The sequence below is a fragment of the Ursus americanus genome, chromosome 30 (assembly GCF_024610735.1).
Source record: "Ursus americanus isolate L20-20 chromosome 30, mUrsAme1.1.p, whole genome shotgun sequence".
In the NCBI taxonomy this organism is placed as follows: Eukaryota; Metazoa; Chordata; class Mammalia; order Carnivora; family Ursidae; genus Ursus; species Ursus americanus.
The window spans coordinates 25835786-25979964 of NC_142156.1; the positions used below are offsets into that span (position 1 = coordinate 25835786).

Below are 144179 nucleotides of genomic sequence, written 5' to 3' on the forward strand. Positions count from 1 at the left end.
TTTCCCAAAGAAAATATATGAATAACATAACAGCACATGGGAAAACTCTCAACATTATTAGTCATTAAGGAAATAGAAACTAAAACTCCAACGAGATACCATGACGTACCTACTAGCATGGTTAAAATTAAGAAGACGGAAGACATTAAATGATGCCAAGAATTTGGATCAGTTGCAACACTCTTCCACTGCTTGTGGGAGTGCAAAATAGTACAACCAGTTTGGAAAACAGTTGGGCAGTTTCTTAAAAGGTTAAACATAACATCTACCCTATGACCCAGCTATTCCACTCCTAAGTATTTAACCAAGAAAAATCAAAGTGTGTATCCAAATAAAGAGTAGGACATGAATATTTATGGCAGCCTTCTTTTTTTTAATAATAATATTTTTTATTATATTATGTTAGTCACCATACAGTAAAACTATGGCAGCTTTCTTTGCAATTGCCAAAGTCTGGAAAATAACGAAATGTCCATTACCAGGTGAATCAATAAATTATGGTATATTCATGAGAAGGATTACTACTCAGTGATAAAAAATAAAACTATTGATACATGCAATGGTGGATGAATCTCAAAATAATTATGCTGAGTGAAAGAAGGAAGACAAAAATAAAGTCCTACTGTACAATTCCATTTATATAAAATTCTGGACAATGCAAAGTAATCTATAGTGACAGAAACCAGTTCACTGGTTACCTGAGAATGGATTACAAAGAGATATGAAGAAACTTTTGGTGGTGACAAATATGTTCCTTATTCTGATTGTGGTGATGGTATCATGGGTATATCCATATGTTAAAACTCATAAAACTATACACTTAAGGTAGATGCCATTTATTTTATATAATTGCATCTCAGTAAAACTCTGGAAAATGAGCATAAAAGACTATAGGTCATCTCTAAGTAGGTGTGCCATCACCATAAACTATTTCCTTGATCATGTCAGGTCACATTCAGAAGAAATGTGTGTTTCCTTCAGGGAAAATGTTCCTTTTTCCAATTCCTTCTCCATGTTTTTCAATGAAATTTTTATCCATCTTCAGAAGTGACAAAAGCCAAAAACAGAGACTATCCAAACAGGCACACTTGAAGGATCTCTTTGTGTAAGACAGGAACTTCCATTGTCTTGGCCCTGAGACTCATCTTGTGTGTGGGGAGGACTTGCTACTCACGACACTTAGAGCTTGCAATCCTCTCTAGTGTGAAGGGAAGTACTGGAGATAGATTGAGGCAAACTGTGGATCTGGTGAAAAGATATTTGACTTCCACAATTGGAAAGGAAGTGGATCCTCACAAAGAGAAAAGAGCTGAAAAATGGAAACTACTAGATAGAGCAGGAAAACATTCTGCTGAAAACACTGATCAGTCCAGAGAGCTGTATAGGGTATCAAGCAAAACCTCCCACCACTCCATCCTCCTTCTGCTCTGCTGCCATTGACCGCACCCAGCATCAGCATTGGCTCCTACCAACAGTGAGAGAGCTGTAGACCCATCAGTACAAAGAGAAGAAGATGGGGTAGGTGAGGTCCCCTTGGAGAAGTTCTCATCGTATTTCCTGTTGTAAATGGAATGCAAGACCGCTCCCAGAGGATATTATGGCCCTTTCCCTGGAACAGATTCCACAGTGACCCGTCTCCTTCTTTTGTGGAATCTGGAGACTGAAAATCCCAATAGCTCTAAGGCGAAATTATATCCGCCCAACTCATCAAGCCCGCACCTGTCCATGCAAGGTGTTTCCTGGCTCGAGACTGCTCAGGAAGCTGCACAGGACCCACCTGTGGTCAGTGAGGCAGGTGGAGAGGATTGGCAGGATCTCCTAGGAAGGAAGCAATTTCTGCTCATTCCTGCAACACATACTTTGTGGGAGCCCACAAAGTACCAGGAATGTTAAGTATAGGAAACACATCTTTGACCAGACAGGGGATAATCCCTGGCCTCAATCCCTGAGCTCTCTGACATGTCCATGGTCAATTATATTCTGCTGCCTCTGGAGGTGCAGTGCAGAGAACGTGAGGCTCAGGATTGCTGCAACCACTCACCCTAAGGGAGGCCCAGAAGGCAGGCAGGACAGGCCAGAACAGCCCTTGATGTCTTTAATGACATGACTAAGTCACTGAATTTGAATATCAATTATCTGATTCAATAAAACATATAAAGTGTGGGACTTGTGGGGGGGGGAGAGTGGGAAACAGAAATAACCCAGTAGAAAAGTAGACAAAAGGCAGGAACTGACATCCAAAAAAGGAGAAACAGGAATGATTAAAAACCCAGAATACGAAAAGATCATCATCTTCATTACTAATCAAGAAACAGAAACTAAAGGAAACCTAACTTACCATTTAACATCCATCAGACAAAAAAGTAATAATAATAAAATTAACGATTCCAAAGTGTCAAGCAAAGAAAACTCTTTAAATGGTAATCAGGATACAAATTCCTACATCCATTTGGAAAAACAGTTTGACATTACCTTCTAAAGTTGAACACATATATATTCCGAGATCCAGGAACTGCACTGCTAGCTATATACCTAGAGCAATTCTTACACAAGTATATTGGAAGAAATGTATAGATAATCTCATACCAGCATTGTCTTAATAGGAGGAAAGAAAACAAAACTGGAAAGAACCTAATGGCCATTATTCGGAGAGAGACTAAACAAAGTAAGGGATGGTCACACGGTGGAACACTACACAGCAGTGAACTATAGCTGCATGTTTCCACATGAATGAATCCCAGAAATAAAACAGTAAATGAAAAAAGCAAACTCTAAAAACATTCTCAATGAAACCTGTTGGTTAGAGATACCACCACCAAGCTTGGTATTAGCCAGTATGCACTGGCACAGCTGTGCTGAACACTTAGGGCCTCATCCCAGTCATCAGGCCCACATCATACTGGTTGTTAAATATTTAGAACATTACCCCTCCAAAAATCTATGAAGAAAGCAGAGGTCATGTAACCACAATGTTCAATACCTTCCCATTTTGGGAAAGGAATGAGATGTGGGGAACAAAGGCTTGAAAGTTAAAGTTATTGATAATGTTTTATTTCTTGTACTTGTCTGAGAGTACCTATTTCTCATTTTATTATTCTTTTATTCTAGACACATTTGTGTGTGGGTGTGTGTGTGTGCACATGTACGTGTGTGTGCACACACATGTGTACTCTTTCCTTGGGGGTGTTTTTTTTCTCCACCTCAATAAATGTATGTGTGTGTCTACATTGTTTTGTTCACATAGTTCAAGTGGCAGCCCGTGTCCAAGATCCCTCCTCAGCGCCCCCATCCTGGTCTTGCTATCTGGCATCAGTGCCCCCCTGCATGTCCCCTCCCACAGTAAGAACACCTGGCTGTCACTACAGAAATGACAGTGTGTGGTTTCCAAGTTTTGGTCACAAAAAGTAAATTCTCACCCATTCTGAGAGAAGCCAGCGGTCATGTTGTGAGGAATCTCAAATAGCCCGGGATCCACGCAGTAAGGAATTGAGGCCTCCTGTGTACAGCCAGCAATAACTGGCCAGCCAGGTGAGTGAGACATCTTGCAACTGGATCTGCTGGTCCTGGGAAAGCCTTCAAATGACTGCAGCTCCAGCTGACATTTGAACTGCTACTCCAGGAGATGAGACACCCTGAAGCAGGACCACCAGCTGAGTCGTCCCCTAGTTCCCAACCCACAGAAAATGGGTAGAGATAATCAATGGTCATTATTGCCTTAAACATCTAAGTATTGGGGTGGTTTGTTATGCAGCAGTGGGTAACTAATAAATCGGGGACCATGGAAGTAAAGTGCTACTAAAACACAAACCTACAAGGTGGGAGAAGCTGTGTGCTTGGCAGCGGGCAGCAGCGGGGGGAGGGTACTTTGAAGAGGGCTAACGAGAGCCTAGAGGACTTGGAACAAACTGTTAGCAAAAGCTGGTGGCATTTGAGGAGGCTGCCTGTGAGGGCTTCAAGGAAGCAGAGGAGACTATTATTGGAAACAAGAGGTTGTGTAGTGGCAGAAAGTTGATGATCAACACTGTCATCTACAGAACGTGGAGCATATAATGTACCTCCCGAGCTGGTGACGGAACTGAATTCTGAAGGTGTGCTGGTGTTTGTCTTACTGCTCAGACCAAAATGCAACAGGGCAGAGATAAGCCAGAGGAGGGACAATTACACAGGAAGGATCCAGGAATGGTTGCATTTGAAAACCCCCAGTCTCCCCAAATGGAAAGGATGCTAAAATTAAGAAATGGCTTCTGGGCAAAGAACAAATCCAGGGCCCTCTCAAGAAAACGTGGTCTAAAGGTGAAGCTGAGAGTGGAACTGAAAAATCCTTTGTTATGACCTCAAAGAACTGTTCAGCCCCATACTGTCTGGGACTTCTAAGGACTTTGAAGGCATTGCCTTTCGATTTCTCAGTCAGTAGCAGCCTAAGGTAGAGATAAAGTCTTATCTGGAAGAGATTTGTGGGTGTGGCTTTCGTCCAAGGAATAAAACACACTATGGCAGGAGACCCACAAAAACTTTAATAAGAGAATCGCTGTGGCAGAAACACCACCAGCTTGGACTGAAAGGGCAGAGACAGTTCAAAATGAAAAGTAGACTTTGGACCTCAAACATCTACAGACAGGAAGACTGGGAAACGACTTGGTTGCAAGCATAGGCTGCCTCTCATGGGAAAGGAAAGATGATTAGGGTAGAAATAAGAGCCAGATGGCAAAGCCAAAAGGCAAAGAGACTCATTCCAAGGCAGCAGTAGGACTGAGTCCTTTTAAAGTGATTTTTTAAATGTATCCCAATGGATTTCAGAATTGCTATGGACCAGTGACTCCTATGTGGCCCCCTTCTCCCTGCTTTTTGGCAGGAATGTCTATAACAGTTATCCCGTGCCCGCTGCCCCACCATTGAATATTGGGTGTGTGAGAGGCAAATAACTTGTCTCTTTAACTCACAGATCTTCAGACTGTGAGCAACTGGGCCTGAGTAGCCCCACAGTTGGCCCTAATGTAAATAATGAGATCCTAGGTTTGGTTTTCTTTCTTTCTTTCTTTCTTTCTTTCTTTCTTTCTTTCTTTCTTTCTTTTTTTTTGAGGAGATACTTTAATGGGATGAAACCCTTAACAAGGGACCTTGAGAAGAGATGAGTATATTTTGGATGTGGGAAGGACATGAGTCATTGGAGGCCAGAGGGTGAACTATGGTGGCCAGTCTCCAAGATGGCCCCCAATGCTCCTCACCTCCTGGTATTTATGCCCTAGTGTACTTCTATTTCACAGTGAGCAGGGCCTGTGTGTGTAACCAATAGAAATCACAGCATATGACTTCCAAGACTAGGTCATCAAAGACGTTTGGGACTTCCTTTGAGCTCTCCTGGATCACTCACTCAGCCGAAAGCCAATGACCATGCCATGGAAAAATACAGGCAGCTGTACTTTGAAGAAGGTCCACACAGCAAGCAACAGTCAGCCCTCACTTACTGGCCATTCAAAAGAGACCTTGAAATTGTTGTTTCAAGCATCTAAGTTTTGGGGTAACTTGTTATGCAGTCATGCAGCCAGAGATAACTAATAGACTTGGGAACTTGGTAATGGGATGCTACTATAACCAAAATCTAAAATGTGGGAGAAGCTGTAGATTTAGCAGTGGGCAGAAGCTGGGTCCTCCACCCCCTGCACAAGCTTTCTGACAACTACAGGGCTAGACCAGGCCTTGAATACAACCTCGTGAGCAATTTCAAGCTAAGCCACTCCCAAATCCCTGACCCCCCCAAATCAATGTCAGACAATACATACATGCCCACTGTTTAAAGCCACTGAGCATTGGGGTAATTTTTTATGCAGCAATAGATAAATAATACATTTCATAGTAAATATATTTCACAAAAGAAATAAATTTACTGAAACTCAAGGGAAGCGTAGACCATAGTCAGGAATCAGTAACACAGAGGGGGCAGGTGGGGTGGAAACATCTGACTATTGTGCACAAATGAGATCATCCTATACTTTCTATTCTGTAGTCTGTGGTGCACCCTAAAACTTCTACAATGTTTCAGAGCAGAAGGAAATGGTATGTCAGTTGTATGTTTTTTAAGAAAGATTTTTAAAGCAATGGCCAGTGAAAATCATATTCTGGGTGGTTTTCAAATGGAAACACTCATTCCAGTGAAAGAAAAAAGAAGTGTGCAGTGGGCTGCCCCACCAGAAAACAAAGCAAAAATATGATTTTTACTCATCACTTTAAAACAAACCATAATTAATAAAATGAATTTATAATACTTTCATTTTATTAATACAAACTTTGTAAAAATCTATCCAGGTGCCTGTCAAAGAGATAGTTTCAGCTCCCTGTGCTTTTTTCCTAGTTTCTACCCAACTGCATATAGTTTTCAGTGGTTAAAAGCAAACACACAAGGTGTATTCTTTGCTCACTTAACATTACATTGTCTTACAGGGGTTTTTGTGTTGACCCATAGACTATGTTTATCATTATTACGAGTGTATTTTTTTTTCCCTGTGGAAAAAATTATAAACCTTTATTTTTTTAATGTTTTTTTTTATTATGTTAGTCATCATACAGTACATCCCTGGTTTTTGATGTAAACTTCGATGATTCATTGGTTGCGTATAACACCCAGTGCACCATGCAATACGTGCCCTCCTTACTACCCATCACCAGCCTATCCCATTCCCCCACCCGCCTCCCCTCTGAAGCCCTCAGTTTGTTTCTCAGAGTCCATAGTCTCTCATGCTTCATTCCCCCTTCTGATTACCCCCCCTTTCTTTATCCCTTTCTTCCCCTACCGATCTTCCTAGTATATTTTCAAGCATTTTAAGGCCCCTTCAAATTTCTTGTAAAATTTATAAATTTCTCACTTCATACCCAAGTGTGCAAAGAAAACATGGGTTCTTTATCCTCTGTTAACTACTTGGATATTCTCATGATCCCACACCTCCTTAAGAATAAGGACCAGTAAACTTTCAACTTGACAGTTTATGTTGCTACAGTCTCTGCCCAAATAATTAAAGGAGTTCTTTTGGATGACTTCTGGGGGTGGATAAGATGTCCTATGTTCTCTCACTCCCATGCCCCTATCCACGAGGTCGTCAGGGCTTAGAGGTGCTGGTGCCCTGGTGTATTCCTATTTCACAGCGAGCAGGGCCTGTGTGTGTAACCAACAGAAATCACAGCGTATTCCTTCCAAGACTAGGCCATCAAAGACATTTGGGATTTCCCTTGAGCTCTCCTGGATCACTCATTCTGGGGGAAACCAATGACCATGCCATGAAAACATGCAAGCACCCCTAGAGGGCATGGAGGCCTTGCCTTCTGCTGACCTCCACCTTGGACTGGGCACTAGGAATGCATAAGCTGGTTTCACTTAGCGAGGTGGTCTGGTCCTGCCCCTTGTATCCAGCTGGAAAATGAGGCTTCTCCTTTGGCATTTTTCCCAAAGGGCCTGTCGACCTGCTCTGGCTGATACACCCCAGCTCAGCCCTTGCTGGTGCTATGGGCCCCTTGGGGTCCCCTTGTCACAATTACAATACAGTCTCCACCCCATTCCTTCTCCAGGCAGCTCACCCTAGCCACGTTCATCTACGGGGTCCCATCACCACCCCCACCTTGGCAGCCATCTAGAGGGTTCGGCCTGCTGGCCCCTGAGGATGTGCACGCATGTCCGGGCCCCAGCCCCCAATGTCCCACAGGGGCTGATGGGGCTCAGGCCTGCCACCTGGTGCTGTTCTCTTTTCCTACACTGTTCCATCCAACCTGATCACCACCACCACTGCCCCACCAACAGTTCTGAACTGGAAACAGGACCAAGTTCCCTCCCCTTTTGCTTTTTATAACCAACCTATCCAAGACACCTCCCTCTCTGTTCTTGATCCCACCCCCACCACTCTGTTTCCTTCTCCTTTTGACAAGAGAGTGTGTGGAGCAAAACAGAAAAGTATCTAGGACAGAACCCAAAAGGAAAAACAAGGGTGGCAGGACCCCACACATTGGAAATAAGCAGCCAAAGAGGGAGGAGAGAAACCAGAAGCATCTAGGGTAACAGTAGTCATGGGAAGAGAGAGGCTCACAGAGGGAGAGGGGAACCACCTAGGCATGAGAAGACAGGAAATGCCCAAGTGTCCACTGCCTTTAGCAACATGGAGGTCAGTGGTGAGAGTTTCAGGGGAGTGGAGAGGAGCAAGGAAGCCCAACGGAGTGGCGCAAGGGATGAGTGGGGGGAAGGAGAGGGAGAGAGTGAATGTAGACACTGCTTTCAAGAAATTTGGCTGTGAAAGGGAGGAGACAGAAGATACAGGATGGGGATGTGGCATCCTCGGAGAGGCTGGCTTTGTGTTTTGTGTTTTGGTTTTTTGGACGGGGCAGCATGAGTGAGTTAAATACTGACAGGAGTCGGCCAGCCGTGAGAGAGAGGCTGGCAGGGCAGGGGAGCTCTTTACCAATAGCTTCTGTCTTCCTCTGTGAAGCGGGAGGGAGGCAAAATCACCCACTAGGAGTTTGGTGACAGGTGGCAGGACCAAAGGACTGGGGGAGGGAAGCTTTGAAAGAGCTTTTGTGCTCAATGGAAGCGAAAGCCATGTGGGAACGTACACAGGAATTGCCATGGAGTGTTGGATGCCCACATGACCTCAGCAAACATGACTCGATAGGGGCAGCAAGCCGGAGGGAAGCATGAGTGTGATTTTGTGTGTGTGTGTGCGCGCGCGCACGTGCCAACACTCAGGTCCAGTCACAGAGATGGCCAGCCATCTGTCATGTCAGATCACTTCATGCAACCAGCCACTGCAGGCCACGCACGTGCTTTACCACAGTGACCCCTGGGGGCTCCGGGAAACATGCTACCTGGATTATACGCTCCTGGAGGGCCGGGATGGTGCTGTCTACAGTAGACACAAAGCTGGAAGGGTCCTTAGAAATCATCTAGTCAAACCACCCTATTTTTCACAAGTTAAAACTCAGGTTGGGGAAGGAGCCAGGAATCCAAGGCTGTCCTTCCCCAGCTTAGCCCAGCACCCTTTCTCCAGCACGGGCCACCCCTGTCTCCCTCAGTGCACACAGCCACCGCTTTGGCTTCTAGGGTAAGTGTGACTTTTCAAAGGACGGCTTTACCCAGTGCCAGGACTTGGTAAAATTGTAAAGTAGAAAGACCATTCGGTTTCTAAAGCAATACAACCTCTCCCAGTGATGCTAAGTGATTTACTAAAATCAAGTGTATGGCTCTGGAGAGGGGATCCGAGGGGATCCAAGGGACATTAACATTCCATGTCTTCGGATTTCCAAGGGGCTAAGCTTCTTGACTTGTGAAAAGCTGTTTCTTCTTCCGTTAATGTGACACAGAGTGGGTTAGAACAAGGCTTTCTGCAGTTCTGAATGATACCAGCAGAGGGCAGTCTACACCACCATGCATTACATTGCCTGTGCCTGTTATTTTAGGGCTGAAATTCACGTGGCATCAGTCACCTTTAACCACACAAGCGGCTCACACTTCTTGGCTCATCTCTTATTAATTCAGCAGTAGAGAGGTATAGGAGGGGAGAGGAGGAGAATGGGAGAGCTGGGTCCAGACAATGGGAGCATCATGAGAATGCTGCTATTTGTCTACTAAAAGCAGAGAGAAAATAGAATTTGCTGATACCACAACAAAAGGGAAAAGGCCCAGCTTTAGAAATTAGCAACTTCAAAGTCTAGTCGTTACAACCGAGCAACTCTTCTGAAAACTCGAGAAGGTAAGTACATCAAGAAAGGAGGAGTGCGAAACTCTAGGAATACAAACACGTAGGAGGCATCGTCCTGGTCTTCAAGGAACTGAGGGTGCCGAGGTGAAAGAAGGTACAGAGCCCCGAGTGCTCTGCGGGCAGTTCGAGCGGATTCAACCTCATCTAATCTGCATAGCTAGAGTGGAAGGTTCCTGCCAGGAATCAGAGGTTAGCCTGGCCAGGTTATGAGTCAGAAGTCAAGAGAGGGCATGCAGCAGTGTTCACGTTTATGAAGGCCTGTTATTCTTCTACACCATAATCTTAACTCCAGGGCACAAAGTTTATACTCCTCCTAAAGGAATTCACCGGAAGTCCCATAGCACTAAACCACAGCTTTCAGATCAACACTGCTCTCTCCCACAAGGGGCATAGGCCCATTATTGGGGCATCTTAGCCGAACAGAACTTAGAATTAGGCCACTCACCAATATAGTGGTTTGCAACAGATTTTATTCCAGACTTTTAAATCCCCTGGATCTCTGGCATTCCCAGGAGGGATAGTGTCCCTTAAACAGCTTCTCATAAAAATTGTCTGTGAGTGGCAAGGCTTCATATTTATGGCTGAGTAATATTCCAGTGTATATGTATTTGCCACCTGACCTTCGAATCGAAGAAACAAATGAACATGGTGGGGGAGGGGGGAAGAGAGAGACAAACCAAGAAACTGACTCCTGACTATAGAGACCAAACTGATGGTTACTGGAGGGGAGGCGGGTGAGAGGGGGTGGGTGAAACAGGTGACGGCGATTAAGGAGTGCCCTTGCTATGAGCGGCACCGGGTGACGTATGGAATGTTGAATCCCTAAATTTTACACCTAAAACCAATATTACACTGTGTGTTAACTGATTTAAATAAAAATTTGGAGGGAAAAAAAGTCTCTGTGACTTGTCCAGGTGTAGAGCACATTTAGCAAACTCAAGCCTCCAGATGTGGCCCTCGAACAGGACCATCGTTTCTACAACAAAGGAGCACAGACGAGAGATGAGGACCGTTGCCACCTCTGATCTGTGTGCATTTGGGGCCTTCCTGTCCTGATGAAATGACCCCCATCCCAATGAACAACTGCAAAAGCAAGAACAAAATGTACTCTGTTCTAAAGGCTTTGTCGCTTCAGCTATGATGTCAAAGCCATTCCCAGAAAGTGATTTTTTTTTTAAGCCAAATTTCAGATCTTGAGACAGGTAGCAGAGAATAGTAGTTTGTGAAATGAATGGAGGAGCTAAAAAAGTGAGAACAGCATCTCAGATGCTCATTAATAGACTGAGTCCAGAACGCCTTTTAATGAGAAGGCAGGAACATCGTGCCTCAAACTCTCAAGAAAGTGGCCACCACCTGTGCGGCCAGTTCGGCCGGCCAGCGTCCCGGCCAGCCGGTATCGAGAAGCCGGTGGACCCGTCTGGTTCGTCTTCGCATCATGGAACTTAATACTTCAACTGTTCCCTCCAACCTCCAGCTTTTCTTGCTACCATGTAGCAGGTGAACTTCTCTCAAAGTTTCAAAGAAAATACGAAGCCTACAGCCAGGAATTCTGTCCTATCCTGCCACCATCTTATCTGAACCTATGGGCAGCCCTTTCGCATTCACTCGGCCTTCACATCTCTGGCTGCTTCATAGTCCCCTCCCTGCCCCGTCCTCTCAGGCACTTGACTTCACTTTCCCCTCTTTCCCATATAACCTCAGCCTCTCCTTACAAGCTTCCTTGCCAGCAGCCTTTGGACCTTCTCTCACCTTCCCGAAGTGAGCCCTCCCCGGTGGCCCCCACCAAACGCGCCTCATCTCTTCTTGTCCCAGCCTCGCTCCAATTCATCCACACTCCACTGTTTGCTTTTCTTTGGCTCCCGTACTCCTCAAGCCCCTCCGATCGAACTGCCCTCTGCTAAAACTCTCTTTTTTCCTTCCGGTCAGCAATGGCTTTGCACGTTGATAAACCTGCAGCCTCTTGGTTTAAATCTTTTGGACCTTTCAGAAGCCTTGAGCGCAGTTAACTATTTTGTTCCTTCTTGAAACACTCTTCCCTCAGCTTCCCAAGTGACCGCTCTCTCTGTTCACCTTCTGATTGGCCCCTTTTTCTAAATTTGCTTTGAGAGCTCTCTCTTCGCCTCCAGATCTTTAAACAGTAGAGTTAAACCAAGACTCCATCCTGGACACTCCTTTCTAGTTCTCCCTCGCAGGTCTAACCTCTCCCGTGGCTTCACAGATTCATAAAGCCCCAGTCCCTAACTCCAGGCCAAATATCTGCTCCAGGTGGCAGACCTCCACCCCAGCTACCTACTTCCCATCTCCATGGGGAGGTCTCACTTGCCCCCAGCCTCTACAAATCCAAAAGGAATGGCTGGGTCTCTTCCTCCCACACAAACAGCTCCTCCCTCCCTCTCCATCCCTCTCCCCTCGTGAAAGGGCACCTCCATGCTGAAGCTCTTCGTGCTAAAACCAGAGCTCATCCTTGACCCTTCCCTGCTTCCCTGTACCTCCCCACTTGCACCCAATGGGTTGTTGAGCTCTGCCTATCCTGTCTCCTAAGTATATCCCCAACCCATCTACTTTTCTCCATCTCCACTCCCTCCGTCCTACCCAAAGCACCTGTAACTTTCACTGTAGGACACTCCCAAAAGCATGTTAAAGATTTTCCCCTTTGCACATGCTGCCACACCACACTTGGTAGTGAGGACACAGCTTCAACTTAAATCACTGAAGATGTGATCCTTAGCCTGGTGTCAGGCTGGAGCAACATGGCCCTCCCATGTGGTCTCACCACCACCCAGTCTTCCCCCTGGATCCTGGGTCCCAGACCCATGGGGGCATTTCATACCATCTTGGGCACCAAAGTCCTCCCGGCCGGGAATCTTCTGCCATGAGATCCCCCCTGACTGAGACAATCTTCTCTCCTCCCCTGCCTCTCCCCTTCTCCCTCCCTCAGGCTTTCCTCCTCTGCCCAGCCCAGCCTGGCTAATTCCACTCACACTTTAGAATCTCACCTTTCACTTTACTCCCACGGGGACATTTTGCTGATTGCCACCTGCCCCAGAAGAGGTTATACCCTTCTGTGTATTTACAGCATTTCTCCACAGCACCACACTGGTAATTAAAGAGTTGTTTAGTTATTGTTAAGTGGATATCTGCTCTCCTAAACTATAGACTCCCAGAAAGCAGAAACCTGTGCCTGGCTTTGCACACTGCCGCTGCCTCCCTAGGGCCCAGGGCAGTGCTGGTATTAGCAGACACTCAATAAATATTTGTGGAATGAATGAACCCTCAACTCAGACTGCCATGTGGATGAGAGTTGTAGCAGAGCCCCTTAGGCACCTTTGCAGAGCCTCGAGGCCTCATGAGTCCCGGATCCTGCTCTTCATGGGCTCTGAGGATGATGGTCATGCATCCCAGTTTGCCCAGACCAGCCCCAGTTTACGCCTGTTGTTTAGACATAATTCACGTGTCCCTTTCACTCTCAAAGGGGTCCTGGTTTGAACTTTAAGAGTGGTGCTGCCCACGTGCCTCTTGTCCCCAACCCTGGGGAGGTCACATGAGTGGGTGGAGCCTGGCGTGTAAGGGAGCTGGACCCCCAGCGTGAGACCAGACCCAATACCTGGATTCTTCCCCTTTCTCACTGCCGAGGGGACATCTCAGGGTTTGGCTGGGGCGGCCCCTCAGAGGCACGGTCCCGTGGACTGGGGCATCAGTCGTGATTAACAGCGGCAAGTTCCCTGCTATGGACTCCCCTGCCGCCCTCCTTTTTATCCCTGCTCCCTCTTCCTTCTGCCCCCAGCCTTGATTTCTAGAGAACCCAGGCTAAAAACCAGGACTGACTTCCACGGGGCCCCAAAGGGAAGAAGTAAATCTGGAGAGTGGGAGAGAGTAAGTATGAGAAGACGCACTTGGGCTCAGGAAAACACCTGCCAGCACCAAGTACGTGCTTGTCCCTCTTCAGAGGTCATGAGTTCCCTGTCATCAGAAGTGTGGGCATAGAGGCTATACACTGTCAAACAGAACACCATGAAGGTGCGTCCGGACCAGACCCACCTCAGCAGACTTCTAACCACCTTTCTGCCTGAGGCTCCCAGGCGCCCTCTTGGGGGAAAGGTAACCAATCTCAAGTACTATTGTGAATAGAGAAAGCAATTGACACGTGGGTAAACGGCTCTTTGGTTCAGAAACCTTCTCCAGAGAGCTCTTTTCCACAAAAGTTCTGGCTCGTCATGTGCCCAAATAAAGGTATAATGGCCAAAAGATCAAGGCTTAAAAATGATGAGAAACACAGATAACTCCCCAAACATTCATACCTGGCATAATGAGCAGGCACAATCCATCTAAAAAATTTGATCTTGAAGATCTCATTGGCTGACACGTAGTAACACGCTTAAACTTTTTTCTCAACTTAACAATTCTAAAGAAAGTCAATTTTATTTTTAAGTTAATTTGTTTAAAAGCTCCGAACATTCTTAGATAAAGTTCATATCAACCTCCCATACTCTCAAGCTATAGTTTGGGATGGTTTTCAAACGGGAGGTAACTTCCCTTCTCAGGGACGCTTCACTAAGCACAGTGTGGACGCCAGCAAAAATGCCACGTGGCTTCAGCACCTTGAACGTGTCGAGGAAGGGAAAGGAAGCCAGTCCTGATGGCGCCCTGGCAGCGACCAAAGCTGCCGGCCCAGGCGAGCACACGCATCCCCCCGGTAAGTCTACAAAAAGAGGCGCAGCCGTTCTGGCCACTCGGGGCTTGTGAACGTGGAAGTCGTCGGCTGCAGCGGTCGGGGGAGGAACCCGGCTTTGGGAGGCGGTGTAGGCGGCCGCCCAGGATTCACAGAAACCATCTAGGCGTGACCGGACTCTGACCACAGCCGGAAGAAGGGCCAGCACATTCCTGCCAAGGGGACCAAGAAGTTAGGCCGGGGGTCGGGACCCTCGGCACACAAGCTCCAGTGCCAGTGCGGGGGCCTGGGGTGCTCCGTGGGGAAGGCGAGGCGCACAGCACTCAAAAGAGCTGCAGTGACTTGACAGGGAAAAAGAAAGGGGGGGGGGGCAATGCGCGCCTCGGTGCCTTCGGTGGACACACGGGGCACCCAGCACCCTGGATAGAAGGCTCACAAGAACCCTTTCAGAGCCCCCCACTGTGGCCTGCGACCACGGTCCCCGGCGGGGCCCCGGCTCAGATTAGCCCCGGAGCCCAGGGAAGAGAAATGTGTAGGTGGGACCCAGCAGAGGCGCCAGTGCGAGCAGCTGAGGAAGGTGCACAGGCACCGCCGTCCCCCCACGAGCTTTGGGCATGTGCCCGACTCATTTTTTATTCATATACACATTTGCCATTCACAAGGGATATGTCCTAAAGCCATCTAGAAAGCCCCCACAATTCGTGCGCAGCGAGGGGAGGCGGGGGCGGCGGGCATCAGCCCAAGCGCTCACTGGAACAATTTCGCGAACCAGCTTTTCCTTTCCCTCTGTGGAGGGTGTGTTGAAGCTGTACACGACGAGGCCTGGAATTTAACTTGATTGCAAAATTCAACTTTTGCCCACTCATTGCCCTCCTCACCTCCGTCACCAGATTGCTTTTCAAGGCCAGTTCTCACAAATGAACCACGCGCATTTCGCGTTTCAAGCATTCACGGGAGCAACCCGCAAGAAACCGCAGGGCAGGACCCAGCCTTCCACCTCCGTTCTCCAGCTACGGGGCCCTCCTCTTGCCTACACCTCCGACCCAACTTCTCAGTGACATCTCTATGCCGCTGACCTTTGCACCTGTTGTCTGTCCTGGAAAGAACGACGCCTCTTATTGCATAGGATTAAGCTATGGATATTAGTAAATGTTCAAAAAACCAAGCGGAAACCACCTGATGCTGGGGATGGTCCTGGCCTCAAAGGATGGCGGTCAGAATTTAGAGCTGAGAGGAAGCCTTAGGTGGCCCCTCACTTTACTCCCATACTCACAGGGGTGAGAGCTGAGGGGGTCTAGGGGACTTGCTCCCTTGAAGAATACGTAAAAAAACTTGCCCAAGGATGCCCGCTGGTTAGTGGTAGCAGTGGAACTAGAATCCAGATCAAAGCTTGTCCCATGTCACGGGCTCCCCATGTTTACATAGCATGTGAGAGCACATTTACAGCGGCACTTGGAAACTTGTGACTCTAGATGCCTTCCTCTTCAGTCGCTGTCCCCTAAATGACAGTCAACCACATTCAACAAGCTATGAAGCGGCGCTCACCGGGCACTTCCTATGTGCCAGGCACTATGGAGAAGGAGTCAAAGGAAGGACAAGCTGTCCCACTGCTCAAGAGCTTACAATCTAGTTGGAGAAACAAGACATTTGTCCACTAGAGTTTACTGAGTGGCCATGTGCCAGGCACCACTGGCGTGAACTAAACTAGACCTCACTGAGCTTCCCACCCAATGGGGGAGACAGGGCAAAAAGCAGACAAGTAAGTAAGAGGAGTCAAAGCGGAGCTCATGAAGGGTGGTGTGGTGGACAGTGTCTGCACCACTCTCAAAGACTGGGGGGCGGGGGGCTGGATACCATCTCTTCTCTGAGGTGTGATGTGTGAGTTGATGCATCTCGTAACCACAAGGGAAATGGTCCAAAGGAAGAGCCTTCCCAAGCAGAGGGACAAGGAGGCACAGGTTGACATGCCCCACATACAGGACGAAGGCCAAAGGAGCAGGTAACCCAGGAGAAGAAGAGTCCGAATTGAGCTCAAAAAGTCAGGCACAAAGCAGACCACGCAGAGCCCTTAAGCGCAGGTGGGGAATTGGGATTTGGTGTAGGAGAAGGGCGTCCTCTGACCTTCCAGGCACAAAGCTGACTGAATAGGAATCGGCATATGTACTGCCACAAAGACTCATGCCACGTCCAGGGGAGGGACTGCGTGGAGGTGAAAGAAACTGGTGAGGGGGCCGAGATTCCTGCCCAAGGGAGCAGAGCCAAAAGTGTCAGAAGTAAAGCACAGGCCCGTCTGATTTCTGAAATGTACAACACGTGTTTATTACAGGCCTCGGCAGAGAAAGGCAGCTTTTTATGATCCCGAGTCAATTTTGCATACAGGAGCTAAATATACAGGCAGAATAATTATTTTCACTTTTTGTTAGAGGTGGTAGCACACGGGAGAGATTGCTCCTTTGGGAAGAAGAGGAACAGCCTTCCAAAAGGTGAGGAGGGCAAGTGCAAAGGCACTCAGCTCTGGGGCCCTGTTCAGGGTGGGGGCGGGGGTGGGGGAGAACCGGAGAGGTGAATGCACTACCTGGAGTTCACCGCCAGGTTTCCACCGAAATGCTATCCGCATTAGAGTCAGCTTGTCCATTTGTACAAAAAATGCAGCTGGGATATCGATAGGGATCACACTGACTCTAGTCAATTTGGAGAGTACTGCCGTCTTAACACTACCAAGTCTTCTAATTCACAAACATGACATGTCTTTCCATTTACTTAGATCTTTTAATTTTTTTAAAGCTTTTGTTTATTTGAGAGAGACAGAGTACGTGAGCAGGGAGGAGGAGTAGAGGGAGAGGGAGAAGCAGGCTCCCCAATGAGCAGGGAGCCCGACATGGGGCTCAATCCTAGGACCCTGAGATCATGACTTGAGCCGAAGGCAGACGCTCACCTGACCGAGCCACCCAGGGGTCCCTAGATCTTTAATTTTGTTAACAGTGTTTTACAGGTTTGGTATATAGGCATACTTGTTTTATTGCACTTCTCTGATACCGCTTTTTTTTTTTTTTTTTTTTACAAATTAAAGGTTTGTAGCATCGAGCAAGTCTATCAGCACCATTTTTCCAACGGCATTTGCTCACTTTGTGTCTCTGTGTCACATTTGGGTAATACCTGCACTGTTTCAAATGTTTTCATTATTATCGTGTTTGTTACAGTGATCTGTAATCAGTGATTATGACTCGCCGGGAGCGCAGATGATGGTTAGTATTTTTTTTTTCTTTTAGCAATAAAGTATTTTTAAAATAAGGTAAGTACATTATTTTTCTAGACATAATGCCACTGCACACTTAACAGACTACAGTGTGGTGTAAACACAACTTGTATATGCGCTGGGAAATCAAACAATTCATTTGACTCGCTTTATTGCAATATTTGCTGTATCACAGCAGTCTGGAATTGAACCTGCGAGTCTTTCACTTCTTCTGTTAAGTTTATTCATAAATATCTTCTAAGATGCTATTACAATTGGAATTGCCTTCCTAATTTCGCTTTCGGATTGTTCAACGCACGTGTATAGAAGTACCACTGACTTTTGTATATATATCTTGTATCTTCCAACCTTGCTGAACTTTTTTATTAGCGCCAATATTTTTTTTTGGGGGGGGGGGAGGGAAGCAGGAGAGGAAGAGAGAATTTTAAGCAGACTCCATGCCCAGTGTGGAGCCTGACACAGGGCTCGATCTCACAACCTGGAGATCACGACCAGAGTCGAAATCAAGAGTCAGATGTTTAACCTACTAAGCCACCCAGGCACCCCTCCAATACTTTTTTTCTTATTTCTTGGGATTACTATATGCAAAAATCACATCATCTGCAAATAGATAGTTTTACTTCCTTTCCAGTATGCTACCTTTTATTTCTTTTGCTTCCCTAATTGTCCTGGCTAGAATCTTCTGTAGCAAAAGTGGACATCCTTATCTTTTTCCTAATCTTAGGAGGAAAGCATTCAGTCATTCACCATTGAGTATGAAATAGCCGTAGGTTTTTCTTAGGTGCCTTTTATCGTGTTTAGAAAGTTTCCTTCTATTTCTAGTTTGTAGAGTGTTTTTAACATGAAAGGGTGTCGGATTTGGTCAAATGCCATTTCCTCGTCAATTAAGATGACCATGTCATTTTTGTCCTTAATTCTATTAGTATAGTGAATTACATGGATTCATTTTCATTCGTTGAACCAGCCTGCGTTTCTGGGATAAATCCCATTTGGCCATGGTCTATAGTCCTACTATATCTTGCTGGATTCAGTTTGCAAGTGTTTTGCTAAGGATTTTTGTCTTTATATTCATAGAGGACATCAGTCTGTAGTTTTCTTTTCTTGTGACATCTTTGTCTGGTATAGGTATCAAGGTACCAATGGGTCCTCATATAAGGAATGGTCTTATAGAGTGAGTCGGAACGTATTCCCTCCTATTCTACCTTTTGGAAGAGTTTGTGAAGAACTGGTATTAATTCATCAGTGAAGACATCTGGGCCTGGGTTTTTCTTTGTTCCCATTCACGTTTGTACAATCAGTGGCTAGCGAAGGCCTGGCGGGGTGTTGGGCACCTGGCGATAAGTGTTGGCTAATGTGGAACGAACTTTTTATTTTACTAGGACCTTGGTGTGGTCACCAACAGGTCCTCTGAGCACCTGCACTGACCCATTCCATGGAGTCACAAAATGAGGTTCACATCCCCTCCTCTGCAGTAGGGAGAAAATTGCACCCCTGGCCCTGAGTGGGGAGGACATACTCACCGTCATCCAGGATGACCAACAGTGGAGCCAGGAGGTCACGTATGCCCTGGACATAGCCGATCTCAATGTGCTGCCAGATGTAGCTTCAAGAGAGACAAGGGGCCCAAGGATGGCACTCACGACCTGTCTCTCCAACCCGCTCGTCCTCTCCCTCCTCCCTGACGCAGTTCCCCACCCCTCACCTGGACCACTCATTCCTTCAGCTCCCACCTTCATTCCCTTCCCCCATCTGACACGCTTCAAATATCCTATTCTCAGGCACCACGATGGCCTTCCTAAAGCCCAACTCAAAGCACCACATGTTCACAGGCCCCCCACTATGACAAGACAACATGCAAACCCCTTCGCTGGGGGTACACGGCATTCACTGTCTCCTCCCCATCACAGCCCCACCACCTCCTGGTACTTCCTCCTCTCAGGCACACATTCATGCCCCTGTGCTTTGCCCTAGCAGTTCTGTGCCTGGAGTTCCCATCTGCCCCCTTAATAATAACTAATATCTACTGAGCATTTACTGTATACTCAGCCACTAAAAATGTATTACACCATGAAATTCTCAAAATAATCATATGAGAAAGGTATTATCATATCCCGTTTTACAGATGAGGAGACTGAGGCCAGAGACACAAGTGACATGCATAGAGTCATACACCTAATAATAAATGGCAGAGGCAGGATCTGAACCCAGGTGGCCTCACCACAGAGTACATATATGCCAAGTGGTTTCTTGAGTCTCTCCTAATTTTGTCAAAGGCCATCTTGAATGTCACCTCCTCTGTGAGGCCTTCCATGATTTCTTCCAAGGCCATAACCCAGAAAAGGTTGGTTTATCCTTCCTTCTTCCCCAGCACCTTTTCATTTTAATGTAACATACTATATTAAAGTTCATTATATTTGTATCTCCTCAACTCAATTTTGAGAGGCAATGATTGCTTAGGAGACTGTAAAATAGAATAGTTAAGGGATAGTACTTATTAATAAAAATGAGTTAGAGCAGGGATTGGCACACCTTTCCTGAGAGGTCCGGATAATAATTATTTTCAGCTTTGCACGCCGTGCGTTCTCTGTCTCAACTACTCAACTCTGCAGAAGCAATCATAGAGACTATGCGAACGAATGGGCATGGCTGGGTTCTAATAAAGCTTTATTTACAAAAATGAGTGGTGGGCCGGATTTGGCCTGTGGGCTACACTAGTATAGCCCTAACCCTGAGTTAGAGCAGCCTGGAGAGATGCCCACGATGCATGATTAAGTGTATAAAGCAATTCGTAGAAGACAGAGTATTAATCCCATATAGATAAAATAAAAAAACATTAAAACACATATGTACTCATGTGATATTATATAATACACACTATATTATGTTATTTACACATAAATATACACATGGCTTGGGAGGATGTTTACTCAATTGTTAGCAGTAGTTTCTTCTAGGCGAGGGGGCATTATGACTGGAGAGGGAAGCAGCTTCTCTTTAGACCTTAGGAACTTGTGGTTTCGCTGGGTGATTGAGGTTTTTAATAAGCCTGAGTTACCTTCTTATTTTAAGAAAGAAAATATTCAGTATGTAGTGAAAAGTAATGAGAGGCTCCAGGTCTTGGCTTAAGGAAACAAAGCACAAGACTCTGGAGCCCGAGAGACGTGAGTACGAGCTCCTGCTCAGCCAACTGCCCGCTGGGGGACGGGAGCAAAGCGCTGGCCTTCAACCTCCATCTCCTCCCCTGTGGACGGGGGTAACACTTCACCCCACGGGCTTGCTGTGAGGACGAGATGAAACAGTGTTTAGTGAAGGGCTCAGGAGAGTGCCTGTATACAGTAAGTGCTTAATAAATGCTCCCTGTTGTGATCATTGCTCGGATTGTTATCTTATTGTCAGCGTGGGCTGGTGTAAACGCCAGGTGGGCAAGGTGCCAGGGGCAGAGGCTGCCGTCCGGCTGGGCTCCCTGTGAGCCCCGTCTCTGCCACCCCTCCCGCCCCCCCCCCCGCAGACCTCCCCATCCCCCCACCTGCACATGATGTTGCACAGCTTCTCCAGGTTGGCGGGCGTGAAGTACCACTAGTTGCGGTCACACCTCTGCACGTCCTTCTCGATGCGGTGCAGGTTCACCGTGTACAGGTCCAGGAGCTCCGGCTGCAGACCCAGGGGACGGGGAGGAAGGAACAGTTACACCCCAACTCCTCCCAGAGGTGGGATTCCAAGGGTTCTCCCTCCTCCCTCCTCGCCCTCTCCTGCTGCCACTGAAAAGCATGTCCTCTCCCTGGCCCGGGTGGGTGTTTGATTTCGTTTCTGTTGTTTCCCCCGAAAGCCTCTTTTCACTTTGTGGGATGGAAGTTCTTTTAGCTTTTCTCCCTTCTATAAGACAGAACAATTCTCTAAGGTGCACAGACGAATGGTCCCCGTTGAGTGGACGAGGGTTATAACCAGCTGGAGGGGCAGCGACCCTCCCCCACTGAACACCGGACAGGAAGAAGGGAGGAAGCGAGCGGGAGTCTGGTTCCCACCATATGCTGGACTTACTGCCTTGACCCCACCTGATGAAAAGGTCCAATGATATGGCAAGAAAAATACGGAACATTCCAAGGCCAAAATTTAACCCAGAAAGGCAAGAAAATACCAAATCTGGCTTCTGCCTTGAAGGAAGCTTCCAAATTGGCAAAACATAAGCTTGGGTTGAATGGTTTTGGGGTCTTTCTCCCCTAAGGTAAGGAATCTAATAAGAGACTTTCCTGCATGAAGGTGGGACCCCCTCAAAAGCCCCATCCCTGGTAAGGGAACCCCGGAAGAAAAACTAACATTTGGGTTCTCAAGGACAGCTGCCTGTTTTGAATCAAGGTGTCAGATGAACTGTAAAATAGATCTCTCTGGATAATTAACAGCTTTGAATCAGATTTACAACATACACAGGTGCATAATTCAAAAGCAAAAGTAACCTCCATGTACAGGTGGAGAAAAATCTAAGATGACAGCTATCCATTGGGAGCAGTGGACCGGGGAAGGCCACTGGAGAGACTTCGCGAGACATACAAATGAACAGAAAACCTCATGTGTCCGCAGTGTTCCAGGAGAGATTTAGAAAACTGGCAGAGTGCGGAGGCTGGGGGCATGGAGTGATGACCCATACGTAGCAAACGTAGGAAAAGACAACAGAGATAAGGAAATCAAAATGCATCCGGGGAAAACAAAATTGTTTTTGTAGGAAAGAAAAAGAAATAGTGCTTCCTACGTGGTGTATACATTCTGTTGTTATACGAGTGTGAACAAGAGCCATTTAACTGAAATCATTGTAACTGTAGTGGATGGATGGGGATGGGAAGGTGTCACTTATGGGGCGAGGGTGTGGGTGTGGAATGTCTGGAATTGCAGAAAAAAAGGGGAAAAAAAAGATCAAGAAGTAGCAATACAAGTATGTTATTTACGGACACAGGGGTAAACACCAGATAACTTGGGCAGAGTAAGTAACCACTATGACCTCTGGGGAGGGCTCCACGGGGGCAGGTGGGGGGCACTTCTGATTTCCTATTCAGCCTTGTCTGTTTGACTCTACAAACTATGGGCATGTGTATCTTAGATAGAAATAACAAGTTCTTCAAAGGAAAATGGAAACACAACTCCTGGCTCCGAAAACCTCCCGTTCAGTTGACATCCTTTGGCTTGGACCTTCTGGCAAGAAAGCAAACTTGAGGATTTAAAGGACGTTGGACCTGATCGTACGCCAAGATACTCATCCTCAAGGCTGCTATTGACTGAGAGGTCACCGCATGTCAGGCATGGAGGACCGGACTCACTAATTCTGAGAACAGCTCAAGAGAGAGGGTACTCGACTGATAGGGAAACTGAGGCTCAGAGACATGAAGTGGCGTGCCTCAGCTGGGATTGAACCTGGGGTGGTTTGAACAGCAGAGCCTGGTATGATATTGTCCTCCCTCCCAAAGGGGCTTTTCCAGTGCAGCCTCTGTGCCTGGGAAAATGTAACAGAGCAGAGGTCGTGCTGGGAAACTGAGGCTTGTGGGACACGCCCACCCTCCCGCAGCTGTTAGGTGAGAACACGGAGTGGAGGAGAATCCTGGTGACTTACAGAGTAAGTGACGCCGCTGGAGGACACGGGTGATGCCTCGTTGTTGGCAGAAACGGCCACGGCCAGAGAAGCCAGGGCGGGGAAGAGACTTTCCATCTCGGGTTCTTCTGAGAGCTTGTCCTCACTGTCCACCTGGCTGTGCTTCTCCACCTCACCGCCCCCCCAGCCCTCCATGGCAGCCCCCTCCACGGGCAGGGCCACGTCCATGCTGCCGGTGAAGGACATGAACTCGTCCATGCTCTTGTTGGCGAGGAGGTCGCTCTCCAGGCTGTCCTGCATGGCCAGCTCCTCATGGGGGGCCTCATCCCAGGAGGTGGTGGCCTCACTGCTCTGCCCGTTCTCCACGCTGCTGTCCCCAGGCCGAAGTGCCAGGGGGGCATTCTGTTGGGTGTCCATGACACTGTCTTCTGTGCTCAGGCTGGGCTCCGAGTGCTCCGAGAGGCCCGAGGAGACGTTGTGGGAGGAGGGATGGCCAGAGTCTGGGAAACAGGTGCCATTCACCAGGTTCCCATTGGGGATCTTGGGCTGTTTCTCCTCCAACCTGCCTTCTGCCTCGACTTGCTCCACTTTGTCACAGACTCAAACACCTGAAGACGAGGTGCACAAAAACAGACAGACAGAGAATGTCCCCTGTGGCCTGGTTCCAGCAGCCGCCTAAATATCCATCAGCAGGGGACTGGTTCAAATATGGAACATGCACGTGGAATACTATACAGTTGGGGAAAAGGATGGGGTGGAACCAGGTATGATACAAGCTCCCGCTGTGAAAAATAAAAAAAGTGACCTATTGCATGGAAATGCATAGAATAATCCAGAAATAAGGAAGCACTGAAATTGCCTGAGGAGAGAGTACTAGGGAATTCAAGTGGCAAGGAGCGTAACTTTCATCACACAAAATGATAGGCACATAGTTTTTAAAGCAAAAAATTGGTTAAAAACAGAAGGAACAGGCTAGAAACAGCATAGTATATCCACGTGCTTGGCTGTTACGGATTAATTTTCAAAAGTACTTTGATAATGTATGAACTACCATGGAAAAGCCTCCAGGATACATCTCAAAGATTGTTCTGTGGTTCTTTGTGTCCTGAGGTCAGATCCTATCAAGGATGTAAGACCATGTTCCAAGGGAACACGAAGTATTTCTTCTCTGTGTGTTTATGTCACCAATCTGATTTGCTGTTAAAATCACGTTTTTGGTTTTTCAAAATTTCTTCTAGATTCAACTGTTTTAAATTATGCAAAAAAAAAAAATGTCCCTAACCCCAAAGTTGGAACTAGGAAACAAGGGCTATTCAGGGAAATGTAGCTTCTTTTCCTGAGCCCTCCCTTGACTCCTGCAGGCGACCATTCTGATTCATTTCTGGCTTATTCATCCATTGTTTTTGAAAATAGGTATATTAATATTAATATTCCCTCTTGTTATGCAAGAGGTGACATAGTACACCTATTTTGGGGGCTTTGCTTTTTTATTTAATATCACATGAGACGAGTTAACATTTCACTGAATAAAATGGAAAGCTGTGGACCAACACGCATGATGGCATTTATGTAGAAATTTTCAAAAATTACCAAACATTGCAATATGTCCTCTATATACCGTGTACATATTTCTGTGTACGTACAGGCAATCAGTAGGGTCTGACAGCACACACAGCAAAATGATGCTATTTCTAGGGAGGGCAAGTGGGTATTAGGAATGATCAAAGCCAAATTTAGCTTTTTCTGCAATACTTTAATTTTTTACAGGGAGAAGAGATTCATATATTACTTGTGTGCCTAAAAACTCCATTTTTAATGCTAGCATGAAAAGCTAAAACAAATAAACCCTAGGTGACCTATAGATGATGGACCTCCCATCCCTTTACTCCAGGTTGGAGGGAGAGGGTGGGTGGGGGAAGGGGAGGATGGGGAAGGGGCGGGGCCTCTGGAAGGTCACCTGTGTGCTGCTGCTGGAGTCACTCTGCAGGCAGACATGCTGGCGGCCTGAACTGCAGCTCTGGGAGGACTGATAGAAAAAGGGGCCGAGAGAGCAGGGGTGAGGCTGTATCCCGGCTTTGGGGCCCTGCTCTCAGCTCAGGCAGGGATTCTGTAAGTGCGGCCTCATCTCTATTCCTGACTTGGGCAGGTCCCTTCAGGGCCTCAGCCTCCTATCTGTACAATGAGAGTGGGGGGGGGTATCCCTCTGCTCCCTGGAGCCTCAGGGCCACACAGCAGCCAGGGGACCCCAGTTCCCACTCCTGCAACCGCAAAACCCTACCTTTAATTGCCCTGTACTTGAGACTTCCGCCTACTATTTAAGTTCAACTCCCAGTGACTGGTTGGCACTAATGGCCTGATTTTTTTATTCCTTTGTCTACATGCTTTTGCCCTTAGAACTTCTCATTCCTGCCTACTCGGCTGCGAGGCTTGGCCCTGGGACCTGCGGCAGCCCGGGGATGTGAGCAACCTTGCCAGGGCAGACGTTTAACCAGCCCTCGTGTATCTCCACTTTGTCTATGATCTGCGTTCACTATGAGAACATGCCCAGCTCTGCCTGCTGGACGATGGGACATGTGGGGCACATCCCGGTCACCCCAGACATGGCAGAGAGCCCAGCGAAGATCAAGAAACCTTTTAGCGGACCAGGCGCTGACAGCGGGCAAGAGTGAGCCCTGCCAGCCCCACTCAGAAGTGCTCCGCTGGGGCGCCTGGGTGGCACAGCGGTTAAGCGTCTGCCTTCGGCTCAGGGCGTGATCCCGGCGTTATGGGATCGAGCCCCACATCAGGCTCCTCCACTATGAGCCTGCTTCTTCCTCTCCCACTCCCCCTGCTGTGTTCCCTCTCTTGCTGGCTGTCTCTATCTCTGTTAAATAAATAAATAAAATCTTTAAAAAAAAAAAAAAAAAAAGAAGTGCTCCGCTGAGCCAGACCCACGAGGACACATTCAGGGCTCATTGTCAGAAGTCACTGACTTTTGGTGGTCGCTTGCTATGCTGTGCAGCGTGACTGCTGGCAACCCGATGAGTGTGCCTCGCTGGGGAAGAGAATTAACCTTGTTCTCAGCTCCTTCTTTGGGCTGCCAAGCCGGCGCTTCGGTGAGGGTGGAGAGGTGTGATGTGGCCACGGGAGCGTTCCCGACATTCCAGAACGCGGTGCTCAGCGCGCATGTGCCGAATATGTGAAAGTCGAGCGCTGTGCCAGGCGCTTTGTATGCACGATCTCACGTGAGCTGCACACAAACTTCCCCTATGCCAGTGGGTGTTCCCTTTAACAGATGTGGAAATTGAGGCCCGGAAGTAAAGGTGCTTGCTGGAGGCCCCGCAGCCAGAAAATGGTGAGGCTGGATTCCAATGCAGGTCTCTCGAACTCCAAGGTCACCTCCCACCCACATGCTAGGGGTGACAGCTCCAGACAGCCGTCACCGTCCCTACAAGAGCTACGCGGAGCAGATCCCTGCCTTTACCGCCCCTCCCCCACCCCCGTGCTCCCAGATGGGTGCCGCCCATCACCTCGTTGCTGATGGTAGCGTCCCTGTGCCTCATCTGGTGCAGGTGGCCGTCCAGGCTGGCCCCTGACGAGCATTTGGCCAAGGCAGCCGCGTGGGACTCCCGCTCCCTCTGCCGCACGATCGCCTCACAGCCCAGCCATTCGGCCATGGTCTGCGCATAGCACGCGTGAATCTGCTCGTCCACCTGCCGGGGCAGAGACAAGGTCAGCCCTGGGGAGAGCCAGCCCAAGCCAGACGAGGACGCCAGCTCCGACCTGGGAGCCTGAGCCCCAGAGACACCCCAGATGTCATGGACATCCAACGGACACCCACTATGTGCAGGGCACCGGCTGGGCCCTGAGGGTACACAAACGTGCGCGAGGCTGCATCTTTCTTTCAATGTTCCCTTCCTCCCTCCTATTCATTCATTCATTCATTCATTCATTCATTCACACATTCAAATATCCGTGGAGCCAGGGAGCATACTAAGCCCAGGGCGTACTGAAGTGAGAGGACTGTTTCTTTCCTTTCTTATTACCTTCTCTCCTTCCTCATTCACTCATTCACCCCTAATTCGGGAGGCACCTACAATGTGCCAGGTACCCACTCCACCACCCGTCCACCCTCCCCCCCCCCCACATTTACTGAGGGCCTCCCACGTGCCCTGTGCAGGGCCAGGTGCCGAGGATACAAAGATGAACAAAACTGACCCCTCCCTTTACTTACAGGAGGACTACAGATTTCAAGCATTTCCCTTGTGGCATGTCAGCGGATGGGAGGGTAGCTGGCCTTGTTCCTGATACACGGCCTGGGTAACCGAGGCTCTGAATCAGCCCGGCCTCTGGGCACAAGTCGGGACAGACAGGCTGATCTAAGTAAGGGTGTGGACAGGCATGAAGACAGAAGGCAGGGAGCTTGCTCCGTGTCCAGGTTGGGAGGGGTGGGGAATCCTTTAGCTATTCAGGGCTTCCAGAGAGAGACTCAGGGTCCACCCTGCCCAAGGCCTGTCCTCCCTCCCACGGACTTCCAGAAGATTCATCCCAGCATACCTCCCCATTCCCACTGCCTTTCTAGGCTAGGTTTCCATGACCCTGCACCAGGACGACCCCAGCAGCCTCCTTCCCGGTGCCTGCTTGTCCCAGCCTGGCCCCTCCTATGAGTTTACCCCTCAGCAGCCTCCTCTTTTTTCCTCCCCAGCCCCACCTCTCACTGTCACCCCCACCCTCCTGTCCTTTATGTGCCAGCCACCATGTCCACCATGCCCTTCCCGCCCCTCCCCACACAGATACACACACACACTGCATTATGCACGAGTCTCCCCTTGGGCTTAGCTCTGGCTGGCCCCTGTTCCTAGAGGCCCTGCCTCACCCCCATGGCCTGGAAAGAGAGCAGGTAAGCCTTCTGCCTGGTAGAGGTGCCTCCTATGCGCTCTTACAACCCTGGGTTTGCCTCCATCGGACTCTGCACGACCCCCACTAACCTGGCAAGGACCTCGTCTAACACACCGCTGGGTCCCCGGTCCCAAGCACAGGGCCTGGCACACCAGAACGCTGTTCCTGTTCACCGGGAGCCCAGCAGGCAAGGGGGTGAGGTGTGGCAGGGGCCTCCCGCTATTTCCGAGACGATTTCAGACAGTTCACTGGCATGGGGTCTTATCATACAGAATCACGGTGTGATTTCTATTTTCAGCTCCCCTTTAACTTTTCAGATTACGGGGAAGGTCAGTCTGGTGCTACAGTGTCTTGAACACCTCCTATCACACTTCAGAAACCCCCTCCTGACAAAGAGAGAGCTGGCCTCAGGCAGGCTACGGCATCTGCGTGGAACTGAATTATGTCCTTTTGTCATATCCTATTTGTTTTTATGGTTTCCTTCTATTACGCAAGTCATGTCAGTTTTCCATTGATGGCAGGGATACCAAATATCTTTTTAAATAAGCTATATACATAGTGAGTCAACTTACTGACAAATGTATAATAGCACAGGTGGTACTCGGATATGGAATGTTAATACCACCAGGTTTTAAGAACTTAGTATGAATAAAAGAATGCAGAATCTCTCGATAATTTTTATATTGACTACAGGCTGAAATGGTAATATACTGGGTATGTTGGGTTAAATAAAATGTATTATTAAAATTACTTTCACCTTGATAAAATGATACAGACCTACCCATACACACACACACACACACGCACACACACGCGTGTGCACACACACGAGATACTGCAGAAGCTGGTGAAGTCCTAGTGAGGCCTGTAGTCAAGGGAGCTCTATGGTGCCCACGCTAACGTACCGGTTTTGATAATGAGCTACTGTTCTAGGCGATGCTTCCATTGGGTACGGCAGGACCTCTTTGTCACAGTTTTTGCAACTTCTTGTGAACTTATCATTTGTAAAAATATTTATGGGCATCTGTTCCTTTCTACTTTCTGAAACAGGACTACTAAAGCATTAACCGAACACTCAGGATCAACGTAGGTGCCCCGGTGTGCTATCGGCTGGAGACGACTCACAGCAGGGTAGCATTAGACCAATGCAACGGAACGGGAATCCACACTAACGGGCCCAACTGATTGCTGACAGGGACACAAAAGCAGTTCAGTGCAAGAAGGATGGCCATTTTGTCGAATGGGGCTGAAGCCGCTGGACGTCAAAGGCAAACAATGAACCCCGACCTCAACCACTCCCTGTATACACAAAGGAACTCAAAATGGATCACAGACATAAGTGTAACACGTGCAACTATAAAACTTTGAGAAAAGAAACATAAGAGAAAATCTTCGGAATCTAGGGCTAACTAAGCAAAACGTTCTTAGACTCGACACCAAAAGCTCAATGTACATGAGGAAAAATTGGTAAACTAAACCTCATAAAAAATTTAGACATTTGTTCTGCAAAAGCCCCATTAAGAGGATGAAAAGACAAGACACAGACTGGGAGAAAATACTTGCAAACCATTTATCCAACAGAGAAGGAATATCTGGAGTGTATTAAGAACTCCCGAATGCAACAGTAAAAACCCGAACAATTCAGCTAGAGAATGGACAAACGACGTGAGCAGACACCTCACCAAAGATACCCAGATGCCAAGTAAGCGTGTGCAAAGATGTTCACTGTCACTGGCCATTTGGGAAATGCAAATTAAAACCACAATGAAACCTCCTTGACACCTGTCTGAGTGACTAACGTAAAAAACAGCAACGAGACCAAAACTCCAGGGAGGGTGCAGGTGTGGCTCACTTGGATATTGCGGGTGGGAAGAGAACACAGCTCAGCCGCTGCAGAAGCTGGACAGTTTCTCCCAAAACTAAGCATGCATAGTGTGCGTCCCAGCATTGTACCCTTGAGCGTTTAATGATGACTTACACTCCCACGAAAACACGAATGTTCACTGCAGCTTTCTTTGTAATAGCCCAAACCAGGACAAAACCCACCTATCCGCCGACAGATGGATAGTCAAACTGTGATTCACCCAGGCTGTGGGACACCATGGAACTCTTGGCCATAGAAAGGACAGACTGCCAGGGGATTATGCTGAGTGAAAAGGTCAATCCCAAAAGGTTAGATACGACATGATCCCATTTCTACAACATCGTCCAAATGACAAAGTTGCAGGAAGGAGGAACAGACTGGTGGTTGCCAAATGTTAGGCCGGGAGGTGGGGCTCAAAAAGGGTAACACGAGGACCCTGGTAGCACCGGAAGTGTTCAGTATGTTGACTGGGGTGGTACACACACACACACACACACACACAAACACACACACACACACACACACACACACACACACACACACACGTCAATGCCCTGGTTGTGATACTGTATTATAGTTTTGTAAGATGCTATGCATTGTATTTCTACCGGACAGCCCCGCCCTGGGGTTTCCTGGCTCCCCCACGTTCCCCTGCCCCATCTTGGTCCAGCATGAAACCAGAGCACCCCCAGCCCCACCTTTTGCTGCCAAAGACCCCACTGCCCATCAGGGGCAACCAACCTCCTTCCTTTCTGCCTCTGTCATCCCGAACTGGTAGTGGCCCAGGAGGAAGGGCCACACAGCCTTGCGGATCTCTGGCTGGATGCCGCCATAGGAGATGAGATGTAGCAGCTCCCGTTCCTCGTAGCTCTGTGGTAGGTGGCAGGAAGTAAAGGGTTGGTCAACAGAAAACCAGAAGGAGGGCTCCGTGACCTGGCAGCCCTACTTCTCAGACCTGGCCTTTAGAGATCATGCTGTGAATAAGCAAAGCTGTGTGTACCGGGACAGCCATCCTGGCATCATATGGGAAAACCCCCAACTGCCCGCTGACGGAGGAACAACGGATCCCTACATGGGAACACCACATCGAAAGGGCAGGAGGAGAAAGGGCAGGACGTGCATCCGTGAGAACTTACACAAAAAGATGTTCAAAGTGTATTATTAGGTGGAAAAAAATCCCAAGAGGCGGAACATATCTAGTGTGAACCCATTTTTTTGCAAAAAATCCCAAAAGGTCAGTATAGAATGAACGAACATTTCTACTGAATTTTTAGTCGATGTTGTGCATTGTGTCGATATGGCAGCATGAGTTCAAAGTTATTAACCTTGATTCAGCTCAAAGAAAATTGCTTAAAAGCAAATCAATCCCAAATGAACATTTCCAGCTGGTTCTTCATGCACTATGACTCCTGTGCACACTAAGACGACTTTAACAACTGTTTGCTGTATTGTCCAATAGATTTACTCTCTTTTCAAAAATTCACTTTCAGGCAAAGACTTTGCAGTTATAATTAGTCATGCTGGGCACCCAGCAGGCCCAATCTGTTCATGTTGTGTGTGTGTGTGTGTGTGTGTGTGTGTGTGTGTGTGTGTGTGTATGGAAAGTACCAATGACTACTAGAAAGCTACTCTGAAGGGTAGTAGGGTTCTGTTTCCTCCTATCTCTTTACATTCCAAAATTACAAGCATATGTGACATTTTTTAAAAGTAAGCTCAATGCCCAGCATGGGGCTCAAACTCACAACCCTGAGATCAAGAGTCACATGCTCTACTGACTGAGCCAGCCAGGCATCCCACTGATTTTACATCTTAATGCACGTCTTAGATGTACCCAACCACAATGGCAAAACCAGCCATTCTTTTGTCTTTGTTGGAAATTTTAACTTGTATTCTGCAGACAGCCTTGTCAAAGCTGCTTAAAATCCGAGAACTATTTGTGTCCGAGGCTGTAAACGCTTCATTAAAAAGCCACCTGCTTGGGTCCTGGAGCCCACAGCTGGACTCCATTTCCCAGCCTCCCTTGCAGTTAGGTGTGGCCACGTGATGAGGCGCTGGCCAATGGGATCTGGCAGGATGTGCTATAAGCCATTTCCAGGCCAGGGCTTTAAAGGAGCAAGTGTACTCCCTTCAGACTCTGCATCCCCCCATTAACCCTGGAGGATGGTGGGGCCATGAGAATGAAAGGCCCCTGAACCTCTGGAGGGAGGACAAATGCCCACTTGCCAGGAATGCCCACCTAGGACTCCTCACGGAGCAAGAAACATACCCCATGATGTCAAGCAACTGAAAAAGTGGGGACATTTGTTATACTGCTGCTCAGTCCACCCTAATACAACAATGCAACCAAGAAGGGTAAAAATACGGCCCATTTGTGAAAGGACTGCAAAAGTGTTAGACGAAAATTTTTCATTTTTGACTAATTTATTTGATCAACCAACTTGTACTTAGACTAGTACCTTCCAAACTGGGGGGATCACTGAAGCGTTTGGGGAACTTCCAAAAAATATAAATTCTTGGGCTCCACTCCCAGAGATGCTAAATCAGTAACACTGGAGTGGAGCCCAGAAGTCTATATCTTTCGAATTCCTCAGGAAATGTGCACTCTCCCAGGCCCCCGGGGATTATGAACACTGTGACTTTTTTGAGAAAGTAAGCTGGCATATCTATTTAAATTTTAAATGCGTATCAATCAATTTCTAGGAATCTACCCCTGAAATAAAAGCACTAGGCAGAATGGTATGTGCTTATGAAGATGTTGACTGGAGCACTGTTTGAAATAGTTTTTAAAAAGAGAAAGAGCCCCGTTGTCTATCATTAGGGGAAGATTTGAATAAATTATGGGCTACTCATCTGTGAGGTGTTAAGGTGCTAGCATTTAGGACTTCACCTACAGATCTGAAAGACGTCTTTTTTTTTTTTTTTAAAGATTTTGTTTATTCGACAGAGAGAGAGAGACAGCCAGCGAGAGAGGGAACACAAGCAGGGGAAGTGGGAGAGGAAGAAGCAGGCTCATAGCGGAGGAGCCGATGTGGGGCTCGATCCCAGAACACCGGGATCACGCCCTGAGCCGAAGGCAGACGCTTAACCGCTGTGCCACCCAGGCGCCCCTGAAAGACGTCTTTGATATAAACTGAAATTGTTGCTTAAAATACAAATATAACATCACCTCATTTTAAAAAAATAAGAATTACAGACATATCTATGTAGACATATCTATGAATGTATAAGCACCAGAAATATACATTAGGGTCTCTACATAACTGACACTATTCATTAACTCAGGCGATCAGAACGAACGCATTGTGGCAGAAAGAAGGTAACTAAACAATTTTCGTTTTATACACCTGCATTCTTCCTTGTTTGAGTTGTCCCAGTAAGCAGGCATTCCTCCTGTTGTTCAGAAAAACAGCTAATTTTGGCCAAAAAAAAATGTCAAATAACCCTTCTGTTTGTCCAGGTTTGGGAACCAGTTTGTTTCTCCCAGAGTCCCCCAGCATTCCCAAATCAATACACAGGATAGCACCTTTCCCCAGCGTGGCGAAGCCAGGCCCTCCCCAGGGCCCGGGTGGGAAGGCACCCGGCGGACTGAGCCACCGCGTTCGTCCCGCGTGGAGAAATCAGGTCTCTCTTCTGAAAGCCTGCTGCTGGCGGCAGTGAGACTAGTGTCTATCGAAATCGATTCTGCCTTCCACACCAGCCATGGAGGCACTTTTCCAACAAAGGTCCCTGTGGCCCCACACATTTGAGGGATTGTTCCATATGCTCCCCCCCCATCCCACCCACCCCCGTTTCTTGAGACCGGCAAGTGTATCAGCCTAGCCAAGGTTCTAGGAAGTGCTGCAGGGTACAGAAAAGTTGACTCATCTTGTTTCCCAAACTCTCCGACCGTGAAGCTTTTTTCCACCGTAAACACCTTCCTTGTGGGGACATTTGCCTTCTGATAAGAAAATCTTAGAAATCTGTCTCCGGGTGAAATATCTAATGGGAGGATTCTCTGGCCCTGAGGCAGAGGGGCACGTGGCGGGCTTTCCTCCACCCAGCTGCCTCCTCTGACTTCACTACCTCCGTCACTCTAAGTAGTTCAACTGTGCTGTAAGTTCCTTCCTGCTGGGGACTTAAAGCACTTCTTGCACCACTGAGCATACAGCTGGTGCTTAATAAATGCTTGGTGATGGATTCATTCTTACTCCTTCTAGATGAGAATATGTACTTTCCATCCTCCTTGATCCTCACCCTTACAGGCAGAAGTGGGCTGTGGGTCTTGGAACTCTCAAGAAGGGAAGGGCCTTTGCGTTGGGTATGCAGAACCCAAAGGTGTCATAACAGCCTCAAGTCCTCACAAGCAGGTGGGTCTACTGCTCAGATAACCAGACGGTCCCCCCACAGGCTCTGTCTGCCCCACTGCAGACCGAGCCAGGCCAAGCCTTACTGTGCTGTCCTGAAGGTACTGCTCCCAGATCCTGGCCGTCAGCCCGTGCCCAGCATCACAGGGCGAGTCTGGAGACACGATCATGTGATTGACCAGGGCTGACAGGTGGGTCCTCACGGTGGACAGGTGTCTGCAGTAGGCAAGCCCTGGAGAGGGAGGGAGGGAAAGGGCCATCATCCACCACCCAACCCACCTTGCCTTGTCTCATGGATCTCAAAGCACTGCCCCGCCCGCAATCCCAGTGAACCCTCATGACCTAGAAAGTCCCACCATCCCTTTCTTCCAGGCGAGGAAGGGGCTCTGAGGGGCAAAATCCCTTGCTGGCCTGACTGCTTAATAGTTGGGTGAGCCTGGAGACGTCCGATCACCTTTCTTAGCCTGGGCCAGGGTGACATTATTTCTGCCAGAAGCCAAGGTATTTAATCCATGGGCAGAGGCCGGGAAGGGGCGGCAGGAAGGAGGTGGTAAGTGACCCCACAGGCTCGCTGTGCCTCTGGGTGCCTCCAATCTGTCCCAAGGGAGGAGAATGGCAGAGGTGGACGAATCTTGTGCAAAGTGCAGCTGGATAAAGAAGGCCCTGGGAGATGTACCTAGTTTGCTTTCAGAGATGGCTCTGCACTCTTAAAGGGTTTCCCACTAACCTGCTGCCCCTTACTTGCTCTGCCCTGGGCACCTGGAGGGCACAGTGCCTGGTACACAAGAGGCAATCAGCAAATGCCAGAGTGTGTTTGCTCTGCCTGTGCCCCCGCCCTCTGACTCTCCCTTACCAAGGCCCAGAGAGGACCCTTCTGGGGCCTGAGGACAGGCCCCTACCAGCAATGAGGAGGAGGAGGGGGAGGGGAAAGGAGGGGGAGGAGGAGGGAGTGACTAACACTTACACAAGCACGCACTACGTGCCAGGGAGCTGCCCGTACCTCACATACTTAACTCACTAAATTCTCATACAACCATATGAAACAGGTACTCCTATCTTCTCCACATTATAGACGGGGAAACCGAGGCACAGACTGCTTCTGTCTCCTGCCCAGGTCACACTGCTAGGAAGTGCAGAGTTGGGATTTGATCACAAGCTGCACAGCACCAGAACCTGGGCTCTTAACCACCACCAGGGACAAGCCACTGAATGCGATAACATTGTTTGAGATCCCTCTTGACCCCCAACCCTTCCTCCAGGAAGCTCTTCCATTTGGGTCCCATAAATACTCGTCCAGGGCCTGCTCCACGCCAGGCCCTGCATTAGGCACTGGGGATGGGTGATAACAGAACAGGCAAAAATCCTTGCTCTTGGGAGCTCATGCTCTCCCTGCCCCTCCAGGCACTCGGGCACACGGCTGGCCCTGCTATTCCCCAGGCCTACGCAGGATATATTAACACTTTTCTAGAATCCCTGATAATACACACGATTTATCTCCCTCATCTAGGCTGGGAGGCTGGGAAAATAAAACGTGCTAAGAATCAACACAGCGAGTGAAGGAAAACAAACAAAACAGCCTTTGAGGTCAGACAGGCCTAGGTTTGAGTCCCAGCTCTGTCCTGCATTAGCGGTGTGACCTTGGACAAGTCACTCTGCCTCCTTGTGCCTTAGCTTCCTCATATGCTAACTGGAAATAATCAGAATACCTGTATTTAAGCTTTAATTTTTAACTTCTCCTTACTCTTCTGCTTCTGCCCACAGGTGAGGGGAACGGACTTTCGCTGAGCACCCATGACATGGAATGCTGGGTGCTAGGGGTTTTATACAGGCTTCTCTTTTAATTCTGAGAACAAACCCTCTAAGGCAGGCACTGGGGATGCGATGGTGACCAACCAAACCCCTGCCACGAGGAGCCCCATCGTTGGCTGCCCTCTCTAAGAACTAGAGATAAAACTTATGCCCAGTCCCTGGTGGAGGGAGTTCAGGCTCCGAGAAGTCTGCCTAACTTCACTAAAACTAGACACATCCGGGAACTAGGGGAGCCGAGGTTCACGTGCCAGAGCCGGGCTCCTTCCCCCAATACTGATGCCATACAACAGGCATTCGATCAACGTGCCCGTAGACCACAGTGGCAAAAAAGGCCAGTACGCACATCCATAGAAGGCTCTGGAAAGGATCTGGTACTTCATGTTGTCACAGAGGAGCTTCAGCGGTGCCCTGCAGGTGGAGGAAGAGGGGACACTTAGAAAAGACCACACAGAGCCCACGTTTCCTGGAGGAGTGGAGCCCGTTACCCGGAGGGGGCAGATTAAAACCAACCAGCCAAGGGGACTCTGGGGGGACTACTGTTTCTACCCATTCGTCCACTTCACCTATCAGCTCTGGGGTCACTTTCTCCCCAACTCTCTGTGGTTTGCATGGGGCTGATTCGACCCCGTGCAGGATTCAGGCTGGAGGCACAGGCATTGGGTAAGACGTGGTCATGTGATCCGACCTGAGCCAATGAGAACGAGCCCTGGGACTTTCGTTGGAACTACGGGGAGATACACACTCTTTTCTCTGCTCGAGTTCCTAAGCCAGAGGGATGTAGGGCAGTGGCTGCTGGGATCCATTTCTGCCGCTGCATAGGAAGGGCCTGCCTGAGAATGAAACCATCACGGAGGCAGCCAGAGACAAGAGGTGAAGAAACAGAGACATTTGTGTTCTGAGCGTCTGGAACCAACCATGCCTGAAGTCACTGCACCTCTAGACTCCTCAGTTCTGCTGAGATTTTCTTCTGTATTTGAACCAGTCTGCAGTGGGTTTCTGTCACTTGTAGAAAGAGTTCTGACTTCTGAAGTGACCCAGCTAAACCAAACTGAGCCGAACTGGGACTCAGAGTCTGGCTGTTGCAAAGGAGGTGACGCCTCAGAGCTTCTCCTTGCATGGGAATTTGGGGGGGGGGCTGTTTTGGCTGAAAGAGGAGAGGGGAGTAAGGCCCTAGCACTGTTGGGGAAATCAAGGACTGCTGATGGGACTGCATTCTCACAGAGAACAGAGTGGAGGAATATCTGCATCTTTTTTTCTCAGGACATCCTGGGGACACTCAGGAAAACTCAACAAGACAGGAACAGGGGCATGGCTAAGGTGTTCCAGTTACACACATGGAGGCATTAAACATGAAAATCACCCTCGTCATGGCCTCAAGTTGGTGGGGCTCAGGCTTGCTCAGTTTACCTAAGAAGAGCACCACACGGACAGCTGTCCCACAGGGGACTTGGCTTGTGAAAGGTGATGAACTCCCCGTCACTCCAGGTGTGGAAGCAGATGCCACGAGAGGGGACACTAGGTTACAACAGCATTTTTCAATGGCCCCTGGACCACAGCCCAAGAATCACTTGGGATTTCTCCAATATGCGGATTCCTGGGCCCCGCACAGACCGACTCAATCGGGGCCCCTAAGGAAGTTGTCTGGGAACCAGTATCACCTCCCGCTGGTGATTCTGATGCACACAAACGTGGGAGACTCTCTGATTACAGGAAAGCTTCTCAAACTGAAACGTGCACACACGATCTTAGGATCCAGTGAAATGCAGATTCTGCTTCAGTAGGTCTGGCAAGATGGACTGAGATCTGCCCCAGGATGCTGCTGCAGGTCTGTGGACCACGTGCCGAAAGCAGGCCCTGGACGACTGCAAGAGTGTGATGCCAGCTCCCACCCCTTAAGCTCCTATGGCTGAAGACAGGACCACCCATGGGGCCAGGGGCCTGGCATGGAAAAAGGGGTTCCACTCTCCCCAGCCAGGCCAGGTGGGTTTGGTGGGAAACAAGACCAGTCTCATTATTGCACTGAGCAGCCCTGAAGACACATGAGATCTGTCGGCCAGGAGATAGATGATCTGGGGGGGTCTAACTTTATCCAATAAAATAAGAAGCGTCACTTAATTGAACATTTCCAGGGGCTGGGTACCACGTGCTGGCCACATTAGACCAGTATCTGATTTGTCCTTACAATAGCTATGCAAAGCAAGCATTCGTATCCCCATTCGGTGGAGAAGCAAATGGAGGCACATGTGGTTTGCAGTGAGTAGTATTGCTAGTTTCCGCCTTCCAAGAGCATGATAGGGCTGCGCTTCCTGGAATGTTGTGGATGAGGTCAATGAGGCGTGAGCAGAAAGAGTATGTGCTGCTCTCAGGGTGGAGCATTTCATTGTCCTTCAGGAGCCCCAGACCTACCTTTCCCTCTGTCACTGCGACTGGGAATATTCCAGAAGGTGTCGTTCCATCAGCCAGGCCCTTTAATGTGGTGCAAGCAGAGCCCCCAGCTGACCCACGAGAGACACACAGTACGCATGATAAATCAACCTCTGTTGTACTAAGCCATTGAGATTCCAGGACTGTTTGTTACTGCAACATAACCTTGGTTATCCTGACTGATACGTGTAAGGAAGCTAGGACTTCATGAGGCTAGGATTTAACCCAGACCTCGATGATCTCATAGCTTATGTTCCTCCTCTGAATTCAGTGCTGGGCAAGACATGGGTATCTACAAATCTTTGGCAAATCCTTCCACACCCTCCACCCACAGATTAAGCCCCTCATACCTCTCATGGTTGCAGCCATTGGACGAGCCACCATCGGCCAGGCCACTCTGTGAACAGGGTGAGCAGGAGGATTTCTGGGGGCTGGGTTGCCAAAGGGGCGGTAGGTTGCTCACGGAGACATCCATCAGGTCCTGGGGGACTGTGGTGGACAGGAGGGTCGGAGCAAGAGCCCCGGTTAAGCCTATGTGGGTCACAGAAAGCTCATCCCAAAGCAACCAGCTTGCCCCTAGGCCAGCACAGGGACAGGGAAAGACCCTGAATGTGACAGTCAGAGACAGCGACCCCAATCATTATCTGACCCAGACCTGTGAGCCCACCTGATCCAGGGAAAACCACCACCAAGATTTGGGGCCCTCAGCAGACAGGCAGAGCTGATGAGAGCTGAAGAGAGAGGAAGAAGTGGGGCATGGGGGGAAGAGAGACAGACAAGAGGGACAGACCCAGTCCCAGAGCAGGAGGCCGAGCCTCACCATGTTGTCATTCAAGCGTCCTCACAGGAGGCTGACAAGAAGGAAGAGGAGCCTGCTGGGGGCTTCTGGGGACGGCTCATAGTCCCGAGTCGCCAGAGACAGACTCTCTGGAAGACAGAGTCTACCGGGGAGACAGAAGGGAGCCTAACTCAACAGATGAGGCAGGGTGCCAAGGACGAGGGACCCAATGGAGCTCCTGCTGATGAGGCCACCTGCACTGTCCATCATCCTGAGCCATAGGGCTCTTCCATCAACAGGTCTCAAACAGGTGGGTTACCCCCACCCAGAATCACGTGGCGGGGGGCTTCTTAAAAAGCCATGCCTGTATCCTACCCCTGACCTACTGAATTTAAACCTCCTGGAGATACAGCCCTTAAATCCGTATATCCAAAAAAATTTTGATAACAGCAGCCACGTTCGAGAACCAAGAGAGCATGACTGATATCCTAACACGGACACTGGTGACTTGTGATCACATGGTCCCAGGATGCAGCACTTGGAGTGTCCCTCACCGCCTTCCCTGCCAGCTCCATGGAAACCGCCCCGTCTGCAGAGCCGCATGACAGACACAACGGTGACTCACACATTACAATTTCTATCACTAACTTCCTGGCCTCCTGGCAGTTCCAGACAGGTGCAAACATTTTATTTTCTCTAGGACAGGGCTCGGGAAACATTTTCCGTCAAGGGCCAGGCAGTAAACATTTTTAGGGTTCGTGAACCATTTGGCCGCGATCATAGCCACTCAACTTTGTCATCATCATGCAAACACAGCCATCCACAAGCTGCAAACACGTGAGCGTGGCTATGTTCCAATAACACTTTATTTATGGACACTGAAATCTGAGTTTCGTATTTTTACAGGTCACAAATATTACTCTTCTTTTGATTTTTTTCAATCATTAAAAAAATGTAAAAACCATTCTTAGCTCATGGGTCGCACTGAATGAGGTTGGCTCCGGCCCCTGGGCCCTGGTTTGCCAAGTCCTGACCTAGGAGATTGAGAAGGGTGCACATCTGTCCCACAGGCCCTGCCCCCTCAAGGATGACTGGTAATCCCTGGCCTCTTCCCTTGGGCTGCGAGGCTGGGAAGTTATGGACCCAGGGCCACTTGTCATCAGAGCTCAGTAGCTGACAGGGCCCAGCCCTAGCCACTGTTAGTGCAGAAAGCTCCTCCCCAAGCTGACTCACTGATGAGCTGGCCAAGAAAGACCAGTGAGCCCCTGTAAAATGTTCTAGAAAAGCATCCCCAGTTCTCCGCCAGTCTGAGGGAAGCATTGATCAGCTTCAGCAAGCTGTGGCCAGTATGCCTTGGCCCCGGCCCCAGCATCTCACACTCCACCAGCATCACCAGTGGACCCCTTCCCTATGGACCCCACAACACTCCAAGCTGCATTCTGCCACGTGGAGGCTGGACAGCGTGAGGGCATCCATTTGTCTCCGGCTTCCCTCGTCCTGGGGACCAAGACTCAAAAGACAGCATGGCAGAGGTGGCCAGCACCCAGCCCCAGGCATGGGAGGAGCCCAGACATTACTGGGGGGCTGCTGCTTCCGGCCCGACACGGGGAAGGTGGTGTCCCATCTGGCTCGCGCCCACTGACCGCCCCTGGCCACCACCAGCACGGACCGGCTGGTAGGAACCACCGTCCTGGCGGGGCTCGCGGAGCCGGGGGCAGGGCTGCCCAGGGGGTCAGGAGCAACTTGAGACACAAAACAAAAAGCACTAGTGAAATGAAATGTCTGAGGTGGGCAGAACCCTGAAACAGCCAAAGAACCCACTCCTCGGGGCTTGATCTCCCCCCTGCCCGGCTCTGCACAGCTCCCATGTATTGTGTTGGCTTTGAGGAAGAAAGAACGCTGATGTTTATAAAATGCCCTACTGTGTGCCGGCTGCTGTGCAGGGATTGCTTTATCAGCCTTAATGCCCCTGTGGGAGATGCATCTCTCCTCCCATTCTGCAGAGTGGAAACTGAGGCTCAGAATGGCAACACTACTGAACCATCCACAGCCCCAGCAGGTGGTAACTGGCATAACAGCTCTTTCCGACCGAGGTCCCCTTTCTCTTTCTGCTAACGACAGCTATCACTTACTGAGAGCAAATATTATTATTATTATTATCCCCTTTTACAGATTTGGGAACTGAGGCACAGATGGAAGCATCATGCCCAAGACCACCCAGTGAACAAATAGTGCAGCTGGGATTCTGACCCAGGGCATCAGACCCCAAGACCCTATTCACACTCTCCTGACCGATATCCCCCCTCAACCTCATCCATCCTCTGTCCAGACCAGCAGTTCTCAACTGGGGCAATTCTGGCCCCTCAAGGACATTTGGCGATGTCTGGCGACATTTTTTGTTGTCGCAACCTGAGAATTTGCTAGATGCTATTGGCATCTATCCAGTGGGTAGAGACCAGGGATGCTGCTTGCCATCCTATAATGGACAAGACCCCCCCTCCCAAACACACAATTATTCATCCAATGTGTCAACCCCGCCCTAGGCCAGCTCTGTTCAATAGGAATCTTCCCTGAGCCACCAGCTTATTTTAGAAGTTTCTAGTAGCCACACTAAAAGGGGGAAAAGAAACAGATGAAATCAATTTCAACAGTATATTCTGTTTGACCTAGTGTATCCCTAATGTTACCATTTTAACATAGAGTCAATATAACATTGCTGATGAGATATTTTACATTCTTTCCTATTGTTGCTCCAAAGTCTCCAGAATGCAGGGTGTCTTTTACACTTAAGGCACATCTCTCTTCGAACTCGTTGCATTTCAAGTGCTCGGGAGCCACACGTGGCTCACGCCTACCACGCCAGATGGTACAGACAGTCTCAGCAACACAGGAGTCTGAAAATGCCCTCCTCTGACTCTGAGCCTGTCTGCACGGTTCAGAACTTGTCTTTGCCTCCTCTGTGCACACAGACCGGGTGGTGGAGACAGAGGCAGGAAGACACTGAGAGGGGGTTTAGAACCATTTATGGCCCCTCATCCCTCCCACAGGGCCAAACTCTTCTCTCTTATTACTTGAGGCAGGCATCTGCAAACTTTTTCTATAAAGGGCCAGATAGTAACTATTTTTGGCTTTGTGGACCATACGGTCTCTGTCACAACACTCCCACTCCGCTGCTGCGGTGTGAGAGCAGCCACACACAATATGGATATGAATGGGCGGGACTGTGTTCCAATAAAACTTTATTTACAAAAGTAGGCAGGGGGCCGAATTTGGACCACAGGAAGGAGTCTGCCCATTTCTGATGTAGGCACTTCTTCAGAAAGGACGTCCTTGTTCTCAAAGATTCTGAAAACCATACATGACTGCTTGTGTTAGCTCTGTGAGGCTCAGGCCCCTGGGAAAAAAACCACTTGTCCTCTAGTTCCAAACACCTGGAATCATTTTCATGATCAGCTAACATCTGGATCCAGGGGGCCCAGAGACGGGGCAGCTTACCGAATTCAGACCGCATGCCGGGGCAGATGGTCCTGAACACGTAATCTGTGGCCTCGTCGTCTTCCTTGTCTGAAGACGTGGACTCGGAACCCTGAGGGCTTCGCTTGCGCAGTTTGGGAAATACTTTGCCCTGAAAGAAGGTGTCCTATTGCACAGTCCTTGGGATACACCTGTCCCCACAATCTGCACAGCCTGAGGGTTTCAGTGGGGTGTGTATGTGCCCACAAAGCCACTTAAGGATCCATGGGCAAGAATGACCACTCCTCCGGGTGCCTGGGTGGCTCAGTCGGTTAAGCATCTGACTCTTGATTTCGGCTCAAGTCATGATCTCAGGGTCGTGAGATCCGGCCCCAAGTCTTGGGTTGGGTGCGGAGCCTACTTGGGATTCTCCCTCTCCCCCACCCCTCCCCCACCCTGCTTGCACACACACGCATGCACCTCTCTTTCAAAAAATAAAGAATGACCACTCCCCGTAGCTGACCCCCACCCCAGCCTCCCTGGGTCCCCTGTGATCACTCACCTTTCCCCGCTGAGACCAGAGTGGAGGGTCCAGCTGCCCATGAGGGAGCAGCCCATTTTCCAGGCACGAGAGGAACTGCAGGAGGTGCCCTCCCTTGGGGAAGCAGAAAGGCGGCCTCTGGATCCCGTCCTGGCTGACCAGCACCACTGTCCCGCCGCTGTCCACTGCCACCACGACCCAGCCAGAGGAGATCCAGCGGGAAGTCAGTATGAGGCATGGGTATGGGGCCCTCCCGGCATACACATCCCCCCAGGCATGTCAAACCAGACCCACAGACCTGCTCCAAGGCTCTGAGAAAGGCCTGGGCAGAAGGTCAGGGCCAGTTTTTAGCCCCCGCCAAGCCTCTTCCACCCCACCTGCCACGGTCACTGACCAGGAAGTAGAGGACATGATCCAGAAGACTATGTTTGGCCCCGATGAAGTCACCCCCCAAAGGAAATGATGCCCCTAAACATGTGATGTCCCTCTACACCCTCAATCACCCTCTACGAATCAGCCTGACCTATTTCTTCATGGAGGCTTGCAGACCTATCCCTTCTCAGGGCAGTAGTTGACTTGCTAGCACGTATTGAGCGCTTACTGTATATAGCACAGCATGTTAAAGGCAGTGTCTTACTGGAATACTCAAAATAGACCTATGAGGTATATCTCTTATTGTGTGTTTTACAAGTGATGAAACCAAGGCTCAGAGAGGCGATGTAATTTGCCCAGGGCTGCACAGTAGGGCCTGGATCTGAACCCAGATCTGTCTCACTAACTAAGCTTCATGTTTTGTGCCTTGGTGGGGCATGGATCACTTGCTTTCTACAGCAGGATGGCCTTTTGCTTTTTCTGAATGTGCCTTCTCTGAGCCTTAAAGGAGAACTCTAGTTATTAATCCCAGATCTTGAGAGCACAGGCTTTGGAATGATAAAGACCTGATTTCGAGTCCAAACTCAGGAGTTCCCGGGGTGTGTGACCTCGTGCCAAGCTGTTTAGAGCCCTGCTTGGCACATCGTAAGCGCTCAATAGGCGTGAGCAGCTAATACCATGGGTTTGGTGCTGAGCCCTTATCATATGTCACAGGATGTTCACAACAACGCCAGGAGTAGGTGCTGTTGTGATTCCGTTTTACAGATGGGGAAACTGAGGCTCAGCGAGAGGTCACTTGTTTGAGGCTGCACAGGTACTAAGGAGGTGGGGCCAGGCAGGGGAGCCAGGAGGAACACCCCAGCCCCGTGCTCCCCCATGGTCCCTACCTTGCTGATGGCAGTGCAGGTACACAATCTCCTCCAGGCAGATGGTCATGGCATAGTCCCAGTAGACGCTGGAAGGGGAGGGATGGTTAGGTCCGCAGGATGCCTGCTCACCGATTCGTGGCAAAGGGCCCAGGAGGCCACGAAACCACACCCATGGGCTCCTGCACCCTTCTCACTAGGACCCACCTGTCTCCAACATCTGTATTCCAGGCTTCCCAGAATCCATCTCCCCTTCTTTGGTCCCAGCACCCCAGTTTTCTAAGGACCACTCCTCTCTTAACCCCAGTCCATGTGGCTGAGGCGGAGTCCACCCACCCTCTATGCCAGGATTCCAGGAATGGCCATCTGACCCCAGCCTGGCCGGTCAGCATTTTCCACTGTTCCAGCCAAGTGACTGGTTTAGGGATGGCCCTGCAACCCAAGCAGAAATAATGAGGCTCGGAGAGAGAGTTAAGATGGCAGAGGAGTAGGGGGTCCCCTTTTTCAGCCGGTCCCCTGAGTCGAGCTGGATAGGTACCAGACCAGCCTAAACACCCACGGAATCAGCCTGAGACGCAGGAAGATACATCTGGATCTCTACAAATGAACATCTCTAGCACTGAGCATTGAGGTACGAAGTGGGGGAGCCGTGAATCCCCGCACAGATATTGGAAGATAAATTAGAAGGGGGAGGGAGCCACCGTGCTCGGGCACCGACCAGGAAGCAGGAGCCACCTGCACGGGGGAGCGGGCGGGCTCCCGGACTGGCACCCGCAAGAGAGAGAGCAGACTGAGACCGTAAGCCTGGGAACGCGCCCGACCAGAGTGAAAACCAACGCCCCGGAGTGCTCACTGGAACCGGACTGATACCGGGAGCTCGGGAGTGTGCGCGCGTCCAAACTGAAAACCAGAGCTCTGGAGTGCACACTCAAACTAGGCTGAAACCAACAGTTTGGGAGTGCGCGTGCGCGACCAGACTGAAAACCGGTGCTCCGGAGCACCCCGAACCACACTGAAACCGAGAGCTCGGGAGCGCACGCGGGAACCGGGGCGGCTGGCGGTGTTCGAAGCACAAAGGATAGGGACTTGCCAGCCCTGGAAGCGAGGACTGGGAGAGTGGCTGTGGGGCGCACAACCCGGGACACTTCAGGGTTTTTAGCAGCACCAACAGAAACAGAGGTAAAGTGGCCAGGAGAGTTCAGTGGAGAGCGGACTGTGATCTCTCTGTTCTGAGACAGAGGCTAGGATTCAGCCACTGCTGCTCTGACTCTCAGAAGAGGCACAGAAAACCATCAGGGAAAGCTGCCAGAGAACAAAAGCCCGGAATTACCAGCTCACATTGTGCCCATCCCCATCCCCCCTCGCAGGGGACAGGGCAACTCTACCCAAACAGGGGTGCCTGAGTATCAGTGCGGCAGGCCCCTCCCCCAGAAGGCAGGCTGAAAAATCAAGAAGCCCACATTCCTAAGGTCCCTATAAAACAAAAGCACGCTGCCTGGGTCCTGGTCAATAATTTGGGCTCTGGGCATCCCGGCTACCTCTCCTCATCAGAATGACGAGAAGGAGAAATACCCCCCAGCAAAGAAAAGACCATGAGTCTGTGGCCTCTGCCACAGAACTGATATTTATGGATATAACCAAATTGTGAGAAATGGAGTTCAGAGTAACAATGGTCAAGATGATGTGTAGACTTGAAGAAAATATTAACGAGAATATAGAATCTCTAAGGGCGGAAATGAGAGCGAATCTGGCAGAAATTAAAAATGCTATGAATCAAATGCAGTCTAAACTAGAGGCTCTGACGGCTAGGGTGAATGAGGCAGAAGAAGGAATTAGTGAAATGGAGGATGGGATGGTAGAAGGGAAAGTTAAAATGAAACTTGGCTCAAAAAAATCCAATCTCAAGAATGTAGGTTACGGGAGATTACTGACTCAATGAAACGTTCCAATGTCAGAATCATCAGCATCCCCGAAGGGGTGGAAAAAGAGAGAGGTCTAGAAGAGATATTTGAACAAATTGTAGCTGAAAACTTCCCTAATCTAGCAAAGGATTCAAGCATTCGTGTTCAAGAGGCAGAGAGGACCCGTCCCAAATTCAACCACGACAAACCTACGCCACGCCCGTCATGTCATAGTGCATTTCGTAACTATTAGATTGAAGGATGCAGTATTGAAAGCGGCCAGGGCAAAGAAATTTCTCACATACAAAGGCAAAAATATCAGGATTACGTCAGACTTGTCTACACAGACCTGGAATGAGAGAAAGGGTTGGGGGGGGCATTTTTAAAGCTCTTTCAGAGAAAAACATGCAGCCAAGGATCCTTTATCCAGCAAGGCTGTCATTCAGAATTGATGGACAGATAAGGACCTTCCAGAATCGCCAGACACTGACCAATTTCATAACCACGAAACCAGCCCTACAGGAGATATTAAGGGGGGGTTCTATAAAAGTAAAAAGGCCCAAGAGTGATACAGAACAGAAAGCTACAATCTATAGAAACAAAGACTTTACAGGCAACATGACCTCATTAAAATCATATTTCTCAGTAATCATTCTCAATGTGAATGGCCTAAATGCTCCCATAAATGCCACAGGGTTGCAGATTGGATAAAAAGACATGACCCATCCATTTGCTGTCTACAAGAGACTCATTTTGAACCTAAAGATACATCCAGACTGAAAGTGAAGGGATGGAAAACCATTTTTCATGCCAGTGGACCTCAAAAGAAAGCTGGGGTAGCAATTCTCAGATCAGACAGATTGGATTTTACTAAAGACTGTAGTTAGAGACACAGTAGGACACTATATTATTCTTAAAGGATGTATCCAACAAGTGGATATGACAATTATAAATGTCTATACCCCCAACAGGGGAGCAGCAAGATACACAAGCCAACTCTTAACCAGAATAAAGAGACATATAGATAAAAATATGTTAATAGTAGGGGACCTCAACACTCTGCTCACAGACAGATCACCTAAGCAGAAAATCAACAAAGAAACAAGGCTTTGAATGAGATACTAGACCAGATGGACCTCATAGATATATATATATATATAGAACACTACACCCCAGAACAAAAGAATACTCATTCTTTTCAAATGCACATGGAACTTTCTCCAGAATAGACCATATACTGGGTCACAAAACAGGTCTCAACCGATACCAAAAGACTGAAATTATTCCCTGCATATTCTCAGACCACATGCTTTGAAATTGGAACTCAATCAAAAGGAAAAATTTGGAAGAAACTCAAATACTTGGAAACTAAGAACCATCCTGCTCAAGAATGATTCGATAAACCAGGAAATCAAAAATCAATTTAAACAATTTATGGAGAATAACAAAAATGAAAACACAATGGTCCAAAACCTACGGGACACTGCAAAGGCAGCCCTAAGGGGGAAATACATAGCCATCCCGGCCTCACTCAAAAGAATAGAAAAATCTAAAATGCAGTTTTTATATTCTGACCTCAAGAAGCTGGAACAGGAACAGAAGAACAGGCCTAACCCATGCACGAGAAAGCAGTTCAAGATTAGAGCAGAGATCAATGAATTAGAAACAAAGAGCACAGTAGTTCAGATCAACAGAATTAGAAGCTGGTTCTTTGAAAGAATAAATAAGATCAATAAGCCACTGGCAAGACTTATTCAAAAGAACAGAGAAAGGACCCAAATTAATAAAATTATGAATGAAAAGGGAGAGGTCACAACTAACACCAATGAAATAGGAAGGATCATTAGAAACTTTTATCAACAGCTTTATGCCAATAAATTAAACAACCTGGCAGAAATGGATGCCTTCCTGGAAACCTATAAACTACCAAAACTGAAACTGGAAGAAATTGATTTTTTAAACAGACCAATTAATTATAAGAGATTGAAGCAGTGATCAAAAATCTCCCAAAAAACAAGACTCCAGGGCCTGATGGATTCCCCAGGCAATTCTACCAAACATTCAAAGAAGAAATAATACCTATTCTCCTGAAGCTGTTTCAAAAAACTAGATACAGAAGGAAAACTAGCAAACTCATTCTATGAGGCCAGTATTACTTTGCCTGATCCCCAAACCAGGCAAAGACCCCCTCAAAAAGGAGAATTACAGACCGATTTCCCTGATGAATATGGACGCCAAAATTCTCAACAAGATCCTAGCTAATAGGATCCAACAGTACATTAAAAGGATTATCCATCATGACCAAGTGGGATTCATCCCTGGGATGCAAGGGTGGTTCAACATTCGCAAATCGATCAGTGTAACAGATCATATCAACAAGAGTCAAGAACCATACAATCCTCTCAATAGATGCAGAAAAAGCATTTGACAAAATACAGCATCGTTTCCTGATTAAAACACTTCAGAGTGTAGGGATAGAGGGTACATTCCTCAATTTCATAAAAACCATCTATGAAAAGCCTACAGCAAATATCATTCGCAATGGGGAAAAGCTGGAAGCCTTTCCCTTAAGATCAGGAACACGACAAGGATGCCCACTCTCGCTACTATTATTCAACATAGTACTAGAAGTCCTTGCAACAGCAATCAGACAACAAAAAGGGATCAAAGATATCCAAATCGGCAAAGAAGAAGTCAAACTGTCTCTCTTCGCAGATGACATGATACTCTATATATGGAAAACCCAAAGAATTCACCCCCAAACTACTAGAAGTTATAGAGCAATTCAGTAATGTGGTGGGATACAAAATCAATGCTCAGAAACCAGTTGCATTTCTATACACGAACAATGAGACTGAAGAAAGAGAAATCAGGGAATCCATTCCACTTACGATAGCACCAAAAACCATACATTATCTCGGAATTAACTTAACCAGAGAAGTAAAGGATCTGTATTCTAGAAACTACAAATCACTCTTGAAAGACATTGAAGAAGACACAAAAAGATGGAAAAACATTCCATGCTCGTGGATCGGAAGAATTAACATAGTCAAAATGTCTATGCTACCCAGAACAATCTACACTTTCAATGCCATCCTGATCAAAATACCAATGACATTTTACAAAGAACTGGAACAAACAGCCCTTAAATTTGTGTGGAACCAGAAAAGGCCCAGAATCGCCAAGGAACTGTTGAAAAGGAAAAACAAAGCTGGGGGAATCACAAGGCCAGATTTCGAGCTGTACTACAAAGCTGTGATCACAAAGACAATATGGTACTGGCACAAAAACAGACACACAGACCAATGGAACAGGATAGAGAACCCAGAAATGGACCCTCGGCTCTTTGGGCAACTAATCTTTGACAAAGCAGGAAAAAACATCCAGTGGAAAAAAGACAGTCTCTTCAATAAATGGTGCTGGGAAAATTGGACAGCTACAGGCAAAAGAATGAAACTTGACCACTCTCTCACACCATACAAAAAGGTAAACTCCAAATGGATGAAAGACCTCGATGTGAGACAGGATTCCATCAAAATCCTAGAGGAGAACATAGGCAGCAACCTGTAGGACATCGGCCACAGCAACATTTTTCATGATACATCTCCAAAGGCAAGAGAAACAAAAGAAAAAATGAACTTGTGGGGCTTCATCAAGATAAAAAGCTTCTGCACAGCCAAGGAAACAGTCAAAAAAAACTAAGAGGCAGCCCACGGAATGGGAGAAGATATTTGCAAATGACACTACAGATAAAAGACTGGTACCCAAGATCTACAAAGAACTGCTCAAACTCAATACACGAGAAACAAATAAACAAATCAAAAAATGGGCAGAAGATATGAACAGACACTTTTCCAATGAAGACATACAAATGGCTAACAGACACATGAAAAAATGTTCAAAATCATTAGCCATCAGAGAAATTCAAATCAAAACCACACTGAGATAGCACCTTCCGCCAGTTGGAATGGCAAAAATTGACAAGGCAGGAAACAACAATCGTTGGAGAGGATGTGGAGAAAGGGGATCCCTCCTACGTTGTTGGTGGGAATGCAAGTTGGTACAGCCACTCTGGAAAACAGTGTGGAGGTCCCTTAAAAAGTTAAAAATTGAGCTACCCTATGACCCAGCCATTGCACTACTGGGTATTTACCCCAAAGATACAGACGTAGTGAAGAGAAGGGCCATTAAGCACCCCAATGTTCATAGCAGCATTGTCCACAATAGCTAAATCGTGGAAGGAGCCAAGATGCCCTTCAACAGATGACTGGATTAAGAAGATGTGGTCCATATATACAATGGAATATTACTCAGCCATTAAAAAGAACGATTTCTCAACATTTGCTACAATATGGATTGGACTGGAGGCGATAATGCTAAGCGAAATAAGTCAAGCAGAGAAAGACAATTATCATATGGTTTCACTCATTTATGGAACATAAGAAATAGGAAGATTGGTAGGAAAAGAAGGGGAAGAAGAAAGGGGGGGTAAACAGAAGGGGGAATGAACCATGAGAGACTATGGACTCTGGGAAGCAAACTGAGGACTTCAGAGGGGAGGGGGGTCCGGGAATGGGATAGACTGGTGATGGGTAGTAAGGAGGGCACATATTGCATGGTGCACTGGGTGTTGTTCGCAAGTAATGAATCATGGAACTTTACATCGAAAACTAGGGATGTACTGTATGGTGACTAACATAATAAAAAAAATAAAATAAAAAAATGGATAGCAAAAAAGAAAAAATTAAAAGTAATTTGAAAATAAAAAACAAGATTAAATTTTAGTTTCAACATAATCAATACAAATGAGTTGAACTAATCAATTAAAACACAGACATCAATTTGGAATAAAAATTTAAAAAAATAAATTTCTTTATATTAATTATATTAATTCATTATTACTTAAACTGATTAAAACCACATTTTACATATATTCTAGGCAATAATATATATACATGCATGTATATACATATGTATGTATGTATATTATGTGCATATACATACATATGTTTGTATACACATATATACTATATACATATGAAAGGTATTTGAAATGAAACCATCATTTCCCTGACTGTAGCATCAAAAATGTGGCAGTAAGAATCCAATAAATGACATTTCTATCAATAAAATAGCTTATAATTACAAAATTCCTTGATTATACATTTTGTCCCAGACCCTGCTAAATATGTGTATGGGATATTTATTCATGCTACAGATCTTATTAAATATGTGTATAAGATATTCATAGACCCTACTAAATATGTGGATGAGATTCCAGTTCATTCATATAAATTATTCTTTTCCACTGAAATAAGATTCTTGACAAAGTTATTTAATAAGACTCTCTGCATTTTGATTGACTATTGCTGTGTAACAAACTGCTCCAATAATTAATGGCTTATAACAGCAACGATTTATTATTTCTCCTGATTTTGTGGGTTGAATGAGTCCATCTTGGCCATTCCGCTTATATGGAGATGACTGAGCTTACTAGGTTGCTTTCAGATGGTGGTTTGGCTAGGCTAGAAAGTCCAGATAAATCCTGTACACTTCTCTCTGTCTACACGCGCTGCCTGCCTATAGACAGCTTGGACTTCTTTACACTGTAACTATAATACAAGAGAACAGCACAATTTGCAAGTGTTTATAAAATTTCTATTTGTGTGGTGCTTACAATCGTTAAATTGTCTAAAGAAAGTCACAAGGTCAGGCGTAGAGTCAATGTATGAGGGGACCGCACAAGACATAAATACAGGGAGTGGTTCACTGGGGAATAGTTAATAGTAACAACACTATTTTCACCGTGGTACCACCTCACTCAAACAATCAAAATCTAATTAATTGTGTCTCCATGTTTAAAGGCACCTTTGTCTTTGAACCTTTGCTTCTAAAATAGCATCTGCAACGTAACCCAGTTACGTGAAAATTTAGTATTCTGAGTCACTTTCTAATCGCTCCCCCATATATGAGAAACCTAGAAAACATGTTCTTTCCCAAATTATGTTTAAAGTTATGATACGATTTTTGCAATGTGAGAAGTGACCTATGGGACCAGATGACACAGGTTCAAATCCCAACTGTCGTTTAAAATAACTTCATGACCTCAGGCAAGGTATTTAAAACTCTTCTATAAGAATCCAATTTCTCGTTTGTGAAACCAGAGTTAATATACATATGGTTATGAAAACAATGCTTTGTGACACGTTTTGTTTAACAATGAAAATAAGGATGAGAACGAGTATGTTAATAATGATGAAGACGACATTATTGTTAAATGATGATAAGGGGCGTAAACCCAAACCAAAACTTCCTTTCGTTCAAAACTGCCAGCAACGACTGGGAAGTTAAGAGCATTGCTCTAGTCTCACAGTGAATTTTTTTTTTAAGACTTCATTTATTTATTTATTTATTTATTTATTTATTTATTTATTTATTCGACAGAGATAGAGACAGCCAGTGAGAGAGGGAACACAAGCAGGGGGAGTGGGAGAGGAAGAAGCAGGCTCATAGCGGAGGAGCCTGACGTGGGGCTCGATCCCACAACGCCGGGATCACGCCCTGAGCCGAAGGCAGACACTTAACCGCTGTGCCACCCAGGCGCCCCTCACAGTGAATTTTTAGTAAGTTTAACATTGCATATATTTATGCCATCAATTAATATCATGTAAGCCTACTGCACATTACATATGGATTTCAAACTCATTTTCAGCTCTTCTTTTGCTTTATTTACTAAATATTTAGTTGGTACTGAAGTTCTGCAGCTACGGGTCTGCCCATCCTTTTTTCCTGAACATAAATGGTAATATTTCTCCACTGGAATTATTTTGCTTTTCAGTGGAAAACAGGCAATTTAAATGTAAACATCTCTAGGGATTTTTCAGACTGCACAGGATTATTCTGTACACTGCTTACCAGAGAGAGCCATTTAATACCCCGTAACAGAGAGCAGTCCCTGAGTCTGTATCTCGAGGTAATGTGAGCAACTTTGCTTCATTCAGTTCCAGACTAAGGATGCACTTCACGGCAGAGATATGGAAATACTCTCAGGACAAATCTGCTCGCGTGGTAGGTCTAACATCCCACTGAAAATATTAACTTGAAAATGCAAATTTAAAACTATCTGCAGAATGGATTTTTATTTCTCAGATTTGAGAGATATCAAATCATATAAAAATATCATATTTTAAATCCCAACAATTTCGTCTTAAGAAAGCATACCACCAATTTCCATTTGTGAATTCATCTATGTAAGGGATTTTTTTATAGGTAAAAGATGATGATTTTCATTTTGTTTTAAGTGGCATTCAACAATTATTATTGAATAAATCACTCAAATACTAAACTAGACTCCTAAATACACAAAGAACCAAAAACTTTTCTTTTCTACATCTATTCTTGATTTCTTCTTTGGATTTACTAATAAAGTGTATTAAACTACATTAATGACAATTTAAAGAAAGTAGAAAAAAGTAAAACTTGCCAGGTTTTCAAGAATATACTGACGTCGAGGATTCAACTGACATTTTGGATAAGGTTCTGAAAAAGTGACATATGAGCCCCAATGAGTAACTCAACGATGCGGATTTTCATACTGAGGAATGAGCAAAAATACCTTAGAAATCACCACACTGAATTAGACTAAAAGTGACACATTTTATCAAGGGTCACACATTTTACTGATGAGTTATGATTATTTCATTCAACTTTAAAACGTAACCCACTTCCTTCACTGAAGAGCTCCAACACATATTTACAGCATTTCACCTGTGGTTTATTTTGCAGATAACATTTTCATGTATCAGTAAGCTTAACGGTGGGGTATTTTTCTTCACACACTTCTACTTGGATGACTGCAACTGAAATGCTGTAAAGCATTAGGGTCAACCCTAAGGACCTGTATACATGTGACCATTTTTAAACAAAAACATGGAAATTCCAAATATCTTCATTGATAATCTGTGGCTACGAAGGATTGCTTCTAGTCTTAGGAGTATTGTTTTGAATTCCAGAAATAGAAGTTGATCGATTTTTTCAGCTTCAATAACTGATTCAAATATGGTCAATATAATCCACAGTTATTAGGTTTCTAGGCTTGACCGAGAGTTTGAGCAAGCTGGAACCCTTATGTTGCCTTAGTATCTAGTTTTCTTAATCGAACACTCTAACAATCAGGCCAGCTGTCTTTTGAAGAGATGACCTGGCGAACGTTACAGTAGTCTTAGCAGGGAAAAGATAAGCAAGGCTTCTTTTAACTTATTTCTGGAGCAATGACAACTATAATGAGGACTTTCATATACTTACTTTTAAGTACAAATCATTCACGATCACAGGGACATTGAGGATGGTTACCTTTGCAGGTCAATTTGTTGATGTAACATTAATGCCATTTAGTCACTGCGGATTTAAGTACCTTCGAATTAACCACTAATAGTTGCGAACTTCTGTGTACTTCCTCTTACAAACCCCCTGGCACAGCCTCCAACAACTTCCCACGCATTTCACAGTTTATTCTTAGTGAGAAGTGCTTCTTTCCTTCTGAACTCTCACGTTACGGGCTAAGGAAAATGAGTGTAGTTTTCTTTTCATTGCGGTCTATATCTAAGTACTTCTCACCAGGAGAGCTTCAGAATTTTGCTGTAAGCTAAATGCATGTTTCTCTAAATGGTAGCTTTGACCTGTGAAACGTGAAGTGGTTCTTTTAATGGAAAAATTCCCAAATAGCTAAGGGTTGGATAGTTCACTAAATAATTCTTAAAACAAAACTATGATAATTTATACATTCTTTTAATATGTTATATATATATTTTTAAGATTTTATTTATTTATTTGACAGAGAGAGACAGCCAGCGAGAGAGGGAACACAAGCAGGGGGACTGGGAGAGGAAGAAGCAGGCTCCCAGCGGAGGAGCCTGATGCGGGGCTCGATCCCATAACACCAGGATCACGCCCTGAGCCAAAGGCAGACGCTTAACGACTGAGCCACCCAGGCGCCCCAATATGCTATATATTTTAATATATGATATGTTTACCATAGTGATCATTATATTTTCTATAGCAACTATACCAAAGAGGTGGATTCAAAATTTCCAAGGCTCTTGGCTTAGATCGGAACTCAAACATGAAAGGAATTCTTCCAGAGTCAAACCATTTCTGAATCTGTGAGCTTCCAAAAAGACCTCCCTGAAGCTATCGCGCAAATGGAAAAAAAGCTGGAGCTGCAATCCTCACGTCACCCAACGTGAACTGGGTACTGGCCTCTCCCAAGGTGTCTACGGTTCTTCTGAAATACTCTGCAGTATTCTATACACAGTCAACTCTTTGACTCAAGCAGGCATCGGTCTTCTTTAGGAGAGGCTCACAGGCCCACAAGATAGTCATTCAGGATTCTGTCCTCAGGGGACTCCTGTTTTCAGATTCTATGATAGTCTGTGTGATAGGGCCAGAAATGGCGGGCTACTGGTCACAAATGGCTGTGTGTCCATGACCGGAGACGAGGCTGGAGAGGATGGACTGTGTGGCATTCTATCAAGCCAGAGGGAAGGAAGCCAGCCTTTATGAAGTGCCTACTCTCTCTATGTATTTTCCACACATTCTGTATCTTACATAATCCTCACAGCACATGAGCCACTGGAAAGTAGCAGGTACTCGGAGAACGTGTACTTCCTCAGAGCAGTAAGTTCGTCAGAGTGAGTAGGGATTCAAATTCCAGTTGGCCTGGGGCGCCTGGGTGGCACAGCGGTTAAGCGTCTGCCTTCGGCTCAGGGCGTGATCCCGGCGTTATGGGATCGAGCCCCACATCAGGCTCCTCCGCTAGGAGCCTGCTTCTTCCTCTCCCACTCCCCCTGCTTGTGTTCCCTCTCTCACTGGCTGTCTCTCTCTCTGTCGAGTAAATAAAATCTTAAAAAAAAAAAAAAATTCCAGTTGGCCTGACTCAAAACACCCATGTTAGTCAGTCAGTTATGTGTGAGTTTATTATTTATTTTTACCTCTTCAGATCCCAGACTGATCTGAGCCAGTGAGCGAGTGCTACTTCAAGAGCACAGAAACAGAGAATAGAAGTCCCCTCACCCAGAGACCCCTGGGAATTCACATATTTTCTATGACAATTTTTGCAAGACCAGGCCATTTCCAGCCATAAGAACTTTGACACTTTGATACTAGAGTTTAGTCTGGACCTTTGAAGATGGGTTCAGAGCTAACCAACATTAACTACTTAATAATCTACCCTGCTCTGCAAACAAGGGCACCTGATTGCCAGCCCAGCGTACTCTCAGGCAGGCTCCGGCCTAGCAAAATTTCAGGTAATGATCGCCATACTGCCCGCGGTACCAGGAAGTGTGCTAATCATATTCCCAACTTCTCACTTGGCTTAGAGCCTTGTATGACTTCATAAAGGCCAAGAGTAACAAAAGTTAGTAGACCTGAACTTCAAAGTTCCAAGCCACAAGAAGCTACCCTCCAAAACTTCACTCTTGCGTCTGCCTTGACAATTCTGATTTTAAGCGTGGTTTGGCCACTGGCACTAACCACAGTCTGCAGGACTGGAAGTAGTTACCATGTCGGCTTACCATGTGGCACTGAGTAAATCAACATCTGTACCTTGTTCTTCTTCACTCATGCAGAACAGGACTTATTTTTTTGAAAGGCATACCCTATTAGTGAAGCTGTTAGACTAAGAAATAATCGTATGTAACTGTTCTGTTTTGTTAGCCAAATATTTTATGTAATGTGAGACCAAGTCTTTTTTTTTTTTTTTAGATTTTTTTAAAGATTTTATTTATTTATTCGACAGAAATAGAGACAGCCAGCGAGAGAGGGAACACAAGCAGGGGGAGTGGGAGAGGAAGAAGCAGGCTCCCACCGGAGGAGCCTGATGTGGGGCTCGATCCCATAACGCCGGGATCACGCCCTAAGCCGAAGGCAGACGCTTAACCGCTGTGCCACCCAGGCGCCCCAACGACACCAAGTCTTATGTATTCCACGGGACTGTCCATTACCTTAACAAAAAAAGACCATGACCTCACACCTACTGTCTCTGAACAGATAGAGGGGTCAAAGCCAGAGACTAATGGTTTATCAGCCATAAAATAGTCATCTAGGGCCTTAGGACAGCCGATAGGTTAGAATTAGTGAGATGTGATTCTGCGAGTTTTTAGTTTTAGGGTTATAAAGAGATGAGACTGGTGTAAACATGAAGATTCCATTTTGCCCTTAAGTGAAGAACAATCTTGGAATTGGTTTTTGATTGTGAACAGAGACAGAGTGTGTCATAAGTAATTCACCCAACCATAGAAAGCAAAGTACAAAATTACAGACTGTCCTCAAGTACACAGGGACACATAAGGTTAGATTTCTGCTAGAATATGCAAGAGTCAGTGTAAGTTTGAGAGATGGGGTCGAAGACCTAACTGCTGAACCCAGACAAGACATCCTGTGTGATTTGGGGCAAACCACCAAAATACTCTGTTTCATTTGCTAGACCCCTAACACAGAGGTGACAACAGCTACTGCCTTTAGGTCACACATTACATGAATAATCATAGGATCCTTAAGTCCAATTTATTTATTTGTTCAAATTGGTAACGAATCCACATCAGACAAACTTTAAAAGACGCAAAAGTACTCAATAAAAGCTCTCTACTTCTGACACCCAATCCACCATCCCCTTCCAAGAAACGACTGATGGGACAATTTCTTACGTACAGTTTCAGAAATGGTCTGGCATTTACAAGCGCACGCAAACACATACCTTTCTCTGCCTACTGCATTCAGTGCCTTGAACAGTGCTGGACACAGTGGGTAAGGCACAAATATTCATTTAACAGAATTAGTACTATAGGTACTTTTTGCATCTTGCCCTTGCATTCAGATATATCTTGGAAATAGCTGCCTCACTCTTTTCCTTTCCAAAATTCTTCTTTTGGTGTAATATACATACAGGAAATGCATGTGCCACACATGCACAGTGCACTAGGTTTTCATAAACTGAATCACCTAGCTATGCGGCACCCTGATCAAGAAAGGACATTACCAACAGCCTAAATGCTCTGCTCATCCTCACTGCCAGCACACCTTTCACCCTGCACACACCTAGAGTAACCGCTACCCTGACTTCTAAAAACCAATTAGTTTCTCCTGTATTCGTATTTATAGAAATTCAATAATACAATGGGTACCCTTTTCTGTTCACCTTCTTTCCCATAGCCTTTTGTCGGATTAAACTGTATTTTTGTGAGGACATGTAAATCCTTCATTCTCACTGCCCTATGGTATTTCATTGAGTGGAGACACCATCATTGATACATATGTTCAACTGCCAACGGGTATGTGTGTAGTTCCCAATTTGGGGCTATTTTATTTAGTGTACTTGAACATTCTGCACAAACTTGTCATTCCCCTAACAGTGAAACTGCTGAGGCACAGAGGAGGTCCACGCCTAACTTTCCTAGGAACTACTGAACTGCTTTCCAAAATGGTTGTACCGATCGATGTACGCTTCCACGACACGTGAGACTTCCTACAGCCATATGTCCTCACCAATAGCCGGAATGATTCCATGGTTTGGTTTTGTTTAGAGATTTTAGTTATTTATTCGTCAGAGAGAGAGAGAGAGAGAGCACCAGCAGGGGGGAAGGGTAGAGGGAGAGGGAGAAGTAGACTCCCTGCTGAGCAAGAAGCCCGACGCAGCACTCGATTCAGGACCCTGGGATCATGAGCTGAGCCGCAGGCAGATGCTGAACTGACTGAGCCAGCCAGGTGCCCTCCATGGTTTTGTTTGTTCTGTTTAGCTCTTCTGGTGGGGCTGCCATTGTGTTTACAACTCCACGATGACAAATGGAAAGCAGCCACCTTCCAAAGGTTTACTGGACATTTGGATTATCATCTTTTATGATAATCTATTCAAGTCTTTTGCCCATTTTTCTATTGGGTTATTCTTTTCTCTTACTGATTTCTAGTTCTTTACATGTTGGCAATATGATCCGTTGGTCAGACACGTGTACTGGGAATGTCTTCTTCCTTCTGTGGGTTGCCATTTTAATCTCTCAAGGGTGTCTTTCTGTGAACAGAAGTTCTTAATTTTAATAGACTTGGTATAATTTTTTTTTCCTAAGTTAGTGTATTTTGTGTCCCTTTTTAGAATCTCTGCCTATTCCAAGGTCAAGATGTTCTCTTATGCTCTCTGCTTTTTTTTTTTTAAAGATGTATTTATTTATTCTTAGAGAAAGAGAGAAAGCGGGGGAGGGGCAGAGGGAGAGAAAGAATCTCAAGCAGGGTCCCCGCTTAGCACAGAGCCGGGCACAGGGCTCAATCTCACAACCCTGAGATCATGACCTGAGCCAAAATCAAGAGTCAGATGCTTGACTAAGCCACCCAGACACCCCTATTGTGCTCTCTTTTGAAAGTCTCCACCTTTCAGACCTTTGGAATCATTTTTTATGGCATGAAGTAGGGGTCCAGTGATCAATTCTTTTGGCATGAGGCAAGGGTCCAGCACATTTTTTCAATATACACAACCAATTGACCCGGCACCATTTTTTGAAGAGATCATCCTTAAACCACCAAATGCCAGTATCATCAGTATCATCTTTAGCAGACACTTTGTCTGTCTGAGCCTGATATTTACATGCATGTGCCATAAATTACTAAACCCATCCCCCACTGACTCACATACATTTTCACATTTTTTTATGAAAATGCTCTAATGAATACACTTGTCCATATATCATTCCCCACATGTGTTACTGTATCTTCAGGATAAACTCACAGAAGTGGAATTGGTAAGTCAAAAGGTATATGCATTTTAAATCAATATTTGATAGAGGTTATACCAATTTTATTTTATTTTATTTTTTTTTAAAGATTTTTTTTTAAGATTTTATTTATTTATTTGACAGAGATAGAGACTGCCAGTGAGAGAGGGAACACAAGCAGGGGGAGTGGGAGAGGAAGAAGCAGGCTCCCAGTGGAGGAGCCTGATGTGGGGCTCGATCCCGTAACGCCGGGATCACGCCCTGAGCCGAAGGCAGACGCCCAACCACTGTGCCACCCAGGCGCCCCAAGGTTATACCAATTTTAATTGGATCTTTCAGACCACAATGATACGGCACATACAGTATTCTTATAAGACACGGCACATTAGAATTACGCTTATACCAAAGTTCCCAACATTTTCTGAGCCTTTGGATTCCTTTTTCAAAGACAATAAATGTGTAACTATGCTTCGAGTACCCACTGATTGAGAAAAGATATACAAGCATGGAAGTTCATAGAAACTGTGCCTCACAATCCTGTGAGATGGAAAAACTAAAATGAATCACGCTGTCATGATGTGGGGGGCAAGCCTTCTCTGTTTATTTGCTTCTGTTCATAAGGGAGCTCAAAGCCTGGCTGGAGAGCTCAGAAACCAGGTAGACGGACGCCAGCCCTGTTCTAGGAGGAGTGTGTTCCAATACGAAGTCCACAGTAGCTCTCGGCCTGAGATGAGGGAGCATATCCTCCCAGTATCGAACTGCCCACTGCCCCTTCCCATCAGAACAGTGCAGGAGGACTGGCATCCCCCACGACAGCAGGGAGCCTTGCTCAGACTTCTCCTAGCTTAAGTGTTCTGAATAAAGCATCACTATTTTGCTCAAAATACAGGTCTAAAAAAAGACCAACGTTCTCTCACTTCCAGGTCAATATTATAATCCTTTATGATCGATACATGACCTCTCCTTCACCCATCAACACTCGTTAAACCATAGTAACATTCATTCTCAAACATGCCTGTAAAGTTGTAAGACTGTCACACTACTTATTAATTTTGCGACTGACATTATTTCAATACCATGGTGCTGGGCGACTGACATTATGTCAATACCATGGACCAAAGACCACTGGGCCCATAGCAGGCCTGAAACATGACCACCATGGAACCCACAGCGTGACTTCTACTTTGCAGGCTCAAACCTTCAAAACATCCTTCCTTCCCAGAACTCTTAAAAAGGGGAAGGTGAACAGCAAAGAAAACCGTCAACAAAACGGAAAGGCAGCCTACCAAATGAAAGAAAATATCTGCAAATCACCTATCTGATAAGGAGTTATCCAATATAGAAAGAAATCATAAACTCAGTAGCAAAAAAAAAAATCCAAATTAGAAATGGGAAGAAGATATGAACAGACATTTTTCCAAAGACACATGCCCCAGAGACACATGAAAAGATGTCCAATGTCACGAATCATCAGGGAAACACAAATCAAAACCACAATGAGATATCACCGCAAATCTTTTAGAACGTTATTATTAAAAAGACAAGAAGCAAGTATTAGTGAGGATATGGAGCAAAGGAAAGTCTTGTGTCAGTTGATGGGAATGTAAATTAGTGCAGCTAGTATGGAAAACAGTATGGAGTTTCCTCAAAAATTAAAAATAGAACTACCATCTAATCCATCAATCCCCCTTCTGGGTATTTATTCAAAGGAACACTAACTTGAAAAGATAGCTGCACCTCCATGTTTCATGCATCATTATTTAAAATAGCCAAGATTTGGAAACAAGCTAAGCGTCCACTGATGGATGAATGGATAAAGAAAATGTGATACAGACACACCGGAATATTATTCACCCATAAAAAAGAAGAAAATCCTGCCATTTGCAGGATTATGCTAAGTGAAAGAAGACAGAGAGAGAAAGACAAATATTGTCTGATATCACTTACATGTGGATTGTAAGCAAAAAAAAAAAAACCCCAAAAATGGAACTCATAGATAGAACAGATTGGTGGCTGCCAGAGGTGGGGGATGGGTGGCGATCGAAAGGTACAAATTTCCAATTCTAAAATAAGTAAGTCCTGGGGATGTAATGTACAGCCTAGTGACTACAGTTAATAATACTGTACTGTCTATTTGAAAGTTGAAATTAGCCTTTAAAAGTCCAATTCTAAAATAAGTAAGTCCTGGGGATGTAGTGTACAGCCTAATGACTACAGTTAATAATACTGTACTGTCTATTTGAAAGTTGAAATTAGCCTTTAAAAGTCCTCATCACGGGGCGCTTGGGTGCCGCAGTTGGTTACCCGTGCAACTCTTGGTTTCAGCTCAGGCTGTGATCTCAGGATCACGGGATCGAGCCACATCGGGCTCCATGCTTAGTGTGGAGTCGGCTTGAGACTCTCTCTCTCCCTCTGCCTTTCCCTCTGCCCCTCCTACTCATGCTATTTCTCTCTAAAATAAATAAATAAATCTTAAAAAAAAAAAAAGGTCTCCATCACCAGGAAAACTTTATAACGATGTGTGCTTATGGATGTTAACTAGACTTAACGTGGTGATCATTTCACATTCTAGACACTTGACACTGTACAAGTGAACTTGCCATCATGTTATATGTCAATGATATTTCAATAAGGGGGGGGAGAAGATGATTTGATAGCTGGATCTTCTTTATAACAAACCTCCACCTAGAAAAAACCCAGGGAAGACAGACATTTTCCCGTTAGGACTGCGTGGGGTTCAATTACTTGTCAGACCCCTAAGTAGGCGTATAAAGAAACTTGCTCTGTCTGGTTATAAAGAGAGAGGAAGCAGCCAGAAGACAATAGGCTGAAACAAATCTGCTAGTAGACCCATGACTCTGGTTAATCACTTTATGCCTCTGCGGCATATTTTTCCAATATACAAGGATGTTAGCTATGAAGGGATACGTATAGACTCTAGCCCTTAATATTTTGATTCTACACACAAAAAGGCAAAGCTGTCAGATTCTGTAACTCAGATTTATGACTTATAACCAGTCTCCAGCAGGAAAGTCTGGGGAGGGAGAGCCCTATCACTCCAGGCTCAGAGAAAGTACAGACAAAGTACGGCACATCCTGTCCCAGGTACACATGTAACAAACCGGTCAGCAGGATGCATTCTTACGCACCTTGGCTGAGTCAGCCAAGAGCTATCTTCAAGAGGGAATGAATCTCTGCTCCGATCTCTTTTCCTCAAGTTATTTGACAAGATAAAGAATGGATGCCTAGGATTCTTAGAGAGAGAGGGCTTCCAAGGGGTCCAACTACTGTATCTGACATGGGCAGTCCCCGAGTTTAATGGGGTATGGGAAAGTAGGAGAAAATGGCACAATCTGGAAACGTGGATCCATGACTATAAAGCCACTGGAACAACAGCAGCTTTGCGATGGCACAGAGCTTTGGGAAAGACAAAGACCACTTTCGTCTCTTGCTTGGGAACTGGCTGCCAGTAATTCAGACAATCGTTTGAGTCCCGACTGCCGGAGCACACGGCCTGGACATCACTTGCAAAAATAAAATTAACACAACCATCCTCTGCTTTCCCTTGCTTACCCAAATCTCTGCCTCAAAGTCATTTCTTCGCCTGATGTCCAAAGCACATTTTTTTTAACCTCTTACTTTTTTTAAAAAATAATATTTTTTATTATGTTAGTCACCATACAATACATCCCTAGTTTTTGATGTAAAGTTCCATGATTCATTACTTGCATATAACATTTTTAAACTTAAAAATAAAAGCCCATGATTCCTGAGGTATGCTGGATGCTACCTATAAACCAATGTCGAAGGACTGCCAAAGAGGTGTCTGGGTGGCTCAGTGGTTAAGCATCTGCCTTCGGCTCAGGGCGTGACCCCAGAGCCCTGGGATCGAGCCCCACATCAGGCTCCTCCACTGGGAGCCTGCTGCTTCCTCTCCCACTCCCCCTGCCTGTGTTCCCTCTCTCTTGCTGGCTGTCTCTCTCTCCGTCAAATAAATAAATAAATAAATAAATAAATAAATAAATAAATAAATAAAATCTCTATAAATAAATAAATAAATAAAGTCTTTAAACCTTACACGGAAGACACATAAAATAAGGTTATGTACTGACCAGTTGATGAAAATGTGACCAGAGGCTCACAGCAACCTGACCTTGAATTTCGCCTAGGAGCGATGGCTCAGTATTCCCTAAGTCAGTGTTCCCAGCTACTTTACAGAATATTAACTTCCACCAATCACAGGGATCTACATTACAACAGAGAGAACGCTGGAGTTGGGCATCATCCTTGCTCTTTAATAGAGAAATGGCTTGACAGGTACCAGATTCTAGCCAGACTCCAGTACACTGCTGTTTTATTTTTGTTGGTGTTATTTTTATAGTTGCTCTTTCCTATGACATGTGATACTGGTTCTCCTTTAGTGGTAGGAATGTAGGATTTTCTTTTGCAATAATTGTTTTCAGTAAAGACAAAAAAAAAAAAAGGTCGCAACATAGAAGATGAACTAGGAAACAGACCAGGCAAACGGGTTGGAATCAGGCATGAAGCTGCTTCACAAGGTCACCTGGACACGGCAGAGATCAAGGTGACAACGAACAACTAAAGTCTGGGGAAACATATGGAGTAGAGTTTTGGCTTGAGAGTAAGATTATACAGCCATAGATGAAAAACGTACCCTCTGTGAGCCTCAGTTGTCTTATCTGGGAAAGGGGACGATAGATGAGAACTACAGCATTATCTCAATTTAATGAAATAGCAGGTAGAGAAGCAAAGCTGAAACTTTTTGGTCTTGGAACCCCTTTATACTCTTAAAAGTTACGAGACTCTCAAAGAGATTTTGTTTATCTGGGTTCCATCTGTCACTATTTACCATATTAGAAAGTAAAACTGAGACATTTTATACTTTTTTACTTAACTAATTTAAAATAATCATAATAGGGGCGCCTGGGTGGCTCAGTCAGTTAAGCAGCTGACTTTGGCTCAGGTCAAGATCTTGGCGTCCTGGGATGGAGCCTCGTAGGGGGCTCCCTGCTCAGCAGGGAGTCTGCTTCTGCCTCCCCCTCCCCCCCTCCCCCCCTCCTCCTCCACTTGTGCTCTCTTTCTCTCAAATAAATAAATAAAATCTTAAAAATAAAATAATCATGGGGCACCTGGGTGGCTCAGTTGGTTGAGTGACCGACTCTTGATTTCAGCTCAGGGTATGATCTCCGGGTCCTGTGATCAGGCCCCACCTTGGGCTCCATGCTCAGGGTGGAGTCTGCTCGTTCTTCTCCCTCTGCTCCTCCCCCTTCTTGCGCACTCTTTCTCAAATAATAAAAGTTTTTAAAAATTTAAATAAATAATAAAATAATCATAATAAACCCAATGCATGTTTTTTGTGAATATGTATTTTTCCAAATAAAAACACTTCTCCAATAATGCTAAGTGAAATAAGTCAAGCAGAGAAAGACAACTATCATATGATTTCTCTCATCTATGGAACATAAGAACTAGGATGATCGGTAGGGGAAGAAAGGGATAAAGAAAGGGGGGGTAATCACAAGGGGGAATGAAGCATGAGAGACTATGGACTATGAGAAACAAACTGAGGACCTCAGAGGGGAGGGGGGTGGGGGAATGGGATAGACCGGTGATGGGTAGTAAGGAGGGCACGTATTGCATGGAGCACTGGGTGTTATACACAACTAATGAATCATCGAGCCTTACATCGGAAACCGGGGATGTACTGTATGGTGACTAACATAATCTAATAAAAAATCATTAAAAAAAAAAAACACTTCTCCAAACAAAACCACTTAGGAGAGGCACTGCTTTGCATCTTCGTAAATCTCTTTAATGTCTACCTTCATGAAAGGCAACTGGGTTCTCCCATCGACTTCGGCGTTCAATCTGCTGTGATATCACACTTCATGCAGGCTCTGGGAAACCATATACTCAAGAGAGGGTAGAGTGAAACAGGCCGATAACATCTTAGCATCATAGCCAAAAAAGTTTTCAATCTCATGGGCTCACTGAAAATGTCTCCACAACCCCCACATGTACCTGGAACATACTGAATTAAAGGGTTTTGTAAAACAAAGTAAATTCATAATAAATATTACTTCTCTCTGCCCTTTGTTCTTAGCCTCGATGTTATTAGAACAAGAACACATTAGGGCAAAGACTTCTTCATCAGCTGTACAATATCTAGCAGCACCCTGCCTCTGTAGACAGCTGATCAACAAGGGTTACTTACTACTGCTGCTTACTCTGGTTCAGTAATTAATCTGCCGTGTGATCTTCAGCCAAGGATTTTTAGTCTGTGCTCAAATTCAGAGATCCATGGACTTGAAAAGGGAAAAAAATACATCTCTATTTTCTAACCCTCAGCATGTACCTTAATTATGACAACAGGCAATAGACCCCCCACTTGTACCAAACTGAAATCATAGGTATTTTCATATCATTTCACAGTTACTGCAGATATCTTAAGAAAATCATACATGCTCATCACTAATTCAAAAGTACGGTAGTTATTAGACCTGCCAGGAGATCTTGGTATCTAGTGCACAGATAAGCACGTATATTACAATATCACAAATTTTGAAAAATATCTTGACAGCTGTATTTCAATACAACTGGGTTTCATTTTCAATCCTTCAGAGTTGACTTTGTGTATTTAAAATCATTATTCTAAGGAAGGGATCCACTGGCTTAACCAGATGACCAAGGGAGTTCATGTAGTCAAAAGATTACCTTGTGTTAAGCAATTCACTTTACCTCTTTAGACACTAAGTTCTTCTCTTTAAAGGGAAACTGGACTAGTAATACTAGAGATTATTCTGAGATCCTCCCCCCAAGAGCTGGACGGGAACCCACAGCACACCTGAATGCATTAACAAAGAGCTACAAGGGTCTGCTTTCAATTTTTACACCAGCATTCGAGAATCTACTCTACCAAGCTAAATGCATTCAGATTAATGGGGCCTAGCAGAATCAAACAGAAAGCAAAGATTCTCCCACACTATCTTTTATCACATTATAACAGTAGAGATCACAAATAAGCAATAATGAACTATTTTGCAAAAAAAAAAAAATCAACCATCAACATAGTCTGGGGCTGTTATTGATATAAATAGCTTGTTTGGGTGCAGACTTAAACATAAATGTTTCCAATCATCAGAAGAGTAACCTGGATATATACCACTAACATTTGCTTTAAATCTAAATAAAAGTGATTGTACCCTCATATCCTCAAACAGAAAAAAATCAAGAAAGAAAGAAAGAGTGAGAGAAAGAGAGAAAGTAAAGAAGAAAGAAAGAAAGAAAGAAAGAAAGAAAGAAAGAAAGAAAGAAAGAAAGAAGAAAGAAAGAAAGAAAGAAAGAAAGAAAGAAAGAAAGAAAGAAAGAAAGAAAAAAGAAAAAGGAAGGAGGAAAGGGAATTTTCCATGGCTATAGGAAGAGCACTTTATTCTAAGCACTTGGCAGGGAGCACTTCACACTGGGATATGAATGGACTAGAACTTTAAAGAAGCAAATCTACTGCTTCTCTCCCTTGATAACACAGAAAACACACATGGGTCATTTAGGCCCTTCTAAATGCTAGAGATTGAGCCAACACAGCTATGTTTAATAACCAAGAAAGCCCAGACAGATTGCATCTCAGTCCCCATAGAAAAATCTGGGCTACGTCAGGAGCAACCAATAGTGGCACCAAGATAATATGAGTAGAGACTGCTAGCTTCACTTAGCAAAATTCAAATTGAGATCAAAGCCCTACCCTCACACAGAGTAGCTGTGAGTCATTGAAATGCTTCAAAATGGCTACCATATGGCTTCCTTCACCCAGAAACGCAATCTGACCAACAGACACTCGTAAGTGATTACTATCCTCCCAAAAGTCCAACAAGCCAATTTTCCTAATTCTGTTTAAGTGAGTCTTTCTACTCTATGCTTCCTTATTTTCTCAACAGCACATCTCTCTCTCTCTCTCTCTCTCTCTCTCTCTGTCTGTCTCTTTTTACTTGCAAACATGAAGACAGAGTGAAGGCTCTCACTTTCTGCACTTAACTAAACAAAATAAAACTCAAATGGTGGTGAATGGAGGGTTGGGGGGGTGGGAGAGGAACTGCATTAAATCATCACAGAAATTAGGTTAGGGCTTTAGAATGTCACCTCAACACCAAGGACAAGCGGTTACTGAAGACACGCTCTATGCCTAGTACTGTGACAGGAATACAGAACCATAACCTGATTCAGTGAACCCAAGGATAAAAGGGTAAGTAACAAAGGATGGCACAATGTAGTGACTGTGAGGACAGGCGTAAAGGTTTGGGAAGGTCTGGTTCATACCAAATCTGGGGAAGTAATGGCAATGGATTTGAGCCCTGAGGAAAAGGCCGGATTGGGGGGATGGAGAAGTGGGAGGGCACTCTGGACAGGGGACAGGCACAAGAGAGCAAAGTCTCAAAGGAGAGACTCGCCATTGCACATGGCGCAAGAGCAAGGAAGGGCAGTGTCGGCACTGGTGAGTTCAAGAAAGAAGCCAGGAGAGATAAGGTTGGTGGAGATAGGTTGAACCAGATTATCTTAACCTTGAAAATTGGGCTCAATTTAGACTTTACCCTGTAGGCCAATGAAGGCTTCCAAGCAGGGAGGTGTTAGGAACAACAGTGAGTTTTAGGGATAAACAATGGTTGGGGCGCCTGGGTGGCACAGCGGTTAAGCGTCTGCCTTCGGCTCAGGGCGTGATCCCGGCGTTCTGGGATCGAGCCCCACATCAGGCTCCTCTGCTATGAGCCTGCTTCTTCCTCTCCCACTCCCCCTGCTTGTGTTCCCTCTCTCACTGGCTGTCTCTATCTCTGTCGAATAAATAAATAAAATCTTAAAAAAAAAAAAAAACAATGGTGATTTATCTCCTCAGCTAATCTGTCCTAACAGTGGGTCCTTTTGTCAAGCCAAGATTAATCAGAATCTATTGTGTCTAGTAAAATAAGTGTGCCAAATTACATCCTGGGGCCATTTTGCTACCACCTATGCCCTGGAAATGTAATTCAAATACCTTTCTCGACTGATGATAAATAACGGGGGAACCTGACCCCAGAATAGAAAAAAAAAAAGTATATTAAAAAGAAAACATGTCATACTTGCTCCTATGACTATGGCAATTAAAACCATATTGGGGGTATGCTTGCATTAACTACACAAAAGTCATAATAGTTTTGGATCCTGTTAAAATTAAAACTGATAAAATTAAACTTTGTAAGTAGTAATTAATGATTAGGCATTGCTAAATATGCTTTAATTTAGTAGTACTCTGAAATGCTCAAAAATAAAGAAATGGATTCCCTCTATCTTAGACCATTTCACTTCCATAACTACTGGCTAGTGCTGGCACCTGCCTGAAGCCCCAGGACCAGGTAGTCTGAGGCAGAAGAAACGCCTACTCATTTCTGAGTTGTAGCCACAGGAGAGTGCAAGGATTCTAAATAAAATTTAAGAGGAAACAAGCTTTTTGGAGCAGAGGGAAAACAAGGAATTATGTATATACAATATATATTATTATATACACAGATACATACATACATAAAGGGTCACAATCAAGAATACTATAGTAAATGTAAAAGGGTCTGGTTGTTGGTTTAACTGACTCGCGGTTACAGAGGTAAAAAGCACCCAGAGGATGTTAAGAGTATCTCTGAAAGAACTCCACTGACAGAAAACGCAGAAGCACGGAAGAGGTTCAGGGACCACTCCTAACTGAAGCTCGGAGGGAAAATGGGGGCAGGAAAGGGACGAAAGTAAAAGATTAAATTACAAATGGGCCCAGTGAATGAACCTGAGAGGAAGTGATAAAATTCTCAACACACACAACTGTTGTTTATTCTAGGGAACCGCCAGGAAGTCTACTTGCCCTTGTAATCGCCGGACTTAAGGCAGTCTTTCCAGGAGACCTCTGCAACCTCGCTCCTGGTTAAAAGGTGCAAGGGCCATGGTTTTTCACCCGGGTCAAAACCAGGCACATCCAGTGTTTCCGATGCAAAACAACACAACAACAATCCCTCCGCGGGTGGTGGGGGTTCTTCCAGGAGGGCTGCTAGGAATGCCAAGGGCCTGGCCAGGACCTGTCACAGTTTTCTTAACAAAATATCCTCATGTTGGGGCGCCTGGGTGGCACAGCGGTTAAGCGTCTGCCTTCGGCTCAGGGCGTGATCCCGGTGTTATGGGATCGAGCCCCACATCAGGCTCCTCCGCTAGGAGCCTGCTTCTTCCTCTCCCACTCCCCCTGCTTGTGTTCCCTCTCTCGGTGGCTGTCTCTATCTCTGTCAAATAAATAAATAAAATCTTTAAAAAAAAAATCCTCATGTTATCCCATGACGAAACTCGGGGCTCGGAAGGCAGTCTTACACCGTCTCATACACGCTCCGTTAGCGACGAGGGTGTTTGCACAATCAGCCCCCGGCGCAACCACCCCCGTTGCCTGGTCACACACTTCATGTCTCTTCCATCACCTCCACCCCACGACTTCAGTTTCCCATTCAGTTTATAACTGTTAGCAGGGTCCCAGTCCCTGGGAGGAAAGGGGGGCGGGCGGCTTTCTCCCGCCAAACCCTCACTTTGGGACATCAGAGAGAACCCAGGAAGAGGGAAGGCAGAAAGCCCCGGGTCCGCGAGCGGCAACCCGCAATCCGCCGACGGCGGCCGATTACAACTACTCAATGAAACCCCAAGGATGGGGAGGAGAAAGGCGAGCACCCAGGCCCGGTGCCCCAAATGAATGAATAGCAAGCGAGCGCTCATCTTTTGACGTTCCCACCATGCAAAGCGCTGGAGCTCTGGGTTCTGGAGCCCAATTACCAGTCCCGGAGCCCGAGTGCACTCGGATTCCCCAAACCCGGAGGGACGTCCCCAACCGGGAACTGCCGCTGCGGGAGTTGAGCTCTGCTTGAGCCCGCGAGGGCAGCGGGAGCCGAAACCGGTGCCGGGCAGCGCGGGTACCCAGCGGCCCGGCGTCCGCCACCCAACTTTGCGCAAGGCAGGGCCGCTCCCGCGAACTTCGCGGCAGCAGGGCGCGGGCGGGGTGGGGCGAGCACTCACCAACCCCGTACTTCTGCCTCTTGGTCGGGATCCAGCTGGCCATGGCGGCGACGTCGCCCCGCAGCGGCGGCTGCGGCGGCTACAGCTCCTGCGTCCCCGGCAGCCGCCGTGCCGCGCTCCTGCACGGCTCGGGCTCCTCCGCCGTGTTCCGGCAAACTTCGCCGACCCCGCGAGCCGTCTCCCCGCCGCGCCGCGCGCGCGGATTTGCTCCTGCTCCGCCCCGGCCCGCGGTCACCTGCTGGGCCGGGCAGCCCCGCCGTCGCGCGCCCCTCCCTGCGGCGCGGCCCCAGCCCCTGCCGCGGGCCGCGCCCTCCTCCCGCCGGGGCCGCCTCCCCGCCCCGACCCGCGGGCGCCGGCCTCTCCCGCCCGCCCCGGGGCGCTGCGCTCTCCTGGGTTCGCCTCGCGTGCTTCCCGGGAGCGGTTTCCCAGGGCCGACTGGGCTCAGGTTTTTTTCCTTTGAGTGTTTGGCGCCGCCCCCCCCCCCCGCCTTCCTCCCCCGGGTTAAACCCTCGAGGTTGGATCCCGGGGGGCGTCGGGAGGGCAGCGCTGGAGGCGCGGGACACACCCAGGGGAGCTGCGGGTGGGCGAGGAGTGCGGGGTCGCTCCCACTGTGCGCCGCGCCTCTGGGGGAACGAGTATAAATTCTTAAGTTGCTACTGGGGCCCGGGCACCCCCAGTGCCTGGCACTCAGCGGGCGCTCAATAAATATTTGTTGAATGAATGAGCAGTTGACAACTGCGTTCACCCCCTGGAGCTTTAACTGACACTGAGAGAGCCGGAAGCCGGACTCCAGGGCAGACGTGATCCCCCCGCGCCACCTTTTATAGCTTTCAAAACAGGCTCATTTACTCTTCGGGTAAATAGAGACCTGATGCGAGGGAGAAAAGCTCCTCAGAAGTGTCAGTTTCCTGGGGGAGATCCGTTGGGAAAAATTCTTTAGAGAGCCTTAACTTGGACATCCTGTACCCCCCAAACACCGGGACTCCTCCCCAGCTGGAGAAATGCACACCCTTATGCTCCAGGGGAAAGTTCGCCCCAAGACCCCCCTTTTCCAAGAGACCAGCAGCCTAAAGAGCATCCCCGCGGAGGCGGAGACGGGGACAGGGCACGTCCAGTCTTCTCTCCTTCACTGATTGCATCCTTTGACCAACAGCCAAATCCAGGGACTGCTCCTTTGAACTGCAGAAGGCTCTTGTTGGAGCCCTCTGAAACCCCTCCTGGAACTCACTTCTTCCTGGAGAGACCTGGGAAATGAAGATGGGATTAGAGACCCCCAGTTGAGGAGTGAAGGGGAGGGACGTTTTGCTACCTGACCCACAGAAGTAAAATCTCAGAGTAAATGACCAGCCGATTTGTGTTCACGGTTTGAGAAAATACCTCTTGAAAGAAATTGTTTTGTCCTTGCAGTCTGTGAAATTTTCCTTGCCTATTTGGAACATGAAAGATAAACACGTAGTAAAAGGGAGTGAAACTTGATTGGAGAATTCGTGCACTGTAACTTTAGTAACTTTTGTAAAACCAGATATGAAATTAAAAAAAAAAAAGGTTTCTCAGAGTCCATAGTCTCTCATGCTTTTTTTTTTTTTAATTTCATATCTGGTTTTACAAAAGTTACTAAAGTTACAATGCACGAATTCTCCAGTCAAGTTTCACTCCCTTTTACTACGTGTGTATGGACCACAACTTCTGAGAAACAAACTGCGGGCTTCAGAGGGGAGGGGGGTGGGAGAATGGGATAGGCTGGTTATGGGTAGTAAGGAGGGCATGTATTGCATGGTGCACTGGGTGTTATACGCAACTAATGAATCATCGAACGTTACATCAAAAACCAGGGATGTACTGTATGGTGACTAACATAATAAAAAAATATTTTAAAAAATAAAATAAAAAATGTAAAAAAAAAAAAAGGTCCTGTTCTAGGCGGGTTACTCCTAGCACTCACTTTCTTCTCCATCAAAAATAGGTATTTATTTACAGCATATAGTGATAATTTAAGAATCTGTCACTTTAGACTTAACATCCAGAAGGCATGAAGGCATTCCACCATCTCCCTGAATATATTTTTTCTTTCCCTGCCAATGACATCATGATTAACCTAATGACCCAGGCTAGATAATCTCTTCTTTCCACAAACGTTAGGCACTGTTGTAAGAATGGATCGCAGCAGTGAATACAGTAAAATCCCTACCGTCATAGAGCCTGCAGTCTGGAAGAGGAGAGTAAAACAAACAAAGATATGCCACATGACACTGAGCATGTAGAGACAAATGCAAAGCAGGGAAGAGAGGATGTCTGGGGGGACAGGCTGCTGCTGTTTTATACTGGGTGGTCTGCGAAGGTGACATTGAAGTGTAAGACCAGACAGAAGTACGGATTCCAGGGGAAAGTATTCTGGATAACAGGAATGACAAATGCAGAAGCCTGGAGGCATGTTTAGCAGGTTCCCAAAACTGCAAGGAATCCTGGTCGGTAAGAGGTGAGTGAGGAGCAAACTTGGTCCAAGAGGCACAGGGTGGCCAGATAGAGTGGCACCCTGAAAGGCACTGTAAGGACTTACAGAGTACAACAGAAGACGAAGTTGGAGGGTTTTAAGCCAACCGAGGACACAATCTAATTTGCTTGCCTGTGGGACGAACAGACTACAAAGGCCCAAGGGAAGACATAGTAATATTTCAGTAGTTCAAGCAAGAAATGAAAGTAGTTGGGTCCAGGATGGTAGGGGAGAGATGGAAAAGAGGCTGGATTCTTACATATACTGAAGGCAGAACCAACAGGAGCGCAGTGTGCACAGAGGGGAATTTACTGTGAGGCTTCTGGACACTTTCATTAGCTTATGTTTCTGGAAAGTTTGCAAAGAAAAAAAAACCCGCGTGTGTGTGTGTGTGTGTGTGTGTGTGTGTGTGTGTGTGTGTGTGTCTTTTCTTAAGATCTTTACTATATATGCTTCAGGCCCCAGAGACCTTGGATCTCATCCCTGGGTGTGAGAGACAAGATGGGTCAAGGATGACTCTAAGGTTGGGGGCTTGAGTAACTGGTAAATATACCCAATTGTTCTGTATTGAAGTTTTTCTTTCTTATTTCTTTAGGGCCTACTTGGTCATACCTTCCTCGGTGATGCCTCCACGTGGACCGTTAGGAGCTGAAGCATTTGCGTTCTAGAATGCGGGCTTCACAAAGTTATTTTAACCCCCTCTGTTCAAGGAAATTGACCAATGGTCTCTAACCTCCGGTACATTCTGAATTTAATACACGTCAGCGTGTTCATGCTCATCCGGCGGATCTGGATTTCTACCAAAATCATTTCAGCTGCCTTTTCTGGAATGTTTTCAGCTGCCACCCCCTACCACTTTTTGTAAAACCTGAGGTTGGAATTTGGGCACTGGATATTTCAAGTTTGACAATAGTTGCATGAAGAGGGTTGGAGGCAAAGGCAAAATTTTAATTACAGCTTTCGGTATGTTTATTCTTTTCCCTCTGAAGACTGAAGTCCGCCCACTTTGTTATATCAGATGGTTAAATCCCAATTTGAAAGTCCATTTAAATCATAAACGCAGAGCTACTCAATGTCTTTTATTAAAATGAGGCTGAGAATTAGGGAGTCAACTAGATGGGTGGGTGGAATAAGAGCAGGATTCCCAGAAATACCACTTGCTCTTTCCTCTGATATCTTTTCAGAAGAAACAGTAAGCATACCTCACAACCAGAGATATTCAGACTCCAAAATCTACACAAATACAAACATATTTATGCACCAGCACACTCTGCTTGAAGGTGCCTTGGAGAAAGAAATGAGGATACATGAATTTGGAGGCTAGTTTGACATGAAAATTGTGGCTATCCCTTACAATGCCTAAGAGAATAGATGCATGTGAGGGTAACTGGCAAGAGCTTCACTTCCTCCATTGATTACCAGGTTTATTTTGCGCTGACTTGATTGCTTCTCTGAGGGAAGTTATGGATTCTGCTTAAAAAGCGTCTCTTTTTTTTTCTAGGTAGAAGAGGCTCATTCTTTGAGCCTACATATGAGTGAATGTAGCTGCTAGAATGCACCCCCCCCAAAATAGAGGAAAAACGTAATTGGCTCTAACCACCACTTTAAGGTCTTTCAAGGGCAAATGCTTTAGGACAAGGTGGTTGTATGTAGGTCAGGTGCAGGGCGATGCATGGTTATTTGGGACCTGTGAGCCAAATGGGACGAAGGAACTGACCTCCACACCCCTAGGAGCAATTTTTTTAAAAATTGTACCCTACAAACTCACTATCTACTCTTTGCCCCCCAAATGATTTGTCTGGTAAGCATCTTTGGGTCTGTTCTTGCCTCTGCCATGTGGCTTTGTAGGTCCTGTTTCTCTGCTGAGTGAGAAATGATGGTCGGTGTTCTAATGCCAGTCATATCCTCATCCCCATCGCTGCAAGATTTATGCTTGGGAACCCTCTTCATGAATACAGCAAAAAGCCTTTAGTTTGTTTCTAGAATGCTCGTTGCTGGGACGCCTGGGTGGCACAGCGGTTAAGCATCTGCCTTCGGCTCAGGGCGTGATCCCGGCGTTGTGGGATCGAGCCCCACATCAGGCTCCTCCGCTAGGAGTCTGCTTCTTCCTCTCCCACTCCCCCTGCTTGTGTTCCCTCTCTCGCTGGCTGTCTCTATCTCTGTCGAATAAATAAATAAAATCTAAAAAAAAAAAAAACCCTCTAAAACGAATGCTCGTTGCTGCAAATATCGAAATATGCTCCAAGATCACCTTTGGGAGAAACCAATGACATGAGCAATTCAAAGTCATCAGTCTGATGAAAATTGGATCAATACGTAGGTGAGAAGCAATGAAAACCACCTGAGTTTTCAAAACTTTGCTTATAGATGTATCTTGAAAAGTTCCTATATGAACTTGAAAATCTGTCTTCCTTAAACTCTTTAAAACAAGAGATGGTGGGAACTAAGAAGCAATGTGAAAAAATTATAATGTAAGCTTAAGTAAAAAATAATTAAATTGTATATGCCATAATACAACTATATAAAATTATATTTTACATGGAAAAATTACTATAGAGGACCATTAAAAAATGGAAAGTTTTATTCAACCTTCTTCAAAATAAAATAAACAAAAGAAAACCACTTGGTTGCTGAGATTCCTGGATGCTGTAGGAAACCAGGAAATTAAATGCCTAAATTTGACCTTTATTTGGGACAAGAGTGAAGTTTCATTCTGCAGCCGCTTGGTAACAGTGACACTGTGACTATATTGTTTAAGTGACTGTCATAGTCAGCAGATTTGTCTTCCTATTACTTCATGGTCAGTTAAGAAACACACATTCGATCTAGAATTTTTATTTAACACCAGATAGATTTTCCATGGTTACCAGCTGTAGTGTAACAATAATAATTAATATTCACGGCCTGTGCCTGGCACTATTCTAAATCAACTTGTTTAATCCTCACACAAGCTAATGAGATAAATCAAACTATTTTCATCCTCCCCCCTTACAAATGTGGAAAGCATGGCCCAGAACATGCTAAGATATTGCCCACATCATAAGTTAGTGTCAGAACGAAATTCAAACCCTGAGCAGACTGGCTCCAGGGTCCATGCTCTGAACCAGGAGTCAGTGAACCGTTGCTATAAGGGGCCCATATATATATTTTAGATTTTCAGGCCATCTGGTCTCTGTTGCAACCACTCCACTCTGTAATTAGAACAGGAAAATACCCATAGACAATACGTGAACAAATGAATGGGGCCGTTTTCCAATAAAACTTTATTTGTAGACGTGAAATTTGAATCTCATATGATTTTCATGTGTCATGAAATAATCTTTGTTTTTTACTTTTTCAATCCTTTAAAAATGTAGAAAACATTCTTAACTTGAAGCTTGTACAAAAACAGGTTGTGTGTTGTTGTTGGCCCGGGGGCCATAGTTGGCCAATTCCTGCTCAAAACCATTACTACCACATTTTGAAGTGAGCGGAAAGGCTGAGGGTGCCACCAGGAGAAGGGTCAGGGTGACAAGGGAGACATCAGTGTAGGAACTTTCCACCAGAAGTCCGCTGTATGAGTTTGAGTGAAGAGAAGGACTCCAAGTAATACAAGTTACCTTAGAGGTTGGGGCACTTCTGAAAACAGTATGTTTGGGGGAATTGTCTCCTGGCCTAGCCCTCTGAACTCTATTCTGGATGACAGGAACTATAAATAAACATAACTAAACCTCTGTAAGACAGCATACAAGCAACTGCTTTGCTACCCGCTGAACAAGTAGACATCTACAGGTGGACGGGGGAGGAACATTTATCACACCATTGTTCACAACAGCCAAGATATGGAAACAGCTAAGTGTCCATCCAAAGATGAATGGATAAAGAAGATGTGGTGTGTACATACAACAGATTACTGTTCAGTCATGAGAAAGACAGGCATGTGTGATAGCACATGGATGGACCTCGAGGGCAGTATGCTAAGTGAAATAAGTCAAACAGAGAAAGATAAATACTGTATGATCTCACTTAACGGTGAAGTCTAAAAAAAGCCAAATTCATAGAGAGTATAATGGTGGTTGCCAGGTCTGGGGGTTGAGAGAAGTGAGGGGATGCTGGTCAAAGGGCACAAACTTCCAGGTCAAAGATGAATGAGTTCTGAGGATCTAATGTACAGTACGGTGATTATAGCTAATGATACTGTATTATATACTTAAAAGCTGCTAAGAGAGTAGATCTGAAATGTTCTCACCTGAACTATACAGGAAAGCATATGGTAATTACGTGATGTGATCAAGGTGTTAGCCATAGCCGCGGGGGTAATTATTTTGCAATATATGAAGGTATCAAATCAACATGTTATACACCTTAAACTTACACAATGTTATATGTTAATTATATCTCAGTAAAGCTGAGGGGGAAATGAGTGGAGGGGGCATTCTCCTGAGTATCTCAGATCACGGTGCCAGAAGGAGATGTGACAACCTCTGTGAAAACGTTTGCACGGCCAGGTAGCTACTGATGATATCACCTGGCAAAGGTCAGAGCAGAAGAAAAGAAAGCAACGTGGGCAGATGGGTGTGAATTCTGAGTTACACCCTCTGGGCTTTTCCAGAAATACTAGAAGGGAGACTTGGCAGGGAAAGGAGGGTGTTGAAAGTGTAGAACCAGAGACCGATAGGAGTTCTTTTTTTTTTTTTTCAGTTTTGCTGAAATATAATGACATATCGAATTGCATGTGGTTAAGGTGTGCGATGGGATGACTTGATACACTTCTTTTTTTTTTTTTTTAAAGATTATTTATTTATTTATTCGACAGAGATAGAGACAGTCAGCGAGAGAGGGAACACAAGCAGGGGGAGTGGGAGAGGAAGAAGCAGGCTCACAGCGGAGGAGCCTGATGTGGGGCTCGATCCTAGATCGCCGGGATCACGCCCTGAGCCGAAGGCAGACGCTTAACCGCTGTGCCACCCAGGCGCCCCCCCCCTTTTTTTTTTTTTAAAGATTTTGATACACTTCTATATTGTGAGATAAGGACCACAGTAAGGTCCCCTTCTGTCACTTCTACCACTTTGTGTGTGTGGTAAAAACATTTAAGATTTACTCTTAGGAAGTTTCAAGGACATAATACAGTATTGTTTTTTTTTTAAAGATTTTATTTATTTATTTGACAGAGATAGAGCCAGCCAGCGAGAGAGGGAACACAAGCAGGGGGAGTGGGAGAGGAAGAAGCAGGCTCCTAGCGGAGGAGCCTGATGTGGGGCTCGATCCCATAACGCCGGGATCACGCCCTGAGCCGAAGGCAGATGCTTAACCGCTGTGCCACGCAGGCGCCCCATAATACAGTATTGTTAGCTATAATCACCATGCTGTACATTGGATTTCCAGAACCTATCTACTTTATAACTGGAAGTCTGTGCCCTTTGACCAACTTTTCCCCCTCCCCCCAGGCCCTGGTAACCACCAATTTCCTCTCTATTTCTATAAGTTCGACTTTTTTTTTTAGATTCCACATATACATAAGATCGTACAGTATTGGTCTTTTTCTGTCTGATTTATTTCACTCAGCCTAATACCCTCAAGATCCATCCATGTTCTTGCAAATGGGAGGATTTCCTTCTATTTCCACGCTGAATAATATCACACTGTGCATAAATACACCACATTTCCTTTTCCCATTCATCCGTTGATAGGATATTTCCATATCTCGACCATTGTGAATAATGCTGCAGTGAACATGGGAGTGCAGATATCTCTTCAATACCCTGTTCTCATCTCGTTTGGACACACAGATAAGTAATATTCTGAAATGCTTTCACATTCATTAGCTCACTAAAATTGAGACCGCTGTTTGCTGTCTGTAACTGTCCTTGGTTTCAGAATTCATGTTTTTTGAACGTCCGCCTTTTTATTCTCTTGAGAGAACCTACATTCAGCCTCGGATTGTTCGTGCCACAGTACGAGTAACTCCACGTTTTAGGGATTGTTCATTGGGATTACAAGATTTTAAATTGGGATCGTTCGAAAGCCATTCTTTGAATCAAGCAAATCTGTGATTGCCAAGCCCATTAATGATAGCTTAACAAACTTTTCACGTTAAAATGCAGTCAACATTCTAAAGTAATACTCTGCAATCTCAGGGTATGGCTTCAGCCCAAGATGGTTTCGCCTCCTATTTGGGCAATATTCCCGAGCTCACTTTCAAGATAACAAGATCTGTCTACACACTTTGCCCAGATCACCGGGCTCTGCTGCATCGGGGGAGGGCGCCCCAGGGCTTTCTACTTACATAGTTTCTTAGTCATGTTACTGTGGCAGAATGTTCTTATTTAAACAAGCCCTTCCCTCCCATAAAATTAGGCCTCAGGGTTCGTTTCTCAGAACCATTCATACCACAGAGGCAAAAAGTCTTTTAGGAGAAGTAAATTCGCTTATGTTCTTTGTGGAGACAAACTCCAGTTAGAAATGGCCTGACTGCTAATGTCTGTCCTTGTTAACTGGGCATGGCCCACACTTCAAGTGCCCAGAGGGCTCTAGCCCTGGGAGTTGTGTTTTGATTTCTCCTGTAATTTGCCAGAAGGGCCTCTATCCAAGGAGGTCACAGGTCTCTATGAGGCAAATTAAAACGTGAGCCAATTTTGAGTAGTTGCTGGGGTGAGTGGGGGGATTCCATTGGCCTTGATGCTTGGAATTTTTTCCTCCAAGAGGTACAGTTTCAGGGATGTACACAGACGCAATTAAAAATTACTTGGGGCACGATTTGACTTTTTATTTTATGTTCTCTATACTACTTATTATCTTTTTAATAAGTGTGGTAGACACAACGTGATCCCCAAGGATGTCTGTTTCCTCATCCTTGGAACCTGGGACTATGGTACTGTATGTACATGGCACAAGGGACTTCGCAGATGTGATTAAGCGACAGATCTTGAGGAGGAAGCAGCCAGGAGCCGAGGAGCCTTCTAGAAGCTGGAAAACATAGCAAAAAGGATTCTCCCTTACAGTCTCCAAAAGGAATACAGGTTTGCTGACACCTAGATTTTAGCCCCTGAGATTCATTTTGCACTTCTGACCTGCAGAACCCGAAGATAGTAAGTTTGTGTTGTCTCAAGCCACTCAGTTCGTGGTCATTTGCACAATAGTAACAGGAAACGAACACACTCCGTGTGTATTACTTTTACTACTTTAAAAAAAAATTTAAAGAAATAGAAACAAACAGATGTAAGCCTGTTGGTGGAGGAAAGGTGGGAAGTGGGATGAAATCCCACCCTCTTTCTTGGTGAAGGCAGGCAAGGCCATATTTTGATTTTGCATGTATTCATTTTAAAAGTTTTAACCAGGCTGGAAAAACTGCAGGAAGATCCATTGTCATGGAAACCCAAACACGGGATTATCAGACATGATAATCTGTTTTGAAAGACTTTCAACCTGAAGAACTTTCTGCCATCCCACCCACCGTGGTGCTGCCCAGGGAGGTTGGCCTAGGGATCAAGCTGACACCTGTGCATATGGATATCTCTGAGCAATCTAGGCCCTGTGAGAGGGTGATGGCCCCACTCGTGGCCTTTTATTGAGAAATCAGTGTGGCCGTCAGGTAGGATTGGTAAGAGATCCCAGGACAGTGCCTAGGAAAGATGGGCATAGCTCTGTCTCAGCCAGGTAGGCAAGAGACCTCCCTTCCTTCATCCCATCTTCTCTCTACCATTCTTTGGGGTGACTGTTTTCCCCAGTGCTGGGACTTTACACTTCAGAAGTACCTAGCAGGATGACTTGTAAGCACATCGTTAATGAATGTTGATATAGTGATTTGGAGAGCACCACAACTCTCAGACTTACTGGTGATCACCTAAAATGGCACTCTTCACCCTTATCCCTTCACTTTTATCACAACTGTGTGCAGGATTTAAAACCACCAGAGATGTCCTTGGTAGCCAGTCCAGGAAATCTGGTTGGAGTAACTCAAGTGAAATACAATCTTTCTTCCAATGAAAAGGAGGAAAAGAAGGTGGTGGCAGGGCAGGTGACAAGCCCAATTGGGAGTTTGGAAGTGTAGTTGGGGGGAGGTGGGGGACTAAAAGATTGCATTACAGCTCCTTTTTGAAAACTGCTTTATCACAACACTCAGCGCCACTTGAAAGGATCTGCATCTGTCTGAGGCCCTAGAGTGCTGAGGTTTTTCCTGCACCTGCCAAATCATTCCTGAAACTGACACTCTTTTTCCCAGCCAATGGAATCGTTCTATTAAAAATTGGAATGAGTCGACTTTGCAGTGCTTTGGTTGATAGAAGAAATAGTCATTCTTAGCAGAAAACAAACAAACAAACAAAAAAACCCTGCTTGGTGCATAAGTACCAGGACAAAGACAATGTTTAGTCAAAGAACAGGGAAAATAAAGTACTCAATCTAGGGACAAGAATTCCTCCTTTAAGGGACCGTTGTTGTATGGTTGAGCCAAGGTATATGGTAGCAGGATAAAAGGACACTGACAGATCAGTATAAAACCATCACAGAGCCCACTTCCCCAGTGAAGAAATTGCCTTCAGGTGAAGCCCAGTGATTGACCCAAGATCTATTAGGTGGTAAGTGGCCGAGCCAGGAATTTAATACAGATGTCCTGACTCCAAGCCCAGTGCTGCCTACTTATCAAGCTGCCCAGCTGTCAGAAAGACTGTGATGCCAGCTGTTTGTAAGTGTCTATCACTTCTGCTCACACTTTCTTAGCCAAGCAAGTCACATATCCATGAGGCAAGACATACAAACCTGGGAGCGTAGTGAATAAATGGGAACAATGATATAATCTATATCATTTCCCTCTGTCCCTTGGACCCAGTGGTGGTAGCAGCTGTTGATAACCCCTAAATTAGCTCACCCTCCTTGGGCTTTTTTTTTAGAATTGACAATTACTCTCATTAAATCCTCACCAAAAATTTGTAGTCTGCATTATCATCCTCATTTGATAAATGAGAAGGCTGAAATTCGAAGAATTTAAATGATTTTCCCAAGTTTAAAAACAATGGACTAAAACGAGTATCCTCAGAGGCCAGAGTTCAGAATCCGTGTTCTTTCTTCCCCTCTAGCATGCCTTCCTTTGTGGAATTGGACAAAGCACACATGTGTCCATGTCGGAAGCAGATGAGGATGACTCCCATGAAATCTCTGGGGGACATACAAGGACACTAGAGATCTGAGCTATGTGACCGGCATGAGTCACTGAAGAGAAGTTCCAGCCCTTTGTTGCAAGTTTGTCTTTCTGTAAACCCAAGGGGTCATACCAACAGTTACACTTTCTTCTAAGTGAAAGGTACAGGCGGTGAGGCATGGCAGCCAACAATTCTGCTACATGCTCTGCTTCCTGAGACACTTAGCCTGCAACCCATCACCTTTCTGCCTCTGTTTCCATCAACACTCCGTAGACTGCTAAACCTCTAGGTGGGGTAGTTTGGGTTTTTAAAAAATAAGCACCAGGCCCATTGCAGCATTCACAACAGCCAAGAGATGTGATCAATGGATGAACGGATAAAGAAAATGTGGTATATACAAGCACATATTATGCAGCCTTAAAAAAAAAAAAAGAAAAAAAATTCTGTCACATGCTAAGACTTGGAGGAACCTTGAGAACATTATGCTAAGCCAGTTACAAAAGGAAAAATACTGTGTGATTCAACTCATATGACGTCTCTAAAGTAATCAATAAATAGGAAGGTGGTGACCAAGCGCTGGAGAGAGGAGGGAGGAGGAATTTGTTTTAATGGGTACAGAGTTTCAGTTCTGTAAGATGAGGAAGTTCTAGAGATCTGTTGCACAACAATGTAAATATACTTCAGGCAACTGAGCTGTACACTTAAAAATGATTCAGATAATAAACTTAATGTTATGTGTTTTTTAACCACAATTTTTAAAAAGAGAAAAAAAATTACAACTAATACACACACGTAAGAAGTAGGGTTCTCCAGGCTAGAAGTAGGATGCTGGCTCGGGAATCATTACACAGCTTGGAGATGCCAATCTAGGCTGTAACTAGGTAACTAAACTGTAGCTTTCGGGCTCACCATGCTTAATCAGATTGGAACTCAGCCATTGAGCTTTACCGGTCTTTACCGCTAGATGGCGTTAAATACTACCTGTGCTAATCTGCAGAGAGAACAGGGGAAGAGGTCTGTTGAGGCAGATTTTTTGACTACTCACAGTGCACAACTACCACAGTGCTTTTCATTCCAAAGGCACTGGATAAATATTTATGCCGTTGAATTGAAGGGACTCTAATAGCATCTGGTGTTGACTCTCTTGATTTGAAAGCTGTCCTCCTAACAACCAACACACTGTCATGGAGTCCCCACTGTGGGCTTCCAACTGGTCTCAACTCCACATCACTCGGCGTTTGTGCAGCTCGTGGCTGCGTGCTGACACTGGATCTCCAACTTCTGCTTTTCCTAGGACCTGGCTCCTGGGTACACTTCCCTGATTTTGCTTCTCTCCTCCAGTTGGATTTGCGACCCTGTCCGTGTCTCCCTCTACTTTTGCCCTCTGCCCTCCTGGACTTCATCCAGTCTATACTTTTCCATTTGCTTCCTCCTCTCTCCGTTTTGTGTTTTCAAACCTTGGACACAAAATACCATTACATTTAGCACAACCCGGGGATTCATTGGAAGATAGTACTAAGAGTTTTTAGCATCTCCATATGACAGCCAGTGAAGGTTTGATAACAAGCCTTCTATACAAAGTAAGCACCAATAAGCCATTCTTGTCCCCCTGATAGAAATACATTGGTGGTGGAATCCTTAGTCTTAGAGGGGGTGCCTTTCAGGGAAAATCTGACCCATCTTCCTATCTCTCACTTACGGTAATCTGAAAATATCCAAATACAAGTTATCACTGTCAGACACACAAATTAGTACAAAGGCACATAAAGGCCTGAAACTCGATACCCGTGTTTTTTTTTTAATTAAAATAGGAAGGACCACCCAAAATATCCTGCAGATGCTCTTTTTTGCCCTAATAGTGTTTTATAATAATTCGTTCCTCTGTGTGAGTTCTTCTAAAGATGATAAGCGAAGGCTGAAGTGATGGAAACATACATTCTGGAAGATCTCCTACAGGAGAGATACCAAGACATAGCCATAAAGCAGACAAAGGCAGAACAGCAGCCTTGAGGTTGATTGCTGATCAGAAAGTTCTACCCCTGGCTCTGTCCGTCACCACCTATGGGACCTTGGCTAAGTTATTTAGGGACTCTTAAGTTCTGTTCTGTTCATCTATCCAATGGGGATAAAAATACTACCAGCCTGATAAGGTTATGACAAGTAAGTACAAAGATCTATGTAAAGCTCTTAGCACAGTAATCCTTAATAAGATTTAGGTAAGTGGAAATAGTGAAAGCAACACAAAACACCAGTTTCTAATGCTAAGCGAAATAAGTCAAGCAGAGAAAGACAATATTCATATGGTTTCACTCATTTATGGAACAGAAGTAGGAAGATCGGTAAGAGAAGAAAGGGAAGAAGAAAGGGGGGGTAAACAGAACGGGGAATGAACCATGAGAGACTATGGACTCTGGGAAGCAAGCTGAGGGCTTCAGAGGGGAGGGGGGTGAGGGATTGGGATAGGCCGGTGATGGGTATTACGGAGGGCACGTATTGCATGGTGCACTGGGTGTTATACGCAAGTAATGAATCATGGAACTTTACATCGAAAACTAGGGATGTACTGTATGGTGACTAACATAATATAATAAAAAATTATTATACAAAACAACAAAAACAAAAACACACCTGTTTCTGCCATGAAAGGGCAGGTTTTAAAAGAATTCTGAAAATTCAGAACGAATAGGCTCTGGCATAGCTGCAATTTATACTTAGAACAGTGGGTGGCGCTAGTACCATAGCTATCGAGCATGACCTTGCCCCTGACAATTTTTTTTTTTTTTTTTTAAACAGCATTCCTTTTCAGCTTTCTTCTCCAGGAATAGCAACATTTCCCCCTTGATCTTTTAATTTTTGTTATCCCCTTATAATTTCATAGGCTATTTTCAGTAGCACAGTAAATTATCTCTATTTTAAAACGCAGACACAAATTGCCATGGGCTGATTTCATGAAATTTTAAAATTTATTTTGAAGTTTTGCCCTCTTTCTAATTCATTCCCCAAACTTAACTGTATTGTTCTATTATGGGCATTGAAACAAATATTTCACATGTGTGAACATCGTTCATCCCAAGAAAGTTTCAAGCCCCTTTTTCTAGGATACCATAGGATATGTTTATTAGAAGGAGTGTTTGAAGAAAAGACTGAGCATAGCAGGAAAACTACCAATGGTTCTGAAATCATCCCTCAGTTGCTTGGTGGATATGCTCATGGTTAATTCAGCAATGATTATAATTACATGTGTTTTTTTTCTTCTTTTTAATTTTTAAATTTTTTAAAAATTTTAAAAGATTTATTTATTTATTTTAGAGAGAGAGAGAAGGAGCGAGCGAGCAATAGAGTGAGCACGCAGGGCAGGGGGGGCATAGAGGGAAAGAATCTCAAGCAGACTCCCCACTGAGCGTGAGCCCAACTCAGGGCCCGATCCCACAAGATCATGATCTGAGCCAATACCAAGAGTGGGACGCTTAACTGACTGAGCCACCCAGGCGCCCCTATAATTATATTTTCCAATTCAATTTGTGTTGCTCTCACAAATACCTTCATGAATTTTATTTCCTATGCTGTTGTCATTGCAACTAAGTTCAGGTCATTCTCTAGGCTGGCCTAGAAGCTACAGGTTGGACCTTCTTTGGTGCCTCAGGCTTGAACTGTAACATGGCTCAGGGCTCCTTCGCATCACAGGGTTTAGAGATTCTCTAAGAGTTAACTCAGTCCCTAAGGGTAAGAGGCTCCCTCAGAGCCAACTGTAGGCAAACACAGGCTCAGTGCAAAATGTATTTGTGCAACCACACCCCAAAGTCTTGTTTGCTGCCATAGTTCTGTGGTCTGAGCAAAAAGGGTGGTGTTAGCAGAGATCGACAACAGGGGCACGGCTGTCAGCTTGGGAGGTGAACTCTGAGGGTCCCGCTAATGCCTCTTAGGGGAGCAGCAGCCACCAGACTTGCAGAATTCAGAATGACATCCTACAACCCACTGAAAGGCCCATTCTACCCAAGAGAGCACGCTACTGACAAAATAATAGCAACCGGCGTGACCTGTTTAAACTTCTCCGTGACAGGTGAAATAATTTTGAAGCTAAATTCTCTTCTGTGTTTGAAGATGGGTCAAGTTTAACCCAACTTTGCAGAAACTGAAATATCACACATACCATATGGTAGTAAATTTGGTGAAAGAGCCTCAGTGGGTTTTGTTTTGGGTTTTTTGTTTTGTTTTGTTTTGTTTTGCCTATGGAGTCCCCATACATGTACATCAAAACAAGGGAAAAGAGGGAGAATATATTTGCAAATGACACTACAGATAAAAAACTGGTATCCAAGATCTACAAAGAACTTCTCAAACTCAATACACAAGAAACAAATAAATAAATCATAAAATGGGCAGAAGATATGAACAGACACTTTTCCAATGAAGACATACAAATGGCTAACAGACACATGAAAAAATGTTCAAAATCATTAGCCACCAGGTAAATTCAAATCAAAACCACACTAAGATACCACCTTACGCCAGTTAGAATGGCAAAAATAGACAAGGCAGGAAACAACAATCGTTGGAGAGGATGTGGAGAAAGGGGATCCCTCCTACATTGTTGGTGGGAATGCAAGTTGGTACAGCCACTCTGGAAAACAGTGTGGAGGTCCCTTAAAAAGTTAAAAATTGAGCTACCCTATGATCCAGCCATTGCACTACTGGGTATCTACCCCAAAGATACAGACGTAGTGAAGAGAAGAGCCATATGCACCCCAATGTTCATAGCAGCAGTGTCCACAATAGCTAAATCGTGGAAGGAGCCGAGATGCCCTTCAACAGATGACTGGATTAAGAAGATGTGGTCCATGGGGCGCCTGGGTGGCACAGCAGTTAAGCGTCTGCCTTTGGCTCAGGGCGTGATCCTGGCATTATGAGATCGAGCCCCACATCAGGCTTCTGATATGAGCCTGCTTCTTCCTCTCCCACTCCCCCTGCTTGTGTTCCCTCTCTCGCTGGCAGTCTCTATCTCTGTCAAATAAATAAATAAAATCTTAAAAAAAAAAAAAAGAAGATGTGGTCCATATATACAATGGAATATTACTCAGCTATCAGAAAGAACGAGTTCTCAACATTTGCTGCAACATGGATGGCACTGGAGGAGATAATGCTAAGTGAAATAAGTCAAGCAGAGAAAGACAATTATCATATGGTTTCTCTCATCTATGGAACATAAGAAGTAGGAAGATCGGTAGGAGAAGAAAGGGATAAAGAAAGTGGGAGTAATCAGAAGGAGGAGTGAAGCATGAGAGATTATGGACTCTGGGAAACAAACTGAGGGCTTCAGAGGGGAGGGAGGTGGGGGAATGGGATAGACTGGTGGTGGGTAGTAAGGAGGGCACGTATTGCATGGTGCACTGGGTGTTATACGCAACTAATGAATCATGGAACTTTACATCAAAAACCAGGGATGTACTGTATGGTGACTAACACAATATAATAAAAAATATTATTATAAAAAAATACACCAAAAAAAAGAAAACTTATAAGAAAAAGAATCTAATAAAAATGTATTTTCTTAAAAAAAATAAATATATGATAAAATTCTGATTGTTTGAAAGTATTCGTTGTTGATTCTGTTAGCCAGTTATATAATCAGCACACAATAACAATTTGGTCTCAAATGCATGTCTCGCATTTCCTTGCATTGGATAGAGCAACCCTGAATACTGCTCTAACCACGGTGTTACCGGACCTCACTTCTTATTTCTGGCGAATGGGAATACGTGACAGCGCTGAAGTGTGATGCCGTGTGCCAGTTTCCAGGACACGCTCCTCATCAAGTTGAGGATGAATGTCTTATTCTTAGTTTACTAAGAGTTTGGATTGCGAGCGAATGCTAATTTTAACCAAATGCCTTTTGTCTATCCACCCACGATGGCTTATCCATACTGAATCCTTGAAGAGATGCACTAATATTTCATTCCGAATCTCTATTTATAGCTGTATTTGTATTATATTTGCACAAATATCAATGTATATTTTTTTTCCTCCCACATTTTAACAGGTTTTTCTGCCAGGGTTATGTTGTTTCATACGATAAGCCAGCAAGCATGCCATCTTTTCCTATGGAAGAGTTTATATTACATCCTCAACGGATCTCTTCTTGGAATATACAAAAAGCATTCGCCTTTATGGCTAGGCCTGCCACGTTTCTTAGACGTAGTATTTTGACGACATTTTCGATGTCTTCTCTGCTGTTTGGCCGCCTGAGGTTGTCTATTTCTTGGCTCAGTTTTGGTCATTTACATTTTCCCAGTGAATTCTGTTTGTGATGTTGACAATTTATTAAGTGAGAACTATATGCATAATCTTATGTAAATTTGCTCCTCTAATTCTGTGGTCCTATGTCCTTTGGTATTTTTAGTTTCATATTTATGTTTCGTTTTGTTTTTAAGTAGGCTCCGGGCCCAGTGCGGAGCACAACGCAGGGCTTGAGTTCAGGACCCAGAGATCAAAGCCTGAGCTGAAATTAAGAGTCAATCACTTAATCGGACTGCGCCACCCCGGCGCCCCTGTTTTTCTTTGATTCTTGGCTGTGTTCACTACAGGTCTATTCATTCTATTGGTATGCTTCTACTTCAAATGGCTCACAGAACCTTAAGTAAAATACATGGCCATTGCAATTTTCCTGTTGTTCACATTCTAGGTGAATAGTAGTTTCCTGTCTTCGAAGAACACACTTATACTGAAGAATTCTAACATTTGAACCCAGGCAATGAGTTACAACAACAGGTTCCATACATACTATTACAACTGCTATATGAAAAAAACACTTTAATATAAAATATAATACAATTAAATTCTTAAATCCACATGGTAGGTTTAAAAAAAAACTGAATGCTTAATGTATTCTTAAGTAGTTACTTCAATAAATATGCATTGATGCGCAAAAAGTTTTTGTTCGGTATTACAGCATATGCAAAGATGAAAAATAAAATTATCCCTTACCTGCAAGTTCTTTAAATATACTTTAAAATGGGGATCAATGCACATAGAGCCCTAATACACAAATAGAATAAACGCCGTCATAGAAGCCCGAAAGTCCATTTGAACACAGGGGATAGAAAAAATAACATCTGTGTGGAATGGATCTTGTCATCAAGTCTCCCTTTTGACAGGCTGCTATGAAAAAGATGTGAAGTTATCTATATGTGATGTTTCTTTCTTTCTTTTTTTTTTTTTTTATTTATTCAACAGAGAGAGAGACAGCCAGCGAGAGAGGGAACACAGCAGGGGGAGTGGAAGAGAAAGAAACAGGCTCATAGCAGAAGAGCCTGATGTGGGGCTCGATCCCAGATGGCTGGGATCACGCCCTGAGCCGAAGGCAGACGCTTAACCGCTGTGCCACCCAGGCGCCCTATATGTGATGTTTCTTGTGCATTAATACGTGTTTTCTATCTGGTCACGCTGAGAACACAGTTGTATGGGAATAACAAAACAAAACCAAAACCATATTTCTCCAGACGGTTAAGAGACAGAAATTGCAGAGGATCCACGAGACTTCTACTATATAAGAAACACAAACTGACAAGACAGTATGACAATCACTCTTAAATGGAACTGCAACCCTATAATCAATCACAAAGTCATTATTGAGAACCGTCAGTCTTCTAAAGTGGTAGGTCTCAACAATCAATGGCCCTGGTAATTTTACTAATATCTTAAAAATAAAACCTAGGACACCGTTCTTTTTGGTATTCAATAGAATGTGGGTGTGGTGTGTTTATGTGTTCAGGAAGGTAGAACTACTTTTTTTTTTTTAAGATTTTATTTATTTATTCGACAGAGATAGAGACAGCCAGCAAGAGAGGGAACACAAGCAGGGGGAGTGGGAGAGGAAGAAGCAGGCTCATGGTGGAGGAGCCTGATGTGGGGCTCGATCCCATAACGCCGGGATCACGCCCTGAGCTGAAGGCAGATGCTTAACCGCTGTGCCACCCAGGCGCCCCCGAGGTAGAACTACTTTTTAAAAATTTTATAAAAATTTTTATAAATGATGTTGAGGGAAATTTTTATTTATTTATTTATTTATTTATTTATTTATTTATTTATTTATTTATTTAACAAACAAAAAAGTGGTTTATAAACCCTGTTTTGCCTTTGCTTAGTTATTATGCAAATTTATGTCATATATGAATCCAGCTGTACTTCCGAATAAAAACATTCTGACTTAGTCTTTGAAAAGTTGAAGCTGTACTCGTCAAACCTTTTTTTGTTTTGGCTTTTTATGGAAAAAATAATGTATAAATGATGTTGAGAGGGGCGCCTGGGTGGCTCAGTCAGTTAAGTATCTGACTCTTGGTTTTGGCTCAGGTCATGATCTCAGCACAGAGTTTGCTTGAGATTCTCTCCCTCTCCTTTCCCCTCTGCCCCTCCCCCTGCGCTCTCTCTCTTTCTCTCTCTAATAAATAAAATCTTAGAAAAAACAAACCTATCTATGATGTTGAGAGAAAAAAAAGGACAGTCTTCAAAATGATCAATGTTTCATAATTTTAACAGAAAAAGCATGCATTAAACAAGGTGGAAATACTGTAATTCAATACTCTGGCATTTATAGCATAAAATATATGTCAGCAACATACACCGTAAATATGATTTTTGAAATTATACTCTCAAATACTTTTAAAGTTGTTGTTATAGGAAAGTGGAAATTTTATCCTATCCTTTAGTGAGCTATATAAAAGCAGTACTTAATATATTTCAGTGCTATGTCTTCAAATATTTTTCAGCACTTAACTATAAATCAGAAATGTACATCTCAGAATTTTATGCATCTTTACTGATTTGAGAGGATAAATCTTTTGTTTAGTATTTTTAATTATATTATTACTCCTAATATTATTTATGAGTACCTGGCTTCCTTTTTTTTTTTAAGATTTTATTTATTTATTTGACAGAGAGAGACAGCCAGAGAGAGAGGGAACACAAGCAGGGGGAGTGGGAGAGGAAGAAGCAGGCTCCTGGTGGAGGAGCCTGATGTGGGGCTTGAACCCAGAATGCTGGGATCACGCCCTGAGCCGAAGGCAGATGCTTAACCACTGCGCTACCCAGGCGCCCCAGTACCTAGCTTTCATACAGAAATGTGTAGGAAAGAAAACAGGTCAAGCACATTCAAATTCTAACTCAATGAGTTCGCAATTCTCACGAAGAGAGGTTTTATCAGCAACCATAGACGGTGCTAAGAAAAATGAAAAAGACAAAGGAGCAATTGAAGCAGGTGGGTTTGCCACAAAACAGATGGGCTTAAGAAAGAGAAAAAAAAATGATTTCAGACAGAGGGAAAAGAGTAAACATTAATCAGAATGCTCTTCCAAGTATATAGGGTTGTGTGAAATGAGGTGTGAAGTTTGGAGTGGGTGGAGAAGACAAATTTATAACATGGAGGCAAACTTACAACGAAGCAGTTATGATATTTGAATTTCTCACTTCTTTGTCATTAAAAGACCTTAAAATCTTTGAGAGCACACTCTAAGAATTGGTTATATTTGCTTAAGGAACAGCTTAGCTACATTTGCATTATTTCTTAGTTTATACCAAAATTCTTTAAAAATGACATGCTTAGGGGCGCCTGGGTGACACAGCGGTTAAGCGTCTGCCTTCGGCTCAGGGCATGATCCCGGCGTTCTGGGATCGAGCCCCACATCAGGCTCCTCCGCTGGGAGCCTGCTTCTTCCTCTCCCACTCCCCCTGCTTGTGTTCCCTCTCTCGCTGGCTGTCTCTATCTCTGTCGAATAAATAAATAAAATCTTTAAAAAAAATGACATGCTTAAAGATACTTTATGTGGATCTGAAAATCTCACAAGAATATAAGCTCTACGAATAATGATTTTTAATTATTGAAAATACCTTATCTTTATAGTTTGCCTTTATATCTCATGTTGTACATATATGCTTGTTTTCTTTTGATTTATATTCAAATGCCATTAAAGGTTAAGCAATTTTCATTTATAGATTAAAAAGGTTCTTATAAACCAATAGTTGCGGTGAAGCTCTAAAACTAGAGATATTGGAACACTTTTTTTTTTTTAACATTCTGGTAGCTCAACAAAAACAACTTAAATGCAGCTTATGAGGCCTGAAAAATTCTGGAATAACATGGGTTAAGCACATGCTTGGTCCGGACAAGTCCAGCAATTTATTTAAGTAACCTTGCTTTCAGAGAAAAATTTGAAACTTACATAATTGACGAAATATCACCTTTACTTCATTGTACATGGCAACTCAGAACAACACTTATTTAATAATTATTCATTTAACTCTAATTAACCTCTCTTCACTTTACTAGAAGTCGGGGCCCAAATTCAGTCACCCTGCTGCCCGCATCCCAAACTCTTACCTTTTCTTCCCTCCTTTGCGCCTGTCAAAACCAGAATAGGATATGGACTCCAAGGGTCAGGACTTGGTTCTTGCACCTGTTAGCTGAGATCTATAGGAGACAAAGGCATGAAAGCCAAGATTTGTGTCCGTATAATTTATGGCCCAGTAATCCCATTAGGTTTATCTACATATGGTTCAGTAATCAACTTCCAATGCCATTCTCCAAAATGACCAAATTCAAATCAAGTCTACATTTTTCAAGCTGTTTTCCCCCATGACACTCACATTCCTACTTGCATTAAAGATAAGTCTTGCTAATTGGGTTCTGAGTCTATCCCAGTATGCCCCATTTAGGGTCTTTTCTATTTTTCATTCTGTATCTCATCTGAGTTTTTAACCTTTCTGTCCTGCTGCTTACTTTCTATTACTATGTAAGTACTAAGTGATAATGGGACGTCAAACAAGATGAAGGTATAAGACATATATAAACAATATTTAGCAACAGGCAGTCATTGTTAAATTTAGTGAAAATAGTTTCATTCAACTATTAGGGCATGGGAAACCAGGTATCAGCAGATGCTCGCTTTCAATCCTTTTTCCCTATTATTGTAAGAGTAATTCCTCAATTATACAGTTCTGGCAACTTCAGTCTTTCAGTTAAAATACTTTCACGGGGGGCGCCTGGGTGGCGGAGTCGTTAAGCGTCTGCCTTCGGCTCAGGGCGTGATCCTGGCGTTATGGGATCGAGCCCCACATCAGGCTCCTCTGCTAGGAGCCTGCTTCTTCCTCTCCCACTCCCCCTGCTTGTCTCTCTCTCACTGGCTGTCTCCATGTCAAATAAATAAATAAAATCTTTTTAAAATAAATAAATAAATAAAATACTTTCACGGATTCCAATTTCTCTCAAGATAAGATACACTTAGCTTAGAAAGCTCAGCTAAGCATAATTCATTTCTTCACATATGCCCCCATTTTTTGACTTTGGCAATTCCTTTGGGTTGGAACAGTCCTGAGCTATTCTTCCCTTGGCTCCATCAAGACCACATTCTTAAGATGTTGTTATTTCATCTTGGTGTATGTGGGGTTTATGTGAATGCTTTAATCTCCAAACTAAATTAGAGCCTCATGATGTCTGCACCCACTGACAGAAAATCTTATTTTTAATACCGGTGTCACTTAGCTTATACAAAATGCTTATATATATTTAATTCCCATGAAGGTATAAACTTTGTCTTTGTGATCTTCAAATAAACCATCAGGAGATTGCACAGTTAAAGAAAAATCTAATAAGTGAACGGATGCGTGACTGAATCAATTGTGGGTGGATAGGCAGAACTGTCAATGAATGAGTAAATGCTACTTTGTGAAAAATCTGAGTTTACAGAGTTACAAATCTATGCTAAAGACTGAGTTATATATTTAAATCAAGGTTGGGATAAAAAAAATAATGTGCATTTGAGGGAGGTCCATAAAAGACTAGGAAATGCAGAATTTTTTTGGTGAAATTTAGGAAGTTATTGCATGATTCCTGACAAATGGTTATTGTACTTAATTCTCAGAATGCAGTAGAAATGATAAAGGGATGGGGAAGATAATCTTTACTTCTCCATATAAACAGAGACTTGGTTAAGTACTTTACTTCTCTAAACCTGTTTCTATCAGTAGACCAGATGATATTAATACCTATTTAAGGACAAATTAAATAATTAATTATTCATAATTTGCATGTGCCAGTCACAGAGTAAGCATTTAACGTTACTTGGCATTACATTTCTTATGTCATGGATCTCTTTTGTTATTTACTTGCTTATTTATGTTTGAGAGAGAGAGAGAGAGAGAGAGAGAGAGAGAGAGAGAGTGAGTGCCTGTGTGAGCGAGGGGGAAAGGGGGAAGAGCAGGGGGACCGGGAGAGAAAGAATTCCAAGTAGGCTCCACACCCAGGGCAGAGCCTGATGTTGGGCTCCATCTCACAACCCTGAGATCATGACCTGAGCTGAAATTGAGAGTCAGAGGTTCAACTGACTGAGCTACCCAGGCGCCCCATCATGGATCTCTTTTTATGTTGTTGCCTTGTTCCTAATAATCTTCTGGTTATTTTTGGATCAGGCCCAACCGAGTCTCTCACTGATAACCACACAAAATGTGCAAATACACAGTTCCTATTACCATCACGGAGTGAAGGTAGGAAAATGATAGTTTTTGAGAGTTCGCACATTCGACAAATACTCATTCGAAAACATAACAAATGCCAAAATCTGTCTAGGTCCTGGAGATACAGTAATTGACACTTGTTGTTAAGTGTTATGAAAAAAAATAATAGATGGAGAAATGGCAGTGCCATCTTTCAACCTGGAGTTATGGTTTGAATTGCACTTTTAATAGAGTTGTCAGGGAAAGTCTTTCTGAAAAGATGACACTTTATCAAAGACCTGAATATGTATGAAAGGAGTGGGAATAGCAAGTTCAAGGCCCTGAGGCTAAAAGGTGCCTAGCATATTTAAGGAATACTAAGGTTGGAACAGAGTAAGTAGAGAATTAGAGGTCAGAATAAAGATTAATAATAACAATGAGAGGACTAGATAATGTGGTTTTCTTCTCAAGAGTAAGAAGGGTAATCACTGAAGAGTCTGAGTAAATGAAAGATATGATAGGACCCAAGGATATGGACAGCAAGATTTGAGAACACAAAGGAGATATAATATACTGTGCAGAGAATAGACTATAGAGGCAAGCTTAAAATCAGTAAGACTAGTGAGGAAACTATCACAGTAATCCAAGAAAAAAGATTATGATGGGTTGAACTGGGGCAGCAGGTATGGAGTCAGGGACGTGGACAGTGTCTGAAAGGAGAAGCAACAAGACTGATAGATCACACAGGGGTTATTAAAGAGAAGAGAGAGTAATGACTCCAAGTTTTTTATCCTGTGTAACTGCTAGTTTCTGCAAAGTAGGTTTTCATAGAAGCAGGTTAGGGTAGGGTGTGGCAGGGATACAGATATGCTCTCAGGACCCCTTCAAGAGAGGAAATCCGTCCAACTCAGAAGAAAATGGCTAGCTGATCGCTGCCAGCTCACTGCTAGCTCCTTCAGGGTTTGCTTCAGCTCTCTAGCCAACATCATGCTTTTTTCAGGACAGATCCAGCAGAAGAGCTAAAGAAGGTGACGGTGCCACTTCCGGAGAAGGCGTGAGAAAGTCATTCAGGGACATAGTCATTTTCGTCCAACATGAGATACTTCTAAAAAGGGCAGTCTTTGCTCCAGGGCTTCTCACTGAGCTGGTAGACACTGCCGGAGCAGCATCCTGGTCTAGTAACTCCCCCAACTGAATCACGTTTCCTCCCTTTAACGTTCACAGCTGTAACCCCTGACAAGTCTTCCGCATTCCGAACTCACTGTCTGCAACACGACTTCTCAGATTTTCAGGGAACGGGCTGTCCTAGGAAATTAATTCATCTGAGAAATCAAATCTTCCCACTTGGTCCAAATCTCTACAGAGAACGAAGTACAGCGCCGGCACGTGCATCAAGCGTGAGTGCAGGAATGAAGACTCAACTTTCCTTAGGGCGTCAGCATCTGCTTACATGGCCGGAGCACGTCCATGTCGGAAACTCTAGATGAACCTTTCCTCGGGCAAAAACGATGGTATTCCACGAAGTCTGTTTATTTCGATGCCACAATCCCGTAACAGAACAAATTCCTTTTCTTCATATGAATGTTCTTAAAATGTGTGAGATCAGCTGTCACAGTTTCTTCTATTTTCCTTCATTGTAAGCAGAGTATGACTTTTTTTCTAACTTTCCTTGTACTTGTCGTTTCCTCTTTGCTGTTAGCACTATATTCCGACAACCCAAAACTTAGGAAATTTCTCAGAGCAGACCACCCAGATTACTTCGTAGGTAAAAAGCAAAATGTAGAAAATAGTAGTGTTGACACTTACTTAAAATTTTTATTATTATGATTTTAAATATGGCAAATTTAGTATCATCATAGTGTCTGTAAGTATATTGATATATATCTGTTTGTATATTTATGCGTGTGTGGTTTTATTATCTATGTCTATAACTATATTTAATCATTTATCGTGTAGTAAAAAGGGCATTAGATTTAAAGACACAAACCTAAATTCCTAATTCTGATTCTGCTAATTCTTATGTATCTGAAATAGCCCAAGTCGTAATTGCTTAACTTTGGGTTCCTAATTGTAAAGAGTGGTATAATAGATGTGAACATTTTGTAAACCATATAAATACATAGCTATGAACACAGATAATTACATAGTTATGACGTGGCTGTTGGTTTAATTGTTTGTATGTCAAACTGGTTAGCTCATCTATCATAACATTCACTGCATGTTTGATATCTGATTCAATTAGCAGTTATCCATGCAGTTTAAAAGGCATGAATCACTAGCCCATTTATATGATTACTTGATGATACACTTGTAAGCAGTTCATCTAATTTATCTTGGAGGACTAGCCTAAAATACTGTCTAAAGGTAGAGTTAGCATGCACTTGCCCATTTATTCATTTTGCAAAGTACTGTTCAGTATTTATTGTATTTCAGAGGAAATGTGCTCGGTCTAATCCAATACTGTGACATTCTGGTAAAATATATAATAAGGTTATTGCTTAAACCATTCACCCTCAATAGCTTAAAAAATGTAAATAATCATAAACTACAAATATGTATATTTAAGATATTTTTAAATTCCAAGATACAGTTCTGCTTTTTTATATTAATATAAATTATCATTATTTTCTTTATAATTTATATAAGGAGTTAAAACCATCTTATTTTAATTTCTCTTCAAATTTGACATGGTATATAATGGAAAGCCATTAATATGAATGAAATATATCTACATATATATAGTTATAAATAAATTATGGAAAATATGTCTTTATATATTATGTATTTTGAATGGAGATATACAGAATTGAGTCATTTAAGAAAGAATTCATAATACTTGTGTATAATTTTAAACAACCAGATTAAATCATCCATTCATCCATCCACCCATCATTTATTCTATACACTGCATAATGTTTTGTTTCCTTCTGTCGTCACTCCAATTTCTCTGAATGTGAAAGGGGAGAAAGAATTTGTAAAGAGGAGTGTCTGAAAAAATATGTTCGTTAATACTTGCCTATCCAACCTTCCAACAAAAGCAACGCCCGCCAGGCTGGAGGCCGCAAGGGTGACCCTTGAAAGCGGGGCCCGCTGCGCTGGAGGCCGCAAGGGCGACCACGGGAAGCGGCGCCCCTGCGGGAAGCACTGGCGGTGGCGCCCTTGTTGGAGGCAGCACCAGGCGCGGTGAAGGCCGCACGGGGTTCACGGAAGCCGCGCCTCAACCGGAGGCGCCGGCATCGGTGCCCTTCCAGGAGGCGGCACCCACCGAGCTGGAGGTGGCCGAAGCCCACACAGAAGCAGCGCCCTTCGAGGAGGCGGCGATGACTTGCTGGAGGCGGTACCGGCAGCAGTGAAGGAAGCAGGGACGTGCACAGACGCGGCGCCCTGCTGGAGGCACCACCAGCGCGACCGGCGCACTGCAGGCCTGCAAGAGACGACGCAGGCGGCGCCCGCCGCTCCCGGGGCCTCAAGCTGGAGGAGGCGGCGGGCGTCCACGGAAGCGGCACCCCTGCCAGAGACGGCGGCAGCAGTCCCCTTGCTGGAGGTGGCGTCCGCAGCAGTGCCTTTCTTGCAGGCAGCGCCCGCCTCACTGGAGGCGGCAGGAGCAGTCATGCATGCGGCGCCCCTGCCAAAGGCTTCTGGGACCGCGCTCCTTCTGGAGGCGGGGCCCGGTGCGCAGGAGGCCGAAGGGCACCCGTGGAAGCCCCGCGCGCTGGACGGCCCTCCTCACTTTAGTGCGGCAGGGACTCCGGCGTGGATGCAGATGGCGGCGCTGGAGGCTTCAGCAGCGTTGATGAAGTCAGCAGCGGTGGCGCTGAAGGCGTCCTCGGCCTCAAGGGAGTCAGCGGGAGCAGCGGCGTTGCTGGAGGCGTTGGAGGCCGTGCAGGCCGTGCTGGAGGCGGCGCCAGTGGCGGTGTTCCTGGAGGGGCGTTGACTGAGGACGCCTCGGTGCTGGAGGCAGCCCCAGCGTCGGCGGCGCCTCCCTCTGACGTCAGTGGTGCCCGGACTCTGGCATTGAAGGCAGCATCACTGGAGGCCAGGGCGGCGTCAACAGATTCGGCTTCAGCGCTGGAGGCGGCGGCGGTGGAGGCAGTGGCAGCAAGGGCGATGGTGAGTTCCCAGGCGGCATGGGCTGCGATGCGAGTGGCAGTGAGGGTGGTGATGGTGTCGCGGGTGTGGATGTCCGTGGTGTTGCCGGCCGTGGCGGCGCGTCAGTGAGGTCAGGGGCCCCGGTGGCAGCGGCGCGTGCATTGTAGGTACGCAGTGAGGTCAAGGGCCGTGAAGTCGTGGGTTTCCTGGCGGGGAAGAGGATGGCGTGCTTGGTTAGGGCTCTGAGTCCCAGGCGGCGGTGAGGGCGAGGGATATGAGTTGTCACCGGGTGGCGAGGGCAGCAGTGGTATGGTCGTAGGCGAAGATGGAAGAGGGCATGGGTGGAATGTTCAGCGGTGGCCACAGCAGCAAGGGCTGCGGCTCGGGTGGCAGGGAGATGGGCTGCGTTGGAAAGGGTGGTGAGGTTGGGGAACGCAGCGTGGCGAGGGCGGTGAGTTCTGCGGTGGCAAGGGCGGCGTGGTGGCGATGGTGGTGAGGTCCCTGGCATTGCTGGCAGCGGTGTGTCAGTGACATCAGGGGCGGCAATGTTGTGGGTGGCGTAGGCCGTGTGGACGACATCAGAGGTCAGGGTTGTTAGTTCTGCCAGGGCAGTGGAGTGGATGGATGCAGCCTCAATGGCAGCCCTGGCATGGGCGAAAATGGTGTGTTCCGGGGCAACCTCAGCGGTAAGGGCGGGAGTGGCATCCTGTCTATGGGAGTGGTGGTGTGGGCAGGGAGTTCTGCGGCGGTGGCAGCCACAGCTCTGGTGATGAGGTCCCTGGCATTTCTAGCAGCCAGGACGCTGGCAGTGAGGTCCCTGGCGTTTCTGGCGGTGGTGGTGCATCAGTGACCTCAAGGGCCGTGGAGGCAGCAGCGCAGGCCCTTCCATGCACCAGTGACATCAAGTGGGTTGGCATGGTGGGCAGCATTGGCGGTGAGGATGGGGGGGAGGGAGAGGTCGGTGAGTGTCCGGGTGTCAAGAGCAGCCAGGGCAGTGGAGTCGGGGAGGGCACTTGCGGTGGCAAGGGCACAACAAATCTTCGTTATGGAACCATTTCTCCACGGACGTGGACTTGTAGGTTATCCTTCTCTCTTGGCTCCTCTATGTTACGTTATGTATATACAGTCTTGTATTATACTTTGCATTATAGATGTTGTATATGTTGTTTATTTAAATATTATGCTTTATATGTTATATTACTAAACAATACTGTTGCAATGAAAACGCAGGTCTAAATATATTTCAAATAGGTATTTTCATTTTCTTTGGCTAAAAGCTAAGAAGAGAAGTTACTGTATGGTGGGGTAGTTCTCTTTTTAATTTTTCTTTTGTTTGCGGAGCCTGCATACTGTTTTCCACAGCGTGTGCACCTACTTAGGTACCCAGCAACAGTGCGCCAGGGATCCCTTTCCTTCACATCCTAGGTAAGGTTTGTTATTTCTGTCTTTTTAAAAATTATTTATTTATTTTTTATTTATTTTTAAAGATTTTATTTATTTATTTGACAGAGATAGACAGCCAGCGAGAGAGGGAACACAAGCAGGGGGAGTGGGAGAGGAAGAAGCAGGCTCCCAGCGGAGGAGCCTGATGTGGGGCTCGATCCCAGAACCCCGGGATCACGCCCTGAGCCGAAGGCAGATGCTTAACTGCTGTGCCACCCAGGCGCCCCATCTGTCTTTTTCTTTAATAATAATTTTTTATTATGTCATGTTAGTCACCATACAGTACATCCATAGTTGTTGGTTTTTTTTCTCATTATCGCTCATTTTATTCAATGTTGTGATTCAGGTTCTGGCCAAAGCAAACAGTAACAACAACAACAACAAGAGCAAGAACAACGAACAGGTTGATTCTATTACAAAGGCAGAGAATTTGTACTTTAAAAATTGCAGAGAATAATCTGATAATCAACAAAGAAAAACACAGGAACATTCTTATCCACTGTCATTAGCCATTTAAAAAACAGACTAGGGGCACCTGGTTGGCTCAGTTGGTTAAGCATCTGCCATCATCTCAGGTTTTGATCCCGGGGTCCTGGGATCCAGCCCTGTGTCCGGCTCCCTGCTCAGTGGGGAGCCTGCCTCTCCCTCTCCCATCCATTCGTGCTCTCTCTCGCTCTTTTTTATCTCTGTCTCTCTTTATCAAATAAATAAATAAAATCTTCTAAAAAATAAAATAAAAAACAAAACAGAAAGAAATAAATCACAGTGACAACAAAGACTAAAATATCTAGAAGTAACTAAACAAGAAATAATCAAGATTTTCATGGAGAAAATTTAAAATGTCACCAAAGGATGTAAAAGAAGACTGAACAAATGGGAGAGGTACATAATTGATCTGGATAGGACCATACCTTCTAATATACTTTATTTTTTTATAATAATATTTTTTTTTATTATATTAGTCACCATACAGTACATCCCTAGTTTTTGACGTAAAGTTCCAGGATTCATTACTTGCGTATAACACCCAGTGCACCATGCAATATGTGGCCTCCTTAATACCCATCACCAGCCTATCCCATTCCCCCACCCCCTCCCCTCTAAAGCCCTCAGTTTGTTTCCCAGAGTCCATAGTCTCTCCTGGTTCAATCCCCCTTCTGTTTACCCCCCCCCCCCTTTCTTCTGCCTATTCTTCTCCTACCGATCTTCCTACTTATTATGTTCCATAAATGAGTGAAACCATATGATAATTGTCTTTCTCTGCTTGACTTATTTCGCATAGCATTATCTCCTCCAGTCCCATCCATGTTGCAGCAAATGTTGAGAAATCGTTCTTTTTGATAGCTGAGTAATATTCCATTGTATATATGGACCACATCTTCTTAATCCAGTCATCTGTTGAAGGGCATCTCGGCTTCTTCCACGATTTAGCTATTGTGGACAATGCTGCTATGAGCATTGGGGTGCATATGGCCCTTCTCTTCACTACCTCTGTATCTTTGGGGTAAATACCCAGTAGTGCAATTGCTGGATCATAGGGTAGCTCAATTTTTAACTTTTTAAGGGACCTCCACACTGTTTTCCAGAGTGGCTGTACCAATTTGCATTCCCACCAATAGTGTAAAAGGGATCCCCTTTCTCCACATCCTCTCCAACATTTGTTGTTTCCTGCCTTGTCAATTTTTGCCATTCTCACTGGTGTAAGGTGGTATCTCAGTGTGGTTTTGATTTGAATTTCCCTGATGGCTAATGATTTTGAACATTTTTTCATGTGTCTGTTAGCCATTTGTGTGTCTTCATTGGAAAAGTGTCTGTTCATGTCTTCTGCCCATTTTTTGATTTATTTGTTTCTCGTGTATTGAGTTTGAGAAGTTCTTTGTAGATCTTGGATACCAGTCTTTTACCTGTAATGTCATTTGCAAATATCTTCTCCCATTCCGTGGGCTGCCTCTTAGTTTTTTTTGACTGTTTCCTTGGCTGTGCAGAAGCTTTTTATTTTCATGAAGTCCCACAATTTCATTTTTTCTTTTGTATCTCTTGCCTTTGGAGATGTGTCATGAAAAAAGTTGCTGTGGCCAATGTCGTAGAGGTTGCTGCCTATGTTCTCCTCTAGGATTTTGATGGATTCCTGTCTCACATCAAGGTCTTTCATCCATTTGGCGTTTATCATTGTATATGGTGTGAGAGAGTGGTCAATTTTCATTCTTTTGCATGTAGCTGTCCAATTTTCCCAGCACCATTTATTGAAGAGACTGTCTTTTTTCCACTGGATGTTTTTTTCCTGCTTTGTCAGACATTAGTTGCCCAAAGAGCCGAGGGTCTGTTTCTGGGTTCTCTATTCTGTTCCATTGGTCTATGTGTCTGTTTTTGTGCCAGTACCATGCTGTCTTGGTGATCACAGCTTCGTAGTATAGCTTGAAATCTGGCAACGTGATGCCCCCAGCTTTATTTTTCCTTTTCAACAATTCCTTGGCAACTCGGGGCCTTTTCTGGTTCCGCACAAATTTGAGGACTATTTGTTCCAGTTCTTTGAAAAAAGTCATTGGTATTTTGATCAGGATGGCATTGAAAGTGTAGATGGCTCTGGATAGCATAGACATTTTAACTATGTTAGTTCTTCCGATCCATGAGCATGGAATATTTTTCCATCTTTTTGTGTCTTCTTCAATGTCTTTCAAGAGTGATTTGTAGTTTCTAGAATATACATCCTTTACTTCTCTGGTTAAGTTAATTCCGAGATAACGTATGATTTTTGGTGCTATTGTAAATGGAATGGATTCCCTAATTTCTCTTTCTTCAGTCTCACTGTTCGTGTATAGAAATGCAACCGGTTTCTGAACATTGATTTTGTATCCCACCACATTACTGAATTGCTCTATAACTTCTAGTAGTTTGGGGGTGAATTCTTTTGGGTTTTCCATATATAGAGTATCATGTCATCTGTGAAGAGAGACAGTTTGACTTCTTCTTTGCTGATTTGGATACCTTTTATCCCTTTTTGTCGTCTGATGGCTGTTGCAAGGACTTCTAGTACTATGTTGAATAATAGTGGCGAGAGTGGGCATCCTTGTCGTGTTCCTGATCTTAAGGGAAAGGCTTCCAGCTTTTCCCCATTGAGAATGGTATTTGCTGTAGGCTTTTTGTAGATGGTTTTTATGAAATTGAGGAGTGTGCCCTCTATCCCTACACTCTGAATTGTTTTAATCAGGAAAGGATGCTGTATTTTGTCAAATGCTTTTTCTGCATCTATTGAGAGGATCATATGGTTCTTGACTCCTTTCTTGTTGATATAATCTATCACACTGATAGATTTGCGAATGTTGAACCACCCTTGCATCCCAGGGATGAATCCCACTTGGTCATGATGGATAAAACTTTTAATGTACTGTTGGATCCTATTGGCTAGGATCTTGTTGAGTATTTTGGCGTCCATATTAATCAGGAATATCAGTCTGTAATTCTCCTTTTTGATGGGGTCTTTGCCTGGTTTGGGGATCAAGGTAATATTGGCCTCATAGAATGAGTTTGATAGTTTTCCTTCTCTTTCTATTTTTTGAAACAGCTTCAGGAGAATAGGTATTATTTCTTCTTTGAATGTTTGGTAGAATTCCCTGGGGAATCCATCAGGCCCTGGAGTCTTGTTTTTCGGGAGGTTTTTGATCACTGCTTCAATCTCTTTGTAATTAATTGGTCTTCTGTTTAAGAAATCAATTTCTTCCAGTTTCAGTCTTGGTAGTTTATAGGTTTCCAGGAAGGCATCCATTTCTGCCAGGTTGTTTAATTTATTGGCATAAAGCTGTTGATAAAAGTTTCTAATGATCCTTCCTATTTCATTGGTGTTGGTTGTGGCCTCTCCCTTTTCATTCATAATTTTATTAATTTGGGTCCTTTCTCTATTCTTTTGGATAAGTCTTGCCAGTGGCTTATCGATCTTATTTATTCTTTCAAAGAACCAGCTTCTAGTTCTATTGATCTGCTCTACTGGGCTCCTGGTTTCTGATTCATTGATCTCTGCTCTAATCTTGACCAGCTGCTTTCTTGTGCGTGGGTTAGGCCTGTCCCTCTGTTGCTGTTCCAGCTTCTTGAGGTGAGAATATAAAAACTGCATTTTGGATTTTTCTATTCTTTTGAGTGAGGCGTGGATGGCTATGTATTTTCCCCTCAGGACTGCCTTTGCAGTGTCCCATAGGTTTTGGACCGTTGTGTTTTCATTCTCGTTGGTCTCCATAAATTGTTTAAATTGATTTTTGATTTCCTGGTTTATTGAATCATTCTTGAGCAGGATGGTTCTTAGTTTCCAAGTATTCGAGTTTCTTCCAACTTTTTCCTTGTGATTGAGTTCCAGTTTCAAAGCATTGTGGTCTCAGAATATGCAGGGAATAGTGTCAGACTTTTGGTATCGGTTGAGACCTGTTTTGTGACCCAGTATATGGTCTATTCTGGAGAACGTTCCACGTGCATTCGAAAAGAATGAGTATTCTGTTGTTCTGGGGTGTAGTGTTCTGTATATATCTATGAGGTCCATCTGGTCTAGTATGTCATTCAAAGCTCTTGTTTCCTTGTTGATTTTCTGCTTAGGTGATCTACCTGTTGCTGATAGTGGAGTGTTAAGGTCCTCTACTATTAACGTATTTTTATCTATATGTCTCTTTATTCTGATTAAGAGTTGGCTTGTGTATCTATCTGCTCCCCTGTTGGGGGCGTAGATATTTATAATTGTCATATCCACGTGTTGGATACATCCTTTAAGAATAATATAGTGTCCTTCTGTATCTCTAACTGCAGTCTTCAGTTTAAAATCCAGTCTGTCTGAAATGAGAATTGCTACCCCAGCTTTCTTTTGAGGCCCATTGGCATGAAAAATGGTTTTCCATCCCTTTACTTTCAGTTTGGATGTATCTCTAGGTTCAAAATGAGTCTCTTGTAGACAGCAAATGGATGGGTCATGTCTTTTTATCCAATCTGCAACGCTGTGGCATTTTATGGGAGCATTTAGGGCATTCACATTGGGAGTAATTATTGAGAGATATTATTTTAATGATGTCATGTTGCCTGTAAAGTCTTTGTTTCTATAGATTGTAACGTTCTGTTCTGTATCACTCTTGGGGCCTTTTTACTTTTATAGAACCCCCCTTAATATCTCCTGTAGGGCTGGTTTCGTGGTTACGAAATTGGTCAGTGTCTGGCGATTCTGGAAGGTCCTTATCTGTCCATCAATTCTGAATGACAGCCTTACTGGATAAAGGATCCTTGGCTGCATGTTTTTCTCTGAAAGAGCTTTAAAAATGCCCCCCCAACCCTTTCTCTCATTCCAGGTCTGTGTAGACAGGTCTGATGTAATCCTGATACTTTTGCCTTTGTATGTGAGAAATTTCTTTGCCCTGGCCGCTTTCAATACCGTATCCTTGGATCTAATATTTGCATATTGCACTATGACATGACATGGTATAGGTCTGTGGTCACTTACCTTGGGAGGGGTCCTCTCTGCCTCTTGGACACGAATGCTTGTTTCCTTTGCCAGATTAGGGATGTTCTCAGCTACAATTTGTTCAAATATCTCTTCTAGACCTCTCTCTTTCTCCACCCCCTTGGAGATGCTGATGATTCTGACATTGGAACGTTTCATTGAGTCAGTAATCTCCCATAACCTTGATTCTTGACATGGATTTTTTTGAGCCAAGTTTCGTTTTAACTTTCTCTTCTACCATCCCATCCTCCAATTCACTAATTCGTTCTTCTGCCTCATTTACCCTGGCTGCCAGAGCATCTGGTTTTGACTGCATATGATTCATAGCATTTTTAATTTCTGCCAGATTCACTCTCATTTCCGCCCTTAGAGATTCTACATTCTCGTTAATATTTTCGTTAATATTTTTTTCAAGCCTACACATCATCTTGACCACTGTTACTCTGAACTCCATTTCTGATAATTTGGTTATATCCATATCCATCAGTTCTGTGGCAGAGGGCACAGACTCATTATCTTTTCTTTGCCGGGGGGGGATTTCCTATTCGTCATGCTCATGAGGGGAGGTTGCAGGGTTGCCCAGAGCCCAAATTATTGACCAGGACTCAGGCAGTGTGCTCTTGTTTTATAGGGACCTTAGGGATGTGGGCTTCTTGATTTTTCAGCCTGCCTTCTGGGGGAGGGGCCTGCCGCGCTGATACTCAGGCAACCCTGTTTGGGTAGAGACTCCCTGTCCCCTGTGAGGGGGGATGGGGATGGGCACAATGTGAGCTGGTATTTCCAGGCTTTTGTTCTCTGGCGGCTTTCCCTGGCAGTTTTCTGTGCCTCTTCTGAGAGTCAGAGCAGCAGTGGCCGAATCCTTGCCTCTGTCTCAGAACAGAGAGATCACAGTCCCTCTCCACAGTGCTCTTCTGGCCACTTTACCTCTGTTTCTGTTGGTGCTGTTAAAAACCCTGCAGCGTCCTGGGTTGTGTGCCCCACAGCCGGCATCCCAGCCCTCACTTCCAGGGCTGGCACGTCTCTGTCCTTTGTCTTTCTAACACCGCCAGCCGTCTGGCGCCCCCGCGCACTCCCGAGCTCCCTGTTTCAGTAGGGTTCGCATGCGCTCCGGAGCTCCGGTTTTCAGTCTGGCTGCACACGCATTCCCAGGCTCACAGTCTCAGTCTGCTCTCTAGTCTGCCCAGTTGCAGTGCAGGTGGCTACCGCTTCCCGGTGCCCGAGCGTGGCGGCTCTTCCCCCTTCCGTTTATCTTCCAATATCTGTGCTCGGATTCATGGCTCCCTGCTTCGTACCTCAATACTCAGTGCTGGAGATGTTCATTTGTAGAGATCCAGATGTATCTTCCTGTGTCTCAGGCTGATTCCGTGGATTTTCAGGATGGTCTGGTACCTATCCAGCTCGACTCAGGGGACCAGCTGAAAAAGGGGTCCCCTACTCCTCCGCCATCTTAACTCCTCCCCTTCTCATCCATAGTTTTTGATGTAATGTTCCATGATTCATTACTTGCATATAACACCCAGTGCACCATGCAATACGTGCCCTCCTTATTACCCATCACCTGCCTATCGTAGTCCCCGACCCCCCTCCCCTCTGAAGCCCTCAGTTTGTTTCCCAGAGTCCATAGTCTCTCATGGTTCATTCCCCCTTCATTCTTCCCTTCCTTCTCCTACCAAAACTGACCGAATTCAGACTTTTTTAAACAGTGTTTTACTAATAAAAGTTTTATAGTATAGCAGATGTAAAATGAAAATTTAAGTCACCTATGTGTCCCTGACAGGGGTATCCTTTTATTTTTTTTTTAAGTTAACATACAGTACAGTATTGGTTTCTGGAGTAGAATTTGGTCATTCATCACTTACATACAACATTTAGTGCTGATATCAACAAGTGTCCTCTTTCATACCCATCACCCATCTACCGAACCCTGACCCACTTCCCTCCATCAACCGACAGTGTGCAGAGCTGCCTTGGGCTCTGAAAGTTCTAGCATGAGCCATCGCCATGGCAACCTGATTAAGATGCACACCTCTCTTTCCATTTCAACTGTCACTCTGTGAGCCGAGCCCGTGCACTTTGGCTAGCAGGTGTGAAGCTTCCCACGATGGGAAATCTGAACTGTTGTTCTAAAGGTATGTTCGTACTGATTTTCTGAATTCTCTTCTCTCACGTTGGCTGCCTCACTTTTAGAGAAATTTGTTTCTTTTTTTAAATTTCTGTTTTCATTTCCACACTCCAATTTGTCCACAGTTTTAGATGAAAATTCTAGGTTTTCCGTATTAGTTAATTTTGATTTTTCAATGAAGCTGGCTTCCTTAAATTCAGAAATTCTAAATTCAGAAAACTGGACTGTTTCTGAATGTCAATTTTGTCCACACTCATCCAGAGAACACACGCAGGGAATACAGCACACTGCTGTCGGTGGATTGGGAGGATCTTGATGCCATCCCAGCAACCCATGATAGAGAAAGGAATTCCAGGTCAACTCTTCTCAGTGTAGATGACAAAATCTGAAAGCAAGTGCGAACAGTCTAAATCCAGAGCTTTATAGAAGGAGAGAGACTGGAATATCTTGTGGTATTTTCATGGGTTGATGTGGAGGGCTTCCCCGTCTGTCTGGATGATGCCTGCGAGTGCATGAGAAGGGACCATGCCATCGAGTAGGTGGGATGAACATTTCACAGCTGAGGAATGGACTGTCTGAAGATCTTCAGAGATAGTCCTGGGGTGGGTTCTCAAGGCTCTGTGTATGTATGGAGGGAACTCCCTAAGAGGAGACAGGAGACTGTCCCCTAACCCTACAGTGTCTAGAGAGGATGAAGAGACCTGAGAATAGAGAGTGGAATTGGGGAAGGAAGGAAGGAAGGAAGGAAGGAAGGAAGGAAGGAGGGAGGGAGGGAGGGAGGGAAGGAAGGAAAGAAGGAAGGAAGGAGGGTGGGTGGGAGGGAGGGAGGAAGGAAGGTGGGTGGGAGGGAGGGAAGGAAGGAAGGAAGGAAGGAGGAAGGAAGGAAGAGGGAGGGAGGAAGGAAGGAAGGAAGCAAGCAAGCATCTGACAACAAGATGCCAACACTGCTCTCTCTTTCTATGCATTTCCCAGGAATTTGTGTGGAGGAGGAGGCTGAACTTGAGGAGCCCCTCACAGTCATGCCGGCCCCTGCCAGGCTGACACAGAAGAGAGTCTGTTTCTGCCTGGATCACCGCGTGTACCCGATCGGGGACACCAAGGATGGTACTGTGGCAATTTACTCATTAAGTTGATTTCAGAATCATTCTTTCATTCAGTGACATAGACATTACAGAAGAAGAGAAAAACGCTGAGACAGATTTTTCTATGATTTCATATGTATGCATTTAAATTTATTAAGTCCGGGGCACCTGGGTGGCACAGCGGTTAAGCATCTGCCTTCGGCTCAGGGCGTGATCCCGGCGTTATGGGATCGAGCCCCACATCGGGCTCCTCTGCTATGAGCCTGCTTCTTCCTCTCCCACTCCCCCTGCTTGTGCTCCCTCTCTCGCTGGCTGTCTCTATCTCTCTGTCAGATAAATAAATAAAATCTTTTTAAAAAAATAAAAAAATAAAAAAATAAATTTATTAAGTCCATCGCCATTAAGGAAGTTAGTTAGTTAGTTAGTTAGTTCACTCCAAACATTGGAGCCTCACTTTAGTCCAGGCCCCTCAGACCATTCCGGAGATCAACAGTAGGGACGGTCAGCATCACAGACTTCGTTCCTGAAAGCAACCATCCCCAGCCCAGATGGCCACTGTCATGCTAATTCCCATGAACTGCTTCTCGGGATTGGTCAGTTGAAGGCAAGCGAATTCTTGGCAGGGTCATAGCGTGACAGTTGGTTTGTAATGGCCTGGATTTTGAATCAGCTTGGGAGCCAGCAGTCCACCAGTCACAGTGGGTGGTCAACTGGCCTTCAGGAAGGCCCTGGCTGACTGAGCTGATATCGCAAAGAGCTGGGGGAAGGTGGCCCGAGCTGCGCTTCCCTGGTCCTTCACTGGGGCTCAATTTGGACGGACCTGCATCATTAGTTGATGTCAGGGACCCAAACAGAGAGGTGGGTTAGGATTGAGATTGTTCTCGTGGCACAGACACCTCCTGCAGGCGCCCACTCTCTCCCAAAGAAACACTGGCATAAGTGGATTTGGGAAATTGAGGGCAGCTATTGGTTTAGAGGTTCAGGAAGTTTTCTCAGGGGCCCTGGGCTGGTGTCAGTTGCTCAGGATCTCTTCCCCTCAGGGAACCAACTACATTCATCTGCCGGATCCGTCACTCACCAGCGTGGCCCCTCTGGACACTCACTTCCAACTCCCTATATTTCAACGCCCTCCACTGTAAATTATGGGTCACAGCCCCTGCTTCCCCTCCCAACAGTGCTGCTGTGGGGATGACAGGAGTAGATGACACATATACTCTGTGAGCTCTAAGGCATCGTTCCCATGTGAAGGATAAAGAGTGAGCTTCCTTCCCCCCATGCAGTGCAGTCATCCCAGTCCCATGTCTGGATTCACCCACTACCGGGTGTCTAGCTCATTCTGGAGGCATTCAGAACCTGAACACCTACAGAGCAATGGTGAAGGATCAGTCCTTTACTACGTCCGAGGCTTTATTTGAGGTCAATCACATTTCCCATCCTCACAGCACGCTAATGAATAGGAGGTATGACTATGTCCACATTTCAGACCAGGAAACTAAGTCACAGAGGGCTCTCAAGAACTCTCTCAGGTATGTGTGGCTGCTAAATGGAATGTGAATCCAGGCCATCAGGTGTGGTCTCTGTGCGTAGCTGCATTTCTCTAATATCTCTGCTAAACAACAGTGGTTGCCCAGAAAACCTGTCAGTTGGGGGATTTCAGTGCACACCACACTGCAACATCGTCCTAGGTCCCACTTTGAGGGAGGACTGTCTGCTAGGCAGCTGGTGAGTAGGGGGAGCCGAAGGTTGAACTGGGAGTAAATTATGACTTGTTTTCCTATGGTCTTCTGACAACAAGATGCCAACACTGCTCTCTCTTTCTATGCATTTCCCAGGAATTTGTGTGGAGGGGGAACCTAAATTTGAGGAGCCCCTCACAGTCATGCCGGCCCCTGCCAGGCCAACACAGAAGAGAGTCCGTTTCTGCCTGGATCACCGTGTGTACCTGATCAGGGACACCGAGGACGGTACTGTGGCAATTTACTCATTAAGTTGATTTCAGAATCATTCTTTCATTTAGTGACATAGACATTACAGAAGAAGAGAAAAATGCTGAGACAGATTTTTCTATGATTTCATATGTATGCATTTAAATTTATTAAGTCCATCGCCATTAAGTGTCAAAGTCAAGATGCATTTCTCCCTGAAAGTGGATCCGTGTGTCATAGGAAGAAAGTATCTACTAGCTGAATGTATGGATCTTAGCTATTTTTGGAACACAGGTCAATATACATCTCTCCACGAACCACGGGTTTCAGATTTTTAGTAAGCAGAGACCATATCTAGAACTGGGAGATTAGGAGAGAGGTAAGATGGCAGAGGAGTAGGGGACCCCTTTTCCAGCCGGTCCCCTGAGTCGAGCTGGATAGGTACCAGACCAGCCTAAACAACCACGGAATCAGCCTGAGACACAGGAAGATACATCTGGATCTCTACAAATGAACATCTCCAGTGATGAGTATTGAGGTACGAAGCGGGGAGCCGTGAAACCGCGCACAGATATCGGAAGATAAATGGAAGGGGGAGGGAGCCGCCGAGTTTGGGCAGCGGGAAGCAGTAGCCACCTGCACGGGGGAGCGGGCGGACTCACGGATGGCACCCCACCCGCGAAACAGCAGACTGAGACCGTGAGCCGGGAGCGCACGCCACCAGGCATTTCGCGGAACACCGGAATCCCGGTGCGCTCACGGGATCCAGACTGACACCGGGAGCTTCCGGAGCGCGCGGGGCGGCTGGCGGCGTTAGAAACACAAAGGACAGAGACGCGCCAGCCCTGGAAGTGAGGGCTGGGACGCCGGGTGTGGGGCGCACATCCCGGGTCGCTGCAGGGTTAAGCAGCACCAACAGTAACGGAGTTAAAGTGGCCAGAACATTAGTAGAGAACGGGCCGCAATCCCTCTGTTCTGTGACAGAGGCTGAAATTCGGCCGCTGCTGCTCTGACTCTCAGAAGAGGCACAGCAAACCGCCAGGGAAAGCCGCCATAGAACAAAAGCCTGGAAATACCGGCTCAGAGAGTGCCCATCCCCATCCCCCCTCGCAGGGGACATGGTGACTCTACCCAAACAGGGTTGCCTGAGTATCGGCGCGGCAAGCCCCTCCCCCAGAACACAGAAGGCAGGCTGAAAAATCAAGAAGCCCACAACCCGGGGCACCTGGGTGGCGCAGTCATTGAGCGCCTGTCTTCGGCTTAGCGCGTGATCCCGGCATTCCGGAAAGGAGTCCCTCATCGGGCTCCTCTGCTGGGAGCCTGCTTCTTCCTCTCCCACTCCCCTGCTTCTGTTCCCGTTCTTGCTGACTGTCTGTCTCTCTCAGATAAATAAATAAAATCTTTAAAGAAGAAGCCCACATCCCCAAGATCCCTATAAAACAAGGGGCACGGCCTGGGACCCAGTCAATAATTTGGGCTCTGGACAACCCCGCAACCTCTCCTCATCAGAATGACAAGAAGGAGAAGCCCCCCCCCCCAGCAAAGAAAAGACAGTGAGTCTGTGGCCTCTGCCACAGAAATAATGGATATGGATGTAACCAAATTATCAGAAATGGAATTCAGAGTAACAATGGTCAAAATGATGAGTAGAATTGAAATAAGTATTAACGAAAAGGTTACTGAGAATATAGAATCCCTAAGAACAGAAATGAGAGCGAATCTGACAGAAATTAAAAATTCTATGAGCCAAATGCAGGCAAAACTAGAGGCTCTGATGGCCAGGGTCACCGAAACAGAGGAACGTGTTAGTGAATTGGATGATGAGTTAATAGAGGAAAAAATGAAAATAGAAGCTGGTCTTAAAAAAATCCACGCCCACGAATGTAGGTTACGGGAGATTACTGACTCAATGAAACAATCCAATGTTAGAATCATCGGCATCCCCGAGGGGGTGGAGAAAAACAGAGGTCTAGAAGAGATATTTGAACAAATTGTAGCTGAAAACTTCCCTAATCTAGCGAGGGAAACAAACATTCGTGTCCAAGAGGCAGAGAGGACCCCTCCCAAGCTCAACCACGACAAACCTACGCCACGTCACGTCATAGTGCATTTCGCAAATGTTAGATCCAAGGATACAGTATTGAAAGCGGCCAGGGCAAAGAAATTTCTCACGTACCAAGGCAAAGGCATCAGAATTACGTCAGACCTGTCTACACAGACCTGGAATGAGAGAAAGCATGGGGAGGGGGTATTTTTAAAACTCTTTCAGAGAAAAACATGCAGCCAAGGATCCTTTATCCAGCAAGGCTGTCATTCAGAATTGATGGACAAATAAAGACATTTCAGAATCGACAGTCACTAGCCAATTTCGTAACCATGAAACCAGCCCTACAGGAGATATTAAGGGGGGTTCTATAAAGGTAAAAAGGCCCCAAGAATGATACAGAAAATAAAGTTACAACCAATACAAACAAAGACTTTACTGGCAACATGGCATCATTAAAATCATATCTCTCAGTACTCAGTCTCAATGTGAATGGCTTAAATTCTCCCTTAAACGCCACAGGGTTGCAGATGGATAAAAAGAAATGACCCATCCATTTGCTGTCTACAAGAGACTCATTTCGAACCCAAAGATGCATTCAGACTGAGAGTAAGGGGATGGAGTAACATCTTTCACGCAAATGGACCTCAAAAGAAAGCTGGGGTAGCAATTCTCATATCAGATAGATTGGATTTTAAACTAGAGACTATAGTTAGAGATGCAGAAGGGCACTATATTATTCTTAAAGGAAGTATTCAACAAGTGGATATGACAATAATAAATATATATGCCCCCAACAGGGGAGCAGCAAGATACACAAGCCAACTCTTAACCAGAATAAAGAGACATATACATAAAAATACATTAATAGTAGGGGACCTCAACACTCCACTATCAGAAATAGAACACCCTGGCAAAAACTAAGCAAAGAATCAAAGGCTTTGAATGCCATACTCGTCGAGTTGGACCTTATAGATATATATAGAACACTACATCCCAGAACCAAAGCATACTCATTCTATTCTAATGCCCATGGAACATTCTCAAGAATAGACCATGTTCTGGGACACAAAACAGGTCTCAACCGATACCAAAAGATTGAAATTATCCCCTGCATATTCTCAGACCACAACGCTCTGAAATTGGAACTCAACCACAAGGAAAAATTTGGAAGAAGCTCAAACACTTGGAGACTAAGAACCATCCTGCTCAGGAATGACTCGGTAAACCAGGAAATCAAAAATCAACTTAAACGATTTATGGAGACCAACGAGAATGAAAACACAATGGTCCAAAACCTATGGGATACTGCAAAGGCAGTCCTAAGGGGGAAATACATAGCCATCCAAGCCTCACTCAAAAGAATAGAAAAATCTAAAATGCAGTTTTTATATTCTCACCTCAAGAAGCTGGAACAGCAACAGAGGGACAGGCCTAATCCACTCACAAGGAAGCAGTTGACCAAAATTAGAGCAGAAATCAATCAATCAGAAACCAGAAGTACAGTAGAGCAGATCAACAGGCCTAGAAGCTGGTTCCTTGAGAGAATCAATAAAATTGACAGACCACTGGCAAGACTTATCCAAAAGAAAAGAGAAAGGACCTAAATTATTAAAATTATGAATGAAAAAGGAGAGGTCACGACCAACACCATTGAAATTGGAAGAACTATTAGAAATTTTTATCAACAGCTATATGCCAATAAACTAAGCAATCTGGAAAAGATGGAATCCTTCCTGGAAACCTATAAACTACCAAGATTGAAACCGGAAGAAATTGATTCCTTAAACAGGCCAATTAATTATGAAGAAATTGAGTCAGTGATAAACAACCTTCCAAATAACAAAACTCCAGGCCTGGACGGTATTCCTGGGGAATTCTACCACACATTCAAAGAAGAAATAATACCTATTCTCCTAAAGCTATTTCAAAAAATAGAAACAGAAGGAAAGCTACCAAACTCATTCTATGAGGCCAATATTACCTTGATCCCCAAACCAGGCAAGACCCCCTCAAAAAGGAGAATTACAGACCGATTTCCCTAATGAATATCAACGCCAAAATCCTCAACAAGATACTTGCTAATAGAATCCAACAGTACATTAAAAGGATTATCCATCACGATCAAGTGGGATTCATACCTGGGATGCAAGCGTGGTTCAATATTCGCAAATCAATCAGCGTGATACATCATATCAACAAGAAAAGACTCAGGAACCATATGATCCTCTCAATTGATGCCGAAAAAGCATTTGACAAAATACAGCATCCTTTCCTGATTAAAACCCTTCAGAGTGTAGGAATAGAGGGTACATTTCTCAATCTTATAAAAGCCATCTATGAAAAGCCTACTGCAAATATTATTCTCAATGGGGAAAAGCTGGAGCCTTTCCCTTAAGATCAGGAACACGACAAGGATGCCTTTCGCCACTATTATTCAACATAGTACTAGAAGTCCTTGCAACAGCAATCAGACGACAAAAAGGGATCAAAGGTATCCAAATCAGCAAAGAAGAAGTCAAAATGTCTCTCTTTGCAGATGACATGATACTCTATATGGAAAACCCAAAAGAATCCACTCCCAAACTATTAGAAGTTATAGAGCAATTCAGTAATGTGGCGGGATACAAAATCAATGCTCAGAAATCAGTTGCATTTCTATACACGAATAACGAGACCAAAGAAAGAGAAATTAGGGAATCCATTCCATTTACAATAGCACCAAAAATCATACGTTACCTTGGAATTAACTTAACCAGAGACGTAAAGGATTTATATTCTAGAAACTATAAATCACTCTTGAAAGACATTGAGGAAGACATAAAAAGATGGAAAGATATTCCATGCTCATGGATCGGAAGAATTAGCATAGTTAAAATGTCCATGCTACCCAGAGCAATCTACACTTTCAATGCTATCCCGATCAAAATACCAAGGACATTTTTCAAAGAACTGGAACAAATAGTCCTTAAATTTGTATGGAAACAGAAAAGGCCCCGAATCTCCAAGGAACTGTTGAAAAGGAAAAACAAAGCTGGGGGCATCACAATGCCGGATTTCGAGCTGTACTACAAAGCTGTGATCACAAAGACAGCATGGTACTGGCACAAAAACAGACACATAGACCAATGGAACAGAATAGAGAGCCCAGAAATGGACCCTCGGCTCTTTGGGCAACTAATATTTGATAAAGCAGGAAAAAACATCCGGTGGGAGAAAGACAGTCTCTTCAATAAATGGTGCTGGGAAAATTGGACAGCTACATGCAAAAGAATGAAACTTGACCACTCTCTCACACCATACACAAAAATAAACTCCAAATGGATGAAAGACCTCGATGTGAGACAGGAATCCATCAAAATTCTAGAGGGGAACATAGACAGCAACCTCTACGACATCGGCCAAAGCAACCTTTTTCATGATACATCCCCAAAGGCAAGAGAAACAAAAGATAAAATGAATTTATGGGACTTCATCAAGATAAAAAGCTTCTGCACAGCCAAGGAAACAGTCAGAAAAACTAAGAGGCAGCCCACGGAATGGGAGAATATACTTGCAAATGATGCTACAGATAAAAGACTGGTACCCAAGATCTACAAAGAACTTCTCAAACTCAGTACACGAGAAACAAATAAACAAATCAAAAAATGGGCAGAAGATATGAACAGACACTTTTCCAATGAAGACATACAAATGGCTAACAGACACATGAAAAAATGTTCAAAATCATTAGCCATCAAGGAAATTCAAATCAAAACCACACTGAGATACCACCTTACGCCAGTTAGAATGGCAAAAATAGACAAGGCAAGAAACAACAATTGTTGGAGAGGATGTGGAGAAAGGGGATCCCTCCTACATTGTTGGTGGGAATGCAAGTTGGTACAGCCACTCTGGAAAACAGTGTGGAGGTCCCTTAAAAAGTTAAACATTGAGCTACCCTATGATCCAGCCATTGCACTACTGGGTATCTACCCCAAAGATACAGACGTAGTAAAGAGAAGGGCCATATGCACCCCAATGTTCATAGCAGCAATGTCCACAATAGCTAAATCGTGGAAGGAGCCGAGATGCCCTTCAACAGATGACTGGATTAAGAAGTTGTGGTCCATATGTACAATGGAATATTACTCAGCTATCAGAAAGAACGAGTTCTCAACATTTGCTACAACATGGACAGCACTGGAGGAGATAATGCTAAGTGAAATAAGTCAAGCAGAGAAAGACAACTATCATGATTTCTCTCATCTATGGAACATAAAAACTAGAACGATCGGTAGGAGAAGAAAGGGATAAAGAAAGGGGGGGGTAATCAGAAGGGGGAATGAAACATGAGAGACTATGGACTATGAGAAACAAACTGAGGGCTTCAGAGGGGAAGGGGGTGGGGGAATGGGATAGACCGGTGATGGGTAGTAAGGAGGGCACGTATTGCATGGTGCACTGGGTGTTATACACAACTAATGAATCATCGAGCCTTACATCGGAAACTGGGGATGTACTGTATGGTGACTAACATAATATAATAAAAAATCATTAAAAAAAAAATCCGTCCTGTGGGGAAAGCACACATTCAATGGGATACATACACATCATGGAGTGCTCTTCAGCCCTAAGAAGAAACTAAAGTTTTCAATATGCTATGAAATGGATGCACCATGAGAAACTAATATGCTATTGGAAGCAAGGCACACACAGAAAGACGTATATTACACGGTCCCACCTTTGAGGAAACTAGAGTAGGGAAATCGATAGACCCAGAAAGTAGAGAGTACGATGGAGGGAGGAAGGGGGAAGTGCAGTCATTGGTGCATGCGTACAGAGGTCCCTCAAGACAGGATGCAAATGTTTGGGATGCAGATGGTAGTGTCGACTACAAAGCGTTATGAATGCAAATGGTGTCACTGAGCACACACCTAGTAATTACTGAAAGCGTAAACACCACGTAGAGTCCATCACATAAACACCGAGTCCCCCGAGGCAATAGAGGACAGATACAGTCGCAGCAGATTCGCAGGGATGAAAGCTAACTGGTCCCGTGAGAGGTGAAGACGTGGGAGTGTGGCTGGCCTTCACAGTGGGCGGGAGGGCTCAGGGGACTGCGTCATGAAACACAGTGTGCCTTGAGTGTTTCCCTGTTTGAGATGGATGATTTCCCGCTGATGGGATCCCCTTGGCTTGAAAGCAAAGGCCCCCTTTCTCTTTCCCTTCCTGCTCCTTGCCTCTGTATTTCTTTGTACACCAAGGAGGTTGGCCCGGCAGCAGGTCAGGCCTTCCTCGTTCACCGATCACATACATCCCCTGTGGCCCCATGTCCACATCAAGCAAAATTCCCTGAGTCATTCCTGAGTAGCACAACCAATATCCTGACAGCTACTCTGTGTTCTCCTAGATCCTATGGAGGGCCAGGCCGAGGGTCTGCCCACGGACGGGACAGAGGAGGGGGCCCCATCTGTCCCTCAGGTAAGTGCGCCTCTCTTCCTCTGAGATAGCGATGTTCCTTCCTTCTTCTTCAATCACTGCAGGATGGAAATCTGGCACGATACCTCAGACATGAGATAGGCAGTCTCCTTTGTTGGAGGAATGCCGAGCGGAAGTCTGTTACCCACTGACAGGGGACACAAAAAAGGGCGACGAAACAGGACAGCCTCAGTGACAAACTGTATGGGATCGAACACCTTCTTCAGCAGAACATGTTTCTCCTGGAAAAAGAATGTTCTATCTGTTGATCACAGTGGATCTCAGAGATCTGCCGTGCAAAGCTCAAGCATCACTAAATGTGTCCTCTTTAACGTGGGTGGGGGGACATTGACTCAACCGCTGTACCCCACCAATTTCCTGAAGTCCTCACCAAACAGAAGAGCTGTGCAAACAGTGGACAGGATGGTGTGATCCTCATTGTGTTTTATTTTCTCCAATCACAGGTAGATGCTGGGAGAAACGAACAGTGTACGTATTTAAGAGTATCATACTTGGTGATGAAATCTAGGGTTAAAAGAAGTTTGCCCCCTGATTATGGGTTCCTCCTGCGAATGAGGTGGGGGTAAATTGAGAGAGATTGTCCAGTAAGGCACTGTGACCGTGTGTTACAGGGCCTGGCGGAACTATGGCGTGCAGAAGGTGTGACTTGTGTGCACGTGGGGTGAAGGGCCTGTGTGTGTGAGTCTGTGTGTTAGGATTGTGAACGTGAGTGTGTGCATTTTTCAGGACGTACTTCTCACACTTCCATCGCAATAAAAGTGTCACCCTTCTGAAACACTCCCATCACCATGGCACACTTTACATACTCATCCCCCCCCCCACCACCACAGCTATACATGGAGGATGTTTCCATTTCCTTTCCTGAGACGGGGTTGGCACAGAGATGAATGATCAAAACCCTTGACTCCCTACGTGAAGAGCCAAGGTGTGAACCCAGGTGTCGGTCGGCACGTTGCTTGGGACTATTGACCTGCACTTATCTTTCAGCCACGGGGTCAGGAGCTTGCAAGGGAGCTGGCCAGCAAAGGAGCGCCAGCATTGCTTACTTAGCTCACGTCCTAGATTCTACAAAGGCCCCCTACACTGCCCAACATGACACAGTGGCCTCCATGGTCACATAAAGCAGGGAAACTCTAGGGGCACAAAGCACTGGCTGTGGCCTGGCCACTGGTGTGGAGCAGACATAGAAAGGCCACATCATCCTGGTCAAGCCCATAGATGCTGCAAATGGGAGGCCCCATGGAGGGACAGCACAGGGCAACATCCGTCATGCTGGGGTTATTGCGTATACAGGACCACTGGCAGATAAGAACCAGGGAGGTCATTTAGTGTGCTTCATCAGATTTCCAGAAGCCTTAGCAGGGTGGCAGGTCTGTATGCACACACCCAAGGGCCATGGGCAAATAGGAACTCAAGGTCAAACTTGGTTGTACGCTTTGTGCCCAATACCGCTTTTCCACATCTCCTGCACAGCAGGGTTAGAGTGCCAGTGCTCATTCCAGGCCTCCTCTGTGTAAGGAACTTCCCATTTGTCCGATGGCCTGGGCCGGTTGGGACCACCACTGTCTTGATAGACACACCCACATGGTACAGCCCAAGGAAAGTAGAAGGAATACATCAAACTCATTGACTTGGCTATGTTTTACAACGTAGGGTGTCCATATTTTCCAATGCTACACATCGGAGTTTCCTTAGGACAAATGATGAGTGAAGGAAACTACTGAGGTACCTTCCCTAGGACCAAATGCTGCCCCGCAATAAAGGCTGCTTTTCATCCAGGGCAAAATCTTACAAGGACATGATGAATACAGGAGCAGCATAGGCAGATCCTGGGGCAAGAACTGATTTCCAAAGAAGAAGAGAGTGACAGCTTAGTGGCACTTCAGTCGAGAGAGGTTCTGGGACTCAGTCCTCACGCAGAAGGCACTGTAGGGTTTACCCGTATTTGATGGACTATTTCGTGTTGATCAGGCCCGCCTCGCTAGAAACACCAAAATCCCTTTACTCATTTCCTTCCTGCTCCTCTCCCGTCCCTTCCTCTGTCCACCAAGGAGGGTGCCCAGCAGCCGTGCAGTCCCTACATGTTCACCAACCACACACACGCACTCGCCTCCTGTCCTCATCCACCCAGACTCCCCGTGCAGTCCCTGAACAGCCGACACCGGTCCTAACAGCGGCTCTGTATCCTCCCAGCTCCCCCCGAGGACCTGGTGGAAGAGGACCTGGTGGAAGAGCTACCCGGTTCAAAGGCCGAGGAAGAAGCTCCAACTCTCCCTCAGGTAAACTCACGTCTTGTGCCTCAGATACGACCATCGTTCTGCTTCTGTTTCCATGAACATGCGAGCACGTACGTCCCAGAGGGCATATACAACTTCCTTGGTGCTGAGAGGTCGTAGCGAGTCTCTATCACTCATGGACACTGTATTTAGAGGGGCGTTAAAAACGTCACCACCAATTAGTTACACGATGCATGGTTGCGAGCATTTTCCAGATCATTTCCTGATCTGGAAAATGACTTTGTGTTTGCTGGCCAGAATGGACCCGTGAGACCTGACATTCAACGCTGGAGCCTTTTTGGCAGGTGAAGTTATCATTTTTGTGATCATGCACTCAGTGACTGTATCCCATCCAGCTTGCTTACGTCACCCAGAGAACAAAAGATGTGTGCAAATGGTGTGCAGACGAGGGTGTGATCCTCATGGTGTTTCCTTTTTTCTAACTGCAGGAGGAGGCAACCGGACAGGGTCAGGGTACATCTTCTAAGATCCGTCTTTTCGTGAGGACACATCTGGTTGATGAATCAGGTAGGGCTTTCTCTTCTTTTTTCCGGAGAGCTTCCCTGATTCTGGGATCCCACTGGGAATGGAGGCGGGGACTGAGTGAGAAAAACGGATTGCCCTGTAAAAACCTAGGACCCTGTTGTACAGTCCCCGGACACAAGTAGGTCCTTTAGGGGGTGTGGCTGGTGTGTATGAGGGTTGGGGGTTGTTTCTGTGTGAGTCGATGCGACAGGATTGTGCCAGTGGGAGTGTTGAGTGTGTGTGTTTCATCAGAAGACATTTCTCACTGACGCAAGCGTCAGATTTCCTAAGGTAAACCTCATCCCCACTGTGCACACTGCCTAGGACACCACATGCCTCCCTGACCACAGCTACACCTGGAGGTTTGCTTAGGATTCCCTTTCCTCAGATGGGGATGGGGCAGAAATGAAGGGGCCAACATCTGTCGTAGTAGGGGACATTTCTCATACATGGTCAAAGCAGAGAAGATTCGGGAAGATATTTTAGCCTATCAGAAAATCATCATTAGCCTTCAAAAACGCTTACATCTTGAAAGCGCTTAAACGGAAGGGTCAGTGGCAAATGGGAACTCTCAGTGAAGCTTCATCATTAGCTTGGTGCCCGACCCAACTTGCTGCAAATCCCCTGCACGGCCAGGTTACACCGTGTCTCTGCTCTCGCCAGGCCTCCCCTCTGTAACAAACTTGCCACTTGCTGGTGGGCTCCGGGGAGAATGGGTCCCACTGACTCAAAGGACACACACACACATTGCACAGAAAAGGAAGACTGGAATGAAACAGCACCTTGTCTATGGTGGCTACGTTGAAATGCAGGAATGTATGTTGAAATGTTGGATCTTTGATTTTCCTTATGATAAATGATTAGGGAAAAAATATAAAATTGTAGGGTAGTTTTCCTAGGGTTGGATGCAGCCCTGCAACACAGGGTTCTTTTAATAAATTACAACCTTCTAGAAGAGATGAGATATAGGTAGGAGCAGGGTATATTTATCCTGCAAAGAAACTGTCTTGAAAATGTGCACCACACATTTGCAGTTTTGCTAAACTTCAAAGAGTCAGTGGGGTTCATAGGACTGTCAGGAAAGCGTAGCATGCATATTACTGATTGCCCCCTTTTCAAATTGACGATTTCACCCTGATTCAGTTCCCTGTAGCTCAGATTCAGAGGCCATGTTTCTCTTTACTTTCCTGCTCCTCTCCCTGACCTTTCCTGATCCAGCAGCAGATCAGGCCATACGGACTAACCAGCCATCTCTGTACACTCATGTGCATGTCCACACCAAGGAAAACTCCCCAAGCAATTCCTGAGCAGCCCCAACAGTGTCCTGACAGTCTCTGTGCATATCTACCTAGATTCCCCAGATGGCCTCATGGATGACCTTTCCAAGGACAGCAGGGGGAAAGACGCCCAGTGTTCCACCAACGAGGTAAGCAGGCCCTTCTTCGTGTGAGCTACAACATTCTTTTTTCCTCTAGCAATCGAAGTCAGACACACAAATCTCAGCATGAACATCCCGCTTGCTATCTACACTTTCCTTGGTGGGGAGAATGTTCACTGAGGTGGGGAGAATGTTCACTGAGATGAATCAGGTACCAACTGTTACCTGATTCCAAAGACATGTAAAAAACAGCAGGATCAGCAAGAGTCTGCAGGGTAGGGAGCTTTTTCCCAGGTAGCAGCTATTCCTCCTTGCCAGTGATTTTGTCAAATGGACCCGGGACATGCATCCTGCATGAAGATTTGACACCTTCGTCCACGGCTGACTTTGTTCTGTTCATGTTTTGGGGTTCGCTGGGCTCTATCACCCTTTCCCATCCGGTTTTCTCCCATCACCAAGATAACAAAAGTGCTGTGCAAACAGGACAAGCATGATCTGATCCTCATAACGTTTTCTTCTCTGAAATTGCAGGTGGTCCTGATGAAAAATGAGGGTGGTACGTATCCTCTATTCTAGAGTCACTCACTTGTTTGCAACCATCTAGAAAATGGGAAAGGTGGGGCTTTGTTGCAGGGTCAATATTGAGAGCCACCCTGATGCCAGGTCCTGCTGGCGTGAGCATAGGGGAAGTTGAAATAGAAAGGGGTTTTCCGAGTGTAGACCTGTGGCCCAATGGCACTGTCCCTGGAAGCTAGTGTGCTGTCCGTAGGTGGTGTGGGTTTGTGTGCGGGGCAGGAAGTGCGTCTGCGTTTGAGTGCATGTGCTGTGATCCTTAGGATTTGTGTGTGTGTTAGTTTGGTGAAGGGTGTGTTCCTGTAGGTTCATGTTCCCTTAAACATTGCCCCTCATGTTGTCAACCTTCTCAGTGACATTCCCCATCACCATCACATCATGTACGTCTATGCATATGAAATCTCTTCAACAGGTACAGTTTAAATATGTGTTCATTACTTGCAAATACACATCAGGGAACCTGGAAAGCAAATCTCATCACTCCCTAGGAAGAGGATAATTGTGCACAGAAGACACAAATTCGCGTTTCATAATCCCTGTTACTGAGTCAGTGACGCTATGACTCTTCCCTCGTGGTAGGTCTCGTGGCACGGTACGCCGCTCTTGCCCCTTCACTCACACACAACTCTCTTCATCAGAGGCCCCGCAATGAGGCCCTCCCAAGCCTCAATCCGAAGCACTCCGTGCTGGGACAGACTCCTTCCTTCTGCACGTGGCTTCTGTGGCCGCCTCGTGCCACACTCAGTTCTGGGAGGAACCTGAGAAAGGACCAGCTGCCAGGACTAGTTGGGGCCAGTTCCCTCTGTCTTTCTCCATTGAGATCGACCATTTACCTTCAGGTACTGGGTCTAAGAATAAAACTGTCATTCTCACGTGGAAAATCACACGCCCACCACTGATCCTAGGCGTGGCTCTCTGAGGTGGGCAAAGCAAGTGTAATAGGAAAGGAGAGATGAGGTCTGCCTCAGGGACTGAGCGTCATTGTGGGTACCTGGGCCTCTTCCAAGGAGGAAGGAAGGGCGCTTTGTGCATTGGAAGGCGGGGAAAGAGAACCTCAAACCTTGACAGTGCGATGGGAGCATCACCACTTGCTTCCCTGTCCATGTGCCCGTGAAAGAGGGGCTTGTTTTATTCTGAAGGATTTTGCAGGTAAACAAATTATTTTCAGTCACTATGAATGTACACAGAGCCAAATTTGGGTTTCCGTTTTCCTTTGGTGCCTAAATCTTGTGAGAAACATGTATTTTAATAGAATGTGATTATCATACACCTATTTTCCTCAAAGAAACAAGGACAAACAGACTGCTTGGTTTTAAAATGTCATTCATTGGCTCCAAAAACCGTCCCATCGAAAGAAGGTTGTCCTAGAAATCCTCCATCTGCACATCATAGTTTCTCATTGCTGGAGCTTGACTGCAAAGATTCAAGTTCAGGAGCAGCAGTCTTACCTGCGCCCACATGGCCACACTTAGCCTAATAGGAGCTCCTTCGTGGGGGACGAGAAAGCATGTGGCCACCTTGCTGGGGTGCCCCTGTGCAGACATCTTCTTCAGCACCTGGACAGAGCAGCTTCCCATCATCCTCTCCACCTACCTGTGTGCCCCTTCCCCTCTCTCCCACCCGCCGAACCCTGTCGGTGCTGGATCTATGCGAGTTCCTTTTGCAACAACAGTTGGAGGACCCTCGACACACTTTTCCAGGATAGTTGCACCATTCTGCATTCCACTAGTAGCATACAAAGGCTCTCGTTCTCTGCATCCTTCCAACATCCGTTCCGGGGTTGAATTTCTGGTTTGGATCCCCGCTACCCTAACAGATGAACGGATATCGTCCTTTCGATTTCCACTGCCTTCGTGATGCGTTATGTTGAATATCTTTTTATATGTCTGTTGACCACTCATTTGTTTCCTTTGCAGCAAAGTCTATTTAAGTCTCTTCCCTATTCCCTAATTGGGTTAAATGCCATTCTTATTTTTTTCCCATTTTTTAAATGAGCATCCTTTTCTGATAAAAGAATTACAAATATTTTCTCCAACATGTAGGTTGGCTTCTCATTCTCCTTCTCATTAGATGTTTCAGAGAGTATGCTTTTCCTAACGTGTAGTCTTGTCAAGGTTCCTTATGCCACGAATGAGTGCTTTTGTTTGGGGGCTCTCTATTTTGCTCCAACGTGTCCCTGCCTATTCTTGTGATGGCACCATCCTGTCTGCATAGTGACGCTGTCCACTGTCTTTTAGAGTCGGCGTCTTTGGAGCCACCACCTTGTTCTTCATTCTCAGGAATGTTTTGGCTGTCTGTGTTCCTTGGCGGTGCCATAGATATTTTAGCAGTTTTTCTATTTTTATACCATGACATTGTCATCTTGGTAGCTGCTGCATTGAATCCATGCATTTATTCCAGGAACTGGGTGTTCCCCTTGGTCTCTTAGTGTCGACAGGCCTCCAGTAGTGCCTGGCAGGTGTGGGTTAGCCCAGGAACTACCTCCATGTAAGTGGTCGAATCAGGCCAGCAATTCATAGGAGAGAAGCAAGCAGGGGAGCGGGGGTTTTATCTAGCTCATCGTTGGATTCTAGTGCTGTGCTATCCCTGAAGGAGTCTGTCTGCAATCCATTTCACACAATTATTCATTAACTCAATGAACTACACTCAAATCATAAAATAAAACCTCCAATTGCTCCCTCACACCAGCCACATGCCAAGCAGCCCATAGCTGTTGGAATTTCAGATTCTGACATTTGGAGGGGAGAGCTAGAAGGGGCGTGTAGACCTGACACTCTGAGGATATTCCTACAGCATCTTGGTCTCACCAGAAGGTTTGCAACTGGGATCCTAGTCTCGTTGAAGGGCTCTGTCTCCAGCAGCCCCGTGAACATCTGACAATGTACGAGAAAGGTCAGGTAGTGCTGCATGACCCGTAGACCTCTCAGCTAAAGTGGGATGAACGGGTGAGCCTTTCTTTCTAATAACAGGATTTCTCCTGTTTCTGTTCCTACAGATTTGGAAGTGGAAAGTGTACACGACTCCAGCAGTGAGGAAGAGGAAGACTTTTCAGGTAGGGAACAGCACTGACGTAGAGAACAGTGGGGGAGAGGGCTCTGGGAACATGGGGTTGCACCTGCCACTCGGGAGAATGAAGAAGGTGGGTAAGAAATCAGAAAGGAAAAGGGAAACATTGGAGACAGGTATGATTTGTTCATTTCATATTTTCTAACTGAAAAGAGCAGAAATTGTGTCCATGGGTCTTTGGTGTGCTCTGCTCTGTCATCAGCACTCCTAGGTTTGCTATTTTCATGATCTTTCCCATAACACCTGCACTTCCTCCCTCTGCCTCTGCCAGATGTCGAAGCCTGGTTTCTCTGGTCAGTGCCTCTCGGGAATTGTGCACGAGACATTCTATGTCGTTCTTGCCATTGACCTACAATGGCATGACTTGTGGGCCACAACAACCCTCTCCCACACACGAGAACCTGGACGCTAAGTTCTGCTGTGAGCCAGGAGGTGGAAGAGAGTAAACCCTCTCCCTCATAACTGCCAGGACTTGGACCAAACCTTTGTGGTTCTGTCCTGTTTGCTGCACCTTCAAGAGGACTCCCAGAGCTGGGGGGGCTAAAGAATATTTCCTCCGGCATCACTACATAGGCTCCCATGTCCCTTAGCTTATGGCAGCCTTCACACCCCACCCGAGTCTGACCCCTGAATGTGCTTCCAGGGGAGAGAGGCCCCTGTGCAGCTACCACCCCGGAGACCCTCTGGGGCGGGCCGGGGTTCTAGAGTCCTGTGCGAACGTGCCGCTGGGCCTGTTCCACACACTTGCTGTCACAGCCCCACTGACCTGTCACCAGGGGTCGTCTAGGCATAGGACAGAGCCTCTTGGCAGCAGGGCCAGGGAGTCACTACTCATCTCACAACCGCCAGTCCAGGCTCACAGCACTGGCCATGCTCCCCACTCTCCAGTGATGCCCACCCTGGGAACTTTCCTCAGGCCTGCCCAGGGCTCTGCCCGCCCTGCCAAGGTCCTTGCCCTGTAAGGCTCAGCGGAGCACCGGCAGGCACCATGTGTTTCAGTGGACACACTGTAGCCATTTTCCAGTGCGGCACTCAAACATTCAGGGGAAATGGACAAGTTACTGTGCTCTCCTTTGCATTCAACCTCTGTACCACTTGTGCAAACAGGTGACATTGTTTCAGCCTGAAGCATTTCCCTGGGAAGGTCATCTCAGTCACTGAGACACTGGATATGTGGAGGCGGTTGGCACTCTCTCCCTCGAGTTCCCCAGCAATCCCAGACCCAGGACAGCTGCTCCCGACACAGAGGGATCAGGGAATTGATTCTGTGGGAGCCAGCATATCTCCTCTCCTTCCTTGGTTGTCCCCTATTTGAGAACAATATGATTGGTAGAGCTTGGCAGGGGGAAGGGAATGGGGCATCATGAGGAGAGGAGGAGGAAGGGGAGCAGGGAGGAGAGGAGCAAGGCGGGAGGAAGGCAAAGTCCTGCATAGACAGTCATGGGGACAGTGATGGCTTACGGGGGGACAAGATGAAACAGACTTCATTCCTGGTCAAGGAGAGAAGCCGAGGTGGGAAAAGCAAGTGAGAGACCAGAGACCCACTTCCACCCTATGGAGATAAAGGGACCAAGGCCAGGGAGGACTCAGAGCTGAGGACCCATCAAACTGAGGCCAGAGCCCATCATGCTAAGAGCAGGAGCCAGAGGTTCTCACCTCCTGTCCTCTGTCCTCTCCCAAGGACACACAGCATCCTCGATCCACTGTGCACTGACAGATAACTTCAAGGATGAAGAGGATTCCCAGGGAAGGAACAACATTGTGCCTATAATTCAATTCCTCCTCCATCTCTTGCACTTCCTCTCACTGCTGTCTGTCCGTAAGCACCTCTTCCTAGCTCTTCCTTGTTCCCTGGTTTCACGAGGGCCCACCCTGGTGGACCTGGTCTCCTGCAGGCACTGAGGCTTTGCGTCTGCATTGTTCATGAAATCACTCTGCAACCGTCCCCACCCCTTTCTTCGCATCAGCCTGACCCCTCACCACTGAGCCTGGGGAGCAGCCCTGACAGCAGCAGGGCAGAGCCCACCCTGCTGAGGGGCCTCAGGAAGGGAGGGAGTCTGGGAGTCTGTGGACATGCCTGATTCTTTTCTTCCTTTCAGCTCTCGAGAATCTCTCCTTCCAGAGACTTGAGAGCTAAAACAAGAGAAGCAGTCTGTCCTTCAGAAGAGAAGGACTTAGGAAAGTGATGATTTGGGCAGGAAAGGGGGAAGGCAAACTTGCACATATGTTCTCCGTCGCTTCCCTGACTTACTTGTTAGCACCTCAGGAAGGCACACAAAACCTGGGGTGCTGCCCCGGTGCCTGAGCACAAACAGGAGACGAGAGGAAGGTCAGACTAGTCCCTGCAGGCACTTGGGTGCCCCGAGCACATCCCACGAGGAACCTCCGCCTGAGCCGTACAACTCCCCGTGGTGGTCGGGCTGTGTCCTCCAGCAGCTGCTGAACTGGGACGGAGGGCAGTGGGTACCTCTAGGGACTGGACCCCAGAAGGTGAGTGCACTGGGCTCTTCTGGAAAAGGGCCCCAGGAGCTGTTGACCCCTCACTTTGCAGGACCCAGTCCTGCCCTCCCAACCTGCAGAAGTCAGCAGAGAGCTTCGTCCAGAACATCGCTAGTAGGCATGAGATATTGATGGAGTGGCCTTATCTCTCCCCTCAGGGAGCTGAGAAAGGAGCGAACAGGACAGTCCCCTGGTCTCGTGCAAGCAACATAGCTCCCCTCACCCAGGGGAGGACCCCTGTGGACACTAGTAGGTCCAGGTATCAAGCTGAGATATGGATGATTGCCAGTCAGTTGGGAGCTGCCCAACTCCTTGGGTCCCCTGAACCTCCAAAAAGCCTTGTAGGAGGTAGGGGGTCACCTCATGGCCCCATTTCTTCATGTGAGTTTGAGGTTCTATCAATTCTGCTCCCAACTCGCTCATGCCCCACCCACAGTGTGGACTGTGCAAAGTCACTTCCCCTCCTGTCTCCACAGGAACACATAGTCTCTGCCATGCCACCTGCAACACTCACGAGTGAAAGGCTCCTCCACAGAGAAGGGCATGCTGAGGGCTCTCAGAGAGGCTGGGAATGGGACAGGCAAGCAGGACGGGGACTCAGCAGTCCCAGAGGAGGACAGTCAGGGGAGGGGCTGTCTGACCCTCAGAATGTAGCCTTCACTCTGCCCCAGGGGGTCTGTGGGGAGCTTCACATTCTTCAGGACACACATGGGTCCTGCAGGGAAATCACCTCAAGACCTCAGAAGACACACCCAACACTAACCTGTAGACCTCTTGTAAGAGCTGCGGAAAACCACGCGCCTCTCATGATCTCATACAACTCCCCCCGCTGTTTCCCACAGCTGCATAACAAGACAGATGACCCAGGTTCTCCAAAGCTGCTCTGAGAAAGTGAGCCAGCATGGCACTGGGGATCTATATACAGCTTCGGTAGTGGCCCTGAGGACAAGTCAGCGTGAACTTATTTGGGAGGTTCAGAACCAAGACAACTTAACCACTGTGATGCAGAACCACCGGGGAGATGACAGGGTGTACCACTCTTGTACGTATCGCACTGGAATCTGCTGTGAAGACGCAGAGGTCAGACGTGTTGCATCCTACCCACGAGGCCAAGGAATGTGAGCCAAGAAGAACCATCTGTAAAACAAGTACAGCATTGAGTTGGGGGTCTTAGGGATGGCACTCTGGGAGACACAGAGTCACCCCCAAACTGAAAGTGTGCTCCGCACTGCCAGCAGGGAGTGCAGGCTCAAAGAGGCCAAAACCACCAGGTCACACAAGCTGTGAAAGAATTAGGATTGCTGCTAGCAGACCTTAAACTAATACATGGTTGGCGGTTTGGCTACCAGGTGTTCCCTGATGTCTATTTCAGACCAAAGCAGGAGGATGTGGTCCTGGAGGTGGCCCAGAGGTCAGTGATCATTTGCAACACTGACAAAAGTCCAAAGTTCGTACAGCTCCCAGAACCAAATCAGAAGATGTGCATCAACCCTATTTCAACTGCATTTTGCAGGACTGTCTTAGCAATGCTTACTCCTCCTGGAGTAATCTTTCACATTTGAAATGTGTTCTCATTCATCGACCACTGGATCTTCGATTATATGGAACTGAAACAGGAGACGTGCATAAACCCTACCTCCTCCATGTCTTTTCCACTCTACGTGAGTGACTCTGTCAGTCTTCCTTCCTTCTTTCATAACTCTATTCTTTTTTTAAATATTTTTTATTGCATTGTTAGTCACCATACAGTACATCCCTACTAGAAGTTATAGAGCAATTCAGTAATGTGGCGGGGTACAAAATCAATGCTCAGAAATCAGTTGTATTTCTATACATGAACAATGAGATTGAAGAAAGAGAAATTAGGGAATCCATTCCATTTACAATAGCACCAAAAATCATACGTTATCTTGGAATTAACTTAACCAGAGAAGTAAAGGATGTATATTCTAGAAACTACAAATCACCCTTGAAAGACATTGAGGAAGACACAAAAAGATGGAAAAATATTTCATGCTCATGGATCAGAAGAATTAACATAGTTAAAATGTCTATGCTATCCAGAGCAACCTACACTTTCAATGCCATCCTGATCAAAATACCAATGACATTTTTCAAAGAACAGGAACAAACAGCCCTTAAATTTGTGCAGAAACAGAAAAGGCCCCAAATCGCCAAGGAATTGTTGAAAAGGAAAAACAAAGCTGGGGGCATCATGTTGCCACATTTCAAGCTATACTACAAAGCTGTGATCACCAAGACAGCATGGTACTGGCACAAAAACCGACACATAGACCAATGGAACAGAATAGAGAACCCAGAAATGGACCCTCGGCTCTTTGGGCAACTAATCTTTGACAAAGCAGGAAAAAACATCCAGTGGAAAAAAGACAGTCTCTTCAATAAATGGTGCTGGGAAAATTGGATAGCTACATGCAAAAGAATGAAACTTGACCACTCTCTCACACCATACACAACGATAAACTCCAACTGGATGAAAGACCTTGGTGTAAGACAGGAATCCATCAGAATCCTAGAGGAGAACATAAGCAGCAACTTCTACGACATTGGCCACAGCAACCTTTTTCATGACACATCTCCAATTCAAGAGAAACAAAAGAAAAAATGAACTTATGGGACTTCATCAAGATAAAAAGCTTCTGCACAGCCAAGGAAACAGTCAAAAAAAACTAAGAGGCAGCCCACGGAATGGGAGAAGATATTTGCAAATGACATTACAGATAAAAGACTGGTATCCAAGATCTACAAAGAACTTCTCAAACTCAATACATGATAAACAAACAAATCATAAAATCGGCAAAAGATATGAACAGACACTTTTCTAATGAAGACATACAAGTGGCTAACAGACACATGAAAAAATGTTCAAAATCATTAGCCATCAGAGAAATTCAAATCAAAACCACACTGAGATACCACCTTACGCCAGTTAGAATGGCAAAATTTGACAAGGCAAGAAACAACAATTGTTGGAGAGGATGTGGAGAAAGGGGATCCCTCCTACATTGTTGGTGGGAATGCAAGTTGGTACAGCCACTCTGGAAAACAGTGTGGAGGTCCCTTAAAAAGTTAAAAATTGAGCTACCCTATGATCCAGCAATTGCACTACTGGGTGTTTACCCCAAAGATACAGATGTAGTGAACAGAAGGGCCATATGCACCCCAATGTTCATAGCAGCATTGTCCACAATAGCTAAATCGTGGAAGGAGCCGAGACGCCCTTCAACAGATGACTGGATTAAGAAGTTGTGGTCCAGGGGCGCCTGGGTGGCACAGCGGTTAAGCGTCTGCCTTCGGCTCAGGGCGTGATCCCGGCGTTATGGGATCGAGCCCCACATCAGGCTCCTCCGCTAGGAGCCTGCTTCTTCCTCTCCCACTCCCCCTGCTTGTGTTCCCTCTCTCGCTGGCTGTCTCTATCTCTGCCGAATAAATAAATAAAATCTTAAAAAAAAAAAAAAGAAGTTGTGGTCCATATATACAATGGAATATTACTCAGCTATCAGAAAGAACGAGTTCTCAACATTTGCTACAACAAGGATGGCACTGGAGGAGATAATGCTAAGTGAAATAAGTCAAGCAGAGAAAGACAACTATCATATGATTTCTCTCATCTATGGAACATAAGAACTAGGATGATCGGTAGGGGAAGAAAGGGATAAAGAAAGGGGGGGTAGGGGCGCCTGGGTAGCGCAGTCATTAAAGCGTCTGCCTTCGGCTCAGGGCGTGATCCTGGCGTTCCGGGATTGAGTCCCACATCGGGCTCCTCCGCTGGGAGCCTGCTTCTTCCTCTCCCACTCCCCCTGCTTGTGTTCCCTCTCTCACTGGCTGTCTCTGTCAAATAAATAAATAAAATCTTAAAAAAAAAAAGAAAGGGGGGGTAATCAGAAGGGGGAATGAAACATGAGAGACTATGGACTATGAGAAACAAACTGAGGGCCTCAGAGGGGAGAGGGGTGGGGGAATGGGATAGGCTGGTGATGGGTAGTAAGGAGGGCATGTATTGCATGGTGCACTGGGTGTTATACACAACTAATGAATCATCGAGCCTTACATCGGAAACCGGGGATGTACTGTATGGTGACTAACATAATATAATAAAAAAATCATTAAAAAAAAAAAATAAAAACAATAACAACAAAAAAATAAAATAAAATAAAAGAAGTAGATGACACAAATACCAAGATGATGCAAATAGCAAAATGATAGATTTATATTCAATCATAATAATATTCACATATTAATATATAAAGTACACTGAAATATAAGAAAAGGCAGAGGATGTCAAATGGGATTTAAACATAGCAAGACACAAGTGCATGCAGCTTACCAAAAAAACACTTTAAATATACAGACAATTAAATCAAAATGAAAGGACGAAAAATGAGATGTAATGCTCCCACAGATCATAAGAAAGGTGGAGTAGCTATATTAATTTCAGACAAGACATATTTTAGAGCAAAGACTATTAGCCAGGATAAAGAGGATATTTTCATAATAATGAATCAGTTCACTAAGAAGATGTACAAATATCAAAGGTTTATGTACCTAATAACAGAGGTTCAAAACACAGCAGCAAAACTTGTTAAAAATGAGGTGAAACATATAAATCCACCATTATAGTCAGAGATTTCAACAATCCTCAGTAATTGACAAAAACAAGGGGACAAAAAGTAAGTGGGGATATAGAAAAGTTGCATAACCCTACCTACCAACTTGAGTTAATTAACATTTATAGATATCCACCCAACAAGAGTAGAATAAATTTTTCATTCAAATGCATACAGAGCATATACTAAGATGGACCATATTCAAGACTATGAAACAAGTCTACATAAATTTAAAAGTACACAAGTCATGGGGCGCCTGTGTGGCACAGCGGTTAAGCGTCTGCCTTTGGCTCAGGGCGTGATCCCGGCGATATGGGATCGAGCCCCACATCAGGCTCCTCCGCTATGAGCCTGCTTCTTCCTCTCCCACTCCCCCTGCTTGTTTTCCCTCTCTCGCTGGCTGTCTCTATCTCTGTCAAATAAATAAATAAAATCTTTAAAAAAAAAAAAGTACACAAGTCACAAAATGCATTATCCAACTACCATGGAAGCAAATTAGAAATCAATTAACATGAAGATCTCTAAGCAATGAGAAAAAACTGCCAACTAAGAATTCTATATCCAGCAAAGCTCTCATTCAAAAGTGAAAAAGAAATTAAAACATTCTTCTATAAACAAAAGAAAAAAAACTGGGAGAGTTATTCATTACTAGCAAAGCTGTCCAACAATACTAAAGAAAATATTTCAGGTTGCAAAAAAAAAAAAAGTCATTGGACAGTAATACAAAATCACAAAGAAACTGCACCACTAAAGGTAAATATAACATTTTAGAATAGTATAAATGTAGCTATTATATGCAGCTCCTTTTCCTATTTGATTTTAAAAAGACAACTGCAAAAATAAGTAATTAAAATTTATGTTAATGAGCACACAATGTTTAAAAATGTAATTTGTGACAATAATAGTATAAAGGAGGGAGAAACAGCTATATAAGAGTAGTTTTTGCATACTATTGAAATTCAGTTGGTATTAATCTAAATTGTATTGTTATAAATTAAGACACTAACAGTAACTCCCAGGGCAATCAATAAGATATTTTAAAAAATATTTTTAAAGAAATTAAAAATGAATTTAAAAGATATACTAGGAAATTTCTATTTGATACAAAAGAAGGCAATAATGGAAGAACTAACGAACAAAAAAGACATATAGAAAATAAATAGCAGGGGCACCTGGGTAGCGCAGCGGTTAAGTGTCTGCCTTCAGCTCAGGGCGTGATCCCGGTGTTCTGGGATTGAGTCCCACATCGGGCTCCTCCACTGGGAGCCTGCTTCTTCCTCTCCCACTCCCTCTGCTTGTGTTCCCTCTCTCGCTGGCTGTCTCTATCTCTGTCGAATAAATAAATAAAATCTTTAGAAAAAAAAGAAAATAAATAGCAAAATGGTCACATAAATCCTATTTTAATACTTATTACATTAAGTATAAATGTATTAAACTCTCCAATTAAAAGGCAGAGATTGATAGAATGGTTTTTTTTTTTAATGATCCAACTATATGCTGTCTATAAGAGATTCACTTTAAATCCAAAGGCATGGGGGAAAATAAAAGAATGGGTAAAGATATACCATGCAAATGTCAACCAAAAGAGAACTGGAGTGGCTAAATTAATATCAAGGAAAAAATTAAGTAAAAAAATATTACCAGAAAGATATTTTATGATACAAGGGTCAATTCCACTAGGAAGATATGACTATTATAAACATATATACAGCTAACAGCTGAGCCCAAAATACATATTTTGGCAAAACTGAAAGGATAGAGGGAGAAATGGCAATTCAACATAATAGTTGGAGACTTCCATATTCCACTTTCAGTAATGGGTAGAACAACTAGGCAGAAGGTTAGTAAAGAAATAGAAGACATGAACAACACAACAAACCAATCAGATTTAACAGACCTCTACAAAACACTCCACCCATCAAGAGCAAAATACACATTCTTCTCAAGTTCCCATGGAACATTCTGAAGAATAAACTATATGCCAGGTTATCCACAAAACAAATCTCCAATTTTTTTTTTAAATCAAAATCACACAAAGTATATTCTCTGATGATAATGAAATAATAAATCAATGATAAGAGGAAATTGGAGACTTTACAGATATGTGGGAATTAAACATTCTAACCAATGAGTCAAAAAATTACCGAAGAAATTAGAAAATGTTTGATATGAATGAAAGGAAAACACAACATACCAAAACTTGTGGGATACAACAAAATTAGAGCTCAGAGGAAAATGTATAGTTGTAAATGCCTATATAAAAAAGAAGGACCCAAATCAATAACTTGACCTGTCACCTTAAGAAAGTAGAAAAAGAAACTAAAACCCAAACTAAACCCAAGTAAGGAGAAGGAAAAAAAATAATAATGATTAAAAGAGAAATAAACGAAACAGAAAATAGAAAACAATAGAGAAAAATCAATGGAACCTAAAGTACTTGTTTGAAATGATAAACATTTAACAAATCTTTAGCAGAATGAATGACAACAACAACAACAAAAACCCTCAAATTACTAAACTCAGCAACAGAAGAGGAGACATTACTATAGTCCTTACAGGAATGAAGAGGTTTATAAGGGAATGCCAACAAATTGCATAACCTAGATAATGCCAGTATCATCCTGAAAGACCTGATAAAAGCATCATAAGGAAAAACTACAGGGATGCCTGGATGGTGCAGTTGGTTAGGCAACCAACTCTTGGTTTCAGCTCAGGTCATGATCTCAGGCTCATGGGATCAAGCCCCATGTCGGGCTTTGTGCTCAGCATGGAGTCTGCTTGGGGGTCTCTATCTTTCTCCATCTGCCCCTCCCCCTCTCTAAAATAAATAAATAAATCTTTTTTCTCTTTTAAAAAATTTTTTATTATGCTATGTTAGACACCATACAGTACATCCTTAATTTTTGATGTAATGTTCCATAATTCATTGTTTGCATATAACACCCAGTGCTCCATGCAATATGTGCCCTCCTTAATACCCATCACCAGCAATAAATCATTTTTTAAAAAGAGAAAAAAGAAGAAAACTACAGACCAATGTTCCTTATGAATACAGATATAAAAATCCTCAGCTAAATATTATCAAACCAAATCCAGTAACTTATAGAAAGGATTATACACCATGAACAAGTGGTATTTATCCCAGGAATGTAAAGTTGGTTCAACACACAAAAATCAATGTAATACACCATATTAATATAAAGAAAAGACTCCTGATCACGTCATTAGATACAGAAAAACCATTTGAAAAAATCCAAACACCCTTTCATGATTAGGACACTCAACAAACTAGGACTAAAAAGGAATTTCTTCAACCTAATGAAGGCATTAACTAAAAATTCACAACTAATGTCATACTCAGTGGTGAAAGACTGGGGGCCTTCCTCCTAAAATCAGAAACAAGACTAAGAAGCCCATTCCGACCACTTCTACTGAATATTGTACTTGAAGTTCTAGCTAGACAAGGCAAGAAAATGACTTTAACAATGACGTTTGCAACAAAATAAAATACTTCGAAAAGAATACAGTGAAATTTGACAAAAGAAGTATAAGTACACTGAAAAATATAAAGCATTGTTGAATAAATAAAAGATCAAAATAATTGGAAAGACATCCAATATAAACTAATGGAATGCAAGACTGAATATTATTTGGAAAGCAATCTTTCCTAAGTTTATTTATGGATTCAGTGTAATCCCCATCAAAATCCCAACAGACTTTCTGGACAACCTGATTCTAAAATCTGCATGGAACTTCAAAGGACCCAACACAGAAAAAACAATCTTGAAAATTAAGGACAAAATTGAAAAATTCACACTTTCTGAGTTCAACACTTATTACAGAGCCACAAGAATCAAGACAGTGTGGTAATGGCATAAGGATAAGCATATAAATCAATGGAATGGAATCCAGAATCCAGAAATAAGGTCTTATATTTATAATCAATTGATTTTTGACAAAGACATCCAGAAAATCCAATGAAAAAGAAATAAACTTTTCAACAAAATGTACTGAGACAGTTACATACATACACACTAAAAAAAATTATTTGAACCCCTGCTTCACATAATACACAGAAAACTAACATAAAATGGACATAACAAAAAAAATCCACCTAAATGTAACAGTCAAAAGTATTAAACTCTTTAAAGAAAACATAGGAGTAAATCTTTGTGAACTTGGGTTAGGCAAAGCCTTATTGGATACAATATCCAAAGCACAAGTGACAAAAAAGATAAATTGGTTTTCATCAAAATTAAAAACCATTGTGCATAAAAGGACACCCTCAAGAAAGTAAAAAGATAACCCAGAAAGTAAGGGAGAAATTTTATGTCAAATAAGGTACTTGTATCCTGAATACATAAAGAATTTATACAACTTGATAGTAAAAAGATAATTAACCCAGTTTAAAAATGGGTAAAGGATCTGAATAGGCATTTCATTCCCCAAAGAGGATATGGTCAAATAAAGCAAATGGTCAATAAGCACATGAAACGATGCTCAACATCATTAGCAATCAGGGAAATAAAACCACAAAATGATTCCATTGTCACACCCGCTCAGATGGCTATGATCAAAATAATAGAGGGAAACACAAGTGTTATCAAGAAAGTGGAGAAATTGGAATCCTCATACATTGAAGGGTGGGAATGTAAAGTGGTACGAGTGCTGCAGAAAACAGTTTGGCAATTCCTCAAAATGATAGAGTTACCGTATGACCCAGCAATACCATTCTTAGGTATAGACCCAAGAGAAATAAAAAAAAAACATTCTCCACATGAAAGCTTGTATACAAATAGCAGCATTATTCACAATAGCCAAAACCAGAAACAACCCAAATGTCCATCATCTGACAGACAAGAAAAACTTGGTAAATAAATCCTTAACCAAGTCAGGGTTAACATACTTAGTGCAGGCAGACATAAATAGCATGTACCTCTGATATGATGTAACCAAAAAAAAGCACTTCACCTCTATCGTATTCTTTCCAAAAATCCACAACCACATTTTAATTGTGAGAAAGACCTAGACTGGGAAATCATCTACAGGATGCCTGGCTAGTACTCCTCAAGACTGCCAATGTCATGAGAAACTGCCAAAGTCCAAAGGAGACTGGAGATATCTGACAACTAAAATGCAATGTGCTACCATGGATTGGATCCTGGAACATAAAAAGGACATTAATAGAAAACTGGTGAAATCTGGATAAAGCCTGGAGGTAATAGTATTAATATCAGCTTCTTCCTTTTGGGAAATGTATCACAGTAATGTAAGATGTTAACAATGAGGAAAACTGGGTAGAGGATATACCGAAACTGTACTACCTTTTCAAATTTTATGTCAGTCTAAAATGATTTCAGAATAAGGATTAAAACACACACACACACACACACACACACACACACACACACACACACACATGGGAACCATAATGGTACCCAACCTTCTCAAAAACAACACTGGCTACTAGAACTCAGTGGTGCTTTCAAAATTCTGTTGGAAAGTGACTTCTGTCTTAGAATTATAAACTACACCAGAATATAAATGAATTCAACTATGTAAAGTCTCAATTTACTTTCCATGTACCCTTCTTTGAGAGGACTACTACAGGATATGCATCAGAAAAATGAAAAAGTAAACCAAGAAATGGGACTCTACAGTGCTCGCAATCATTACTCCGACAATTGTGAATAACAGGATTAGATTGTCAGTAGCAGACACCACATCAGTTAAGTCAAACAGAATTTTCTCACCTAAATAAAAGAAGGAAGACAGAGAAGACAGTCTACAAGCAGAAACTATTTTTAAAAAAGCATTAGGAACAAATGAAGACAGGAGGATAAAAGTTTTCAGATCACATGACCAGGACATAGAGAATTGTGGTGAAACCTTCTGAGGGCAGGTCACTTCAGACTCTCTGGATTGCACCCTCCTGGCCCACCAGAGTCAGTTACCCAGTTATCCCTACAAAGCTTGCTAACAAGCTAGATTTCTGGGCTTTGTTTCATATCTCAAGTACTTCAGCAGGGTGAGTCAGCTATACTCCTTCATTAATAGCATATTATTATTTTTGTTTGTATTTTAATGTTTTTTTAACTTGAGAACATATATCTTTATTTACATAAAAGGTATTATATTGCATTTTTGCATTGCATCTCATTTTTTCCTACTTTTTCCACTAAGCTATAACATTTTAAGATACACACATATAACATGTACCTCTCGTTTGTTGTGTCTAATGCAGACACCACACATTACCTATCCACTTTGTTAGCACAGACACTGAAGTAGCTTTTAACTCCCCGCTCCCATAAAAATGCTGCAATAAACATTCCAAAGGATGACCTCTTATAGATCTGTGCAGAAATTACCCTGGGATGAATACCAGAAGCAGTTGAACTGAGTCATAGAGTATGTGAGTACTTGACGATGTACTAGCAGATTGCTTTCTAAAATGACTACATCAATCAACAGTCCATCCAGCAGCCTGCAAGGACTCCTCTGTCCACATATCCCCACCAATTCTTAGCATTTGCAGTTCTCTAGCTTTTGCCAATCTAATGGTTAAATTGCGATTTCCCCTTAATCTGAATTTCTCTTATAACCATTGATTTTGAGCATCTCTATATTTATAAGACAAAATAGATCAGTGGTTGCCTAAGACAGAGGGTGGAAGTGGGGATTAATTGCAAATCAGCACAACCCTGTAAATGTATGGAAATCATCAAATTGACAATTGGGCAATATTATGGTATGTAAAATATGCCTCAATAAAGTTGTTTTCAAAGATTAGAAATAACACAAGGATGCCTGCTATCACCACATCCATTTACTGGAAGTCATAGCCAAAATAATAAAACCAGGAAAATAAATTAAAATGACGTAAATAAATCTAAAATGAAAGAACTAGAAATGTAGGAACAAAATCATTTCTCACTGAGACGATTGTCTGCATATAATATCAAAAAGTCTACAAAGCAATTATTAGAATAGATTTTTATCTGCAAGTGAGCAGATTAAAACTCAATTAAAAATTACTTTGTGAAAGAAACAATTAGAAAACCTAATTTTATATTAGCAACCAAAAGTATAAGGTAATTACAAATAAATCTAATAAAAATATGCAATCACTTTATGGGGAAGATTTTAAAGCTTTATTGAAAGACATTACACATTGATACACACACACATATCAGTAAGACTGGGGATATCTAAATAATACTGGTAGATTGTATCTATGTCAATATCCTGGTTGTGATATTGTACTATAATTCTGCAAAGTGCAAACTTTGGTGAAAAATAGGCAAATATACAACTGCATATGAATCAACAATTAGCTCAATAAAATTTTCAACAAAAAGTATACACAGCCTGGGAATAACAGAAGATAAAGCACTACAGAAAATAAGGTTAGTGAATTTGAATATGCCAACAATTAGAAACTATCCAAAATGGAAAACAGAAAGAAAAAAGACTTTAAACAATTAAACAGAGTAACAGTTATCTATAGATCAACTTTAAGGAACATAATTGTGGTCCCCAAAAAAGAACAGAAATTATTGAGGACAGAAAACAGTATGTTAGGAACTAATGGCTATAAATTTTCACTAGCCCACAGTTCCAATAAGCTCAATAAACCCTGACTTCCCCATGCACCATAACACATCAAAATCAAATTGTTTAAAATCAATAGTAAAGAGAAAATATTAAAACCAGCCAGACCAAAAACTGTATAGGGGAATAAAAATTTGAATGACAGAAGACTTCTCAGCAGAAAATATGTAAGCCAGAATGTAATAGAGCAACATCCTTAAAACATGATAGGGACAAAATTATTCACCTAGAATTCCACTCTAAGGAAAAAGCCTTTCAAAACCAAAGAAAATTTAATATTTTTTCATACATATAAAAACTAAAAGAATTCACCATCACCAGAACAACATTATAGGAAAACAACAATATCACTTCCCCTCAGGCAGGAGGGAAATGATACCAGATGGAAACCTGAATCTACACAGAGAATGAAAACCACACTACACTACAAAAACGTGAGCAAATAGGATGTCGTTTTAGGTTTTTAAATTTCCTTAAATAATTGAATGCTTCAAGGAAAACATAATGCATTGTGGAGCTTATAACATATCTGGAAGTAAAATTATATACACTAGTACAAAGACTAGGAGAGGGAAATGAAGATATACAATTGTAAGATCATTGCCTTAATCTGCTTGAGCTACCCTAAGAAAATATTGCATACTGGGTGGCTTAAACAAAACAGGATTTATTTTCTCACAGTCTTGGAGACTGGAAGTCTGAGATCAGGGTGCCAGAGTGGTTGAGTTCTGGTGAGGACTCTTTCTGGCTTACAGATGGCCGCCTTCTCACTATGTGCTCACATGGCCTTTCCTTGGTGCGTGTACATGTGTGTGCATGTAGAGAGGTCCTGGTGCCTCTTCTTATAAGGGCACTAAGATCATCATCTAACCCTGGTTACTTCCCATTACTCTGGGTATTAGGGCTTCAACATATGAATCTGGGGCGAGACTCAAACATTCCATACATAATAATTATTTTTATATTATTTGAAGGGAGACTGTGTTAAAGATGTACACATTAAACCCTAAGCAAACACTATACAGGGTATTATTAATAAGACAATATTGGAAATAAAACAGAATCACAAAAAAAATTACTCAGGTAAACCAAAAGAAGACAAGAAATGAGAAGAAAGGAGATGATGAATAGATGGGACAAACAGAAAAAAAAACAAAAGATTTCAACTCAATTAAGTCTTTCATCACATTAAATGCAGAAGGTCTCAACACCCCAATTAAATTCACATATTGTCAAAATGGGGGAGGGAAGCATGATCTAACTATGTGCTATCTACAAGAAACTCGATTTAAATATAAAATATAAATAAGTTAAAAGTAAAAGGATAAAAAATATGTACTACTCTGCTTATGTTAATGAAAAGAAAGCTGTAAAGGCTTTATTACTATCAGACAAGTAGATTTTATATCAGAGACTATTACCAAGGAGAAAGAGCGATGTTTCATAACGATAAATGTATCAGTTCATCAGAAGGATGGAATAATTCTAAATGCAATAAGTTTCCAAATACATGGAGCCTTGAAAAAGAGAAATAGACAAATCCACTATTACAGTTGGAGACTTACCATTCTATTCTCAATAACTGAAAAGGACAAGTAGGAAGAAAATAAGTACATAAAGACTGAACACTCTCAAACAACTTGAACTAATTGACATTTGTAGAACAATCCATCAAACAACTGTAGAAATAAGAGCAAACTAAATCAGAAGAATCAAGAGCAAATTAGATCCAAACATAGTAAGAAAATCAATAATAAAGACAAGAGTGGAAATCAATGAAAAGACAGCATAGTAATAGCATGAAGATAAACATAAAGATCAATTAAACATAATGGAGACTATAGAAAAAGAAATATCTTTTTTTCAAGAGTGTAGGGAACATTTACCAAGAAAAATCATATTTTGGGCCATACAATAAGTGTCAATTTTGAAGAAATCAAATCAAGCAAAGAATGTTTTCTAACCACAGTGAAATTAACTGAAAATCTGTAACAGAAAGGTATGTGGAAAATCCCCAAATATTTTAAAAAAATAAACACACTCTTTATAACCCTTGGACTAAAGAAGAAATCAAAAGGAAATTTTAAAAGTACTCTGAGCTGCATGAAAATAAAAATGCAACATATGAAAAATTTTGTAATTCAGCTAAAGCAGTGCTCAGTGGGAAATGAACAGCACTAAACACCCCTATTAGGGGAAAAAAATAAAGATATCAAGTCAATGGGCTAAGCATCCATCAGAAGAAATAAGAGCAAATTAAATCCGAACGATCAAGAGAAAAATAATAAAGGGCAGAAATCCGTGAAAAGATAGAGTACTATTGGCATGAAGATAAACACATAGATCAATCAAACATAACGGAGACTCCAGAAACAGAACTGTGGGACATGGCAATGGGAGAAACAACAATCTTTCTAAAAAATGCTGAACTGATAGGAAAGTCATGTACAAAAATAAATAAAATGAGTAACAAACTAAGGGCTTCAGAGGGGAGGGGGTGGGGGAATGGGATAGGCCGGTGATGGGTAGTAAGGAGGGCACGTATTGCATGGTGCACTGGGTGTTATACACAACTAATGAATCATCG

At 44.7% G+C, this 144179-nt stretch overlaps 1 protein-coding gene across 1 annotated transcript; it reads right to left on the minus strand.

Moving 5' to 3' along the window:
- Window positions 1-14565: 14565 nt before the first annotated feature.
- On the minus strand, window positions 14566-98992 carry LOC148107467 (small G protein signaling modulator 1-like). The gene is given in 16 exon segments (XM_087857171.1): window positions 14566-14744; window positions 19180-19262; window positions 21186-21310; window positions 23256-23830; window positions 23833-23842; window positions 25192-25260; window positions 26744-26926; window positions 30718-30846; window positions 34406-34551; window positions 36472-36536; window positions 38903-39041; window positions 42826-42955; window positions 43346-43509; window positions 44584-44651; window positions 71294-71503; window positions 98646-98992. Coding segments are annotated over 16 exon segments (2622 nt in total).
- Window positions 98993-144179: the final 45187 nt, after the last annotated feature.